Source organism: Molothrus aeneus, chromosome 13 (assembly GCF_037042795.1).
Source record: "Molothrus aeneus isolate 106 chromosome 13, BPBGC_Maene_1.0, whole genome shotgun sequence".
Lineage (NCBI taxonomy): Eukaryota > Metazoa > Chordata > Aves > Passeriformes > Icteridae > Molothrus > Molothrus aeneus.
In genome coordinates, this window is record NC_089658.1 from 1,099,760 (window position 1) to 1,221,655 (window position 121,896).

The following is a 121,896-nucleotide window of genomic DNA, read 5'->3' on the forward strand; positions in this document are numbered from 1 at the left end:
GGTTTTTAGAATAGTTGGCAGATTTAGGGATCCCCAGGGAAGATCCAGCACCTGGTAGATCTGGGCATGTGCAGAGGTCACAGCTTCCCTGGGGACTGTCCTGGAAAATGAGATCAGCCCTGACACTCCAGGCACTTCAGAGCTCAGCTCCTGCCTCCTGCAGGCACACAGGCACAGCAACTAACACCAGAAAAATGATAAAAACAAAACCCAAACCTGAAATTATACTGTTGGAGCCACAGTTCTTACGAGTCTGATTGCATTGATGAATAGTTGAAAGTAAAAAAAATAGTAATAATTATTATATATATTAATATATATATAAATAAATCATATATATTAATATACATATAAATAAATCATATGTATTAATATATATAAATAAATCATATATATAAATATATACTATAAAACTGTATGAGATAAAATTCATCAAGAATATAAAATATCTGCACCTCATATGTTATTGTGCTTCTTTGGGAAAAATCCTCCCAATGCTTAAGGACTTTATAGAAAATCCTATCTATTATCTACGCACGTTTATCTTTAGTATAATGTGAGGATTTTTTTTTTAATAAAAAAATAAAGGAGCCCAGGATTTTCCACAATCATTTCTGTTTTGTTAAATACTTATGAAGTAATCAGAAGAACTAGTCTGTAGTTTTCTGTAGCAATGTTTTCACATAAAATGAGCACATTTTGGTTCAGTCTCTCAAGACATATCTCTGGCTGTATTGGTGGGCAAGTATATTACAGATTACAGTATCATGTAGGATTGATCCATTGCAAAAATTCTGTGAGTGGAATTTAAATTCTCAGATTTTTTTGGTATCTTTTTTATTTGAGACATCTTCACCAGGGCCAAAATTGTTTATCATAAGCTTCAGCCTAAGGCAAAATTCTAGACCTGAGCTAGGATGCATTAAAATACGTGTTGGAAAGGCAGGTCTGGACACCCCAAGGAACAATAAGCCACTGCAGCCAGAGTATTTCTCTGGGCCCAGTGACAACTAAAAAAATCCTTCAGCTTTTCCTGATGCTTGCTTATTGAAAAGTCTCAATTATTACGTCCTGTACTTGGCAATATTCAGAAATTATTTTCTGCTGCCATAAGAAATATTTAGGATGAAAATATTCTGCCATTGGCACCTTTCTGTGTGGTATTAATACTAGGAATGTATTTATATTTAGGTTTCACCCACGAGAAAAAGATTCTTGTATAATTCAGTACTACACTTAGAGACGAAAAAACCTCTAGGCCACAATATGTAGTTAATATTCAGAATTAAGTCAGTTTATTATGCATCAACTGGTAGGTCAAACTCAGCTTTGTGTGCTGTAATTTATAATACAGCTTTATGCCCAAAGCAATATGGAAGCCCTGAAGCAACACAGTGAATTATTACAACTGAATCTGAACAGTACCTCCAAAAATGTATAGGAGTTCTTCTATTTCTCTGCATGCAGGCTATAAACATGATGTCAGACAGCTCTGTGCTGCAAGGACATCTAAATAAAATAGCAGTTTCATGCCCAGTGTCAGCATTTGGCAGTCTCCTTCCTGCAGCCTTGGTAAGGGTAGTCCAGCTGCTTCAGCTGATCTAACTAATTCAATAAGAGTGATAGGAGGAGCTTTTGAACTGAGGACCTTTTGAACTCTAAGAACTAACAGATTTTTCTCTCCTAATAGCAACTAAAATGGCACATACCAGTTCTTCCCAAGCTCAGGCTTTGTATTTATATTCTGTGACCCAAAGACACAAACCAATGTATTTCTGGGAGCCCTCAGGAGCTGCAGCACTTTCCTCCCTTCTCCTTGCACACTGGCTGCTGCCTGCTCCCTGGGGACACATCCAGGGCAAAGCCAGGCTGTGCCTGCAGTGCCACCACTGTGGTGAGCTGTGAATAGTAACAGTGCCCTGGACACAGCAAAGAGAGCTGCAAATGCACACATGGACCCAGCCAAATCAGTAACAACCCCTTCAGATGCTGGAGACATGAGCTGCTCACATTTATCCACACAGCAGTCTGGAGACAGGATAAGAGCAGAACACACAGTGCCTTTGCCAGCCCTGAAAACCAGAGATGGTTTTGTTTCTATAATTTTAAACCACAGCTGAGTTTAACACCTGGGATCATCAGGCCAAAGGGGCATTGAAGCACCACTCTGAAGGGTGTTTGCAGCCGCGATGTCTTTTCCTTGTCCACTCTTCTCCCATCACTTTGTTGAACAGGACAATCCCCCTCCCCTCAAATTCAGACACCCAAGGCTGGTTGTGTTTGCAGGGACTGATCCAGATGCTCCAGCACATTTAAAGGACATTTGGGACACCCATGTGGCACTGTGTCCTGCCCTGGGGTTCAGGAGAGCAGGGCTGTGCCCCTTCCTCCTGGCCAGGTGTCACTGCTGCTGGAGGAGCTGTGGCAAGTGGCTGCTATATGCAAGAGAGAAGAAATTCCAGGCAAATCAATTCCCTTCATAGCCAGGTGACAGCCTCTGGGTCTGCTGGGATACCTGGAAAAAGCCCCAGGAGCAGGTCCTGGCCCTGGGCACAGCCAAAGTCCTGAACTCAAGTCTCAGCCACCACAGTGACCTGAGTGTCACCTTTAGAGTCAACTTCAGTTCCACACAGAACAGGTGCATTAACACTGAGTTTGCCAGCTCAGCCTTGGTAATCACTTCTGTACACTCCTTTTAACCCTCTAGTAATCTGTCACCCCGTAAAGAAATACATTTTAAAAATAACCAAACTCTGTAATCAAACCCCATCAACACTGGCTAATTAATGCTGAGCATTTTGATGTCGCTTCTCAGCACTGCACAGCATTTCCCTCTGAACTCACAAAGAGCCTTATTTATACATTCCTTGGAGCAGTTCTTCCCTGCTGTACCCTAGGAGTGCATTAGAATGGATTTATACATCCTCCTGACTTGCACCTCTTTGAGAGATCAGAACTAGTCCCAGGAGCTTTACGCCTCACCTAAATTAGTTCCCAATGTGAAAGAATCTGCAAATAAACTAATTAGAGATTAATTGGCTAATACATATAGATAAGTTAATTAGAGATTAATTAGTGTTTATATAGTATGGTCCTTAGAAGATGTAAATTGCTCTTAAGTACTAAGTATCACATGTCAGTTTTTATGGCTGGCTGACAGCTCTTAGTTGCTGTTGTATCTACCAGCTCCCACATCTCCACACAACTCCTTCTGTAGAGTTTGTCATTATGAATTTCATCTTCTTACCCTGAAAGAGAGGTAACTGAAGAAAAATAACCAAATCAAATGATGGTGCAGCATTGAAATGCACACACCTCCAAAGAAGCAAAAATCTCCCCTTCTGTTGTGCAGGAGGAGCAAACCAAACCTGGCAGGCCATGCTGAGCTCTAAGCTGTGTGGCTTCACAAACCCCTGGAGCAAGCCAGGTCTCTCCAGAGTTTGGATCCAGGTGCTTCTTCATGAACTCTTCTCCTTTAACCCATCAACCTTCCTGAGATATGGGCAGGAGCAAGAATGTGCCAGTCCAATCTAAGAACCTGAACTGCCTCCCTATTCTGCCTGCCTATAGTTTCCCACCTGGTTTCAACTGCTACAAATTTTGTTTTCCTGGATCAATCTAGCTCCATCCAAGAGTTGCTGTAATTTCTCAAACACTGTATTCTATGGAATAGAATGGACATGGACTTTGGAAAACTTATGTTGTTATATACTTTTATTTATGAAATGCATTGTGAATTTTATTTTATCAATGTTTTCCATCTCAAGCATTTGTGTTCCTAGATAATGTTGCCATTTCTGAACTGGTTCTAGGATGAATTTTGAGGAATGGTGGGGATATAACTGAGCTTGAGTCAGCCCCTGAGAGAGCAAAGGTTGAACTGCAAGCTTTCCACGCTGTGGTTTCCAGGTCCTGTATGCTCCTCTAAGCCTGGCACTGGTTTTACACATATCAGCACAGGCTGAACACAAAGCTAGTGAATATCAGCCAGTTAATGCAAAACTCCAAACACAATGGACATTTAGGATAACTGCTTCATTTTACAGATCACACAGGCAGAACTTCAGTGACAGAACAAAGCTACAGGTTTCAGGTCAGTGAAACTGAGCAGACCCTAGACACCCAAACCTATAGAAACACAATTTCCAATTGATCAAAGCTGATACTTGTAAGCCACAAAGGACAGAATCATAACTAACCTGTTGAGAAAAAGGAAAAAAATCCTTTTTGTAAATCTGTGTCCTGAGAAGAAAAGCTTTACAGTCTTGGCTCTAATAGGTATTAATGGAGTCAGTGATGCAAAGTTAAGAACTCTTCAAAGTGAGTTTTGAGCAGAACAATTATTGCAGGACTAAACATCAGCCAGGAAAGGCTTTCCTTGCACAAGAATCCACCTAGCACCAGCTAAATGAGATGTATATGAAATCCCCTGTTGTTTTCAAGTACGTGCACATATCCCACACACTTGCAAAGTAATCAGAAAAAACCTTTCATATAACTCACCTAAATTGAGCTGCTCAGTCAGGCTCCTGAACCTTCTTCTGGCTATAAACAGAGAGTTCCTGCCACAGCATGCTGCTCGTAAGCACCTCTGGGAATGATGAATTGGACCAATAATTCCTTTCAGGTGCTTTCAATTTAACAGATTTAAATAGAGTTTTATTCTGCTGGCACAGAATGGGACTTGTTATGATACTACCCACAAGACAGTCTGAATAACCACCACAAGGATGCTTTTTTTTCCCTCCAGTTTTGACTGCACAAGCTAAACACCACCATTAGCAGGCAAAAACACTAACTGTGAAAAAGTTGGTCAATGCAATACACAAAGTTCTGAAATTATCTTTTCCTTTGGTCTTCATAAGAAGAGTTCTACCTTATGTTACCATTCTGGGGCAGATGACAGACATTTGAAAACAAAATCTCCATAATAAAAGCATTTAAAGGCCTAGGCTTGCTACAAAAATCCATATTCATCTAACAAGACAGCACAATAAAACTAGTCAGCTAAAGAGCTTTGCTGAATACTCAAACATGCAGTAAGAAAAGCAGGACAATCAAGAATTGTCCTGAACTATTCTGGATACCAAGAATTACCAACCCACACCTGGTCTAAATAACAGAGGATTTCAAAACCAGAAGGTAACCCCAAATGAACTCCAGGACAGGAGCACCACCTCTAACAGCCCTTCCATACACAGTGGTCCATTCATTTCCCAGATGTTTCCAGCTAAGCCTCAGTTGTTCTCTATGGATATACAGAATGTATCAGAGCTTTCAACCAGTTTGAATTCACCTCCAATATTTTTTTAATCTTACAAGCATCTGATCTGCTTAACCATGAAGCAGCTATGGTAGGAAATTGGATGTGGAGTTGAAAATTCATTCCACTTATAAAGCTGGCAAATTACATAGCAAGGAATTTGTACTTTCTCTGCTGTAGTGTTTCTACCACATTTAACAAGGACTTGACAGAAATTTCAGAGCATCTGCATTTGTTCAACCACCTACAAAGGCCCAACTCTTCTTGTTGTTCACCCATAAGTTTTTGTCTTTTTTCCACCCCCTGTGCCACTGTGCCTCCACTCTGCTGACAAAGGATATTGGCAAAAAGGGGCTCCCTGACTGTGGAACATGATCAGCTCCAAACAGGTAACAACAAATCACACACAGCACAGTTTCTGTAACTGAGGGTGGTCTCCAGCCCCAAAGCCAAGGCACTTGTGAGGTCAGGAACATTTGGGTTTGCCTGTAAGCATGAAAGAGAAGCACGTTTGTGAACAGGATCCCCTGTTAGGGTGATGGAAGCTGTGCTGGATGGGGTGGCAGGTGCAGAATTTACCGAGCAGGGACTGCTGGGTTCATCACTGCTGAGTACAACCAGAGCAGCCTTAACTCAGGCAGGAAGGGACAGGATTTCAGAAACACAGCAGAAGAACTCACAGCCTGGGCACTGAGATTGAGCCATTCTGCAAAGAGCAGCAATAACTTAAAGGCAGCAGCTGAATACAAAGTTTTCAGAGTGCACCCTTTAAAGATCCTGATTTCCTCCCAGCCTGCCTTTCCACCCTTCCCCCTTTCTCCTTCCACACAGAAAGCCCTGCAGATACATAAAATAAAAAGTCTGTGCTATTTCTAGTCAAGGTTAGCAAAATCCTTTTTTTGTATTTTTGTCTTTAAAGAATAACTTTTAAAAAATCATTATTACCCTTACATGGATGGTGCTTTTCAACACAAAGCCACGCTTGTAAATCATCATCCTGTTTATAGGTGCAACTCTGGCAGCTGAAACAAAAAACAAAAACCCAAAACCAAACAAAACATTTTCTTATGGAGGAATGTATTTCCCTGGCAAGGCTGTGGTTGGTGCATGTCCTTTACTGTTACCTTGGCACATGGGAAAATTATTCCTGGATCATTTCTGATTTTTCTTTTAAGTTCATTTAATTGTGAAATCCTTCAAATCACGTTCCCCATCTGGATTGTTCCAGGCTTTTCCAGGACATTTGTACATGCTTTCATTTCCCCTCAGTGAGTACAGCCATCTTTTTCAAGTGTAGCCTTTTCCCTGCAAGCAGGCACCACTTGCTGAGCTTTCATACCCAGACTGTAACATGCAGTAGAAAATGTGCAAAGCTAGTGCAGGATGAGTAAAAGCTCTTAAGTGTATGTTGCTCATTAATTAGTCAACACAGTCTCCAGCTGCCTCTCTCATTCAAGGCTGTTTTTCTTTGCTTTTCCTTTTTTCCCACCCCCACTCCCACTCCTGGGAAAAGCAGTTCCATATATGCAGCTTGCTTTAAAGAGATTTCTGATGTGTCTCTGATATCACCTAGATCTAGTGCTCCATATAAAACCAGGGAGCACATGCTGACTGCTGACTCCTTTTCCTTGGAATCATTTGTAATGTTTTTACTCTTTTTTTTTTTTTTTTGACTGCTGAATTTACTGGTATTGCACAGGGATGTACTTTATTATGGACAAAACATGCCTGTGAGACAGAATCAAGGCAGTCTCTAAGATAAAATCATGTTGTCCACTCAGAAAGATGGAGAATCAGGATTGTTATTTGTTTTACAAGGGAGTTCAAAGGCATCAATGCTAACCACCAGCTTTAGCAGCTCTGGACACTAAGCAAAAAATATTAATAGCTTTTGACTCCCAAAACTCACTGTACGTGCTAGTGAATAAATAAAGTGTATAAATGTGGAAAGTGAATTTTTCCAGGGCCAGGAAAATAATTGCACTGCAACCCAGAAAAGGAACTTGCATCCCCTGGAATTCACTCTAGGGCTGTAACCTATCATCAGGGAACTGTAACAATTGCTAACATTTCTCCAGAGCAAGCAAGAACTAAAATATTGCCATTTCTCTGAGCATAAAGGCTCATGTATTGGCATCATACATCTAGATGTATAAACATACACTGCACAGGGAAATTTCTCCTCATCTTAAATAAAAGCTGAGGATATTTTAAAGGCTGAAACATTTATTGGTTATTCCATTTATCTTGTTTCTCAGTTTAAAGAACATATCAGATAGAAAATAATTTGAAAGTTCACATAGAACATTTTGCTGGTTATGTCAAACATTAACACATGAGGGAAGTTTAATTGCTCTGCTTTTCAACCTAGTTCTGATAAAGGACCAGCCAGCCTCTAAGTGTCCCATTCAGAAATGCTTTTGGATTGTTTATGTCTTCTTTCACCAAATTTCTATGAAGGACAATCTTGAGCCATCTGGTGCCTATTTAATTTTTAACCACCTCTCACTTGGAATATTTCTTTCTTTATACTTATTTTGTCTTAACAAATTGGCCATAAGCTAAACTGCACCATCTGTGACTTCCAGTAAATACAACTGTTGCTAATGAAATTACCCAGCTTCATCATTTTGATTTAAATGCATTGCCTGCTTTTTCTATGACCTTTCATTGCTTGCCATCAAATCACAGCTTTCACACATTTAGATACACACTCATGTAGGTCAGGCTTCAGGAATAAATCTTATCTGTGAATCTCAAGAAGCCTGGCCAAGCTTGCTCAGCAGGCTGGCATGAGCTACCACAGCCAGGGCCATGCTAAGAAATCATTATGGCATTTGTGACCATGCAGCTCAGGGGCTGAACTCAGTGTGTTCCATGCTCCAGGGCAGATCCCCTGCCATGTGACCAATTGGTCACTGCTTCTTGTTCTCTTGCCTCCCATTTGTTTGACTGACTGAATTAATGATTCTGGATGCACTAGCCCAGTCTCTTGGCTAGCCTGTCTCTTATTCAATCACTGGACAAAAGTGACCAGATTGAACTGGAGGAAGAGACTGGGACCATTACCTGAAAGAAAAGGAGAAGGAAACTAAGGGAATCAGTGGAAGAGTAGAGGTGGAGGAGGGGTATATCATCATACAAATTATTTATATAGCATTTTATGTATAAAAGCAACCTGGTGTGATTAATTCAAACCAGCAGATTCCATTCCCTTACTCTCACATTAAACTGGATGGTGGAAGGCTTTTGAAAACTGCACCACAAATTACATCAGAAGGAAAAGATACAGGTGAAATTTGTTAGCTCAGAAAGTGATTTACTCAAGCAGGTATTCATCAAGTAACACAGAGATGATTCAATAGCCCTTTACATGGCTCCTGCAATCGTTTTTATTCATGTGTTTGATACCAACAAAGCTTCAATCCTTCAGAGAGATGGAGTCCCAGTGAACTGGAGAAAGGAGAAAAATCTATTTCAGAGGTCCCCAAGGTGCTCTGCTGAGGCTTTGGTTCACTCTGGATGCCCAAATACCATCCTGAAATTGTCATCCCAATGAGACATGGCTGTGGTCAGACTTTTCTGCCTCACATCCAGAGACAGCAACAGTATTAGGATATCTGTTATATATGTATATATATATATATTAGGATATCTGTTACTGAGAACACCAGTGGGTCAGAGCAGATCTGACCACATCATCCACCTGCTGTATCCCTCCCCAGCCTTCTCCTTAGAAAACCAGTAACACCTCTCCTACAAATGATGTTCCATTGGGCTACAGTGTGGCAAGACCATCCAGAGGTGAAACATGAATGCTGGAAGGATTAAGGGATGAGCAGCCAGGTTCCCAGGTCACATAAATTATTGGCTCACTGTCAAGCCACATACTTGCACCAGTTTGTGAACCCTCTGCCATGGGTGAGGAACTCATAACCTTGGTGCGATTTGCATTTTAAAATGAACCCTTATTTCCAGTTACTGGCAGAGAGTATAAAGTAAATCAATTTAATACTTCAAAAAAACATATGAAACTGAAAGCTCAAACTAACTTCTCTTAAATAAGAAAGAGGAAAAGCCAACAGACACTTGCAAAGCTCAAACTACAGTTCATATTTAATAACTTCTCAGCAATCTAATAACTGGTCAGCAGTAGGAACATAAAGGCATTAAGACAAGCTCCTCTGTCCATTCATTCTCCCCACAGCAGATGCTCAGGATTATGCCAATATGCCAACACAGGCATTGCAAACAGCTTTGGGTACGGAAACTCATTTCACCAAACCTGCATCCTTTCTAAAAGGACACAGCTCCACTGGAATCCCACCCAGTGCCTGCTCAGCCCTTCCTTCTACTGCAGTCAGCAATGGAGCAGGGCCACAACCCCTCCTGACCCAACCCCTGACAGCTCAGAGCATCCTGCAAGTGCCACCACAGCTGAGGGGGGCTGGAGGAACAAGTGATGCCTTGGCTGACCCAGAACAGAGACTAGACAGAGCTAAAGAATAAAGTAGGGATTTACGAAGAGGCCTCAGTGGATCCGCCTTGGGCAGCACAACCCAAAATGGCCACAAAATGGACCACAGGTCATGGGGTCTCACACTTTTATAAGTTTTGGTCCATTTGCATCTTGCAGTTCATTGCCCAATTACAGCTCCAGCCCATGCCGTCCCATCCTTCTTGTTTTTCTCTCTTCATTCCACATTTACGCTCTTGGGCCTGAGATTTGGATCATTTGTCCTTGGTCCCCAGCTAGAGCAGGGATTGTTGTGTCTCCCTACTCTGTGCACAGAGCTCACCATCCCCTAATATGAAGCCCAGACCCCAACACTAAAGCAGAACAGAATCTGAAAAATAGAAAAGCTAAACCCAAGGCATCCCAAGGAGTTGGGTTTATCCAGAGCAGTATGTTTGTATCCAGATGGAAAAGGCAGGCAGAACAGGAGCAGATGGCAATTGCACTGGCACTTACTGTAAGATTTCAGAAGTAGGTACATTTTGTTAGAAAAAGGGGTTTTGTAAATATGCTGGATACTTTCTTCCTGTCAAGGAAGGGAAATTACCTTTGCAAATACACTTACCAGTTTTATTTAAACTTCCAAGAAGCCTGGTAGTATCAGCCAGTCTTTGCTGTTCCTATTTTCAGCACAACATACATTGTTCTATTGCTCCCAAAACAGCTGTCAGTGCAAACTACAAGTGAACACACTTTATTTGCTTACTCCACTAGCACAATCCCAGTAGCTAGCTGCTCATAAAAAATTAGAAAGCTTAATAATTCATTAACCAAAAAGCACTTTTTGCTGTAGATATGACACAGTACTTTAGGAAACCAGCAAAAGGAAGGCATTCATACTTTATGCCTGGTATTAGATATTTTATATTGGGGTTGGACTGGATGATGTCCAGCAGTCCTTTCCAACCCTATCAATTCTGTGTTTCTGTGATTTTGGCAGTGCAGTAAGTTTCATGATGTCTGGCAACATGAAAGTTTCTGTAGCATCAAGCTGATAGGCAGAAAGAAGTCTGTTAAGGGAAGCAGGAAAAGAACAAAAAGAAAAACCTGTAAAAGAACAGCATTGTTCAGTGCTGAAGACTTCCAGAAGCTGGCAATACTTTTGTGTACATGCCACAGAAACTGTTAAAATCTCCCAAATACAAGATGCTATATGGCTACCAGTAGATAAGCTGACTTCCTGTATATTTAAAGTAAGAACTGAGCTGAAAAAAAAAATTTAAAAGAAAAAGAAAGTGTAGACTCCAGCCAAAACCTCACATCCTCATATACCTCATATAAATCAAATGCACTCAGCAGTTCCCTTCTGCATGGTGGTGCAATATTCAAGCAGTAATCACAAAAAGCCAAGGCAGGATTATAAACCAAAACTTCAGAAAGGGAAATGGTACATTTCCCATGGGAAGAAACAGAGCAAAAGGAATGTACTGCCAGAACTGACTTGTTATGAACAGACACAGAGACATCTGAAACCCTCAACAGTTTGGGTTCCACAAGTTCTAATCTATATCAGCATGTCAACAACTGATAACAGAAAATCATGATAGAATTCTATCTTTTTTGTTTGATGGCACTGGGTTTCCTGGAAGAGATAAGGTTCTGCAAAGCCCTTCCCACAGCCAGGGCAGCCACAGCTAAAGCTGCCTGATCCCAGTTTTCCTGCACCAGGATGTCTCACTGCACACCCCTCTAACAGGGCTGGAGCAGGATGGCATTTCAACTCTCCCAGCTCACGGCTAGTACAGCTACATGGATTTCTTTGGGAATGTAATTTTCTCTAATATTAGAATAAAAACTCTAATCTTGTTCAGTAATTCCCAAGACATTCAAAGCTGTCTTGTCCTGCAGCCATGAGTGATATGCATCCAGCTGAACAACAAAATACTGTGTAATCAATTGTGTTTTATCTGCACATTTGAGTATCAAACTGTTTATCATTGTGCCCAAAGGAAATAAAAAAAAAAAAAAACTCTCCAAAAAGTACCTCAAGTAATTAGAATGATCCAAGAAGAATCAGAAACTCAAATATCCCAAAAGCAATTATGAACAGCTATTTTTATGGCAAAAGTTACTTTATGAAAGTCATTATGCAACTGTTATCACAGTTTATCAGCCTCTGATGTTCTGTGTGCCTTTGTATTTTCAGACAAGGAAAGAAGACAGCCTCATTGGAGAGAGCTGCATCTAGAAGAATAATCTATGGTAGGAAATGTTTTGTGTGTTTGTAACACACATTTCCCGTTGTCAACAGTATCAGTTCAAGTACATCAGGGTGACAGGGTGGCAGGGCTGCCCAGCAGGCAGCACAGCTCCTCAGAGCAGCAGCAGCTCCTTCCACAGATGCAGCCAACACAGAACTACAAACACGTTTTACTGCAAGCAGGAGAAGGCAAAGCTGCATCTTGCTTGAATTCAGGTCCAGCAAATTTGGATATAATTTTTTTTTTGGGGGGTATAAAAATTTTATACCAAATGTTGGTATAATATTTTTTAGTGAAAAACTAGTTTAAGAAGGAAGCTGAGGGAAGGATTAAGCTATGTCATGTTATTTGAGGTATTGTTTGGATAAAATTTGTAGGCAGTTTCCATATGATCTCTCACAGAGTGGTTTCTCCAGAATATAAGTTTATCTCTAAGTTTACCAGCATACACAAGACCAAATACTGGTTTGGCATTGCCAAGATGACAGTTTCTAAACAGTTTTTGTATTTCATGCCCTGCCCTTTCTATAATCTCCATGCTATGATTGTAACAGGTACCTCCAGGATAACTAATGACCCCTAAAAACAGATTTGTTCAAGACAACACAGGCTCCAGGTCTAGGTTTCAAAAGTAGCTTTGCTAGTATTTTTTCCCCTTTAACTTTTAAATTTCACACCTGTGAAATCGAAAAGTTCTGAATTCTGGAACTGGAAGTCTTCCTAAATACATTTTTACCACTTAACCAAAGATTGAAATGGCACAACAGTAGCAGAGCTGGCATTTTAAAGGGCAAGAACTCTGACCTTCCATTCAGAGGGAGAATTTCTCCCTCAAGAAACTGAGAACACACATTATTCCATTTACATCAATTAGCTTTAGTAGTTCACAACCCTAATTTTAAAAGTTTTGTGTCCAGGTTTTTATTATTCTTTCCCTAATTCCTATTTATATTAATTTGCATTTTACATTTCATATTACTTCTAATGTTAAAGTTTTCCTTCTTAACTCTTACCTCAACCATATGCCAACATATTGATAGAGTATTGATGTTATTCCATTAACATAAATTGTTTTTAATAGTTCACAAGCCTGATTTTAAAAGTTTTGTGTCCTGGTTTTTATAATCCTTTCCCTGATTCCTATTTATATTCATTTGCATTTTACATTTCATATTACTTCTAAGGTTAAAATTTTCCTTCTTAATTCTTACCTCAACCTTATGCTATCATATTGATACAGTACAGATGCAATACAAGAGAGGTTTAAAGTGACACTTTGAAACCACTAAGACAAATCCATTTGGATTTAAACAAAAAAAATCAAAATATTTCTATAAGTTAAAAAAATTTATAAAGTTAAAAAATATTTCTAATTTTAAATTTTTCAGCTGTGCTTATTAAAGATCTCTGTTGAATTGAATTTCAACTTGGAGCTTTCCTATTAACTCAGTCCTCTGTTTTCTGCACCTTGACAAGACAAAGTTGGCTCAGTGTTTGTCAGGGCAGGCATGTAAAACACATTGCTATGATTATGTGTGAAGTCTACATAGCTCATGATTCTCTTCATACAAATGAGCAAAATCCTAGGAGAACAAGTTGATGAAAGCCAAGGTAAGAGGCATCCAATGAGCTCAGTTCCGGCAGAGCTCAGTCAGTTCAGCAGCATCTCAGGAGGACATTCCATGGGTAAGCCTCAGTCAGGAATTTCTCCTCTTTTTCCTACCTGCTGTCCCATAACAATGCAGGCTATGAAATAAAGCTGTAGGACATGATTCTGCCCACAAAAAGGACAGAGTTGATTCCTCTGGGAGCCACCAGTCCCTGACAGGCAGTTTAGCTCAGCAGGTGAGCAGAAAACCCCTCTTTGTCAGGTCTGCCCATAAACCCGACCTTAGGAAGAATGTGAATGAATCCTGAACTGGTTTTATTTAGGATAATCAATTTTTTCACACTGTGAAACCACCCTAGCTCTTTTGCTGCATGAAGAATGCATGAAAAACTCATCACATGCTCTTCACAAAGCATATGGATCTATCCACCCTCTTTGTAGAGGGTTACAAGCGAGATTCCACAATAAATTTTCCTATGGAACAGGGGACCCCAGTCAGGAAGGGTTGCTCCACAGCACATGGTGTTCTGAGGAGGAACTCTTATTTCTGACAACACACAGAGCCAGAATCTATTACCCAACTTTAGTTATTGTCCACACACTAGGAGTTCCCTGTCCATGCACTTTGCCACCTGCTTTCAGAAGAAACACACTGATAATATACATTTGACTCTTAGAAATACCTAAGAAGTTAGATCAAATTTTGCCAAATAAATAGCCCTATAATCTGCTAAAATGTCTGACCTCAGAAATATTAAAGAATATTGGTCAGGAATATCCTTCATGCTAAGGAATTCTCAGGTTTTGTGCCTGAAGTGGCTTGAGGGCAGTTACCTCAAAAGCTAAGATAAGCAGACTGAATTAGTATGTTGGGGAGGATATCAGGCTCCAGAATTTGCTGTTCTGATATTGTAACTTCCTAAGAAAAGCAAAAGCAATTTTTGATCTGTGGTCCTAAAAAGAAAATTAATTATGGTCTGCATGAAGTTTAATGTGAAAACTGATAACGCTTGCTGAGTAAGAGAAATATTTTAAATGTAGTTCTTATTCCGACTTTTAATGGTTTCTGTAACATTTTTATAGCTATTTCTACAAGTAAGAACTGTATTATCTGTCATCACCTCAAGGCACTAAGTACAGGCAGGGTACTAAACCTAACATGGCTTTTTCAGCCTTCTTTGTCCTTCCTGGAGAAAAAAAAAAAAAAAATCTGTGTTTATGTTAAAAAAATATTTCTAATTGTATTTTTTTTTACATGTGCTTATTAAAGATGTCTCTTGAACTGAATTTCAACAGCCAATTGAATTTCAATAGCTAAGCCTGAAAAAACAACTTTGTACATGCAGTGAAACATTTTAAGTTCACTTCTGTTTTCCTAACTTAGTTCTTTTTAAAAGTTACGGGTTTTTTAATTATTTAATTTTCATACCCCTTCACCATCTATGGCTCTCTCACTTACAATTTCACAGTATGATAGTACAGAGAAAATTAACTTAGTCTTCCTAGAAACAGTAGCAGAGCTCCAATAACATGGAAGTTGTTCTCTCATGTTCACAGGTCTGAACCAGATGCTTTTCACATTTCAGTAACCTGCAAGGGTTCACAGGGGCTTGCAGATGGAAGACAAGTATATTACTATAGAGGAAATTAAATCCAGGTTGTTACAGGAAACAACCTTTTATTTCTATCAGTATAAATTTGTATCTTTAGAAAGAAAAAGGAATGCAGGATGCCACCCAACTGCAATACTAAAATGATAGACCCACTGCTAAAATGGGCCTACCACCTTTGTGCATCATCTTTGACTTTTCAATTCACCATGGTTATCAAAAATAAACACAAATGTGATCCTGCTTTCATACATATATGTGCAATTCATCACCTTCTTCACCTTATCTTCCAGAGATTCTGCAGAGCAGACACTGAATGATTTCCAGATCTTCTGTTTGGAACCTTAAGGCAAATTCATCTGTTCTTCCCCAATTTTCTCTGCAAAAAGTGTGGGTTTTTCTCCAGAGAAATGAGCAAGATTGCATTTATATTACAAATTTGCATAAACCCCCTCAGTTCTACAGCTGTTTAGTACTCCTGGTAAATATTTCTGCATTCAAAGAGAAGCAGATCTACAGGTAGAACATACATATAACCAGCCAGATTTTAGCTTAAAAAAGCTTCTTCAGGAGCAACTTCTCCTTTTTTAAAGCTACTATAATTTAGATCTTTAAATTGCCATGCAATGTTCCTATTTTGGGAATACATATTTTTACTTGCAACAGAGAATTAGATCTAGTAAAACACTGTTTCTACTGTAAAAATAAAACCCACAGAACATAATCAGCAGTGTGTCTGGTGATGCTTTTCCAGAGCATCACTTACTCATTATTTTGTGTGCAGGAAGACAGTTTGATGTTTAAGTGGGACTTGACTCAGCTTTCAGAAAAATAAGCTTACAAGTACTTCATCAAGTCTTTTTAGGGATTAGTTTGTTTCAAATATATCCTTATTTGCATTTCAAGTTACCTAAAAGAAACTGCTATCAGCGTTTCAAAGTGGATAAATCCAGACACTGGGTTGTGAATCAAGACATTTGATTGAGGGGAAGAAATATCCACATAATAAAAGAAAGACACAGTCACAACAACAACAACAGAGATTTGCTATGCTATAACAAGTTGCTCAGTTACACCATGGCATGACTCTTCTTACCTACTGAAGGAGGTGAAAACAGGGAATTTTCCATGGGAAATTCAGTTTTTTCCTACAAAAACTAAATGGAAAGAGGCTCAGATCCACTGTGCAACTTCAGCAAGTTTCCTTTGCCTGTGTGCATTATCTGCAAGTCCTTAAATTTGTGATGGGAGCAGGGAACAAAATGATAACTCAGGGAATAAAATTATAGTGTCCAGAAAAGAAAAAGGAAGACAGCTGGTGCCTGTAGCATCCCCTTGCCCTGTCTTCCTTTCTGAGAGAATCTGGAAAGCTTGAGGAGAAAAAGATCATACACAAAAGAACAAACTTCCTGTCATGTTTCCTGCTCTGGCTTTTGCTGCTGGCTCTGTCCCCAGGAATCTGTGATGCTGTGCAAATTACACAAGGCAGAAACTCTGTGGTTTCTGCTTATTTTTCATTTTATGGGGGTCCATCTTGAGTAATGTGATCTGCAGAATCTGAGCCCTGTTAAACACTACAAGAGTTGTCCCTGCAGTTAAAAACCACAAAAAGATGGGTAACTGAGTTCTGAAAATGTCATCATCCAGTAAAGTGTGTACCAGAGTTTTGTCTGCCCCAGCTGTCCATTCCACAACTGAAAGGAATGCCTCCACCTTGTCTAAAAGGGGGATTCCAAAAATGAATTCTTAACTGTGAATGATGAATTTCCTCATGGAAATCATTATTTCCATATTCAGTACAGTGTGAGTACTGCACAGTAAATAGGACATGAGCCTATGCAAAAAGGATAAAATGAAACACTGAAAAAGTGCTCATTTGTTGAGCTCTGAGTATCCTGCATAGTAAATGAAATAAGGTCCTGCAGAATAGGTATGTAATTACAGAATTTAAAATCACCTTATAAGTGCCTTTTTTCATAAGGAGGCCAACCTGAGGTTGTCTGGGAACATCTTAATTTTGACATGTTCTAATTTGAACACTTACCTTCACGATATTAGACACAGAATTAACTTCACTGGTTGATATGAAGTGCTTTGCACAGCTAAAAACTTACAAGTTTCAGAATGTGGGCCCATTTCAGTGTTAACACTCATGGCCTGATGTCACTCAATAACTGGGCTGAGTCCATAAAACAGAGTAAGTGGACTAAATTCACACTGAGCACTCCCAGGGTGAGTATCTAAGAAGTGAAGACTCTTATCCATTCAGCACTGCTGAAAAAAAAGTTTAGTTTCAAAAGAATTTATCTAGAAAAAGGGAAGTAGATCTGGCAAGAGTTTGACATTGCTGAAGGCATGCACAGGTGGATGAAACTGCAGGCCAGGTCAAAGGAAAGAAGAGATTTATGTTGTGTGCAAAGAAAAGGGCAGAAGAAAAATAGCCACTCAGGCTGGGCTGCACTGAAGTGAGTGAAACAGCTGTTCATACAGGGAAGGAATGGTCAGCGAAGACAGGTTGGAAATAATAATCATAGGGCCATCTGCTGCCCTGGGACTTTGCACCCTCAAGGTATGAAACAAATTTTGTCTTCTAGGAGCTCAAGCAGTGTAGCTGTTACAAGCCTGTCAAGTAAACAATGCCTGAACAGGGCATTAAAGTTATCTGAGTTTCCTGCAAAAGTTGCTAAACTAGTTTGACTTCAGGTCAAAACTAAAGTGTGTCCTTTTAACCAGGTTTCCTATTTTAACCAAATGCTCTGTGAACACAGAAGAAATCCACTCCCCTTTCCTGCTTAGATGGAAGAATTAACAGCCATTTATTTTGTCACTTCCTAAGAAGGATATGTTCTCATACTGATGCTAACTTTGCCTTTTTACCAGGACTTTTTCCAATGATTTTAACAAAGAATAGCTGAAATCCCTGGTGCAGGTATTTCCTTGACCTCTTATCACTTGGTTTCAGACTTTAGAAAGCAGTAGAAAAGCTGTATTTTGAGATAAAGATATTTTCTGAATTAATTATTGCTTTCATCTGAATCATACAGTTTGCTACTGTCTTAAGAACAAGAGGAAGGTATCATTCCATCTCCAGAAGCTCTGTAAGCTGTTTCTGAGATTACTGTTCATGACCACTTGACTGCTGAACCTGTACTGCACTGCAGGAAAAACACAGGGGAGACTTCAGAGCTGCAGTGAGACCTTGGATGGGTTACAGTCTGGCCAACTGGTCCTCTTCAACAAAGCCTGTCCCAGGCTGGAGGTGACCCAAGTCTGTTTGGGTCCCCTCTCTTGCTTAAAATTATAAATTATAGTGTCCAGAAAAGAAAAAGGAAGACAGCTGGTGGCTGTAGCATCCATGCCTGTAGTATGTGGAGCATCAGGAGGCTGCACACCAGCTGCCATCCCTGGTACCCACAGCTCCCAGTACCACCTTTTCTCTCTATTTCAGCAGGAGAGGTGAAGAGCATACAGCATCACAGGGGCTCCTAGAATCATAGCAGGACAAGATTGTTCAGATTGGAAAAGCCCCCTAAGGTCATAGAGTCCAAACTTTACCTCAGCACTGCCAAACCCACCACTAAACCATGTCCCAGAGCACCACATCTATGTGGCTATTAAATAACTCCAGGGATGGTGACTCCAGCACCTCTCTGGGCAGCCTGTTCCAATGCTCCACTGTTGCCATCTTATTGCAAAAGCTCCAAACCTTCTCAGTGATTTCTCACGGGCAGCTCCTCACAGCACTGACTCCTTCTTCCTCACAGCACACAACAAACTCCAGCTCCCTTCTCACCCAGCTAACCCGCTCTTGTATAGCACTCATCCTTATTGGACACAGCTGTGCCTGTTAAGGGCAGGTCTGTTCCTATCTTTGGTGATTTGTACAGCTGCAACTCCTCAGCGGTGAGATTACCTTTGGCACTATTTTCTTACATTTTATCCCCCACACTCCACAACCCCTTCCCTGAACAAAGTATTTATAATATCCAATCTAAACCTCCTCTGGTGCAACTTGAGGCTCTTTCCTCTCATTCTATCACTTGTTACCAGGGAGAAGAGACCAACCCCCACATCACCACACCCTCCTTTCAGTAGCTGTAGAGAAGAACGAGGTTTTCTCCCTTTCTCCAGGCTAAACACCCCCAGCTCCCTCACCTGCTCCTCCTCATCAGACCTGTGCTCCAGACCCTTCCCAGCTCTGCTGTCCCTCTCTGGACTTGCTCCAGCACCTCAGCTTGCAGAACTGGACACAGCACTTGAGGTGTGGCCTCAGCAGTGCCCAGCCAGGGGGATGGTCACTGTCCCTGCGCTGCTGGACACCATGGCTGCTCCAGGCCAGGTGCCATTGGCCTCCCTGGCCACCTGGGCACACTTGGGCTTCTGTTTGCATGCCATTACTGTCATTACTGAAATGAGCCTGGTTCTGTACTCCTCAAAAAAGAGCTGGAAGGGTACTTTACCATGGTCCACAAGTGCTCAAGGTAGTTCAGGCACCAAATATCTTTGCATTGGCTCAATGGAAACCATATTTGTCAGCCTGAAGAACACACTGCAACAGGCACACCCCTTCTCCAGCTCCCCTGCAAAGGAGCCTTAGGGTGTGAGGCTGGAAGAGAACAGACGCCAGGATAAGAGTTTTTAAAAGAAATGTGGACAGACATGACCTTGAATTTGGGTTCCCTGCTGTTTGCAGGCATCTCTTAAAAAAGGCACTTTGAAAATCATGTAGCATCATGGCATATCAAGTGCAACTGAAAAGGAAAGATCATTTATTTAATTACATTTATTTATTCAAGATGATCTGCTGGGATGGGAAGAAATGAAAGAAGGAAGTGGGAATGACCTTGCATTAATGAAGATCACAATCTACTGGAAAAATAGCCAGGGACTTTGCTCTAAGGAAACCTGCAGCTGCCAAGTCTTGCCAATACTAATGGCTACCATTACGCCCATTTGTGAAAATAAGCCAAATCTTAGATAAATGAAAGTAGCTGGGGCAGAGAGATTCATGATGTAATCCCAATACACCAAAGCTAAGATGAAATGTCATCCCAGTATCTCACTTAGCAACCACTGCTGAAATAGTGGGAGGCACAGCCCAGACGCTGATTAAAAGGCGGATGTCAGATGGCTCAAAATAGCCAAATCCAACAAACCAGCCCAGGCCAGGCAATCAGTGATGCTTCTGGGCTTTTTGTGCAGTTGGATTTTGTTTTGGCTTCTTTTGGCCAACACCACAGGACAGGAAACTCCCCCTCAGATCAGCTATTGCCACTCAGCTGGCTCAGACAGAGACAAAATACCCCAAGTCAGAAATAATCTGCAAATGACACAGCAGACCAGGCTTGCATCTCAGAGTAACTGTGCAGCCTCATTGCCTGGGAAATCCATTGCAGCATTACCAGGAAAATTCCCTGTTTGGGATAGTCACACACAACCAGAGTTTATTATGAAGCCCCAAACACAGTGTATATAAATGTTTCAGCATTAACAAGGCAAACCCATGAAAATCATCTTCCTTCAGTAACATCAAATTTTGGACAATCTTCAAGCTGGAGGCTAAGCCAAAGGCAAACACATTTGCTGTGGGCATTATTTAATACAGATTTTCAGCTTTTCTTAAAAACAGAGTCTAGCAGATGTTTAATTTATTGCAGCTGAAAATTTGGAATGTATATGGCAGAAAACAGCAAAGCAAAAACCAGAAAAGTGACTGAAGACACCAAGAGTATTTTTACCCAAGATTCTCAATCATGAAGCATTAAGTTTAGGTAAGCTTTTTCTCTTATTCATGCAATTTAATATACTGCATCACACAGTAGAGAAAAGGCCTCTGGACAACCTACATGAAAAAACAACTGGTGAGATAAGAAAATGAAGGTTTTTAAACTCCTCATACATCCTGTATCCTTCCACTTGTTAACAATTTTTTCTGGAGACAAACAAATAATAACACTTCCTTAGAAAATTAAGATACTCGCAAGTTAAAAAACTGAAGCCACATAACATATTAATTTTTTTCCATTTTCCTCCATTTTTACACCACTGCTCCCTCACATTAAAGAATGACATTTAAGATATCAATCCAGTTTGAATCCAGGACAAATCAATGCTTTTAAGAACTGTATTGCTAGGATTATTTAAAAATTTGGTCAAGTAAGGATTCAAGCTTCCTCAGTTTTGATCTCTGATCATATTTTCATTCACTTTTAAAATTTAAATACAGATTTATACAGAGAATTGTCAGTTTAACCAAGACCTCAGAACTCCAAGGAATACACTGCTAGATGGTAACAATATTCATGTATTACAGGGATTTTTAGATCTATGTTCAGTCTGAGATCTTTTCATAATAAAATATCCTACAGGTAGTTTAGCTGTGAAGAGATTCCTTTAAGAATCACAGTATTTGAGGGACCTTGCAAGTTAATGAATGTGACCAACATACACACAACCACATCACATGAATGTTTCACCTACAATGCAAAGATGTATTTCAAGTAACTGTAGAAATTTTACAGTAGAAGCTCTTTGTGCCACTGCTACCCTACAGAATTTTTATTTAAATTATCAAGGAAGAATTTTTATTTAAAATATCATAAAATGAGTAATTTTTACACATGTTTTTATACATAAAATTGGGGGAAAAAATTCCTACTAGGGACCTTCCCTGAAAGCAATGATATTTCAGGACTTCTAAATATTACTTTCTTGGTTAATTCTCATTTATATCTTTTTATACCTGTTGATAGAGCATGCAGTCCTTACTGAACTGTATTCCTTGGCCCAAGGAGTAGGTTCACATACATCATCAAAGAAATGCCAGACAACATTGCACATTTGTCTTGCCCATCAGTAACACCAAGGAAGACTGCATTTTGCATTTTTCTCTCCCTTTTGGGGACACAGGACAGGAAGAAGGAGAAGCCTCGTGACACCTCAAAGCTGCACAAAGCAGCTTCCCCTTGTGCTCCATTTCCTTTTGGAAAAAGGAACATTTTCTAGAGCTACAAGGAGCACAAATGCAAGGACAGGTCTGTTCCTTCCCCTGACCTCTCTAGAGCCAAGTCTGAGTCCCTCATGCACATACAGAGAACCAGATTTGACTTTAGGCTCCAAACCAGGTGCAAAAGGTGAGCTTGTGGAATGAGCACTAAGACACCTGGAAAACTTTTTTTTTTCAGCCTTCCTTGATGTTTTCCCTGAATTTCTATCAGCAGTAACAGAGTGCATGCATGCATGTAGCCAAGCTGCTGAAGCACTGTGTGCCTGGCTAAGGTTTCATCTTGGTGTTGCTTGATTTCTTCACAGTTAGAGGATAAACAGATTACCAGCTCTGTACTCAGGAATCTACTTGGTCTCACATTTTTAACACCACCAACACCTTGTAATCTTTACAAGGTTTTCCTCATGACTGCCACCTCCAGCAAGATTTGCTTCACCTAATTTACAGGGTATTGGCTGTGAAACCAGTCAGTCCCTTCAATAAGGATGGTTGTGAAGGGATGGTTGTTGCTTGTTCTTGTTTCTATTCATCTCCAGTCACCAGGACAAACTCATTCCCTCTCCCTGTGGGGTGATCACTGACACTGGGGGTGGAATAAGATGGGGGGACTGAAAGAGCAGCTCTGCCACGGGTTCCTGTGGCAGCTACAGTAACAAAATCAAGATTCATTTAGTAAAATAGCACTTACCAAAATCTTCCCTCTGGACATGGAGAACAGCTTGTGTCACTTTGCCTGCTTTGCCACCAGCATCTACACCACAGGCACCATCAGGACAGCTGAAAACAGCCCTTGTCAGCTGAACAGATACTTAGCATCTGACATATTAGTATAAAATAGCTATCAATAAAATAGCTTTTAAACAGAGAGAGTAGAAGGCTGCACTGTATCTTCAGCAGCCCTTTTTGGTGTGCATGTTGGCAAGCAGAAAAAGAGGAGAGGACAGCAGATCAGAGGACTGATGACAGCAACTGTGGAGCCAACTGAGTTGGATTTGCTGCTGAACATGGACAAAAGCTTCAGAGTTGCTTTTTCAGTAGAAAGCCAAACATGACTTATGGCTCAGATATGACCACAGTACAAGTCAGCAAGGCTGGAAGTCACTGGGATCAAACACTGCACAACACCTTCACTACCTGCAGCAGCTCTGAAACTCAAATAGCTGCTCAAGCAGCTGGAATATGAGCTATGCCATAGATTACCACTGGTACAAATGATAATATTTCCAAGTTATTCACCAGATTATCTTACCAGCCTAATTTGTATTTCAAATATGTCTTTTGTTTTAATCAGAAATCAGACCTGTCCCTTGCCAGTTCCCACATCAGAGCATGCAAACCACTCCTATAAATCATCTTTGGCAAGTTTCCTACAACAAAAGGTGTGCTGGACAGGCAGTTAGGTGTGCTATGGCCACAGCTGATTAATCTTCATCCTACTGTCACCTCCTGTTCCCCCACCCTGAAGCACTGACATTATCTTTCAGCTTACCTTACACAAGAGTTAGGAAACACTCAGCTTTGGTGCTCTTCAGCTTTGCCTTACAGTGCCTCTGAACTTATTGGAATTGTCAACACCATTGAATATGATATTTATGGCACATTTGAAGCTTATGCAAAAAAAAAAAACAATTCATGGCAAGTTCTGCCTATTTTATTATTTACATTAATGCATATTCATTTCAATTTGTACAGGAATGCATCAATTTACAGGGGCAAAATTTGTATTTCTTCGCCACAAAAGGTATAGCATATTGCAAATTTTCACACTGCAAAATGCAGTATTTTTTGTGGGTAGAATCATTATGTTTTGGCTACCCTGGTGTGTCTGTATCCATTAAAAGACTTTTAGTTCACTGGCTAGATCCCTAATTTCCAGATATATTTTTTAGTTCTGTTCTCCAGAATTAATTTTGGGGTTCTTGTACTCTGTTTCCACTAGGAGAAAACAAGAGGTAATCTGGTATTTCTTTGATGTATGACATCATTTATAAAGAGAACATACAATCCCTGTATTCCTAATCATGGCTGATTAGGAAAACAATCCTTCAGATACCAGAGAGAACCTTTGTTCACAGACCAGACCACTTTAACTTGTCTTATTTAGGATGCTTCCAGATCCAACCATTTTAACTTGTCTTGCTTAGGACATGCTCCCAGATAGCACCTTCATATTCATGTTGAATAAGAATATGAATATCCCCAGGAGAGATTCCACCTGGCTGCCTCCTGCTGCCCCCAGGCTGCCCATGTGGCTGTGCCAGTGCCACCGTCTGCAGGGCCAGGCTGTGCCTTGGACAAGAAAGCTGACCCAGGTGAAGAAGGACTTTTGAACACTTCCTTGCTTTGTTCACAAGCATAGCTGATGTACGGTCTCCTCAAGCTTGGTCTCATAAACTCTTGGAGATTTATATCACACCCAAGCTAGCTCAGCTACTTTAGAAGGCATAAAATCAACAGGATGGTTTTTGTGGTAGTGTTGGAAACAAAAAAGTTTTAATAAAAGGCAAAATAACAAAACTTTACAGAGAAAAACTGAGCCAGGTGCAAGAGGTTCTTGCTCCTGGTAAACACCTCACCAAAGCCATTGGTTTCTTTGTTCTCTTCCTTTTCCAGTAAATTGCTCAGGCAGGACTTTGGACTCCTGTCCAATTGGCTATCCTTAAGTTTGAGGTGAAGTCCCCCAGGTCCTATGAGGTTTCTTTTTTGCTAATTGAGGAAAGAAACTTCTGGGCATTTTTCCTTTTTAAGGAGACAAAGGATAGTTTTGTCACTCTATCATCAGGGGACACATTCCTACACATAGCTGCATGAACAGTGGTGACCCCACAACAGAGCAAACACTGAGCTCCATCAGCAGCAGGATGATTCCTTACTGAGGCAATCACAGCATTTACTCACATGGTACATGGGCAAATGCCCATCACAGCATTTACTCATTGGTACATGGCCAATTGCCAGGTATCTGCTATCAATCCCAACTGCAATGCCATGTTCTTCGTGTGTTTTAGTGTATCAATGGTCCTGACAACTGGCAAAAGAGCTACTGGATACCTGTAACACTGAGAAGGAAGCCATGTCCAAAGTGGACAGCTGGAAGGAGAGAAGAGGCAAAAACGATGAGCAGAAAGCAGAATTGTGCAGCAAAAGCAGCCTGTAATGAAAGATAACTCTTTATAATCAAATAAGGCACAAAGTCCTGCTGACCCAGCTCCTACTGAACCATTAATAACACCAAAGCTGCTGTGAACTCTGAGATTCAGGTTCAGGAAGGCTTCAACTAGAATGATGCAATCAGATTCCAACTCTAACATCATGCCTCACTTGGGTTCTTGCTCTTTATTGTAAAAACAGCACTGGAAGTGCAGCATCAGATCTCAGATTTGGATCAGCTTATGGCAGCTCAGATGCTGGGGGGACAATATGGAGGAAAAAAGTTTACATTTAGTGTGACCATGGTCACAAGGGTTTTCAGGATGAAGAAGAGATGAGAATGTTGACTCCATGATCAGAAGGCTTGATTTATTATTTTATGATATATGTTACATTAAGGCTATACTAAAAAGAAATAGAAAGGAAAAGGTTTCTTCAGAAGCTAGCTAAGCCAAGAATAGAAAAGAATGAATAACAAAGATCTGTGTCTCAGACAGAGAGCAAGAGCCAGCTCTGCCATGAGTGGTCAGGAAATCCAAACACCCACAGGAGACCAATCACGGCTCTACCTGTTGCATTCCACAGCAGCAGATAACCATTGTTTACTTTGGTTGCTGAAACTGCAGCTTCTCACAAGGAAAAATCCTAAGAAAGGATTTTTCATGAAAGATGTCTGTGACAATTTAGTTCAACAACCTTCAAGGGCTCCAGCAGGACTGGGAGATGTTCAAGCCTAGTCAGCCATTTGAGCATATGGCTACACATCCCTTCATAATTCATGAGATCACTCTGAAAGCTGCATTGAGGCTATAACACTCCTTTTTCCTCCTATCAAAACCTAAGGACATTTTTCACATCCAGCTGTAAACATACTGGGTGGGAGCCCAACATGTCACAAATGTGGAACCTGGCATTTAGTGCCTCCCCTACAGCAGTTTGGAGTTATTCAAAATCAATAAAAATTCTGATCATGCTTTTCTCAGATGAAATATAGCAGAAAATTCAAAGGTTCTTTCAGTAACAGATTAAGCATCAGCTAATGCTGAAAGCTTTTGTGAAATTTAAGTGGTGTATTTGCTTTATTGTGGCAGTGTCACTGCTCTGATATGCCTGGTGTGCATGTAGGACTTGCTGTCTTCATAAAAAGATATTGCCTTTTCCTTTTCTTTTTTAACCTGTCAGTGTATCTTGATCACCAGAAACAGGGCAATTATTCACAAACAAAAGTGGTTTTAAAGTTCACCTCCATTCTGAATAATGAAATCTCCAAACCAGTGCACTGTCCCCATTATACAAAATTCAGCTGCCATCACTGTAACAAATGTTCTCTTGAAATAAGGAAATTCCTGATAGGTTTTCAAAAGCTCATATTCCTACAAACCCAGTCACTATGTGCTCCTGTTTTCACAGATTTGATAGAAAATTAACCAAGATCGAATTGCTACAGTCTGCTAATTGAACTTCATGAAATAAACATGAACATTCACCAAAAACAAAGCAAACAAACCCGAATTTAATTCCTTAATCCCTCTAAATGGCACCTGATTGCTAGCTTTGCTCCTCAGGCTAGTGCAGGATGCAGCCTGGAAGATATTTTCTACAAACAGATTGTTCCATGTGGAACAATGTCTCCCTAAGACAGCTTCCACTCTTGCTGTCTATGTGCAATGAAATGTGGACCTTCCCAAAAATAACTGTGCAGCAGTTGTCTCTCTATGGTACTTAAATTTCAAATAAATACGGCCAGAAGAAAAGATAACTTGGTTCCTTCTCAATGTTTCTGGATTTCCTTAAATGAGCCACTGCCAAGAATTGTGGTCTAAAACAGGACACAGATAGAATACAAGCGTGGAGGAATTTAATACCAAACCATGGAAAATTTGTTTTTAAAGTAATTTTATCATCAATATTCATTAACAGCATCAGCCCCTCCATAGGCTTGTATTGAGCAAGAAAGTTCTTGCAAGGTAGTTAAAATCTGGTATCAGAACTTCTCTCTTAGAACTGCCAGTGCCGACACCCTACTGAAAAGGAACACCATGAAAAACACCTTTCCTGGTGGTCAAGAGGAAAAATGCACACAGTGTACAAAACTAGCTTCAGCCCAGAAGAGAACTGAACCCAGACTGACTGTTCAGACCTTCCTGCACATAATATTCTGTTTGGATAAACAATGGCAACTGTCAGGTACCATCCATCATTTGCATTATGTTTAGAGCAAATCTTAAATCATTGTCTCTTTGGAAAGAAAGGCAATTGAGATAGATCAGCAACTGTCACAAGCAGAAAGCTCTGTAATTGAGGGGTTTTCATGAAAACTTTTCAACTTAATCAGTGGCTGGGCAGGCCATGGAGCTTTTACACAGGATGATGGCTCACTAATGGACATTTATCTGTAGAAGCTCTACACAGGAGAAATGCTGGGAGTTTCACTGGGAACTAGAAGTAAGTCTGGGGAAAACTATGCATAATCAGAGTAGAAGCCAGTTTTCTTATGGCAGATATTAAATAGAAAGTGAATTTCAGCAGATTAAGTCAGCTTGAAGGGGTAATAAACAGTGCTCACTGGTTTAGCACTGACAACAGTGAAGACACAAACAAGTAAAACACCTGCACCTAATTTTTGGCGTTTAAAAGTTTAAGGCTTTTTTTAAACCTTGTGAAATTTTTTTGGAGGAATTTACTTATTATCACAGAGCTATTATTTTAACTAACTCAATGTAGACTTCCAAATGCACAAAATAAAGAGTTCTCATGTTAAATATAATGTAAAAACACTCCATGCTTTTATTTACTATGCTTCTAAAGTTCTTAAGAAAATTCTCCAGATAAACATTAGAGCTTTTCTAAACAGAAAGAGCTAGCCATCTCCATTTCCTCTTTTAATTCTCAGACTGTTACAGAAATATCTCACAAAGAAGAAAACAAAGTTTAAGCAGTTTGCTGTCCCTACAGATGGCCAATTCAAATGCTCAAACACCCACACAGGAGAAATATAGCTCCAGCCTCTCTAGAATACTGGTGTCTTGAGGAGAATTCAGCATTGCCTCATGTTCTCCATTCCACAGTATCATGCAAAGACTGATATCCTCAGCAGACAATTTTTTTTTCTAAGGCTTAATAGGAAAATGTAAAAGGAGCAGGTTGAATCTAAAACCCAGCTATGAAAAAAAATCTAATTTCCTGTTCCAGTAATACCTTTTTCACTTTTTCCTTCAGCATCCATTAGGACAAAACCACTAAGTTTTGAAGGTTTCATGATACAATCAAAGAAAGCAAAGTTTCAGCAGCATTTGGTTACCTGGAATGTGGGAGGCTGCTGCTCTGATCCACTGTTACTGCTCTTCATTGAGGGAAGAGGGACAGAAGTCTCTGGCTTTGATTTCACTTCTTAACTGAACCCAAGCAACTCTTCTTCAAATCAATGTGCCAGCATACTTACCCCTTCAACTGATCTCCTTTCCCTCCCATGAACAAAATAGGAACACAATATTTCATTTATGAAAATTGAACAAGAGCACTCTTTCCTAAGTTTTTGCATACATTATTTGGAGGCTAACAACCCACTGGGTTTAATTTTTGTGCCATCCCTGAAAGGTTTGACTCAAGAGATCCAATCAGCTTTGCAAAAAATTCTTAATTTTCAAACTTTTGCTTTTACTAGGATTGAAAAAACAACATTTCAAAAAACAAATATTCCAATTTTTGTGTGCTGCTCTAATAGGGAAGGAGATCTGATCAAGCAGTGAGTAGGAGGTCTCGATAGCAAAGAATCACTTTGTCTTTAAACCTATTTCTTAAAAAAAATCCAGTTTGACATAATTCAGTTGTTAAGATTTCAGGGAATGTTTTTATTCAAATACTGAGCAGTAATTATTATTGTATTTTAAAGTGCCCCACAGGAATTTTAACTAATTGTTACAGAAGTGAGGGGCAAGTTGTATGAAGAGATAGATATATTTGGCATGTTTTAGTTTATAAGCATCAGCCAAAATGAGCATGTGTAAAGGGATTAATATTTCTGATGTTTATAAAACATCAAAGGACCAACAAACATCTATCATTCCTTGTTACTGACATATGTGCTCTGTCAATGCACAGAATCACTTGAACAGAGATTTAACAGGAGTTAACAGTATCTACATTAATTACATTTGATTACTTGACAATTTTAAACATCAAATACCAGTCATTTACAAAAGCATTGCAATCCTGCTTGCCAGATGGGAAGCCAGAGTGTTTAAGGGTGAGGCTTTAAAAAGCACATAAAAACTCTGCTGTAAGACACCCTCAAAGTCAATGTTAGCAACTGCACAGAACCCCAAAGTAGCACTGTCATCCCCAGCTCTGCCTTTCCCAGTGAAAAGCAAGAGCCTAAGTCAACCACCTGGGAAAGGAAACCTTAAATTATTGTGATCAGTGGCTACAGCATTGCTTAGCAAGTGGCTAAGATACCTTCCATATGTCTTGTTGCAGAAGTCTGCTACTCTCACAGCTTTCCAATGTTCCAAGCTCAAAATGGTTTTTATGCTCCATAATACACTATTCTTGTCACAACTTCTTTGGAGGTCTCAGCCACCTCATCTTGTATGTCACTTAGCTTCTATAAGCTGACAGGATTGCAAAAGACATAAAGCTCTCTTAATTTCACATTCTAACATCACCACTATATTCTAATACAGACCATAGGAATTAGTACTCACGAGCACAAGGCACCTTCATCACTCCCACAAATCTTTTAGTGTTTCCAAGTTTCAATACAGAAGTCATTTTCCCTATGATCTACTCTTCCAACATTTACTGTAAATTTATGAAAGAAATGTGAGACTATATTGTGCTTCCCCCTCCCCATTTTAGTCCAGAGTGAATGCTAAAATGGGGTTTATAATTGTCTTAATTATACGAGTTTTTACCAAGCCCTTATCACCTGTAACAGGGTAGGCCTGGTGGAACAGCTGAATAATAAATTATGCAGGCAATCACTTATGCTATGATCTCCACCTGGATGCTTAAAGAGAAGCATATTTTCTCAAGAAAAGCTGGTAATAAAAGCATTCACCTGTGTTGCAAGGGCAATGCCACTTTCTGTCCTGTATTGCTTTGTATCTCACAAACTGAATCTATTTCAGGTTCCACTGAAAATGCACAATAAGTCTCTTAACTGAACTGCTAGAAGTTCAGATCCACGCTGTGCTCTCCCACCATTTCCTTTGTATATTTATAAACATGAAATGTGAAGAGGTCTTTGTTCCCAAATCTCCTCAGAAAGCCAGTGGATAGCTGCCCTGCTCCCAAGTGCATAGGTATGCTCACACCTTGGACAGACTTCATCCTGCAGAGCTTTTATAGCAATTTATCTTCACTAGGAGCACTGGTGACTGGATCCTAAATCATGGCCTGTTTACTGCCCACTGGCATCTGTTTGACTAATGGCATTGCAAGGACTTGGAGCTTTAAGTGCCTGCTTGTTGCTCACCTGGCAGGGCCCTTTGGAAATGCCACACTTGTGTATCTGCTGCTGCATGGACCAACAGCCTGCCTGCCAACAGCCTCCCTGCTAGAATCCCACACTCCTTCCTTTGCTTCCTGCCTCTGCTTTTGGGGCATTTTGTTGAGTCCACTCTGCCGGTGGGAGCGTTATTGATGTGCCCCAGAAGTGGTCACAGAGCTCAGTGTTGTATTTGTGGGGTGCCCTGACAAAGGTGGGAATGATGAATCTGATTCCATGTTCTCAAAAGGCTAATTTATTATTTTATGATGTTATATTATATTAAAGAATACTAAATTAAACTATACTAGAGAATACACAAAGGATACTTACAGAAGGCTAAAAAGATAATAATGAAAACTCCTGACTCTTTCCAGAGCCCTGACACAGCTTGGCCCTGATTGGCCAATAAGTCAAAATAATTCACAGAAAACCAATGAAACAATCACCTGTGGGTAAACAATCTCCAAACACATTCCAAAGCAGCAAAACACAGGCGAAGCAAATCAGATAATTATTGTTTTCCTTTTTCTCTGAGGCTTCTCAGCTTCACAGGAGAAGAATCCTGGGCAAAGGGATTTTTCCAGAAAACATGACTGTGATACCTCAGCACACAGAAAAGAACAGAACCAATGAAGCCTCTGAACCTTGTATCAGACAACACTGGAACACTTCAAAACCAGACTATTTCAGCTTCCAGATGAATTTTTTTAATTTCTTTTCTGCTACTCAATTCTTTAGTGTCAACAAAAGGAGTCACTTTTCAATTAAAACTTCATTCAAATGAAACTCCCCATTTCAGCATGCAACTCGAGTTAAAAAACATGGAGTAATTCTTTAGCATTTCTAACTTTTACAATGAAACAGCAACATAGGAGCTAGAGGTAGAACATGTAACACATCTGGAGAGAAAACCTGAGGAATTCCTCCATTGACTTTTATCTATAACAAAAAAAAAGTGTTACCTCTATTTAAAACAAAGCTTTAAACAACATCTTAGAAGTCAAATATAAATGTTTCTGCCACCTAGGTTATATTAAGGTTTTAAACCTTGTGAGTACAGATCACAGAGAGCAAGTACTGGAGTCAAACATGACTCTCAAGTCTCTTGGCCTTTTGAGGTTTCTCCACTTTTCATTCTCCATTTTTCCTTCATTCTAAGCTCCCAAATCCTTCAATTGTCAGTAGATTGGTCAGGAATGAGCCACAGAAATTATTAGAAAGAAATGAGAGGCCAGCCAGAATTTGTTACTCAGGTTATCACAAGTGTGTCAGTGCTGCCACAGCTGGCTCAGTTTGTCTTTGTGCCAATGGAAGCCTTCATTTTTCCCCCAAAAAGGGCAGCTATTAACCCAGACACAATGTCCAGCAGAATTCCATGAATAAAAAGGCCAAACTGGGAACTAAAATACAACCTTTGTTACTTGCTGGCTAAGCTGGATACATTGGCTGGACCACAAAGTCCCAAGGGCTTTTCTCCTCCTGGCTAGGATGAGAGCAGCTGGGCAGAGTCTGCAAAAGGAGTAGGGCAGCAATCTCATTCCCAGTGCCTCATTTCCTTCTTCCCTGCCTTCTCCTCAGCTCTCAGCCCTGGCCTGCAAGCCCTAAATGCTCCAAGGTGAGGAAATTGTGAGTGATGGCAGGAGGATCTGAGCCCTCAGAACCCAGCACAGAGAGCAGTCTTTGCCTGACAATACCAGAAATAACCTGCTTTAGAATGTGTCATTCCCCTAAAATCAAGACTGTCTTTTCTCCCATATGCCCTTCCAGGAATATTTTCTCTCACTAAATATTTTTTTGCCTGTAAAAAATCCAGCCAAATTATGAAATATTTAGGTAGCCTTACTTCGCAAAGAATTAGGAAGAGATCTTTAGAAAGAAGGAACTGGAAAAGATCCTAAAACCAGACAGAGACTTGCAACAAACAATACAGACACAAAAAGGGCAAAGGAGCTTATGCATCTCAAGTTCTTGCATGCTGCAAAGGAACATCCATGACACTCTGAGCCCTGGAAGCTCAGGGCTGTGAGAATGGCTCCTACAACTGAACCACACAAGTTGAGTGAGGACTCTTTATCAGCAGCTTGTTGTGGCAGTCTCTAAAGAAAGAAGCAGAAGTCATGACCAAAATACAGAATAATATTTCTGATTTTTAATTTTTGTTTTGTTTGCATTACTCTTAGATTTTTAAATACTATTTGAAACAGGTGCAGTGTCTACTATAAAGTACTAAGAAAAATTAGATTTTTATTAACTTTAGCAAAATAGCACAAAGTACATAACCCTGCTAAAGAGTCCTCTGATGGCTTCTTGGGCTGCCTTAGATCTCTCTGAATTTATCAGATCCAGAGAGGGAAAATAGGACATTGCCTGTTACACAGCCACCTACAGATCAATAGTACCATTAACAGATTGAACACAGAAGTAAAAACCACACAGAAAAGCTTTTAAACTAAAACATTCCCCACTAAAGAAATCTGTACCCATGGAAATCTGCACTACCTCAGATTCCTTATTACACTGTGTGTACAAATAAGAAACAACATGTGAATGATCTTGGTAGTGTTTTTTCAACACTTGTAAAACTCCAGATTTGGATCTACAGCTTGAAAAGCCCCTGACAGGCTCTGATTTGCTGCTCCATGCTCTGCATTGACCACATCAAGCAGGTGATTTTAAAATCCAGGCAGGAGAAGGGGGGGCAGGAAAAGATGCAAGACAACAGCAGTAAAATACAAAGGTCCATTCCCCCACCTTGTGGGTAACTACTGCAACAACAATTTACAGCAGCATCCCTTCATTTGCAACCCTGCCACACTCATTGTGCCACTCTGCACAGATTTCTGCTGTGCTGCAGTGAGTGTCCAGCTGTAAAACATCTTTGTGATTAACCCCAAGTTGTTTTATGTAATATGCTGTTTTATTTTTTAAATTTCACAGCAACTTAGAGAACGATGTTTATCAGCATCAGTTACTCAAGGTTACTGCACTCTGTTAAAGTGTGGAGAAGTTCCTAAAGAGTTAGCTGTTCAAAGATTCTCACTATACTAAACCTGCATTTTCTTTTTATTTGATTATAGCCCTTTGTGCTGCTTTTACTGACAATTAACCTGCAACAATTCTATGGGATCAGTTGCAGAAGTCTTTTTGGATTCCTTATGAGCTCCTTAGTGTAATGTCATTGATCTCGACAAGTCAACAGCAAATTTCTTTCCAGGAGGGAAAGGGAAAGCACAGCCAGAGGTGAAGATGACAAACACAAGAGGAAGCTTTCTAAGCACAACCCCAGCCCTCAATACATCAACTAAACCAAGGGCAGATTCAGGGCCACATTTATCAGTGCAGAGACTAGAGCTGTACAGCTCAGTGATTTAGCTACAAAGCTTTTATTCTGTGTGAGAGGAATGTATGTCACACCTGCTGGGGAGATGTTTCAAATCCCTGAAACTCACTCCATTATTTAATGCACAAACTGCTTCCCTACTTTTCAAGCCTTTTGTTTTGGACAAGTGCTTTGCAGGCTTGGACATCTTTACTGTGCCTCTGATAAACAGCAGAGTGTGAAAACAATGTGGACACAAACACAAGACCAGCAGTGGAATTTGAGTGTTGTCATTTCAGCAATAAAGTGCATTTTCAGTGCTCTATCTGCTGACTCCAGTCAAGTACCTGGGAATGGCTCTACCTCTCTGAATGAAATCCAAGGAAAAATTTCTTTTCCTTGTTAAGATCTAACAAAGTTACTGTTTCAATACTGTTCTTGGTCTTCACAACTAGCTATTTTCCCAATTACTGATGTAAAAGGAATTTGTGTCAGGATTCCAAATCAGGTTTTTAATCATTTGGTTTTACCTCAGAAGGCCAAGCCATCTCATAGATTTATCATTATCCTGCTTTCACCTTCCTCCACTCCTAACCTACCCTGTCAGTATTATGGGGTTCCTCCCATCCTCCTTGCTCCCCTGGCCTCTATGCCATCTAAAGATCAGGATAAACAATTAACCATCCCATTTTATAACAAATAATATAAAATGTTGTCAAACTAGAGGTTTACTTGTTGACTTACAGGAAGGGTGAAGACACAGTGAAGTGAATCAAGTTTGAAATCCACATGTTCCTTTCAATAGGTCAGTCTTTTCCTTTTAGGAGTTACTTCTGCTTTTATGTTTCAGCTTTTCTCCCTCAGACAACTGAGGTAACCAGATTAAGCTACCACCTTAATTGATGGCAAATATCTAGAAAAATCCAAACCAGAAGCAAATTGCAGCCCAGAGATAATAAATAGTAGGATCTGAAGATCTGTGTATTTGCCTCACTGTCACTTAGTGATTGTGCAAATAAGATCCATGATCCAAGGGGTGGAATTGCATTAGGATCATTAGTAAACTAAACAAATATTCACATACCTGGAACCAATTTTAATTAGATATCTATCTATGGTAAAACAACTTTCCCCCCCACTCTGATCTGTCCTTCTCCTGCTGCATGGCATCACAGGTTGAACTGGGAACTGCCTCTCCCTCCAAAGCATACCTTTGTCCAGGAAACCTTAATAAACAAGCTTAACAGCTTGTAAACAAAGCTTAATTGAAAAAGCTTTGATTTTTCCAATGAAACTTGAAGCTGTTTGTGTTGATTCTCAAATCCCTCCATTTGTTTCATATGATAAAACTCCTCTGGTCAGTCCACTGGGGCATCTATTCCAAATTAAGTCTTCACACTCAGGTTTGATGAAATGCAACTTTATAAACTGTTGAAAGAATTATTTTTTCAAACAGATGTTAGCTAGTTTCAAAAGGTTTCACAAGTCACTTTACACTTTTAAAGCTAAATCTTCTTAATTTTATTTTTAAATCTTCTGAGTGACCCAAGGTACCTTTATATAAATAATATTTGTTGCCAAGCATAGCCCAAGATTAGGATACACTACAACAAAAGCTTATTTACTGCCAGCTATGAAATAAGAACATTAGTACTTGGTTGTTAAGCTGAATTACTTATCCCCTCCTTCAACTTCACCATTTATTCCCATCAAAACTATTTATTCTCTTACTAGTAAACTACTCCCTATTCTGTGCCTATGAACAAACAATCTTCCAGGTTCTGCAAACTTTGAGAAAATGGTTAAATGTGATGGTGAGAGGTATGAGTTCTTTTGATGCATATACTTTATCACTGGAAACACAAATGGGTAATTTTAGGTAATTTTCCAAATTCTCCTGGGTAATTTTCTTTGGTGTTGGGGGGAGAGGGGGTATTTTAGATTTCCTGCTGTGACAGAATCCCAGCTCAGCAGGGCTTTGAAGGCATCTCCTGAGCCTGCACAGTGCAGGCCCAGAGGGTGCTGTCCAGGACCACGTGGCCTCAGGCTGCAATGACATCCCACAATCTGAGGGGTTTGAGAATGGTGTGATGCTATTTGTTTCTTGAAAATTCCACATAAGTACTTGTAAGTGGTTGGTTCATTGTAATTCTCTAGAATCACAATACAGAATTGCAGAGAATACACAATACAGAAATGCAGAGAATGACTGGCAGTACTCAATGAATACAGGGTCACTTTGAGAAGAAAAAGTCTAAATAAAAGCCATTAAAAATTATCATTGAAAGAGAGCCTAAAATCCCCTTGAACAGTGAACAGCAAAATGGACTAAGCTCATGTAAGAAATTAGAAAAGAAGCTGATTGCATTTTTAAAATACAACATATTTACTTGTCTCCAGACTGGGCAGAAACTCAAGGAAAAGTCTCAAAGTGAAATGCTCCTTAAAGCTCATGGTTAAGTGGAATTGGTAGCACTATCCTGGGAAGAAGCATACACAGTCATTATCTACTCCTGAAGTTCTGACATCATTCTCTCTTTTTGTAAAGAATTAAATGGCTGTAAAAATGTAAGCACAAGCATATTCATGTGTTTTCCAATGAAACAGCCTGACTGTATGATCATTTTGCTGCTACTGTCTTTTTAGAATGGTTACTGGGTCACAGACCTACACTGAGGGAGGCTGAACTGTTCTCTGCCTTGGGGACAACTGAGCATGCCAGGGCACAGAGGGCATGGCACAAAGCACTGAGCAAGCTTCACAGGGGTTTCAGGAGGCTACAGCTGGAGCAACAGCCTGAGAAACAGTCACAAGGACTCAACATTCACCCACACCTTGTGACAAAAACACTTTTGAAGAGCTGGAGAAACCTAGGATGAGCCAGAAAGCAAAGGAGTAACTGAAGCAAAGAAAGGACCCAGGTCTGACCTAAATGCTTGGAGTTGTAATTAACACTAATTTTACTGTCTTAATATTCAGTAAAAAATTGCCTTTGGGACAGCAAAAAGCTTCTGGGTGCTCACAGAAAGGAAAAAGTAGGAAGATGTCAACAGCTTGGCAATCTGGTGTGCTCAGTAATACTGAACAGCTCAACAGCTTCACAGAGGCATAAAATCTTCAAGGTATGGAAAAACATTCTGTTGCCAGATACTTAAAAAAACAAAACACAAAATAAACAACAAAACAAACCAAAAAACTCCCCACAACAACACCAAAATCTTTGAAAAATCTTTTCACTTGCACCTAGTTGAAATTCATCTCTCAAGACTGTCTGAAACACACTGTTACCCTGTTACCCCAACAGATCATACAAAAAGAATTTAATCCTGCACTTGTTCTTCTGCTGGGCACAGACAGAGATTAGACAAGAGCCTCTCCTTGGCCCTTATCTTCCTCAGCCAGCACTTCAAGAACATGCACCAGCTTAAGGAAAAGAACTGGCAGGGAACAGGAAAAGCAAGTTCCCAAAGTCAGAGAGCAAAGCTGAGGCAGAGTGAACAGCAGCTGCAGAGGGGGCAGCTATGCCAAAGGCCACTTTGAAAACAAAGCACAGCCAGGAGGAGACATGGTAAAGTGGAATGGAACACCAGAGGTAAGCCCAGGACAAGCACTGGAAACCTATTCATCCCAAACATCCATCTTCATTTAAGCAAGAAATGAATTCCTCTCTGATGTCCTCTTGGTCCAAGTGGTAAAGGAGGTCATTCATCACTCCAGCTGGAGGTCATCTACCAGCTCACATTCAGCTAGGAACCCAGACTGCAAAGATGTGCAGCTCAAAACAAAACCTAGCGCTTCTTCAGACTATTTGAAATGGAATTTTCTTCACTGAACCTAACCACATATAAAGTGAGCAAATGAAGTATCTCCTGTTTACAGTTCAAGGCAGAAAGTTTATCAAAACCATGAGGAAGTATACAAGGGCATCAAGCAGAAGGCTGGAGTCAGAAAGGTGTCTTCAGAACTGCTCTAAGCTCCAATTCACCTAAAAGCAGGCACGTGATACTGTCTGAGGATGCACCAAGCAGACTGAAGTGAGATCTATTTTCAAGTATGAATTAAGAGGCAGTACTCATACAACTGTCCCTCAATGTCAGAACACAAGATGCAGCAAGTGCTGAGCTGTAGAAAGCTCTTTTGCAGCACCTTTGTATTCTGATGGTTTTCTCACAGTGTCAGTGACATGAGGCAAACCAAAGCACTCTTCTTTGAGAAGAAACAAAACTTTAAATCATAGCACAAATACTTGCATATAAAAATTTATTGTCTTTTTTTTTAAACATGAACTTGATATACATACAAGCTGGACAGCTATTTTATTTATTGTTGAGCAGAGTTTTCTAGAAAACAGGTGATAGCAAGAATTAAAGCTGTACCACATTTTTCCCTTGTAGCAAAGTGGATTAATAGCCATGTGCATATAACAACAATCAAATCATGTGTGCAATGCTCTCTACAAGTTCTGTGTTTGGCAGCATACAAATATCTTAAACTTTCTAACTTTGGTGAGCTCATAGGTACAGGTAAAGAGTGCATTTATACAATGCACCAACCCTTAAATGTAGAGTTTAAAAATGCAGGCCTGGTGCACTCTATGGATCTGTAGAAAAATACTGTCATTTTAGTTCATCAAGTTTGTATCTACAGCTGTTATCTAGCACAAAAGAGAAGGAAGAAATAGAACATATTGTTTCCAAGAAAAGGAAATGAGGAAGGTCACATTTTCATGAGTTTTTGCAAGGACACTGATTTTCTGATCTGACAGCAACAGCTCCCAGGTCACTGATCACTGAACTCAAACCTGTTCACTCCTCTAGTCCTGTCTCAGTCACCTATGGATGGGCCTCCTGGTAAGAATGGAACTTGTCTCAAGGAAGTTCATGGGGTTATTCATTCCAGGCATACAATCTGTGTTTAACTGTTGGGTTAAACTGAATGCTGACAGCCTTCAGGAAGAGCAACTGCAACAAAAAGGTTGCATCAGAAGTGAGTTCTAACTCAGTGAGATGGCATTCTTCCAGTGGAGTAACTGCACACTGAAATATGGAGAGCTAATTTCTTAAATCAAGTTTTTGACATACAGTGCTAAACCCAGTGTGCTGCTCCTCCTGGAGAATTCTTTAGGCTACTGTGACACAACCAAAACCATACAAAAGGCACATGACAGGTGAATAATATTTCCCATTTTTAAAGTGCAGATTTTCATTTACAATGTGACAACATTTCAAAGTAAACATTTCCAGACAACAATAACCTATTTCTTTCATATATAGAAATTATTACATTGCTTCAATGCAGTATTTTCTAATACTAAACATTCAGAGATGAAATTATATTAGCTAAATTGTGTGGAATCATTTAAGGAGAATGTTGTCTAAAATAGAGTTCTTAATTTGTTTCAATCACTAACAGAAGTGCTTCATCTGAAAAAACACCACAACCACAACCACTGGTCTGTAAACCATAACCTCAGAATGCAAATAAGGTAACCACTTCATTTTAGAATCTCTGACATTAAAAGGGCAGAAAATAAAATTTCAGAGTGGGAAAACATTTTATCAAAAAGTGGAATTTTTAAACTGAAATGCATATTTTAGAAACCCATTCCTTCCAAATGATGCATAACCTCTAAAACTGAAGTGTTGATGGCTGCTAACTTTGAAAGAAGACCTCAGGTATTTTAGTTTTACTTTTTGCCCCATGTTTCCATGTTGCTTCTAATCAATTTTAGGGAGAAAATTGCATACCAAGTGTCAAACCTGACAAATCCTGCCCTATCAAGACAGCATTTAAGGTTTTCTCCACTGCAAAGATGCTCTCTTCACCAGCTTCTCCTGTTTTCGTGTTGCCAGGGCTTCCTGAATGGCACCACAAACCCTCTGCAAAACAACACAGTGAGAGCAAACAACAATGAAAGCAGGTAGCACTTTTCTTCCACAAGATGCTACTAAAACATAATTCAACAAAGATGTAAACCCACACACACACAGGCTGGTCTGATTTTGGTACTTAGCTCCTGATTCATATGCACAATATTCAAGTGATGAACAGGAACAGAAATCCACAAAAAGGAAATGGGCAGTGTTGCAGGTGAGAGCAGAAAAATAAATGTTTAATGTCTAGATACCAGCATAAACATTAGCAAAGCAAAATGCACTTAGGAAATAATCCCAAAAAAGGTAATTAAACACAAGGAAGTCTCCTTCTAGTATGACCTGTGTGTTCTGTGCTCCAGCTTTGGCCATGCCACTAAGACACAGAGAAACTAAAAGGATTTCAATTACTTAATGCCAAGTGTGATTTGGACAGCATGGAAGAGAAAGCTGAAGGAGCATTTTTAGACAAGACACAGTGAAGAACTAAGATAGACTCCTCCAGTATATAAAGTGTTTCAAAATTACAGCAATTTTTTTCCTTCCCAGTCTAACCCATTATTTTAGGAGGCTCAATCAATTTAATAGCAGCAATTTGGCCCTGGTTCTGATTCCATCTGCTGACTTGCCATTTACTGCAGCTACAATTTCAAGCATGCTCCCAAGACACTGTGGACCTAATTGGTTCACATTTGGTATCAGAACATCTCCTCTCTCATCACCTGGTACACTACAGTCACACACATGGTTTCCTAGGTAAATTTTTCTATTCTTGAAGTACCCTGGAATTTCCCCAAATTGATGAATCACCTTAGGTAAGCTACCTACAAGATCCAACCATCCACAGAACAAAGGCTCACCAAATACTCCAGCCTCCCTGGCACTAACAGGAACAAACATTTAGAGATAAATGGTAGAAAAAATACGTGTGGGGAGGGAGGAGGGAGGAATCTGAATAAGCCTGTGCATACAAGGTCCACTTGTGCTGGCTTAGGTGATCTTGAAATAATGAGGAGCTATGTGGAATCCTACAGACTACAGGGAATTTAATACAACCTACTACTTTAGATATTGGAATTATTTTCCTTTAATGAGCTTTAACATACAAACCCTAAGACTATGTAGCTTCAACATTAAATTATTATTGCATAAACTCTCTTGAATGCTTTGGACTATCTGATCTCATCATACTCTTGGTAAAACACATTTTTCAACACAAATTTATGGTAAATGGTCCTCAGGCACAGCAGCCTATTCTCTAACAAGTCTCTGGACATTACCATCTTTTTACATGCTTAGTTTCAACAACAGTTAAGAATATCATAAGAAAAGAAGATTAAATTTAAAAAAAAATATATATACCCTTGCTGTAGCTTCATCCCAAAGCTGAACATTCTTTACACATTCATGACCTGTACTGTCCTTTCTTTGGAACATCTTTTGTTCCTCCTGCAGAAGGGAACAAAAACATGCTTCAGATGACTCACAAAACAAGAATGCAGAATCTCATACATAAATGGTTTGAATGCCAACTTCAGGTGAGATTATTTCAACATGGTCTCTGTCCAACCCAACTGTAATACTTTCAAGAAACTTTCAGTAAATCCTGTCACACAGTCTCTAAGTTAGCAGTTAGAATCATAAATAAGCTAAAAGCATGTATGGACCTCTAGTGAGTATTAAACAGAAGAAAATTTACATGCTATTCTTACCCAAACAGTAATTTTTAAAATATTTGCTTCATATGAGGGATAACGTATGAATTCTTCAAATAAGTAATCCCACTCTGTTGTTAAATGGCCCAAGATTTCCACTTCTTTCACATATATCACTCTCCTGTTCAAGAAAAAAAAAGTGTTTTTACTCAATTTCTCCCTGGGACTAGAACTTTGCTAGAAAAACTAAACAAAATGAAAGCATTTGTTTAAGAAGGCATCTTCTGTGCAGATTACAAGTATCCACTCAGCCACCCTGCACACATATTTCCTTCATACATTCTGAGACAATCACTTGGTTTTTAAAAGCCACAGATGATCCAAGACATCACACACCATGAGCAGGCCAAGGGCTGGGCTAAGGAGAGAACTGCACATTTAGCTGAGGCTGCAAACAACTCAACTGCCCCATTATCATCCATGGCCTTGAAATCTCGTCCATCTGCAGCCTGAAATCTGAGCTGGGCTGGTCATTATTAAAAAAACCCCACTGGGAAACCTCCATGGTCTTACTATGGATGAGCCTCTCTCACACATTCAGGCAAGGTACAAACTGGTGACCTGTGGGATGTGGAGATCATAATCCTTTTCATTATCTAAGCATATTTAGAAAGTTTTGAGTCCTCAAACTTGGGACTGCCGACATCTCGAATTCTAAAACTTGTCAGATGACTTAAATAATTTTCATACTGGTACAAAGACCTAAGACTTCATTTCGAATATTCTTTAATTAACAAGATTATAAACATGTATTACCAAACTGTTAGCTTGACTGCAAACACTTATAAGAAGCTAATTTGAAAAATCAGAAATGAAGAGGGAAAAAAGACTATTTCCCCCCACTAAGATGAAAGGATCACTGATCTCAGAGTAAACCATCTTCCCAAATTAGTATCCAGCTCTGACATCACAACTAAATCACATTCTCCATTAAGGAAACAAAATAAAATATTAAAAAACAAAAGAAGAAAACAGAGAAGGAAAATAGATTGGCAGAGAAGAGCAATCAGTTTAGACTTAGCCAGATATTTAATCCCCAAGTTGAAATCATGTCAAGCCCTTAGAAAGCATTCAAAATTCAATACCTGTTGGTAACAATAAGATTTGCTCTTCTGCCTCTTGGAATTGCACAGTGGTATCGATAAACCTCTTTTTCCAACTTCCTGATGTGCAACTTCTGAAACAGAAACAGAAAATAATTATGGGGCTGAACAGAAACAAACAAAAAACCCAAACCAAAACAAAAAAAATCAAATGGAAAAAAAACCAAAACACTAAAGACCAAAAACCACAAATTGGTGTCTTGAATTCAAAAGCCTTGTGAAAAGTTACCTCATTGTTAGTTCTTTAAAGGGAGGTTCTCACAGTGCTCTCAGTCCTGAAGCTGAGTCACTGATCCATTCCACTCAAAGGTAGAACACTGACACTGCTGTATCAGACTATTTCTTCAGCTTTGATTTCCTTTCTGTGCTAGCAATAGTTTAATAATGTTCATTCTCTACAGCCCACGCTGCAGGCTTCATTCAAGAGTGAAAACCCTGCAAAGGTCATGCATTTTTATAAGGCACATGACTCAGACCCTCAGAAAGAAACTCTCAAGATACAAATTCTCAATGCACCTCAAAATCAGGCCTCTGAACTGAGCAGATATGACCATTCAACAATACCCAAAACACAAAGGTGTGTGAAAGTGCAGATTAAATCACTCATCACGTTCTGATTAGACAACCACAACTCAAGTGACAACCTAAAAACACAGAGAAAGTTTTGAAATAAAGTACTCAAGGATAGGATCCTATGATACTCCTAGGATTTTTTGGCAATTATTCATTGAGGTTTTTTTCAGATTTCCCATTCTGTACACACTCTTTGACTACAGTAAAATGTTTCCTAGAGCATGTCACCAGGATTACAATATTCCATCAACCACACAGAAAGCACAGAGTACAGGCTCACAGTCACCCCAACATCAAGCTCCCAATAACACTGGATTGAAGACAAGCAGGACTCAGAGTGATACCTGAACATGTTAGGGGAAAGGAATACACATCAAAACATCATGCAGGAAAAATAAAAGTATGAAATTAATAACATGCTACCAGTGGGAACCTAGCCTCAAAGTGGGTATGAGAACAAATCTATATCAACTACTGGTTTTCCTAATATGCAGTAAGCCTTTCTTTAAAGACACTTATAAATAGTGGTTAATTAGCAAAAATGAGTAAGACAATTATATAAGTATAAAGTCAATGTATACTGACTTTAGTCAATACCCTCCAAGGTATTGACAAAAGTCAAGAGTACCCTGCAGGTCAATACAAGCACCTTTTTTATAATATAAATTGTTTTAAGGAAAAATGGGCAGCTCCTGTGTAGAAACATGGGGAAACATAAGGAAGAATGCCTGGATGCAGAATGCAAATACTTCAGATCAACTTTTAGCAAATGGGTGCCCCAGAATTGGTTTGATATTCTTCAGAGCAAAGTAGGATGACTTCCAGTTCATTTTACAGCTGTTACTGTGGAATTCAGCCTCTACAACAGTAAATCCTCAAGGTCTCACTCCTCAAGTTTCTCACAAACTAGTAACAATAACCTAAAGAGGAAGGACTAAGAATTCAGTAGGTTTTTAGTTACTTCTTGTAAATTGTCATTTCGTTTTTATTTCCTTAGATGGACCCAAAAACCAATGAGATGACAATAGAGGCTGCACTTGACTCCACATTTGGCTGTCTGTGATTAACAGGTTTTATTCTATGCAGTTTCAGTAACCAAAATTGAAAGATCAGCTTACATAGGAATCAATTAAAAGAACGTTTGATTTTTTTTTTTATTTGCATTTTATTTTCATATATTCAAAAGTTCAACAAATATCTTTAAGCATCATCATACATCACAACTGACTCCAAAAAATCCTTTAATCTCAAAAGTGGATGAATATTCAAGAGCTGAAATCAACAGCATAGTGTTTTCCTAGACTTGCTCTCTAGTGATGTTGTGTTTTGAAATGCATTTTAATCCAGCATTTTTCAGTAAGCAAAACCATAGGGTCAACCAACATTTTCTATAAAAAATATCCCTTTCTGACCATCTTAAAAATTTCTGAAACTGTACAGTGTACATATGAAAGGAAAAAAAGATGCCAGAAAAACTGCTTATCTCAAAGCCTCTTCAAAACATTAGAAGAAACATGGCAGCATGTGACTAAAATGAAAATATGAACTTACATTTTATACCTGAACCTTAGCTGTTTCAAAAACAAGTAAAAAATTGAAGAAATAGAAAACCCATCACCATGTGAGGACTGTAATTCAAAGGCTGCAATCCACATTCTGAATCCTTTTGTTGAATATGAAGAAATTAGACATGCCACATATTTAAATAGATTTATTCATAAGCATATTTCTCTATTCAAACTCAAAGCTTTGGAGAGAAAGCCTGTTTCTCATAACTTGAGAAACAATCCCAATAGCATTTTTAGATTTTACATGCAATATGTTACCAAAGTAAGAGCTCCCACTGAGGCCTGTGCCTAAAAGATGCAGTATTTGTGAGCTATTCTCAATACACCTGATAGATGCCAGCACAATGGTGGTGGCATTATGTAAAAAGGAGGTTGCACTTGATGTAAATTACTCCATGATCTGCAGACTCTTCAAATTTAGACATCTTAATCAAAAGCTGTCATTTTAATGAGCATACTACAGCACTTTGAAGAAGTTAACTCATTCTTATTTTACATGGAAATGAAAGAACCAATGCAGATTTACACAGCAGAACAGTGAGTCAAGCAGAAATAGAATCTGCAGTTTCCAGCACAGTCTATGCTCTGCCACACAACACTGTCTCACCACCCTGCCTCAATTATTCATGAGGTGTTCTGCATTCTTTATAAAGCTCCATGCTTTAACTGGGATGTGAAACAAAGTAATGCCACAGGCATTGAATAATGCATGAGTGACATCATGGCAGCCCTGAGGAGCTGGGCCCCACAGCGCTGCCAGCACAGGCACAGCCCCACCACACCAAAGGCTCCCAGCACCTGCTCCTGCAAAACTCGGCTCCAGCACTGCTCACACCATGACTAGAACTCTTGAGAAGTGATTCCTTGGAAAACAATTCTGCTAGAGCTGCCCTACTGCCCTGGGAGCTCTGCTGTGCATTGATGAGTAACAAAGCGCACAGAGCGCTGCCCAGGCTGGCCGTGAGCTGAGGCACAGCCTGCCCACAGCACAGCTCACTCCCAGCTTGGGGACTCGCTGAGCACATCCTGCCCAGCCCTCAGACATCACAGCCAGCGCTGCTGGGACAAGGAACTGCAGGAACAACTTTACACAACTCAGCTCATCTACTTCACCCTCAGTTTGCACCAAAACCCTCATTCTCCTCTGGAATACTCACTCATCTACTTCACCCTCAGTTTGCACCAAAACCCTCATTCTCCTCTGGAATACTCACTCATCTACTTCACCCTCAGTTTGCACCAAAACCCTCATTCTCCCCTGGAATAAGGATCTTTTCTTTTAAAACCTGCATGTTTGCTCCTCTAGGACAAGCCCTAATACCTGCATTTCACACAAAAGTAATTAAGTAAAACATTTTTCCATCCAATCACTGGATGGTACTGAGGCATCTGATCCTTAAGGTAACCTTACAAGCTTTCCACCCTGTGAGTTTATATTTATTTTAAAGGGACATATGCATTGAATGTAGTTAAAGCAGTTGAGAAGCTGTGGGTCCTGGTTGAACTACTTGCAATATAGGATCAAAACTGGATCCAAAAATATCTATTGTGATTAAACTTGTAAATGCACATAGGACTTTCTGACTCATTTTTTTCATTAAATATCCAATTTCATGTAAGGACACTGCCCTGTTTTGCTTTACATTGCTTGCTAGCTTACATTAGCAAACAAAGCCTTCCCAACACTGACCTCTAGCATGAAAACCAAGAACAGTTAATTAAACCTCTCCTGTATTCCATTAAGTGACTCGTTGAAAGAAACCAACTGTATTTAGTGAACTGTACAGAGGATCTATTCCTGGTTTGTATCCCGTTCCAATCTACACATCTTAAGAAAAATACAAATACCAGATGTGGAACAACTGCATAATATCAAATTTTCTGTGTTGATTGTGCCACCTCTTGCTTTTTGCCAGATGTAAAAAACATAGGACCAAAAAAAAAAAAAAAAACACCAAAAAACAACTCAAGAATAAAAAATTTGGCCTGCTTAGTATATCACAATTTAATGTCATTTAATCATCTAAAAAAATTCACTAAATGTTCTTTTGAATAATTTTAAATTGACCATTACATTCTAAAAGGCATTACCAGCAAAATGTTTCCGTTCAACATTTTTTCCCATACAATAGGCAAAAAATTTGTTCTGACAACAGCTTAAGCTTGGCTTGCTAATTTCTAAGATGTATTAGTAATGATGTTTATGGCATTGCTTAGTATAGAAATGCATATATACTTATTTATATATGTGTGTGTGTGTAAATTCCTGTTAACAGCTGAAAGTTTATACTTATTTTTTATGTTGAAGAGCAAAGCCCCTGAAGATTCTGTGAATAAAAGCCAGAGTCAACTAAGCTAGCTGTATGTTTAACTGAGCAAATTCCCAAAGAACCAGCAGCAGTAACTTGAAGGCAGAGTGGGTCAGTAGGTGTGTAGCTGTCAGGGCTATGGCACAGCACAGAAACCACAAGTACAGGTTTTCTCAGCACTTTTTATAAAACTTGAAATTACAAGCATTTTCCCAGAAGTAAATTCCATTCTCTATCACTATTTTAAATTTTACTCAAGATCTGCTCTGCCCTACCTCTAGGAGAGCACCAATAAATAAATAATTTCAGGATCTAACCTACCGTGATCCTTTTTTCCAAGCGCCTTCTGTTGTTGCCATTCATAAGGAGCTAAGCATCCTCAGAAAAATAAATATACAGGAAACAAACCCTCCCTGCCTCTCCCATCTAATCTTACTGAAGATGGTTATTCAAGTTTGTTTTCTGAGCCTGGACAACATCAAACACTGTTTTATTCAACTGCTACACAGAAAAGATTGAGAAGGGGAGAGGACATGGTAAATGCAATCATGCCCTTTATCTAAATACTTAAGGCAGATGAAAAACTGTGAGAGAAACAGACAAGAAATATGGAAAATGTTTACTCCATTATTCCAGTTCTTGCTGCATGCCAGGAGAGAAGGAGAAAGAAAAGAAATGTTAGAAACAGAACAGGGAATAAGGATTAAAAGACCATGTACAAGCAACTAGCAAATATCCAAAATGTTAATGCAGACAGTTATTTTACTCCAACTTTTTAGCAACAGCGTAAAGCAAAAATCAGCATTTAAATGAGCATTTAAAGATAAGTATTAAGAACACAAAGTCTAAAATACAAATTAACCAGACTCTGACTATCAAGAACTTGAAAACTCATGTTGTTCATTTCCCATATGTTAGGCACATCCACATGAGAAAGCAGGCTAAATGTCCACACAGTGCCTGTAGCTATGACAGATTGCCATTATGAACAACATAAGGAAAAACCAAACAGCACTATTATGAAAATTCATGCAGTTTTTTAATTGCTGATACAACCAAACAATTCAAGGTCTATTGATTAGTCTGTAAACCAACCTTAGCTTTGTTATAAAGACAAAAATCTGGATCTATCAAAATGGGGGGGGTTTACATCTTTAAATCTTAATCCTTATAATTTTTAATCCTACTACCTCCTTCCAGAGTATGAGAAGTGAACATATCATGGAGAAGACCAGAGAACAGCAATGCTGTTCTGGCTCCAAGCACTGGGCCTTCCCTGCTATCCAGGCTTGCTTTAACTATGCTGGGGCAAATTTTTACTTCAGATAATGACTGCTACAGATTGATTGCAACTTAATCCTTTATGGAACCCTAACTGTGTTTACAAGGCAAAACATACCTCAAATAAATCATAGCCCTCAGCTTCCACCCTGTTGTAGGGCCGGATGATGCCATCCTCACGGATGAGGCGTGGGGGACGGAGATTTGACACCTCTTCAGTTGATTCTGCCACCCTGCCACAGACAGAGCAACATGATTCTGCTAAGCTTAATACAAGTCTGAGTTTCACCAGTACATCTTTAGAAGTCAGCCTTTCACTTGCCACACATCCCACTTACACATCCTGGGTACCCTGCAGATGTAAATAGTAAGACACACTGCTAATAATATATCAAAAGTAGCACTTGTCAATTAAACAGCTACAGAATATGCTGGAGAAGTTGATTCCCAAATGCAGATAAGTTACTAAGGGCTCTCAAGTTTATTAACACACTATCCAAAGGTCCCATTAAAACACAAGAAGGCACTGCTAACCAAATTTCAGACTGGGAAGTTTTACTCTGAAAATTTCAGTGGACTGTTTTTCACAGTCAATTGAACAGTTGTTTCTCCTCAGTGGAAGGAGCAAAATGAAAAAATGGATTAGTTACTGTCTGCCTGAACTAGCACAGTGATTAGTTACTGTCTACCTGAACTACCACAGAGCAGCACGTTCTCCGAAGCAGCAATTTCCTCATCATCATAAAACAGATTTGTTACAGGCTACTGGACATTCCTCACATAGCATCCTGATTTTTGTATTTAGCAAATAGTTGTGTGGCACTGGAGCATTTTACCACCTGGTATCCACCATTGGAGGAGAACTTCCTCCTGCACTGTACCTTTGAATTCCCTGGAAGGTGCTGCTTGCCATGTCCACAATGCCTCCCGTCGGGCGGGCCACCACTCCTACAAGCCCCTTTCCAATGCCTTTAAAGAATCCAGCTGCACCTTCTTTTTTAGCCCCTTGAAAAGAATAGAAACAGAAAAATAAATGTTTTTATGACCTACTTCATCACAGAATTAAACCATTATTGCTACAGGGGAGCTGTTTTGTACTGGAAACAGCCCACAGGCAGTGATTGCATAGAGTGCTATTGTACAAAGAGCTGGAAAGTCACCCACTGCCTCCTGGTCTGCTCAGACACATCACTGCTCACTTAACACCTTACCAGCCTCTGAAGGGCCCAGAACTGAGATGTTACCAAGATTCTCCTGCTCACACTTCCCATCTGGACAATAGGCCAATAGACGAGTGTTTATAGGTTGACAGTAATAACAAAATGTTCTGAAGATACTAAGATGCACAAGTATGATAGAAGTTAACTATTTCCATCTCAAAATTACATAGTTCTGCTGATATATAACCATGGGAGAACCAAAGGAGTGTTCAGAAAGCAGGTGTGGCCACCCACCTAAGAGACAAGGACTACATATCTAAGAACCACAAAAAGCTGTAAAACACCACACAGTTACAGCTGACTCCCAACATTTAAATCACTGCCACTTGAAGATTAATAAGAGGCATTTTATCCTGGATATTTTTGATCATCTATCATTTTCATGAAGTAACAGGAACAAATACTGACTTCAGGCATAAAACCAAATTTGTTTTTTAAGATTTCTCTGACCTTTGGAGCCCCAAAAAACTTTTTCAGCTGGTGATTTTTACTTTATTATTTTTACTATCTTTATTCTGGCTTAAGACAATGAATTGGGTACTACAGCAGGCCTAACAAAGTAAATCACAGAGATAACCTATTCTTAACCATACAAATGTTTAAAAGGTGGTAAAGCCAACAACAGATATAAAGACAATTGAGGAAAGCATGATGTAAATTCACATTTGAATAAGAAATATAAAAATTTTGCTATGCCTTAGCATCACCATACTTGGTTGCTATTTCTTAACATTACAAAATAAATTGTCAAGTATTGAGAAACCACTTAAGCAGTGCAATGCAGCCTTTGTGCTTACCTTCTACTGGTTTAGTGATGATGCCTGTCACACCTCCAACAACACCCTAAAACAAAGATAATTAAGTTCCCAATGAGAAACTGAAATGCTGCCAGTCCAACTGGGTAACCTGTTATCTCACATCCTTATTTTAATACTTTGTAATGTAAAGTTCGGTATCAGAAACACTGTTTGGCTAGGGGATTTGGCTTTGTTTTTTCTCTTAATATTTTTAAGAAAACTGTAACCGAGGCAAAGACTTGAAAGACAGAATTGACTGCAAGGTCAGGTACGGGCCTGTCACAGCACGTGTCACACTCGAGATGGCCATGATGCACAGAGTATCACCACACAATTTCAGAAAGCTTCAACCCAAAGACTAACACCATGGCACTGCACAAGGCTGCCAGCATCTGCTCCTCTTGCTCTTCAGCCCAACCTTTTACAGCTTCATGCTGATGCATTGCCCCTGGGTGCCCTCTGCTCCCTTTGGTGCTTGCTCAGTGCCCCTGGGCACTCCATGGCTCTTTGATGTCACCTGCTTCTCACAGCTGTAGCCCATTCCCAATTCCCACAACCTGTGCACCTACAAGGGCCCAGTTACCTTAATTACCTAACACATTTCCTGAATATGAGTAACTATTTATTGATACAATACACAGAAGAAATTGGTGTTATTTTCCGTTCAAATCCTAACTCCACTTCCTCAGGTGACCAGAAACATGACCTCAAACACCACAGCTGATGCACTACACTGAGTCTCCTATAAACCCACTGCCTGTTTGTCTCTTCTGTTTAGTTAATGAACCAACAAAAAAGATCTCAAACTTCCTGCAGGTGAAACAAGCTGGCACATGAAACCCTCATCCCCAAACCTTACCCTTAACAGGCCTTTCCCTCCTTTGGCCAGGCTCTCCCCAAAGTCCTTTGGCTGCCGACCCATCTCCTCTCTCCTTTTCTGCTGAAATTCTTCATCCAGAGTGATGGCAGCCAAGCCTTTGCCAACAGTGCCAGTGATCCTGGACACCATCCCTGCTGCCCCACCTGAGGGAACAGGGCACAAAGCAGAAGTTACTGTGCTTTCACAGCTGAACAGCAGACAACACACAGCCAGCAAGTTCCTAGCAATTTCCCTTCATATTCAGTTTAGATATGATGAATTCACACAGAGCCATGTTATCCATGAGAAGAGTCCAGAATCTGGTCTGATATCCATACATACAGCAACAGGGAACATTTATAGCACTTTACTACATGCTACATAGCATAATGAATGAAACAATGTTTTCTCTAATTATTGTCAAGACACAGCTAAATAAAAATCTAAAGTAATTGTAACAGAACACTTCTCAGGCTTCTCCAGACATTTTAGAACCATCAAAATTATGCTTCTTATTTATTCAGAGCATGTTACTAATTTAGTTATATATGCAATGTTTCTCACATTGGTTGCTCAGTCTACAAACAGATATTCAGATGGTCTCAGGTAAATTATGTGTGAATGATCCGTACCACAAACACTGGCAACAGTATGACAACCTTAAATACTCACTAGAAAAATAATGTGGGAATTCATCAAAAAAGAACACTATTGTACATACCCACTGTGTGCCCAAGAAGACTTCTAACACCAATTACAAAGCCTTCAGCAAATTCCTCAGGTCCTTGAACAGCACCCTAAAAATGAAACTTATTAGGAATAGCAGAAAACCACACAATGATGCATCTGTTTCAAGAAAAACTAGCAATTCCTTTACGTTGATGCAAGGCCATCTGAATAGGTTAATCCTTTGAAATTCACATTAAAAAATTACTGCTGCCTGCCTGTTCAGAGTGTGGAGCACAGTGACAATTAACAATAACCCAGCAGTACATTCAAACAGCCCTTTATAAAGGCACAGTTAAACAATCAGGAACTCCTACCTGGAATGGCTCATAGAAGAAAGCTTCAACTCCCTCAGACAGCCCTCTGATCAAACCAAATGGATTTCCAAGAACATCTAATCCAAGTACAAGAACATACATCTGTTTCAGGAACTAAATGATGAGAGGGAAGAAAAAAGGCAAACAACAAAAGCAGTGTTATGAGCTGTTGTCACACACATCAGAACCCCAGTCTGGTTCATTTTTTAATTTACTACCCAGGTAAGGTATTAGAGTGCCTAACCAAGTGTTTGGTGAAGAAAAATAAAATTTTCTTTAAGACATACTCAAAATTTTACACAAAGTCTTGACTAAATAAGCTTACTTGTTCACTGTAATGTCTAATAACTCTCATCCTCAGTTGATCTCTCTTGTAGAACTGGTATTTAATTTCAAAGAAAGCAAGTCTGAAAGACAGTAATCATACATTAGTTAAGGATACCCTTCTTCATTCAAATACTTCTCTGCTTTCTTTCAGAGAATCCTGAAGACTATTGCCTTAAAAAGGATCCCAAAGCCCATCTTCTCTCCATTCCTCCCTTTCCCCTAACACTGTATAAATTTACACCAGTCAGTCAGTAAAGTTTACCATAGATCCAATTATTAAGCATACAGCAGTCAAAGTGTTAAACAAAAAAACCCAAACAAACAACCCCAACCAATGGAATTAGCTTACTTGAAAATAACATCATCCACATCTGTTAGAGTAGCTCCAATACTTTTCAACAGCAAATTCAGAGAATGGATGGCTATCATTTCTTCCCCCTTATCTGATGCTTCTCCACCAGAAGCCAGGGACAAACTCAAATGTAACTGTCAAGGCAGAATTAGGAAAACAAGACAAATCAAGACCAAAGGAAAGCCAAACCAGAGCAAGTCATGTGGTGCACATGTAAACAAATCAGTGATGAAAGCTGAGGAAAGCTATCATTAAATCTACTGATGACTTTTCTTCCCTTGCTCCAAAAAAAATCTATCTGCTTTAAGAGAGAGATATGAAGATAATCCCATTAAAGTGTATTTTAATACCACTTATGATACATTATCCAGTATTTTATCTGGCTTTCAGCATTATTATACCCACTGATTCTCCCCACTTAGTTATGGTTAAAGGTCTGTTTGTACTCATGGGCAACAGAGAAAGTTTTTCAACAAAGTATTAAATTCTTGAGAATGTAAAATCCCCTAGGGATTTACTGTAATGAATTAATTGGATGCTTTATTAACCAATAATCTCTCTATTGCATACCTTAATTGGAGAAATATGGAAATGTTCAAAGAAGCTGAGCATTGACACATCTGTTAGGGAAGACTCCATCAGCTCAGTGTTAAGTGCATCCACATCTTGCTGAATTAATTTAGACTGGTTTCAATATTAAAAAAAATGAAGTTAATCTCATCCATATATGTAATACAATTAATCAGATTATACCTAAATGTGTTTTTATATATATATAAATAAACAGTAGAAAAAATAATCATAGTTAAGTACAGTTAACTAGCTACTTAAATATGAGTGTACTAATGAATCCAGAGATAGCAAAAAAACCCCCAAACAACCCATAACAGACATAAAATTTCTGGGTGATTTTTCCATTTTTTCCTATATTAATTTTCACTTAAATTCCTCAATCACTTATGGTCCCATTCCAGCCAAAGTCCGTTTCTCTCATACATTACCCTTTGTCTTTCAGCTTCTGGGTCTGTGGATGGAGTGAAGAGTTCACTAAGTGCTCCCAAAAATCCTTGATCAATTTTCAGTGCCATTTCCTGGATAAGAACCATGAAGTACCTAAAATGGGAAAGAAAGTGTATACCTGTATAAAATTAACTTAAATATTACATGCTTAGTCTACACAAGTGAAGCCTTGCTGTGCAATGTCACATATTAGGATTTACAATCCACAATATCAACTCTCAGTTTAGAGTCAGAAGTGCTAACTGGCCAGCACTGCACAGCAAACAGACACACACCTCTGATACTGTAGTACAAGAAGAAAATAATTCTGATTACTGAAGAATTTGTGTGACAGTCCCTTCATATGGTCAGTCCTTATTTTCTAAAATTAAATTCCTTTTTGAATGATGTTTTCTTATTGGAGATATTTAAAAACTCAATCTGAAGTCAAGAGTGGTTTAGATAGGAGAACAAACTTAAGAACAAAGTTCCCTTCTAAAATATATTACATCTCTAAAATTAAATTACAATTCACTGTTACACTCACTTGAATTGCAGGACCTGGCTGTATTCATTGAATCTAGTGATGATGCTGATGTCAATGAAGGGTTTTGGTTCTAAAGAGAAAAAAACACTTAAAAATAAATGGCCAAGCTCCTACTTTCAAGGCTGAATAAATCTGATATTACTACAGGCTTTCTCTTACCTGAATCCAAAGCAATGGACTTGGGAGGGGCTACAGGGTGAAATACAACAGGAAACATCGATCCTGGTAATTGATTATCCACCTAAAAAATTAATGCATAATTACAGGAATGTTTTAGTGACACGATAATCAAACAGTTCTCATTTCAGAAGGTTTGAGTAACTTGTTTATAAATTGTGTTCAAGAGGAATGCCCCACTTATTAGGGTGGAAGGAGGAAAAAGCAAAAGGATTACTCCGATATCACTGTGGAATGTTACTCATTCAGTCATAAAAGGTCAGATGGTTCCAAGTGCTGCACAAGGGATGCTCAGAGAGGTTCACACCCACAAAGACTCCCTTACAAGGTCTGCAGCTGATGGAAAACATTGTATAGTGAAAACCACCTTCAGGCAAAAGAAAAAACAAAATGAAAGCTAAAAGGAAAGAGCAAACTTCCCACCAGCTGGTGAGAAAAAGCACCAGGGTCCCCAGTGAAGGGCAGCAAATGGAGATGAAGATGGCAATGATGATGACTCAACATCATCTCCCTCTAGCACTGAACAGCTCTTGCCAGTACCTGCTAAAGTGCTCTACTGGCAAATTTAGCAACACCATTAGTACTGACAGGACTATGCTGATCTGCTGCAAGTGTTGCACATGAATTCAGTGTTAATATTACATGTAGATACATTACTGCATGCTATTTTAGCATATTTAAATGCCTGTTCTCTACTTCCCATTAGACAGGCAGCTTTTGTACTAAAGGCCTCTAAACTCCTAGATGTATTCTGTAGAATAATGTTAAACTTCAGTGTAAAAACTACAGTAAAGTTTTGGAAAAGGTTGAGATCTGTTTTAAAACACCAAAACACAGCTCTCTGAGGTTTTAAAACACCAAAACACAGCTCTTTAGAAATAAACTCTCCACCATAGCACCCTGCTGTACACTAGCACACAGTTTTGTGGAATTCTTTCCACACTACTTCAAAATCCTGGGATGACAATTCTGCAATACTTTTCCATCACAGCACCCCTGCTACTCTGATGTAGAGAGACAGGCACCACATGCATATGATTTGGTGATACTTCTTTGTGGCATTCACATTCTCTGAAAAAATTCCTTCACCCAGGGCTTTTCTCCTGGGAAGCTGAAAGGCAGCAAGAGAGGCCTCAAAGAAAAGGAAAACAATTCTCATCTCATTGGCTTCTCCTGTGCTGGTCTGGAATGTGTTTGGAGATTGTTTACCCACAGGTGATTGTTTCATTGGTTTCTGCTGTGAGTTGTTTTCACTCTTTGGCCAATTGAGGCCAAGCTGTGTCAGGAGCCTGGAGAATAATGAAAACCCTAAATTTTCATTCTTCTCTTTTTAGCATTCTGTAAGTATCCTTTGTGTATTCTTTAGTATAGTGTAGTATTCTTTATAATGATACAGTATAATAAAGTAATAAATACTACACTATTCTTTATAGTGTAGTATTCTTTATAATGATACAGTATAATAAAGTAATAAATACTACACTATTCTTTATAGTGTAGTATTCTTTATAATGATACAGTATAATAAAGTAATAAATGAGCCTTCTGAGAACAAGCAGTCAGATGCATCATTTCCTGACTTCGTCTGGGCATCCCTGATTTTTCAATGCATCTTCACATAAATGAATGAAATCAAAAGCTTCATATGTCTGTCTAGTTTCAAAACCAGATGAGATGTTAAAACATTAAACTGCAGGTACCTGCAGCCAGTAGAGCTGAGCCCGTAGGCTCCTCTGGTGAGGTGACTGCTTGAATTCAACCTGAATTCCTGACAGGAAGTTACGGCGGATGCTGCATCTGACTGGGAGACGCATTTCCATTGGAGACTTGCTAAAATTCACCTGCCAATATAAGGAAGCAGAGCTAAGACACAGTTTCATTTGGGAAACAATAAAATGGTACATTACTAGTTGACAAACTAGCAAATAAACCTTGTGGTTTTCCTTATTATCAGATCACAAGGCCACTGAGTTTCTCCATCCAATTAACTGCATGGAAAGCAGTGAAAACCACCAGTTAGTCTGACAAGGCCATCACATTGCAGCTTTAGTTGGCCCAAGCAGGAACCTCTGTGTCATCTAAGCAGCTATTTCTTCATAAGTTATATCTTACACTGGCATAATTAAAGATATTTATATGCAGCTGACTATTTTCCCAACTGATGTTTTCCGCCTGATCCTGAAACCTTTAAGTTATGAGAAGCAGAAGTATAAAGGTCCCCTTTATTGAGAGTGAAATGCAATGAGCTACAGATAAAAGATTTGATACTATGTGCTATAAATGCACTACTGCAATGGCCAAAATTCAAGTTTTCAAAGAGCTGAGGGTATATACATGTTTTTAAAATGAAAGGATAATATAGGAAACAAGCCTGACTATGGTACTATAAAATGGTTGTATTGGACTTAGCCATTTGAATACCCTCTTTATGCATGGAATACAGGGATGTATAATTAATGTCTGAACCAGCTCAGGTAAGTGGATTAATTTCCAGAGTCCTTGAACACTGAAGACTCCTTTACCATATCAAGTAATGAGGACTGCACCTTATTAAGAAGCTAAAACCAAAATTTCTGCAAAGAATTTAGGGTATATACTGCAAATATAGGTTTACAACTAACATGCAGACACTGAACAATCTTTTCTACCACATAAAAGAAAAATCCTTTGAAATTCTTATTTCATAACACAAGCCTGGATAATACCTCAGTGCTGCCTCAGTATCACCACAAGACAGAAACATTCTACTGTGTAAAATGTGTAACTATTTAAATAAAAGTCTTGCCTCTTGTTTCTGTTTCTCTTCACACAGCATCTATCCCAACTTAGCAAACCAGAAATCTGTTTTAACTGTTGCACTTGCTCTGCAAGCATTTAAACACTAAAACTCAATACCTACCTCAGTATTGCTGTCCAGTTTATGCCAACCAGGACCTTGGAAAGCACTCTTGGAGAGATACTTTTGATATGCTTGTTCCAATAGGTTTATTTGCTTTTGATTAAATGGTTTCCACTTTTGCCTTGGTTTCTGTTCCCAAACAACATCGGAACTGCAAGACAAACAACAAAGTTAAAAATTTTAGAGTACTTATACTTTTCTTATGCATGCAAACCATGTAAAATGTATTTTTCTAATTTCTCAGGCACAAAAAACCCTATTATGTCTTTTTGAAATGTAAGCTAAAAATGGAGGCAGTTAAATCCTGTTGGTTCTAATTCCACAATAGGAGTAAATGCAAAACTTAATTTTAATTAAAAAGGCTTCACTTAAATTAACTTGAAACATATCCCCTTCAACTCTATTGCTAAAATTATAATACACTGCCAATTTTGATTATTCAAAGGAACATTTACACTTCCATAGGCAGTACCTAGTAATTCCTATGTAAGAGATTTCCTTTTTATTTTCATTGTTAACTAGAGAAAGTCCAAGACTATGGATTGACAAGTTTATTTCTTGATCAGGTTGCTCCAGCTCCTCTGCTTGTCGTGCTTTGGAAACCAGAGCCACATCGTCTGTGAAAAGCAGCACTCGCTGCCGTCCATCCAGGAAAGACACCCAGTGAATTTGAGTGTTGGCATTGTAAGGGAACTGGCCACAGTCATCCTGTATCAGGGGGAAAAAAAGCATATTATATGAGGAATTCCCTGATGTTGCTCTATGTTAATAAGCAAGTTTACAGACTAACATAAACCAGAACTCAGTATTTTTCCTGTTTGTTCAGTTTACTGCATTGTTCTGACTTCGTTGCACCTTGGTTTCACCTTTCCTAACACTGGAAAGAGGCTGAGGTTGGGATATTTTTTCCCCACTTTTGTAAACTAAACATTCCAGCAATATCTGTGGTTTAGAATAATATTGGAAACCATTAGGGAACAAAGGCCTTCAGAGCAAAGCAAAAGGCTTGGAATCTTAGTAATGGCAGAAGAAGGCAATAAATCATATACCATGAAACAGTAAAACCAGACAATTACTAAGATCTCTGCTTTTCAAAAGCACATACTCCTGATTTTTGATTTGTAAGGCAAAACTGAGATAATTAAAGCCCTTTACTCAAAAGCCCTAAAGAATCATGAATGCCACCACAATTATATGGTAAGGAAATGGGTTTTAAACTAAAACCATTTCTAAATCTGAAAAATTTGACCCAAGGAAGTGCTTATACAGTAAAGCACCCTGTAACTGGTTCTGAGTTCAGGTGTGTGAAATTAATCCCATTTCCAGTACAACTGAAACTGAAATTTGCTTTCCTATCCCTTCTTTTAGCTAGCAATATTTTTCAGTTTTGTTAACTCTGTGTTACTCAACAGAAAAACCAAACCACCTCTGAAGAATTCATTGTGGTGTAAGGTGCAAGTGGGCAGCTAATTAAAGACAGACACAGTGGACTATCAAAACATCTAAAATCTTGCTTCTTGATGGTAGCTATAAGTCTCCTACAGGATGACAGAGAGGCAAAGTTACTGATAAAGCTTTCTCCCAGATAGTTTTAATTTTGAAATAGTCCTAAATTGGTTCAGCATTTCCTTCTCCCCTCAGAAAATTTACCTTAAGTAGGTCATGTTCACCAAAACATTGAGAGTAGCTCCAAGTCAATTTTCTCGGTTTGGTTGGATCTGTCCAGGCAAAGAGGCATACTTGCCTTGGTTTCAACTCCATTTCCTCCTGTAATCCACTGCAGGTTAAAAGAAAAGGAGAAAATGACAGCACTGACTGGTTAAAAGCACTGATGGAAGTGGTGTAAGCAAACCCCAGTGCTAACTACTCCAGCAGTGAGGCATGAAGGGCCCAAGCCATTCACCCCAGACAGGTCCAGCTGCAGGGATATCAGCTCTTGGTGATACCCATGTGATATCTTGGTGATGTTTAACCAGGATACCACCCCTGGTTAAACTAGCAATGGTGACTTGCTCCTTGCACATACCTCTGTTTATATCTGAGGGAGTCCCATGGAGTGTGGTTCACAATCAGAGCTGGGGCAGCTCCCTCATGGTAATCTGTGAAGCTGATCACAGTAGAATGCTCTGAGACATTCACATCTACCAGCAAGCCCCCATTCTGGAGAGGAAGTTAGACAAAGCCCAACATTAATTCAAGTTAGAATTATGAAAAACATTATATCCAAAGACTTTACTGAACATGGTACCTTTATAAACACATTCCCTAACGCTAAGCTAGGGTGAGTTCTGAAATTATAATATTCTTCATTTGAATCAAATTAATTTAACCATGAACTGTGTGTCTCCAACATGTAATAGCTGATCAAGAAATCCTAAAATAGAATCTATTTTTTGTTACCTACTTAAACAAACTGAAGGCACCCAAGACATACCCTCTGCAAAAAGCCCAGATGTCAGAGGTGCAGTATACCATTGTAAACTTGATAGCAATAGAGCTGTTCAGTTTCCTATAAGCTTGCATAAGCAAATCAACTTGACTACACAGCTATGAAAACATTACCAACACTGCAAACTTGATTCATAACTTTTTTTATGCAACAGAACTGGATGAAGAGCAGTGTACCCATAACTTAAAGCACAAGGTTTCCATCTTGATGATTTTATTGAGTCAAGCTACCACAGGGCTAAAATGGAGATTTAGCAACAGACTACACAAAGTCAGTCTCACCAATTCTTCCAGTTTCAGCAGAGTACCATTATCCTGGGCTTTAAACAGGAATGGTTTGGATGAGCTTTCATAGCCAACTACTCTTACACAAAGTTCACCAGATGAGTTTTCAGGCCAAAATGGAAGACACTGTAAGACAAGAAATACACATAACTTTAACATTGCATTTGTGTTCAATATGGTAACCCAGCAGCAAAACAAACAGGGTTGTGTGACTGAGACTATTTCACATGCCTTAGTTCTTAGCCAAGTATCTCCTGATGGACACATCCACATCTAACTCACCTAAACTGAAGGACTTGATTAATGTACAGAACATGCAACCTGTACTGTTCAGGTTCCCTTGGGATGTGAAATATCCATGTCATGCCTCCAGAAGAGACAGCTTCTGTAAGGGAACTCCTCTTCCCTCAAGTGACACCTAAACACCAGTTGTTTGTCTACAGTGATATCAAAAGGAAAAAACATGAAGCATTACCTCTGAAGCTGAGATATAATTCCATTTATTAGTTGGAAGAGAACCGTTAGGACCAATTTCTCCAACTTCAAGTTCCAGAGAAGATTTGTTTGCTATTGTGTAGAATGGAGTGAAGGTAACTATCCTGGTAAGGTTGAAACTGCTCATTTTGATGCTAACTCCAACCTGTTGAACAAGGAGAATTTGAGCAAATAATCAACAACAAGCCGAGAAGAAAAGTCAGGATAGAAAAGTAGAACAGCCAACACCAGTGAAATTACAAAGCCTAACACACAACAGTCCTGAAGTAAAAGCACCAACCATGCAGTAAAATCAGCAGATTATGCAACACAACTAACACAAGTGTAAACTGACAGGCTTAGCAGTAGCATCTTGCAGCTGTAGCTTTTGTAGGGAAAATCCACAAGAAACCCCTCTGGAGTAAATCATGACAACTGAAAATGACCATTATCATCAGAACACAGTTAAAGAGTACATGAAAACACAGCTCCCCACATCTCTTCACTCTGCTTAGTTGTGGAAATGTAGTCTTGAATAAGGAATGCAGATCTAAACACTTGCAAGCAATTGTGAACAATTATCTCCACTATGCACATTCATCATTGTGTTTTCAAACAGAGAGTGCTACATGTTCCTAAAAAGTCAAGCCAAAAGAACACAGAGAGCTTCACAAATGACTGAAACAGATCTTACCAGGTAGTCCATGTTATTAGCTGAACACCTGACACATCCATAGCTTCCTACAGTATCAAGGGAAAAGCTGCTGGACCAAGCACTGGTTGAAATACAGAGCTGGATCTACACACAAAAAACAGCAACATGCAAAGTAACTCAGTCAACTCATTGTCATTCTGTAGTTAATGCATTATGGAGTGCAGTTATATCACATATAGCAATGTAAAGACAACACTTCAGTGCTTTTAGCACCTCCCATAAATCAGGATAACCTAATAATGTAGTATCACTATTCATATTGTGATTTATTAATCTCTGATTGAGTTCTGGGAAAGATGTTACAGTAGAAGGTATCAAAGCAGAGTAGTTCTCATTGACTCATGCTCATGACAGCACAATAGATGGGGAAAAAAGCCCATCACTTTGTGGTGCTTCATAAACTTGAAGAGATGGAAGGAAATAATCAAATGAATAGTTTTTCAACCATTTCTTCAACTATTGTTAATTTTAAAAGTTATTTTAAAAATTCTAAATTCCAAAAAAAATCCAAATTATTTCCAAAATCCAAAAGTCTTAAAAAAAACTTCTACTGCAGTGCTCTTCACTTGACCATGTAAACATCACATCACACTAAAATCCAAACAAAAGGAATGTATGTAACACAAACTAGAATATTTACAGTGTGCATTTTAAATGTCCAAGTACCAAAGAAAGCAGCAGTCAAATTAAAACCTTCAGACTTAAAAACTTCATTAAAATATTCCTTTTATAACAAGCGTGTGTGTTTTCTCCCTCAGAGCATAGCCTAAAGACTGCCACCCAAATTAAGCATACCTTGTTCTTACTAAAAATATTTTTCTTTTTAAATGAGAACAAAACAATATCTCTGTAGTCTGCTGGATGCTTCACATGAGTGTCCTCAGCTCGGTACTGCAGAACTCGGGAGGTCTTGTTGATAATCCAGTAGGGACTGAACACAGACAGGACCATGTGGCCCCCGGCGCGCCGGGAATGGACGTAAACATCCACTGTCAGCTCTGGGGCGCTATGGGAGGTGAAACGCACAGGGAAAAACTCACACATCCCATCACAAACTTTAACATGGCCATGCCAGTCTTTGCCTTGGTATTTTAACAACACAAGGTCCATTATTTCTCCACTGATTCTTGAATGAAAAACGTCTGCAGCACTGCCTTCAGTTAATTCACAGTCTTCTGCGGTTCCCTGTAGCAAGATTAGACAAGGCAAATCAAGCTTTCAACACATAAAAATTAGATTTTACATTTTACATTACATTTCAGATACCTCAGTAACCCATGTCTTAATCTCCAATCACTTTCACTTGAGATTGATCCCATGAATAATTGGAGATAACAGCACTTTACTTGCAGAGCAGTAGAGACTGCTTAATTCTGGATCTCAGGAAGGCAGACAAGTTCTAACATATCTCCTGCTTCCACTCCCTCCCTCTCTCCTCCATGATATCCAAAGGATTTTGGCAGTGATTTCTTATTCATACTCTTGCAATACTGGGTGTAACACTGCACTGAACTATACTGCAGACACACAGCCAGGATTTTTCACTCTAAAGAACCCCCAAGGCACAGACCTGCCAGTTCTGCCATGCTATTGGGAGCACAACATGGCTCAGGCAGTAGCATCCAACAACAACAGCTTTCCTAAATTTTACTGATAAAACTTTTTTACTGATAAACACTATATTTAACTGTATGGAATGGTAGCCATGCTTGATTAGCCCAGGGATGTGGAGACAATAAGCACAAACCCCTGTACAGGTACAGTGACTTCAGAAACAGATATGAATTACTGTTTTCTAGCTCCTCAATCAAGGAAACAACACTGTTCTACATTCTGTTACTCCAGGTACTGAAGTACAATGGAGGTGAGGAAAACTGGGAACAGTGCCATTGGGATGTTGGACAGAAGGGAAAGAAAGATCTCAATGAATGTCACAGCCAGTTCTGCAAGTAGGACAAAACAGAACAAACAAGGATGTGGTTTGGAATGCTCACACCTGTTGTATTTACTAAAATCACTCAGATTAATGAAGAAATACTAGATACTGAAAATACTGAACAGACAGGAGGAAAACTGTCTGTGTAGCATTCTTCAAGGATTCTTCCAATTTGTGCAAGACCTCACAATAGTCACCAGTAAAGAATCAGTGTCAAAATGGAGAGAATTTGCATTTTCTACATAGAAAAAAAAAGCTCTAGAAATTACAGCTGCTTTCTCTTATACCTCTTCTTGTGAAGCTAAAGACACCTTGCAAAACACAAATAGAATCTCAGAAGAATGTAAAAGAAAAAGACTAATCCAGTCCAGGATTCCTGTTAAAAGAGCAAGGCAGAGCTGGTCAGGTACACACAAAATTAAAACAATCCCTAAAACATCCAGGATGAATTATCTGCCTCATTCATTTACAATAGAATATACAAAACCCAACATTCCACACTGCATTCACCTTCACTTGTAAGTAAATGCATTCTTATTCAAAAGCAAGTAAAGGATTTACAAATAAAACCATGAAGTAACTTACCTCAAGTAAAAATCTCAAGGAGTATGGTAGAAGATTCCTCACAGTCAGTGTAGGGCAAAGGTGGATAATGTAGGCAGGATCCAACTCCTCTACAGAACTTGAAATGAAATTTAGTTCATCAGGTACAGCTGTTGAGCTGATTATTAGAGGCAAGAAATTGGTCTCAGTGGCTGGGCACTGTAACAAGCACTTGACTTCATTGCTCCTGTGTAGCTCTTCCCTCCAGGCAATGTAAGTTGTAGACTCCTTGTACTGACCCTCAAATATTCCTGTTGGTTGGACATACAGATGGCACCTGTAAGAAAACAGCAGGAATTGTACACAACTTGGCACTGACACCTCATTTCACCTATTTTAAAGTCATGGCTAATATTCTGAAGTGCTTCTGCAGCACACTAATTACCTAACAAACACAGCACTTTGGAGTCTTAGTCCAGTCAGGAAGACTCTCACATGCAAATTAAGGTTTCAAAATTAATGCTGCATTTGTGCATCAGTGTCACAGAGACTGAACCTGCAGAGCAGAGAAAATGTACCTGTATGAATGCAAAGGAACATGAAACTCTTCTTCTGGCTTGGATATGCCAATTGGCTTCAGCAACTTGGAGCCTTTAGCCAGCTGGTAGATCACAAATGGAATTGAGAAATGGTTCTTGATCTAGAATCAGAATGAGTAATTTTTCATTTCGTTTCTATGGTACAAATTTCTACAATGCAAATTTCTAAAGGAAAAAGTATCAGTAACAACAAGGAAACCAACATTAGCAGATTTAACCAAATTACTCTAGAAAACAGACTTGAGGTGCCTTAATACACAAGTATATGAGAAAACTCTAAGTCCCAAGGATTGAAAAACATGCCTAAAATGTCACGTAGCATAAAAAGCATCCCAATGCTGAGGATATTAGAAAGCCAAACAGGAGAGGGAAAACCAAAGGAAAATTCACATAACAAACAAAGCAAAACACTTAGTAAGTGGCTTTTAAGCAACATTTTGGAAAAGTACGATCTTGAAGAAATGCCCTATGGAAGAAAAGGAAGGTGGCTGATGGAAGAGCAGCGCTGCCAGGGGCTGGTGTCTGTGCTGGGTTTTACCTGCAGAGGGGAGTGCACAACAATGACTTTATTTGGGTTTTACCTGCAGAGGGGAGTGCACAACAATGACTTTATTTGGGTTTTACCTGCAGAGGGGAGCGCACAACAATGACTTTATTTGGGTTTTACCTGCAGAGGGGAGCGCACAGTAATGACTTTATTTGGGTTTTACCTGCAGAGGGCAGCGCACAACAATGACTTTATTTGGGTTTTACCTGCAGAGGGGAGCGCACAGTAATGACTTTATTTGGGTTTTACCTGCAGAGGGGAGCGCACAACAATGACTTTATTTGGGTTTTACCTGCAGAGGGGAGCGCACAGTAATGACTTTATTTGGGTTTACCTGCAGAGGGGAGCGCACAACAATGACTTTATTTGGGTTTTACCTGCAGAGGGGAGTGCACAGTAATGACTTTATTTGGGGTTTACCTGCAGAGGGGAGCGCACAACGACTTTATTTGGGTTTTACCTGCAGAGGGGAGCTCACAGTAATGACTTTATTTGGGTTTTACCTGCAGAGGGGAGCGCACAGTAATGACTTTATTTGGGTTTTACCTGCAGAGGGGAGCACACAGTAATGACTTTATTTGGGTTTTACCTGCAGAGGGCAGCGCACAACAATGACTTTATTTGGGTTTTACCTGCAGAGGGGAGCGCACAACAATGACTTTATCTGGTTTTTACCTGCAGAGGGGAGCGCACAACAATGACTTTATTTGGGTTTTACCTGCAGAGGGGAGCGCACAGTAATGACTTTATTTGGGGTTTACCTGCAGAGGGGAGCGCACAGTAATGACTTTATTTGGGGTTTACCTGCAGAGGGGAGCGCACAACAATGACTTTATTTGGTTCTTACCTGCAGAGGGGAGCGCACAACAATGACTTTATTTCCTTCTGTGGCATCGATCTGCACCACCACAGAGTCCGGGCGGTCGGCGCCGTCTCTGACGCTGTACAGGCGGCGGCCTGGCTTGGCCACGGGAATGCTCAGGGCCTCCTTGTATCCCTCAAGTTCTGATCCATAAAAACAGACAAAAGACTTTCTTAGCAACTCAAATCACACTACCATTTCCTATTTGAACAGTACTTATGCTACTCAAAACTCAGCAACAACCAGAACCAAAGTGCTGGAATTCAGGACATCCCTCTGGCTGTCCTGGATTGCCAGAACCCCTGCCAGGAGGCTCGAGACCATGGCACAGAGCCCAAGACCTGTGACTTGATTACGACCCATGGAGCAACTTACCAACCTTATATGAGGATCTGCAAGCCAAAAAAGTCTAAGTAGAATAATAGTTAGTTTGTCACGGGGTGAAAAATAGATTTTTGGGGTTTTTAGAATGGGGGTTCAGGAGGCAAGATGGAGGAATCTGGGCAGGTCCAGCCTTTCTCCTTCTTCTTCTTCTTCTTGGCCTCCATCTTCTGCTGTGATGCTGGCACTTTTGGATTGGTGTAAGGTGGAAACCCACTGTCTACCATAGGTGATAGGTATTGGGAAGTTCTGGTAAATAATGTACACGTAGTTTTTAGTATAAAAAGGTAACACTGCCCTGAGGTTGGCCAGTGTGCCTCTGTCTGACCTGATGAATGGACCTCAGCAGGCCAGAGAAAGAATGTTATAGATAAGAAACAATAAACAACCCTGAGAACGAGAATAGAAGAGTTCTGACCTCTTCTTCCACTGCTGGGCTGGGAAAAGAAACTTTGTGACACATCTCAGGGTCACTGTGAGCAGCAGAATCCCAAGACCAAAGTGTCCTCTGGCAAAAGCAGCTTAAATGGTACTCAAGTACCACTGAAGGAAAGTTCTGGGGTCCAAATACTCCTCAACTCCACAACTTTACATTATGATTTATACACAGCATGGGGAATACTGCAAGCAACTACTAAAGGTACTTGTTGGCTGGGTTAATGAACACAGAACAAGCCTTGTATCACCAAGTACCTTCATATGGGATGTGATGGAAAGGGAAAAACTCAGATGATTACATATTAGTGGCTATTGTGACCTGTTTTCTTAGGAATATTTCCTGGCAAAGCTAAAACCACAGAATCATAACTGGTCTCAAGTAGCTGGGTAACTACAGAAAACCAATAAAAGTAGTGATAGGAGAAATTAAAATCCTGTTTAACAGGAGCTGGAACACATAGGCCTATGTCACAGGGGCCTCTAAGATGGTTTATCAATGACTCCACTAGAATGCCTTCCAATTCTCTCAAGGGGTACAAAAAATATCACTCTTTTCACCTTCTGAAAAACTGGAGCAGAGGAATTTTCCATCTTTCTAAGAAGCCCAGTACCTGTTTTGTGGTGTTTTTTAAATTGGCATCAATATTCAAAGGTAATTCCAACACAACACACTTGACCTGAATTTCTACCACGTTGAATTTAACTCCCATCTTCCCATGCCCAGCCTGTCATAACCACCACTCCTCAGCATAATACCTAAATTTAAAGAGAAGACAGAGCTTTCCTGTCGGTGCAATGCAGACAACCTTCCTCGCTGGGGTGCTTCAAGACCAGAATATTCCAGTTCCATGCTCTGACCAGTTTCTATTTCATTCACATTTTCTTTTTCAACTGAACCCACTATCCGAAAATTGGAGCTAGGAAGCACTTTGAGAGAAACACCCAGGGCATTCTTCACTATGATAGGTGCTGTCTCTTTAAAGGAATAGCCAAAGGTGGATGCAGTTGCTTCTGAAAATGCCTGTGAATAAAAACATGTGCAATATGTCATACATAAATAGCCACAATAACATACCTATAAAGGCTTTAAAAGACAGTTCCTAGCAACTACCTTTTAATGAGGGGAGGAATTATATACAGCAGGCATATGTTTTGTATAGCAATATTGCAGACAAGTACAGGTTACCCCTAGAGAATCTAATTTCCTTCTGTGATTTGCAGCAAATGTTGATGCTACAATTGGCCTTCACTCTCCTCACGGGGAATTTTTCCAAATCTTAGGTTGTGAGAGAAACATAAGATCTGGGACACAGAAGTCACAAGGAGATGGAGCACAAGCTCCAAATTCAATCACAACTTGTACTTACAAACTTTTGTTTGGTTATGCAGAAGCCACAGTAACTGACTGCCAATACAGAACTGCTGTTCATTCAGAATTTAAAAAATAAATAGTCATATGGCACATTCTGTAAAAACAGCTCGATTTAGTGACCAAAATTTCCTCACCCCAGAAAAAAAAAGGAGGGAAAAGCAGCCTTGACCATTCATAAGCACACCTACTATAGGGGTAAAAAGTATTTTTAACACACAGGACATTCTACTCCTGCAGTTTAAAGGCAAATCCTAAAATGCATGCTTTTCTTAGTATTCCATTAAACAGAAAACATGGAAAGGAACTAAATTTTTGTTTTAATATTTCAGAAGGAGTATTGTAGGAAACAGCTGTGTTTGTGAAAGCATTTCATGTTCAGTTAACCTGCACGTATGACACCTCCTTAAGTCCTGCATAGGCACATTTGTTGGTCTAACACAGAAACTACTTCTTTCAAAAGATAACCCCACCTTTTTGCAGAGCCTAAAGGAGCTGAGTAAAACTCCTCAGCCCTTCAAGGCAACATTTGTCAGAACTGCAGAAAAGCCACTTGACTGGGAGCCAATATAGTTCCTAAAACAAAGATAATTCAGAATTTCCTTTGGAAGCACATAACTGAGCACCTTGTGCCTTTTGGGGTTACCTTGGCTAGGTTACTGAAAACAGCAAGACAACATTTGGATATTGTTATATTCATTGTGTCCATTGAAGAGATGTTAATTGCTGTTTGTGGCTCAGGAATAACAATGAAATCATCCCCAGGCAGCAGACTTCTCTCCTGCACAGGGTTAGTCTTCATCTAAAAGAAAAATTCCATTAGACAATTACAAACCTATAGGATACTTTCTCCTATGTTTAAACAGGAAAAAACTACTTGACTTACACCTGACAATTGTGCAGGCAAAGTAACATCTACTTTGCCTTCTAAATCTCAGATGTTTTAAACAAACATGGGAATTTTATACCAGCACAGGAGGCAAACTTGTTTCTCTTCTCTGCGTGGTTACACACTCCATTGCATCCATGCACTGGTAATTCACATTATAGATAAACCTTAAGATCTCTAAAGAAAGATTTTTTTTTTTTTTCATGTAAAACTGCATAGCTCCTTCAAGCAACAGCATTCAAAAGGTCAATGCCCCATAAAACTTAAAAGAAATTTGAAAATAGCAGCCTATTCAAACCATTTCACATAATGTCAAGTATCTTTACATACCTCCAGCTTTAAATTCCATTGCTTCCTTCCTCCTTCAACTCGTTCAATAAGTGGCTCCCACACTGCATAGGTTTCATTGTAATAATGAACCTAAAGAAATAAACAAAATTAAATTAGGTATCTAAATACAGAGCAATTGTTATGAAAAAAAACAATAAGAAAACACAAATCTTCATTTCATGTTCTGGAGGTCTAGTATTAACTTCTAATGGTCTTAAAAATTAATATACAGAAGTGTAATATCTCATATATTTTTCACAAATTACACAATTTTTCAAGAGTTCATTCCCTGGCTTGCTTTGAGAGCAATCAAGCATCCTGGTAAAACCATATATATTTTTAACACTTTCAATTAACATAATCAAGACTCGTATCTGCCCCCACATGGTTTGAGAGAATGATTTTGAGACCAGGAACTTCACTGCCACAAGTACTTTTTAGTACTATGAAATAAAAATTAGTTGGAGCCAATTCTAGTCTGAATCTGGTCCACTGGAATGATTCTTCTAACTCAGAGCCAACACCAAGTTTTTAATTTGCTTGCATCACTGCAAATCTCAACAGAAGCTGTGGACTCAGGAGTTCTGGATGCTCCCTTTCAAGTATTTTGCTTGTCCCTCCTGGAAGCACAGTGACCTCCCCCAGGGGTACACAATTAAGCATCCAAACTCCACCATGATTTGCACACAGGGCAATGGAAGAAGGCTACTTGTATATGCAAAGAGGTAATTTGGTAAAATGACAAGGGGTAGTAAATGCATTGCATAGAGCAATGACATTTTAACATGCTGTCTCCATAAAGACTTTTACCATCTCAGAATGGAATCTCATTTTGCAAAGAGTGTAACTTCTACCTTACCAATAAACACAATGCTGGAGAAACAAACAAAATGGGGGTGGCAATAAGAGTTAAATGTGACTATTCAAGTAAGCCAAGCTCATTGTTCACACAGCAGAACCTAAATATGCAAAAATAATGCAGAAACACAGGACTAGATTATTTCACATTACAACTTCCTTTAAAATCTATTGACTTCCACCTTGGTGTACAAAGCATGTTATGCTTACTTGCCTGACTAAAGAACTCCTGAGAGCATTTCAATTTAACCCTATTTTTAATTCAGCACATATAAAGTATATTAAGAAGTTACTTGAAGTCAGGCACTGTGCAGAAGTGTTTGAAACTGCTAAGAGTTTGACCCCACATACCTCCAGAGACATATCAGCAGTGACCTCCATCAGTGAAGACCAGTTTTTAATGACACCTGAAAATGTAGATTCCACTAACAATAAAGGGACAGTTCGATGGCCCAGGCCACATTCCAAGGTCATCTGAACTGATTTCACTACAATATCAAATTTCTCTTGCTTCAGAACTTGTTCATGGTCCCTAAAAGTTTCTGTTGCTTCTGTGGCTATGTCAACACCAAGAAACCAAGCATTGCACTCATCCACAGGCTTCACTTGCCACAAGTTCTCAGAAACTTCTGTTGCTCCTCTAGAATCCTCCTCTGTTGTTTTGGGTTTTAGGGCAGCCATAATGGTCACAACAGTATTCAAAATTATTGGTGATATCTTGAAAAAAAGAAAAAAGTCTTCAATTAAAATACAAAATCTATGATGAATAGAAATAGCAAACATGAAAAGTCTTTTCAGGGATGCAACTTAATTTCCAAAGAAAAGAATCTATTCATGGACCTCCTCCTGTTTTCCTTTTCTGCAAAATATCCCAAAAATAATGGTGGCAGCAGCAGGGGGAAGAGTTATTTTGTAACTTTGGAGGGAAGTGGTAGGAGGAACCCTAGAATCTGAAGTATTTAACTTATTCCATTCTAGTCAAGGGACTGTCAAAATGACAAACACAATGACTTCTTCCAATACAGTTTTAAAATGCAATTTCTGGAATTAAACTCATGGGGAAATAAAAAAATGTAAATAACAATATGCAAACAAAATAAAATAAAATTTTAATAATAATAATAATTTTTAAATAATTCTTTAAACCCTACACAACAACAAAAAACAAGCTACAGTTTGAGAAATGTAGCTGTTCTTCCAAAGAAGATATTAAATTAAATTTTATTATTAAATTTAAATTTTAAATTTATTATTAAATTTTATATTAAATTTTAATAATCTTACCTTAATAGTTAGTTCATCGATTGTTACTGCCACAGTGTGTAACCCTGAAGTGTGCACCATATTTTCCATGACCAAAGAGCATGGCCGTAACACCTGAGTGAAAAACAATTTGATTATTAAAGTGACTCCTTAAATCCAACCTTTTTATAAGGTTTTGTATTTTTTTCACTCCATAGGCCAAAGGGGCACTGATCCCATGAATCTACAACATGTTTCAGAGTAAAAATAGTCCATATAGTGCAGCAATCCCACATCCCAATTTGCACAAGCACCACTTTGTACAGGAAGATTAAAAGGCAGTGAAATAAAAGCTTCTGACATAATGCTTAAAAAGCAGACAAAACAAAAGCCCAACACAGTGATAAAATAGTAAAAAAAAAAACCCCTGAATCCTTAAAAACCCTAAATGCATAAGGGAAGATAAGCACATGTGAGATGAAGCACACAGGCCACCTTGGAGGCTCCCTTGGCAGGAATGTGCCCATCAAGCTCCAGTCCAAATGCTGCTCAGGGCTCCACTGCAGCAAGGAAACCAAGAGGCAGTGAAAAACACTGCAAAAGGTCTTGGCCTTCTAAACCCCTCATGCAGTTTCCTCACTAAGAAACTCTGAATGTCATTTACAAATGCACAGCACAGGTTTTAGACAGAACTCCAAGTGCTCAAGTCCTGCACCTACTGATAAAAGATTCACCTTTAAATGGCACAGGCCCCTCCTCTCTTCTGAATAATCACTGATATGAAAACTGAGTTTTGAGTGCTATAGATATGCCAGCTAAGGGACATGCCTGCCACCCCTTGTAATTGCTTTTTGCATCATGAAACACTGGTTTCCTTACCGTAGTAACATTCTTGCCTTGTTTTTCTTTGAGAAAAGCACAGGCCAACACTTTGAAGGCCATCACTTGAGCAGTCATCCTTTGTGCAAGCTTGTCTGATGTCAGAGAAAAGTCACATTGGAAGGAAACTTTTAAGGCAGGAGCATCAGCACTGGTCAAATTAGCAACAAATACAATTTCAGGATCCATAATCACAGCTTTTACTGCCATGTTTTGCCGTACAGATATCTCTGTGGAAACAAGTTTAAAAAACCACCTTGAATATAAAAACCAGAAAGAGGAAAGCTATCTACTCTGTCAGTGGCCAATCTACACATCCTGAAGAATAAACTAATTTCTTAAGTCTGATGCCAAGACAGCATCTTGAAAACTTTTGGATGAGTAATTTTCAGAATTAAATCTGCAAAGGAGGGAAATGGAGGAGCGTGGAAACTGGTTTTACAGACCTGTATCTGCCTTGGATTTCCCAGCAGCAACTTGCTTTAATTGGAATTGTGCAGATCCTTCAGCTGAAGATACTGGCATTGACTTAATGAAAAAATGTGCTACTGTCAATAAAAATTCCATACTAGCACATATGTACAGCTTGTCGAGGACAGCAACAACTTCAGTTCCATTTTTATCCTGCTTATATCTTATATCAATCATAGAAGTGTCATTTGTGTCATCCTTCTTGTCTATCATTCTGGAAAACAAGTTCAATAAGAAACATCATGACACACAGATCTAGGAAAACAAAGGTGCATAAGTACTGCCATTTTTTCTCCCCATGCCCTTTATAAAGAAGAATTACTATATAAGCAAGCTGTGTTTCTTCTAGAAATAAAAGGGTAGAGGCTTTTCTAGCAGAAGAGTAATTTCAATTTAAGTCTAGTGTGCTACACTTTTGAAAGTATGCATGCAGCACATGACAATCACACTGAAGTTTCAGTGCACACAACTCTCATTGAGTCTGGGTGTCCTCTATTCAGCTGTTCTACAGTTTACTGTAATATGCCAGCCTCCAAGATCTCTTTTTGTTATAGATAACTTGAGAAATCAACATAAAAGAGTAGAAACTTCTTGAACATTATTAAAACTGTTCATTGCTTAAGCACACAGTATTACAGGCCACAGCTGACAGCACCACTGAGTTTGATCAATTCCATGTGAAGCAAAGTACAGAACAAGGAAAAAGCCTTCCTCGTAAGCTGGAGTGGTTTCATTTCTGATGCATTCAAACCCACCTTGCAGTGACATTCTGAATCCCTTCTCTGAGATCATCCAAGGTACATGCCTTGAGTTTAAGAGTGATGTCCATGGAGCCATCTGAGAACATCTCCCCCGCAGATGCCATGAGGTGCAGCCGGAGCTCCCCGAGGCGCAGTTTGTCACTGTGCACTGGGAGCAGGGACTCCTGCAGGAGGACAGAACAAAGCAGTGACACATTTCCCTTGCTGCTAGCCACGTGCATCATCAGCCAGCAACTGAAGGATCTGAATAGCCTGTTGCTGTCATCAGTCCTCCACTCATACAAATGAGTTCAAGAAATTCACTGGGAAAACAAAAATCCTGCTGGGCTGCAGTGAAGTTGTTTCTGCAGCACACTGGCAGCAGTTGCTCAGAATGCTTCACTGAAGGATATTCTATTTGAACCCAAAGCATCCCTCCACTCTCATCACTCTAACTCCTCTGCAAGAGCACCTCAGCAGTAAGTGGGAATTATATGACAGTGAAATTAAAATAATATCCCATTACAGTGTCCTTCTCCCCTGTGAGGCTCACTGCACAAGAACACCTTAAAAATCATACACAATAACATTCACTATACACAAAGATGTATAAAGCAAGCATCTTCACATCTACACAAAGCAGACTTGATTAAGTCATAAAAACAAGACAACATTTCACATCTTTCTCTTCTGTCTTCAGCAGAGAGAGGATGCCCATGATTGCTCATACCCAGGGATATGCAAGAGGAAATTATGGGCAATATACAGCTTGGATCTGCTTACTAACTCTAGAGGCACCATGCATACAACTAGCACTGCCTGAACTAACAATTCCTGCTTTTCAAATATTCATTTTTATTTTGGCTAACTGGAATCAAAGTTTGAATGGCCAAATCAAATGCTGGGTGGTTTTGGTGGTTTAACAGTATTTTTAGTATGACTTTCAGAAATGCACACACCTTCTTCCTCTTAAGGACACTGCCTGCCCAGGAAAGTTCAAGGCTCCATTAGGAAAGCATTACAAAGCCAGTGCAGCTGATATAACTTCATTTTTCTGTCCTGACTTCTGTCCATGTGAGAAGCCCTGGCTGCCCACCCCACCTGTGTGGTAAAAGCTTTGTCACAAACCTGAGTTGTGGCACTGTTGTAGAGAGTTACAGAAAGGGACTCAAAATTGAAGTCAAATTTAAGCAATGTAGAACACTCCACAGGAGACTGAACTGCAGAAACACATTTTTGTCCAGAATCAACAAGGGCACCTGTCAGTGAAAAGAAGATATTTTTACATTTCTTCTGACCACTGGGCTTGCTGGTTTTGGGGTTTTTTGTTGTTGGCTGCTTTTTTTTTTTTTTTTTTGGTTGGTTGGTTTGGTGTTTGGGGTTTTCTAAATTAAGATCAGAAAATCACAAATTCAGAAAACTACTCAAAATAATTCACACTTTTAATTTTGTTCTATCCAATGTGTACTAAAATTATCTAGCACAGAGTGGATCAGAACCTTAAAAGAAGCTGTCATTAGTTTACTGAAGTTCTCTGTTCACTTTAATGAAGAACAATACAAAGTACCGAGTCTGCTCAAGGAGTCTGCACTACCCTACCTTCCAGGTCCTATTCACAGCAGAGCAATTCAACTTTTGCCTAAACAGCAATTTTTTGACAGTGAAAATGTTACATTTGGGGAAGAAATAGATTTTGGCAAAGTGTTAACTCTGTTTCATCCAGAGACATGCACTGTTTACACTGACACACTATTTGAATGCCTCTATCTTCCTTGATTGTTATAATTGTGCATTAACATTCTGGGGTAGATGATTTGGCTTTTTTTCTTTTTTAACCACATGCAGTCAGAAGAGTGATTGACATAAACTGAAGAATACCATGATATGAGAAATGAATCACAAAAAACACACCACAAAAACTTCTGACCATCAGGAGCTCACACTCCATGGAAGTGCACACATTCTTATTTGTAACTTTTCATGCATACAATATATTTGTAACAGTTAAAACAATTTGTAATGCTTCAGAAAAATATGATATTTGAATTTGCAAACAGCCCTCTACCTACACATAATTCAGCCTTTGAACTGAACATACCCTCAGAGCCACCTGATTCATGTGGAGCTTTCCATTTTTTCGATATCTGCATATCCTCAATATTCTCTTGCACAGTATGTGGCTGGGAAGAAGCCCCTCCAAGGTTTTCAAGTAAAATTTTCATGATAACAGTTAGATCACCTTCACTGAGTGCTATCTGTAAAGTGATAAAGCCACAAGTTCAGTTTTGGTGACAACATTTCTTCCAACACAGTATGCAAGCATTGGGGAGAAACAATGGGCTGCTTCCAGCAGAAACAAACAGGACAGTCACAGCTCTCCTGGCCAAAATAATCAAAATTATTTGCCCATTTCTCCTGTATCATTTTTCACTTGTTATAAACAAGAGTTACAAGAAGAAATAACAGTCCACATGATAAATACTTTCTAGATTTGTAAAGGATCTTTGCCTATTAAAAACACGGGCAATTGATAAACATAAGCACTTTTCAAAAATTCAGTAACTCAACAACATGACCAGAAAACATTAAAGCCAAGATTTGCACTGCATACACTAAAGCAATTGCCATTCAGTAAGCCTTCAAGGATTTAATGAATAAGTATCCAGTCCTAACATTACAGAATCACAGAACAGCAAGCAGTGCTAAGTGACAAGATGCAGTCACTTAGCCCATAGTACACAGTGTAAGAATATTTTTCCTACATTTGATGCATTTTGCTGGTACGCCTTTAAATCTCTTATTTCTCTGTGCTTCACCAGGGTGACAATTGGCCACAGCACAGATACAGGAATGAACAAGTAAAAAGGCTCAGGAACAAGGAAAAGGTGCCCCAGTTTAGTTTTACCCATTAAAATCCACATGGTTAATGCAGGAAAAGAAAACTAGAGTCCTCCTTCTGCCAAGATAATTTTAAATTGTTGTGTATTAGAGATAACCTTTTCATTCCTAATACATCTATTAAAGCATTCAAATAACCTGAATGTTACAGATGAAATAATTTGAATTGTCAGGTTTTGGTTTTAGATGGTAACTCAGCAAATAACCTCAATGATTTTACTGCCTGTTGAGTCCATGGATAGCTCCAATAGACCTCCAGAAAAATAAAACCACATTTTATTCCATTTGCATGCAGCTACACCAAAACTATTCATTATACAGTATCAAAACTTTAATAAATCTATAAACTGGATGATCCAGCTGGAAGTCTTTCATCATGCTGCAAAGGACACAAACTGAAATGAGTTTAAAAGATCCTTAACTAGACTGAGGACCATTCTGAGAATCTGTCTAACTTTTGATATAGTTTTAATTACTCATGATATTACCTGCATTGGTTTTAGGTCTCCTTTGATAGCAATTGTTGGGCATTTATGATACCATGCTGCTGCTAAATTTCTCTGTACCAGTAAAGTCAAACTCACAGGACGTAGAATTTCAGAATCTGGTTGTGAATCTGTGGATAGAATGCATCTAAAAAAAGACAATGGAAGTAACAGAGGGAAAATGTTGACTAGTTGCAGAAGACCAAATAATATCATATTAATCTAGCAAAATTACAGGCATAATTAATTCAAGAATAATCTCATAGGCACTTACACCTCTGGATGCACTTCAGATCAACTCAAGTTACCGTGCTATCATTGCTTTCTTTCCAAGAAGCTTTAGAGATTGCAGACCTGTGACTCTATCTAAAAGCTAAACTTTTTAGTTTAGTTTAGTCACTCCTAAACTTAGCTTGGCCAGGTTTGCTGCTCAGTTTTAGTATGTCCTCATTGCCTTCCATGTTCAAATAAGAGAAGAATGCTGCATACAGAACATGACACTTTTCCTTTGCAAAGACACTTCAACTCAGGGAAAAGCTCCGTATTTACCTTGATAACTTCAAGTGAGTCAGCTGCACATCCATGCTGTCAATGACTGGAGGAAGAGGAGATTCATCTGAGGACACCAGCTGGAATTCATTCTGAACTCTGATTAAGCCAAGATCAGCTACCAAAGCATTTGATGAAGCTGAAGATTCAGGGACAACTATGACTGGAGCTTTCAAGTTGACATCCATCAGGAGACGGAAGCTCTTTTTGGCAAAGTCCTTCATGCTGGAAGCAGCCATTTCTGCTGCCTGCACAGTGACTGCAGTCAGGGCTTCTTGTGCTGCTTGGAAATTGTTTAGGAAGTTCTATTCACAGGTAGGAAAAAAAGTAAAAGTTCCATGAAAACAAATAAGCTTCTCAAAAAAAGGCAAGCTCGAGGCAAAATGTAAATTTAAGAAAAAATATCAAATGTCATTTAAATATGAAATTGCTAATTCAACCACACTTGTTTCTAAAGAGAAAAACATGAGAATCATGACTAAGCAGAGTTATTTAACTGTGTAATTTTTAAGATATTGTTAAAGGCATCAGCTCCATCCATTACTTCTCCTGTCATCACTCTCCTTGGCAATCTTCTGTAAAGCTGTGCATCTTAACTGGTAACTCTAATGCAAAATCCTTCTATGTGCTTGCACATCAGCTCACCACCAGGCACAGGACAAAAGGAGCTGATTGCATTTTAGCTCATTAAAAAGAACTTTTAATGTCACTAAAAGAACTTAAACTAATGTCTTACCAAGAGAGACATGAAGAACTTATGCAGATAAATTATTTGGATGCAGCCCACTTTGAGAGACATTTTACCATCCACCCTTGACATATCAGCATAGGCCTCCCCTGCAGTGGCATCTGGATAAAGTGACATGTGAAATCTGAACACTTCATCTCCCATGATGGAGACAGCCTAGGAGATTAAGGCCACATAGTTAATACTACCAGGTATTTATGAAACAACAAATATTCCCCCAGAAAGACCCACAGCAACTTAGCAGCAGTACTTGGACACATGGTAGGCACAAAAGGAAACAGAATCCCCTATTTTATAGTACATGCCTCCTCTCACTTGATTATCTATAGCCCATTTTATATTTAACCCCTGCTCCTCAGAATTAAACACACCAGTGCAAACATAACTAAAAAGAACATTAAATGGAAGAATGTTTTGATTCTCTGAGGGGAAGGAAATTAACCAATACATTTTGCTTGGTATTACATTGTACACTGCATTCTGTTACACAGCAAATTAAACTACAGTGCTGTCACTAAATCACTTGAAAAACTGGGTCTCATCAGCTGCTTACAATCTGCTCAACACATTACCTTTTTATGGATTGTTTTTGGATCAACATTTGTAATTACAATGTCCTCAAGTCTGGAGAACACTTTAATCTCTTTAGGCTTCATAGCCACAGATGCATCCATTCCTGAATGAAACAAAAGAAGGAAGGAAATAAATGCACTTCAACAAATTTCTAAGAAAACATTTCTGCTAAAAAACAAACAAACAATCAAACCCCCAGAATTACTTACTACTGAATATAAAGAATAATACCAGCTTAGAATCCACCCTTCTGCTATGTAACCATGATTGCTAAGCCTGAGAGAGAAGTCAGGGCCTTGCTGCACATGACAAAGTTGCCAACACAAATTGATTGTAAGAGCAGAGGACAATTCCCCAACACTATCTAGGACCTAGCTATTAAAAAGTGGAAATCTGTGTTATCTAAAACATAGTGCCTTCACTTCTTTTACTTTTACTCCACTTAGAAATCGTCTTTGTTTTCTGAGTTAAACATTTTTTCCTTGCAGATCATTTCATACAATCAAAATATATTTTAACACATGTTAGAGACACCTGCAGTGCACACACTGGCCTTTTAGAAGTGAAGGGAGGGAAACAGCCAGTTTGATCTAGTATTTCAATAAAAACCACCTTACCTTGTACCCTAATGTCTGCAATTGTAGAGCTCTGATCACACACTGTAATACTGAATGCATTTAGCTTTGCAGTGAGCTTTAATTCAGAGACATCATCATGGGCTGCATCACCAGGCACTGGACAGGAAACACAAGAGACATACAAGGAGTTCAAATATTACAAGTTCACTGTTTAAAACAAATATTAGACTAGTAGTTCTGTAAATATATGAACTATTCAAAAGCAACCTGCAGTCATTCCCTAAAATAGATGATAATCCTTAGTCAAAATGTGAAATAAGTCATTTATTAAGAGTTTCCTTCAGGCACACAAACTGTCACCAACCATCACAGTCAAAGAGCCATCAAGATGTCTTTTCTCCTCATTAACACCTACTTTTCATGCATTAGTTGCTGAATGCAGTATACACCACATTATTTTATATTTTTATATTTTTATATTTTATATTTTTATATTTTATTATAACACTGTCTCATCACATGAGAAGTGCTCCTCTCTGTGTCACATAGTAAAGCCAATTTAGGCATAATAACTGCAGCAACACTGCACAAACAGAAAATGGAACAGCCACTGAACTCAATCCCAACAGTTTTAGGATTAGAAAACCTTGAATTTCACAAACAACACTACAAGCACAAGAATCAACAACACAGGACCTGACAAAATATTCAGGAGCTGCCATGCAAAAACTCTTTCTATTTCAAGGTTACAAGACCCATACTTTAACTATACACACCACCCTTCAGTTCAGAACTCTTTGCCGCCCCAGAGCAGTATTTATTTTCAGCAATGGAAGCACTCTTCAGAGCTCTCAGATTGCAAAGCTACATGGTAGTGACACTAAACCTTTGGAAAGGCTGCACACTGCAACATCCTTTATTCAACTTTCATTATGAAAATCAGACCACCACTCAGGGAAAAGTTATACTGAGTAAGGAGAATTTGTAAAATTAAGCAACAGGAAAAATGTCAGCTGGAGTTTTTTTTAATAAGATTATTTTCTCCCCATTTACAGTTGTGCATGCTTTGTTTTCCACCAAATAGACTGCAATGCTGTAATTGGAAATAATATCCTGTGAAACTGAAGGTGAGGTGCTGTTAAACAACAGAAGTACAGCCTGTGCAATATGACACTACCTGGTCTAAGAGTGCTTCCTTTTTCCTGTTCTTTCATTTGAGGCTTGTGCTCTGATGATTTCTCAGTACTGGGAAGAGCACCTGATGGAACACTGAAGGTGAGGAAACTCATGATGGAAAGCAAAGCCTCTGTGTGAAGTACAATATCCAAACAGGAAAAGATGACCTAAAAGGAAGGCAAGGAGACAAAGTCATATTGTGATTTAGTAGCAATTTATACTCTCAGAGTTGCTGTCAACTAAGGAAAAAAGCCTCTTGCTCAATTTCACAAGTATTTGACTCTTCTATCTCCATCCACTTCAACTTCACAAGCTCAATTTCACAAGTATTTGACTCTTCTATCTCCATCCACTTCAACTTCACAAGCTCCAGAACAGATGAGGGAGCTGTGGAAGGGAAGCTCACAGCAGCTACAGAGGAACTGTGCCAATCTAAAAGCTGATGCCTCACGTGGCTGTGCCTTTTGAGGACATTCTCTTGAGTTCTGCTGCCTTTCCTTTCATTGCTTTGCATTCAGCCCTTTGATTGACAGCTTCAGAACCACGTGTGAAGATGTTTTAGGAGCTATGGTACAACAACAACAATAAAAACCCACTAAGATCCAAAATTTGCAATCAGAGCAGGGAGTGTGTGAGCAGCAGCCACTCCTGCCAGTGGTACTGAGTGAAACCCAGCATCAGTCACTTATTCCTCACAAGGCCCTTGAGAAGCTGCTTGACCCACCACTACTGTTTTAAAGGAAACATTTTAAAAGCACAATGACATGCTTACTCCAGAAGTCACTGAAGCCATGGAAAACCACTCATGAATAGCTGCTTTCAGGAGAACTAAAAGGACTCATTGCACTCCAGACCCCTGAGAATGCTGCCTGGATACTCCAGCTCACATCTCAATTTCACTGTTACTGTTACAAGCTCAGAAACACAAGGCCCTGGTTTAGCTCTCTGCCAAGTGGATCACTCCAGAAACAAAGCATATGCTAAAGCCCTCAGTTAAAATTCATAAGGACATTTTTCTAACTAGCAAAAAATGTATAGTTTTTAGTTTAAATGAATTATTACAAACAATATTTCAGTAAATAAATAAATCTCTTTTTTTCTACCTGGATTTGTTTTTGAAGTAATTAAATATAAAGCAGTAGGTTTTAATGATGAGAGCCAGGGCTTTGGTTTTGGGTTGGTTTTGTTCCCTTTTTTTTCCCTCTTCAATGAGAAGAAAAAAGGGAGTAACTAACAGTAGCTGCTATGATTCAGAAAGCTTAAAAAACCAAATTAAGTACATCCAGAACTTACATTGATGTTTTGCTTGGTGTTTTGGTAAGCAGTAACAAAGTCTGGTCCATCAGGATCAGCCTAAAAGGAAAAACAAAAGAAAAGGGACACAGTCAGTCTCTACTGAATTAGCCAATAATTAATTATCAATCATTTTATTAACTGAATTGCTTGAATTTAGCCTACACACAAGGTTTATTCCAATTGCAAAAGAAACAAAGGAAAGTGATGAAGCCTGAACAAACAAGTTCTTCAAATAATGCCCAAGCAAGATAACCAGAATGGTTTACTCACAATGCTCTGCTCAGAGACATTTCATAGCACATATTTTGTGAAAATTCAACTGGCCAGTTACAAAACTTTGTCTCATCTAGAATCTATTTAAACTGGATCAATTAATGCTTAATCCTTTGCCAGTACAAATTAATCTATTTTTCACTATGTAAATGATGCCAGTCCAGATAAGAGTACTGAGGAGCCCACTGGCTCTACAACCTAGCAGATTCCCAAGTGTTCATGCCATTTCCAAAGGCTTTTTTAAGCTACCAACATGTCACTCTTCAAATGGCAGTTTTATCACCTGTAGGGTCACTCTTCACTTGCACAGGCAAAGACCACCATACCTGTTCACTTTCACACAGGTGCTCATTTGTGCTGCACACACTGAACACAAACATTTGTCTTGCCAGTGATTTCAGTAACAGCATTGACTTATGAAGCAAAAGCTAAATGGAAGCAGTGCAGAATTAAATGAAATGTTCAACTGAAAAACAGGTATTTGGGAGAAGGCCTGGGTAAGTTTTAGACACAAATCTACAGGCTAAGTATGGAAGCCTTACTTTCCTCCCCATGTAATTTTACTGAAAATGTATTGAAACCTTAATATATTCCATTTTCAAAAGATGTTCATCTGTCTCACTTGAGGAATTAAGAATGCAAAGAGGATCTCCTTTTGAGTCTGCAAACAAAGAAATAAAAATGTAAAGTGTTTCCACTCACAAGCTTTACTCCACCTATGTGCAATGACTCCATGCTAATTCTCTATTCCATACTAATTAAATACTCTTCTTGCTGAAATAGTGAAAGTAAACAGCTATTTTCACTGAGAAGCTAGACATGAAGCATTATTTTGTGAAACACTACATTCACTTCATTCTAAATTAAACTAGTAAAAATTAACTTATCTTGCTCTTGAAGCAAGACTTAAAATTGAAACTTCTTTGCATTCCTACCTTCATGTTTTTATACTCAAAACCTTACTTTTCTCCTTTGGATAAATGGCTATTTCAGTTATCACTTCACTGTCACTTGGAATTGTGACCTGACCAACCAAAGAAGCATTTCCAGTGCTGCCAGCACTGGTCATAAAGCACAGAATCAGAAGCCCATCAAAACCCACTGAACAGTTGGAATACTTCTCAGGAACATTCCTGCTCAAAGTACTCAGCTCACTCAAATACATGAACTCTAGCTCTAGCAATGGCAGTGAAACTTGGTAGCAGGTAAAACAGATGAATTCCATCTAAATTACCCTTTCCCTTCCCCTCATTATTGATTGCTATATGTTATCCTCTGGCTGTAAATCCAGTTGCATGCACTCAACCGATTGTATCAGTTCCCTACAAGACTCACCATGTATTTCAGTGCATCTCATTGTGATTTTCTTCAGATATGCTGCTGCAGCCAATTCATGATTTCTAATTTTGGTTTTGGTCCCAAGCTGTAGCACAGTCAGAATATGCAATGGATATCTCTCCTTCTGAACCTGCTTCATCAAGGTTATTACAACCTTGAATATAGAAAGGAAAATAAGTTCAGTATTTCAGTGAAGCTGTTCAGACACAGCAGGCAGTTATAAACAGCTAAATGTGAAACATAAGATTAATCTAGACATTTTGCATTTTTATAAATAGACCCTCTAAGACCAATTTGCTAAAGATTTCCCCTGGCCCCTGCTCTCTTCCTCTTGTTCGGTTTCCTTTAGTTGCCAAGTCAAACTGCTAAAAAGGACTTTATAGCCCACTACTTCTAAGAAACAGATGAGTACAGGGCTCAGACTCAGTAAGTTGTACAGATGGATACATACCTCTTTGATTTCAAAATTAAGTAGCATATTGATTACATCTTCATTTAATGTTGTTTTTCTCTTTTCAGACAGCATTCCTTCTGAAACACTCTTATCCTGTGTCAAAACTGATCTCTCCAGTTCTTTCATTTTACCTGGAACATTCAATATATTGCTTAACTTTTGAAACTGCCATCATTTGTTTAGCTCAAGAAACTCACCCAATTCTTTTATTCATTTAGATGTTTTACATTCACCTTAGATAAACTAGCAATATTTCCATAAGCAGAGCCTTTAACTTCAGAGCATGAAGGGGAAATAGAAACATGTTCTGGCAATAAGATGACTCTGACATCTCAATAACTTGCTAGTTCCTTGACAACTTAGCCAACACAATTACCAAATTTTGCCTTGTAATGTTTCCAATTTTTTAAGTATCAAAGTATGAACATTGTCCTTGCAAAATTAAAGAGTTTATCAATTAGACTCAGCTTATTACCATACTCTCAGATCTAAACTTCCTTTCCAGAAAATAAATGCTTTTCCTTACTCCTGAAAGCAAACACACTTAGTATTCACAATAATTCCATCTCTGACCTTCCCTTTGCAGCACTGATTTTGCATCCTTTTGAGTTTCTTCTGCTTCACCCAGGTTTTCCGTCAACACTTTGAGACAGACATTCAAATCCTCTTGACTTAACACAACCTAAAAAGTTGCAGATCACAATTCTCAGGAGAAACACAGTGTTCCTTGAACTTATCACCTGCTAACAAAGCAGAACAACGTTTCCTGGCAAGAAGAGAGCTTATTTACAGCTATTTTGCCAGCAGAATCATCCCTTCAATAAGAAAATTAAATTCTTTCAACCACTGATTGTAAAGGTCTGAGGAGATTAAAGGTTTTGACCTCCAGTGCTGTATCAATATACATTGCAGCATTTAATGTACCTATCCTTTTAGTACATTCCTGTCAATGACATGCCCCTCCATGATATTTTAATTTCAGTTTCACCCAAGATGTCCCTGGTACTTTCTTTCCCTGTACATAAAATGCCACAACAAACAAGTATCCCACTCAAGGATGATGGGAAGGTAGGAAGCTGGAGTTACTAAAGCAAATGTTTGCATTAATTTAAACTCCTCTCAAGAAGATCCCATTTGTAAAAAAAAAAAACAAAACAAAACACTTCAAAGAATTCTTGCTCAGAGAACTGGTCACAAAACCATTTCTGTGATCTTCTCAAACTATGACATTCATCTAGGTGGGGTTAAATCCTATTTCTTTGCTGAAATCCACTCCACACCTACTAAAAATTAGCAGCTTGTTGCCACTTTGTGCCCAGAAATAACATTAGGGTTGCTCTCAGGGTAAGTATTATCACCAGCTCGTCACAAGACTTACATTCATTGTATCCAGGTACCCTGTGACCTCCAACACTGGTAACTTGTGAAACCAAGCTGCAGAGAGATTTCGTTTCACAGACAGGCTTAAATTAATAGGGTGAAGTATCTGAATATCTGGATGTGTCAAATCTGTCTCCAAAGTGATCCTTGAAACACAGAAAGGAAAGAAAGAAAACAGCTGGAAGGTTGGAAGTCACATGTTAAATTTTTGAAAATCTTAAAATCTCAAATGCAGCACCAAACACTTTGCTAAGCAGAACAGTTTCTGATTTTATTACTGATCTAACTAAGATAAAAGGCATTTCAATAGCAAATATTTGACACTAGTACCAATCATGGTTTCTAGGCAAGAACATGAATGTTCTACAGAGTATTAGCCACCATACCTCGATAGCTTCAGCTTTGTCAGCTGCACATCCATTTTGTCAATGACTGGAGGGAGTGAGCTGCCTTCTGAGGACACCAAGACAAAGTGATTCTGAACCTTAATCAAGCCCAGGTCTATTACTACTGCATTGGGGGAAATGGAGGACTGGGGGATAACCAGAACTGGTGCTTTCAGGTGAATGTCCATTGCAAGGCGGAAACTCCTTTGGGCCAGGTCTTTCACACTGGTGGCAGCCTTCTCTGCAGCTTGGACTGTAGCAGCACTCAGTGTCTCCTTGGCTGTCTGGAAGTTGTTCAAGAAGGTCTAGAAAAGCAGTTGAAGAGAATGGAGAAATGTCTGTAAATAGTTTTTACTCTAGGTTACTTTTTCATTTTCCACCATCATCCACCAATTATTGCTGCCAATTATGCTGCCTGCTTCAATGGGAGTTGAATTTTCCACAGAAAAAACAACTGAGTACTTCCTGTCATGACCTCTAATGAAGGGTCAAAGAAGTACTAACCCGTGCAATCCACTTATTCTAAATTCATCTCTATTTTTCCTTCTTTCCTTAGCTCATTAGCTTTTAGGGACACAGTTTTGAAAGCTCCTCTTGCCCTCCCTGAATAGTATTGAATTCCTATTAAAGAACCTATTGAATGAGAGAAAGCCCACTGGTGCTTTATTGAAAAAGCCATCATTAGGGTACTCAAACACACTGATATTTACACTGGTTAATTTGCAGGCATCATGACACCCACCTTGCAGCAAGATTTTCCTCTGGTGTTAGCTCTGACATGTCTGCAATGAACTCAGAATTTTGCTAGGGATGGAAAGGGCAGCAAACATAAAACCCCCAAACTACCTCAATAGCACCAAGTTTTTCTCTATTTCCAAAACTGAGGGTGGGAAGTGACCCAATTGAAATTTAAATCAGTTACTAACCGAAGTTTTTAATAGTACACAGGAAAAATTAAACCCATCCCTTCTCTTTCAGGAAATGAAATCTAACACTTGTACTGAGAGCACAGCCCCACTAATCTGAGAATGCTGCAGAAAGACAGAAAGGGAAATAAGACTTACCAGGAGAGACATGAGAAATTTGTGAAGGTACACCAGCTGGATGCAGCCCACTTTCAAACATACAGAACCATCCACTTTTGACATGTCAGTGTAGGCTTCTCCCTCAGTAGCATGAGGATTTAATGTCAGATTGAAACTGAAAACTTCATCTCCCACTATAGACACAGCCTAGAAAGAGAAACAGCACCCACCAGCCATCAGCAGCTTCTACAAAAGTAATGACACAAAGAACTAAAGATACCATCAGCCTATCAGATTACAAGTTAGATTACTGGTTTTTCTAATCCTTTCAGAAATCCATTCTAGTAAAATGAAATTTTTTCTTTATGATGTCTCTTATTTGAAAATACTTATTCACGACAAATCAAATACTTTTAGAAGAGTGGAATGTGTATTACATTTCACTTTTATACACATCAAACTAACCAAGAATCAAGTAAAAGTTAAAATCTTGTAGTTGAGTACTTTTTTATGAAGGGTCCTTGAATCAACATCTGTGACAACTATGTCCTTAAGTCGGGCAAAGAACTCAGTTTGGCTTGGCTGAAGGCAAAGAGATGAGTCAAGACCTGCAAAGTACAAAAACAGAAACAGAGTCTTGCACAGCAGAAGTGACATTAAACAGAGTCTTGCACAGCAGAAGTGACAGTCATTTTCAGGGTGGGGACACCAGCAGAGGAAGTGAGAAAAAGTTACTAAGTTACTTTAGAATGACTGTACTACAGCTTCAACCAAAACTAAATAGAAATACTTGTAATACAAATAGTGTCTCAATATCAATCATCTCTGGAAATAACTGAGCAACTACTCTAGAAAAATAATCAATCCTCCACTTCTTAATAAGCAAGCTATTGAGTGAATGCATCTCAAGCTATTGAGTGAAAGCATTGATATTTTCTATTAGGAAAGATGTTACTATACTGAACTATTTGAAACCAGTATTTTTGCATACGTAATCTTGTGTGAATACATTATATGATCTAGAGATGGGCACAAGCAAAAGACTTTATCAACTGTAGTACTAATCTTGCATATCACACATTCTTAAATATTCCTGAGAGTGTTAGCAACTATGAGGATGGCAGTTGAAGTCAGACAAAAGTGAAACTCCCCAAGAATTATTGATAGCCCTTCCAAGGGGTAAAACCAATCAAGAAAACAAAACCAAAACAAGGAACCCAAACCCCGAGGGTTAAAACCTGAAGAAAACATTTTGAAGGGGTTTTCTTATCCTACATCATAATTTATCCTAAATAACTTTACAGTATACCATAAAATATCTTAGTACAACATGAAAAGCCATAATCAAACTCCCTCAAAGGATGAACCTAATCATTTGAGCAATAACAGCACATCTTTCTAGCTGGAGGCCAAAACGTTACGACAGACTTGAAGGCTGACTTAGAAAACAAGACAACAAGCCATTCTTGCACAGATAACAATAATAAACAAATAGATCAAAACAGATGCTGCATGTTTACACCCTTTTTTTAGTCCAATGATTAGCAATTGCTTTGAAACTAAATTACCAGAGCAGTTACTTCTAATAAGGAATTTAATACCTTGTATCTTGATCTCTGCAATGTTCTTTTTTTCATCACAAATATTTAAACAGAAGGCATCCAGCTTGGCAAAAAGCTTGAAGTCAAACACATCCTTATCCTTGGAAGGTTTAGACACTAGAAATAAGAGAAGGTGGGATTTTCAAGGCACCTCTGACTCATATTTTCGCTTTCATCTTTATTTCAACAAAGCTAATCATGTTTCTCTGGATTTGCTTTGCCAGTATGCAACACATCCTTCTAGAACCATCATATGGATAATCACAACTGTACCTTTCTTCAATCTAGAGTCATCTTCTTGCTTTTTTTCTTTGGATGCTGTCTCTCCACTTCTGTCACTGCCTGATGGACTAACAGCTGTTAGAAAACTGACAGCAGACATAAGGGCCTCTGTGTGCAACAGGAGGTTCAGTGATGAAAAAGTCACCTGTTGAAAACATGAGAGTCCATAGGATCAAACAGTGAGTTCAAGGTGTCAGAGTGAGGTGCAAAAGCACCCAGTGCAACAGAACCATTCCTGAGAAAGAGAAAAGCTGCATGAGTGGCCAGCAACAGATCATAAAGGGAAAAGCTTTCTGTAAAGCAGAATGGGGATAAGCTTAGAAATTAGGGAACCTAGCAAGTAGCCAGCTCTTACAGCTGCAACTGCTAACCTGTAACCTCCACAGTACAAAAAAAGTGATGCAAAATTAATTTTGTCAAACACAGCCTTGGGCTTGAATGCTCCTGCAATAACAGTACTACAGCAGGTGGCTGACATGTAGATATTTAGAATATGGGTATTCCTCAAAAAATCCACTAAGGAGTCTAAAAGATGAGTCAGTGCATGCTGTGTAGTTTAAGAAAGGTTGTCCACCTGAATGGCCTTGAGACTGCAAACAGAGCCCAAATGCAATTCTTCCAGGCACAGAAGTGCCACTGCAGAGCTGCAAGGCAGCAGCAACTCCAGATGATGTTCAGAAAATTGAGTTCTCTTGGCATTAGCACCAGCCCATAGTATGAAGACAGGTAACTCAGCAGCACTGCAGTGTTAGAACTCTCATCTCCTGCTGCAGCTTCAGGAACTGCTTTTTGGCAAAAACATTTCAGTAATTAAAGCTCTCTGATGAAATCTATAGACATCCTAAAACTATTACATAACAAGTGAATTATTTCAGTCTTCATATTAAAATAAGGCAGGTAAAATAATGCCATAAAGGTCTAAAGAGGAGAAATAACCTATCCAAAAAACACCATCCTTTCAAGATTATCTATTTCAAGAATGCCTCAAGCCACTCTTTTTCTTTAGACTAAAATCTGACTCAGAAAGACACCATTAGTAAAATAAAAAAAATCACAGTCAGAGATGGATTTAGACTTCTTCTAAAAGCCAGTAGAGTGCTGAATATGTGGCACTCACAACACAGATTATTTGACATGAAAGGTTTTGTGACTCCACTGCAGTTTCCCGCACTGGCCCCCTGAATGTCATGATCCCTGATGCATGAGAAGGTGCATTTTTACAGCAGTTTGAATTTCATCCACATAAGCTAGACAGACACTTTTCCAGCAGTTCAACAGACAAATATTCTGCTCTAAAGTGGTATAAAAATTTTCAAGGATGTTTTAACTGTTGAAGTCTCCTGCTGGAAGGCAGGAAAACAGGAAAGCAAAACAAGTCTTATTAATTCCCCTGTTCTGAGCAAGCAAACCAAAAGAAAATAAGTAATAAAATCTGTAAATACTCACTTGAATCATCTGTTCAGTGTTGTTAAAAATTGTCTGAAACTGTGGCCCATTTCTGTCAGCCTGAAAATAATGATTTGCATGATGTTTAATATTAATTTCAACCAGTCACTGTCGTCTTCAGAAGATACAAAATAATCCAACTAGCTCTGAATAGTAGGAATAGGACTATATATAGACTATATATTAAGAATATATAGAAATGTTTTAAAAATAATTTTAAAAAGCTTAGTGTATACCTTGACATATTCCACTTTCAGCAGGTCTAAGCCAGGCTTGTCTGAGGAACTAATTAGATGAATGGGTGTTTTTTTACCTGTAAAACACCACATGAGATAAACAAGAATTATTAAACAGATAAACAGAATCATTTCTGTTCTTTCAGAGAACCAAAAAAACTGTGCCTTGAAGGGAGGGATTAACTTTCAGTACCATTTGCCAAAATACATTGCACCACCAAATATGAGTCACTGCTTTCCCTTTGCTAAACCCAAAATGGCAAATCCCTTCTCCACCCAAAGACTGAGCTCGGAGGCATTTATTTATCCCATAAGCATTATGGTGAGAGTGCAGAGCTTATCAATTCTATCAGTGGCACAAGCACTGCAATGGACAGCTGCACATCAGCTGGGAAACTGGAACAACATTTGCATTTCAGAGAGCACAAGGCACAGAGAGCTCCAACTAATTGTACACACACACAAATCCACCTCTCTGCCACTGCTTCTTACCTCCAATCCCATAGTAATCCAAGCTGATCTTCTTCAAATAAGATACAGCTGCTAAATTGTAGGTTTTGACAGTAGCCTCTGTCCCAAGATGCATTACATCAAATACAAGTACTGTTTCCTCAATTTTCTTTTGTCTGGTGAGTTCTACTAAAACCTGGATGAAGAAGAAATACAGTTATAGCATCTTCTCACATGCAGTATTCTCACCATTTAAACCAACAACACAAGTGCAAGATTACTGCCCTCCCTGCTTTGTCAGAAGCACTGTTTTTATTACACATTTTAGAGTGTATAATAGAAAGAAGTGACTGATGGTGAAAGATATAAATACAAAAAACATTTGGGGATTTTCTCTTTGCAAGAGACCTGCCTGGGACTGAGTTTGTTTCTCCAGTGCAAAATTCCCATTTCCAACCCCCTAATTATGAGTTGGTACTATTTTTTTCTAGTAAAAAGACCCCAATAAGGGACTTCTTTCTTTTTTTTTTAATACATCTATGTGTATGCATCATGTTTTATTTATATGCATCCCATGCAGACAAGAAATATCTCATATGCATAGAAATATGTATGTGCATACATGAAGGTTTTTTTGTTTGGTGATTATGTTTCTGCATCCACTAATCTGAAGAATACTGGTAAAAGAGTATTGGATATTTTTTAAAGTATTCTTTAGGCAGGGGAAAACAGAATTAGAGACTTACTTCTTTAATTTCAAACTTGAGGTGAAGATCTGTCAGCTCCTCCTGAGCAGGCTCCTCTTTTCTTATTTCTTCTCCTTTAATTACTGAACTGTCAGTTGGTTCAGAGCTTTCCTCAAAATCAAAATATTCTTCTTCAGAGTCTACAGAAGCAAAATTACTTTGTCAGTGAACTTTTTCCAGAAACAGGGCTAAATATCCCACTCTCTCTTTCCCATTCCAATTGCATTTTTAACAGCATGATCACTTGAAATCTAACTTGATAAAATAAACTTTAGATCTATACTGGTCTCTTACCCACTGAATGAGAAGTGAACAAAATTAAAGCCCAACAAAGGCAGCACTAGAGTCTAAAGGCATCATTAGACTTTCAAGAACACATAACAAAGTAATAATAAGAGAAACTCCAGGAAACAAGTGTCCATAGGTAATTCTTCTCTAGAACAGCCATGAAAACAAATGCTCAAATCCAGAGTAAAAACAGTAATTTCTCAGTAATGTGTTATTCTAGTTCTGCCTTTTCAGAAAAAGGAGAGCTTTGCTAATATAAAACAGTCAGAACAACCTAATAGAGTTAGTATTTACAGTTCACTTTTTTGAAGAGGTTGCTTATGCATAATCTTAATTTTTTTAAGAAGTGGGTTTGCTTTTTAGAAAAAGCAAGTTTATTCATCTGAGGTAACATCAGCATCTTAATCAAATCTCCTTATGTGTTTGAGGGTAGATATGACCCACCCTGCTCACTCTGCTGTCCTTACAGGTTTTAACATCAATAACAGCATGAAAATATCAGCTATCCCCCAAATTATGGCTGCTACAACCTTTACAAAGACCCATCTGTAGCCTCTTACCTGACACCATTTCTGCTAACAGCTGGGGTGTACTAAGCAACCCTTTACCAACAACAGGAATTGTGGGCATAGCTGCTACCTGGAGGGAAAGAAAAGAGCAAAATAACCAACACAGTATTTTAAAGTTTAGATAACTTGGTATGTTCACATTTTCTAGTGATGATGAATGTTCCACAGGGCTTTCCCCACCTTTCTTTCAGCTCTGCCAGTTCTTCTATTGAAACCAGCAGGACAATGACAAAGGCTCCACCATGGCTTGAGGAAGCCCAGAATGTTCTGATGGTAAGTCAATAAAGACACTAATGATGTTTTTTTACTTGTTTGAGGTTTTTTTAAGCTTTTTTAGTTGCAACCAGCTTACCTTTGTGCTTGGAACTGACATGGATGACTTCTGAGGCAGTGGAATGCTATCAATCAGATCAGAGATGGCCTTGATTTTCTGGTCAGAGAGTCTGACATGCACCAAAGGAAGTCCTCCTGACACTTTAAACCTTTTTTAAAAAAAACAACTGATTAAACTCCTATCCAAAAGGCAGCAATATTCTTCATTTAAATCTTAACAATATAGATACTCCTCTGTAGAGATCACATCACAGTGAAGCCAGGGATTCTGCATTCAAACAGGGCTTGGACTTAAGCAGGAGTCAGTAACCAGCAAAGGCTTCAGAGAATCGCTATCCAAAAAAGATTTTGCCCACAGTAGTAACTTATTTCAGTTTCTTAGTTAATATCTTCCAATTACAAAGTGCAAATGAACCTTTAGGGAAAACACTTCTCTAAGCACCAAGTAATTCTAAATGAGTCTTTTCAACATTAATATATTACTTTGCCATCCTGGAATCTCTTTCCACCATTGATTTTGCCAACTGCACATGGATATCCATAGGCTGCAAAATGTGCAAAGTTGATGGGTGTTGAAAACGAGCCTTCTTCCAGTCTTCACCTGAAAATGTCCCATAAATTTAGATTAAAAAAAATCACTTGCTAATTGCTTTAATTAAGGCATCATTAAAGTCACCAAATGGTATCACTAGGAGGGTAAAAAACCAACTTAAGAAACCTAAAACAACTTAGGTGAAGTATTCTAAGAGCTTTTAATCCCATTTCTGAACACTACTACCTTAGCAGCACTACACCCAGTTCTACACTAAAAGATGTGTCACATTGACCCCTAGAAAAACAAATGGACAGACAGATAAAAGATAGAAGAGCAGCCTAGCATTCCCTTGATTACACAAACCTAGGTGAAGAACTAAGGCAAATTGTAGCTGTGCTTTCCCTGTGTGTGATGGAAAACATAACAGTTCTTTTTATTTACATTCATTGCTACGATTAAAGTGATGCACAGGTCCAAACAAAAAATGAGCAGAAACTAAGCAATTTTTTCAAAGTTTGGCACCCAACATGTATTATAAACCCATCTTTTCATTAACTACTGATTTTAGTTTGTCTTTTTTTCTTTAAAAAACATATTTATTTATTACAGCTGGGGAGCTTTTGACAATCTTTTGCATAAACAGCAGCTATGTTGTTTTGTTACCTGTTCTTCCAAAAAGAAGTTGCACGTTTTTAATTTTCACATCAAATTTGTCATAAGCTTTGTCCATAATCTCCTCTAAAGATGAAAAGTTAGAAGCTTCACTACTGCCTTGATTTATGCTGTTCAGCTAAACACATAAAAAACAAAAGAAAAGTTAAGTCTTTAAAACAGACACATCTTACTCGTTCCAGTGAAGATGAAAAGATGATTCATAGGGGCTAATAATTGACATTTGGACTCTTACAGAGAAAGATTAAATCACTTCACACTTCACTTATTTTTGCTAAGTAGATTTTTTTTGTTGTTACTTCTATCAATCCACTTAATTCAAGCTATTAAAAAACTTTTTTTCACTAATCTATAGTTTTACTTATGGAATACAACTAAAATAAATAATCAGTCATTAAATCAAGTTAAATGATTGCAATCTTTCCATTTTAGAGAAACAATTTTCAAACTTCAAGAGAAAAATTATCTTCTCTTTTATTAATAAAAGGCTATAATTTTACAAAAAAGGAAACAGAAGTTCATGTATTCTGCTGAAGAAATGAAAGATACTAAATGATAAGGTATTGCAATCATGATTATCACATGAACATATTTCCTGGGGAGGATTAAATACTACAAGTACATCAAAGATACCCCAATAGCTCTGATCAAACTGCTGACCCCAATCTGTTTGGTTAGAAATATGAGAAGTTAAAAATACATTGACACAGATGATCACCCTGCCTTCTGAAAGGAAGATGCTCCAAATGACAGCTATGTTAAAAGAGAATATTTGCTTTCCCTAGGCTTATAAGAGACATCATTTACATACCTGAAATGTACCAAAGTCCAGAATCAGCAAATCTGAATTTTCATGGTAGAAACCAGTCCGTGGAACCACCAGGTAGGAAGGTTTCAGATTAATCTTCAAGTCAAGGACTTTCCTCATTTCAATAATATGAGCTAATCCTGAAAGGAAAAGGAAAGGCCATGGAAATGTCAATGCTATTCACAAGCAAAAACAACTGTGACAGTCAGCATATAACAAGATGTTATCTGAAAGATAAAGCCTCTGGAATCAAGACTTCCAGAGCATTCTACTGATTTCTTACTCAACTCAATGCTCCTTCCCACAAAACATTCCCTAAATCTCCAAGCAATGAAGTGAGAAGTAATTAACTGTATCCCAGCTGAAATGTGGGCACCAACTCAAGGAAAAATCCCCATCCTACCATTTGGTCATCAATCAAAACATAAGGCAAGTGTTTGGATAATCACAGGGAAACATTTTAAGGGTTTGCCTTCACTGAGATTTGTTACTATCTTACCTGTAGCAGTTCTTTCCTTGATTTCCTCCAGTTTCATTAATGTGGCTGTTGTTAATCTTTCAAGATCCATTCCCTTACTTGTCTGAAAGAATTCTACCATTGCATTTATTGTTCTCTTAAAAAAAAAAAAAAAAGACAAGAATTAGCATTATATAGCATTACACAACAAAAACTCAAAATCAGATCTGGACAGAGCCAAGAGAGTAAGAGCAGAGAAAGAGGAGGCAGAAACACCTGAGAGTTTTGGTTACTACTCACTGCATCATATTTTACTTCCACAGGCTGTGATTCAATAGTAAGGCTCTGGTCAGCTGTACTGTCCTCTGGGTTAACATCAAACTCAATCCTGAGCAGAGAAGATTTGCTATCCCCTATGGAAGCCACAAGAGAGGGCACAATGTTTTCTTGTCTCAGGCCTGTAACATACCAGTTTTCAAGCTTTGCTTCAACCCTAAAGAAGATGAATAGTTAAAAACACTTCATTAGGCAAGGGTTAGAATCATTTGCAAGAGAAAACGCAAGGCAGAATATTTCTGTTACATAAATAAAAAGTGTAGGGATGTTTACTACTGTGTATGGATGTAAAAAGCAGTTGCAGACTTCTTTTGGTGCAAATGGGAATTGTGGACTGAGAACTGCCCTGACAATAGTGTTGAGTGGGGCCTGTAGGAAAACACCTTTGAAGGAAGCCATTGAACACCACCAAACCACACCAACTTCACTCCTCCTTAGAGGTACTTATGACATAAGAAACTGATTTTCAGGTCCTGTGCCTCCACCATTAAAATCCCTAACTTTGGGAGGCAACATATTTGACCATAATCATTGTCATGTGCCTGGCTCTGTTGAGATAACTGAAGTACATTTTTTTCAGAAACATAACCCTTATAAGACTATCTGTTCTACTGCTTCAGTCTTGCAAACTAAATTTTATGGCATACATCTATGTAAAATAATGTCAAAGCTCTTTGTTTCTGTGCAGCATTCAAGCTGCACCTTGAAAATTCCCCAGAATGGTTTTCAACAAAAATATTTCAAGTGTCAGTGGCTGAGCTGGTGATGTTATGTATGAAACCTGAACTGAAAGAACTGCAAATGAAAGCCAAGAGTGCACAGATTCATTTTCCAGACACTGGCAATCTTATCCATTGACTGTGTAATCCAATAATCTTTGTTCACTATTTCTGGTGTGTCCTCTCCTAAAACACAGGAAGGTCTCAGTATCTTATGCTCAGGCTGATTTTCCACCTCCAGCACAAACACACAATTTCTCATTTCTGTAGGCAATGAGTACCACATTCACTAGCTTGGCTGGAGTGTGTTGGCCACACCATTTCACATGGCTTAGCTATCACTTCCCAAAAGTCAGATTCAGCACTTCAACACTTCTATTCAAGAACAAGGTTGCCATTGTTCACGAAAACCAGCAGACAGCATTCCCTTCCTCCTCCCATTCCATGTTATTCACCAAACCATATTATTTACAACAGAGTACAATTACAGAACACCAACAAATTTACAAGGCAATACAACAAGGACTACCCAAGAAAAGTGAAGAAGCTGGGGAGTGGGGTGAAGAGGGGCAGAGATGTTTCTACAAAAAGAAAATACCAATCCAATTACTTAATGGCTTGTGCTCCTGGGCGCTGGGATATTTTGGTACTCAGATCAATTATCTGCACTTTTAGAGTTTCTGCCACATTCTTGTCTTCTTTAATTGTAAGAGAAGTGCTTAACAGCTTCAGTGTCACAACATGGGCAACATACTAGTGAGAAAAACAGAGGAAACTGAAATTAATCATCTCAATAAGAAAAAAATTTCAGAACTCCTCATTTTAACAAACTAAAATGTGTCTAAGTTTTTCCAGTCAACTAAGATTAGAAACTCATCTCTATGCAGAAAGCAAAGTACAGACTCTTTATGTTATTCAATGTTTACCAGTCATTTCTTTAACATAAAACAGTGTAGTTCAACAAATGCAGAGCAAATATAGTCTCACTCTTTTCAGCATTAAGAAATTTTTTTTAAACCCTGAAGCAAGCATAGCTAAACAACATTCAGTAGAGGACTCACTAGATCAACCAAAATCATTACAATCCCATTAAATAACTACATTTCAGAGACATAGCTTGTATGTTTTTATTGTTTTTTCTGCTAAATGTCAAGTCTTGGCCTTCCCAAGAGAGGGTTCTGACTTCCCAATAAATGCACCATTTTATTACTATATAAATCAGCAGCTTCAGAAGGATCAAATAATATTTCCTACCTGAATTTGAAGCCTTGACATTTCTTCAGGGTAATGAGAGAGCTGAAGGCATCTTTAATTTGTTGTGTGATTTGTTTTTTTAAACCATAGGTTGCTTACCTGCTTTGGCAATGAAAGGTGATGGGAGCTGTCACTATATCCAATAGCAGTATAAAGTTTAGCTTTCTCCTCTGGTGTCATTAGTTCATCAAGAGCTAAAACCAAAAACCCACACAATTTGCACCTTAGTAAATAACAGTTACCACTTTTCTTCACATTTGCCTCCTACTACTTCAGCTGTGGTGCTGCATTCCATTGATTCTTCATAGTGCACTAAATTCCAGATTGCAAAACAATTCACACAAGAGTCTTCAGGTATGGTGGTACAGATGTAGCACAGAAATCAATTTAATTTTTATTACAAAAGGATCCCTAGCCCCTCATGATGAAAATAGATTTCAGGAATTTTAGTAGATCAAACCTCTGATCCAGACAGCAAATCACCAGAAACAGAATATTCCATTTGTTGCCAATTATCACTATAGCTGTAAGTGAGATATTTTTCTCCTCACCAAGGTTCTGAAAAGCTTATGGCCAATTTAGAATGCCTTATTTGCCAGCTCAATATTCAGTAAGGGTGCCATAAAATGTACTGCTTATGCCATACTCTCCTGCATAGTAGGAAGCAAAAATACTGTATTCTTTTGAATGTATAAGAAGATATCAAATCTCCCTAATGCATTACAATCTACACTTACTTTCAGGTACCAGTGATTCTTCATCTTCTTTAATCCTAGATTCTCTTTTACCCCAGAAACCACTAAACCATCCTCCACTTTTCTTTTCTGCTTCAGTGCTCTTCTTCTTCAGTAATTTTTGTCCTGATCTTATTGTCTACAAACCAAAAATTAAAACAAATTGGACAAAATACATAATTTATAGTATTATTATTTTTCTGTAAATAATCCATGTATTTGTGCATGTTGAACATGCATTTAACTGAGAGACAGCAACACCACAACCCAAGGAATTAAGAGATCTTTGGCTCTGTCTGGTGAGTCCAAGAGAGGACCAGGGTGAGGGACATGTCTCTGTGTGTTTCTGCATGCACAGACACAAGCATGCCTTATCTTTACTTTGGACAGCTTTTTCTACACATTTCACCAGCATTTAGACTACAAAAAGGTAGGAACCATACAAAAAGACAGTAGTTAAGAGAGTACAAAAAGCATTTACATTCCTAAATCTAGTAGATTTCTTAACCTAGTAGTAACAAACCTGGGGACCAATCCTGCAGCATTTAAAACCTTTGAACTTGTTTTTGAACTGGTTTCCAGCTTGGAAATCACTTTAGTCATGTCCTGGAAAGATTGGAAACTTGTCTTCCAACCTACCTGTGCTATCATACACATCAGCACAATGTTCTTAAAAATACTATCATGACAAAACCATCCTATTTCAAGTGCTACAACACTACTGAACAGAAATGACTCCTTACCTCAACTTGTGCTTGTTGTCTTGCTAAGATTGTATTGAAGACGTCAAGTTTTCTTTCTAGGTCCTACAAAAATGAATTATCAAATTATTTGCTGATAAAACACGTTTATGAAAGGCTCTCCACTATAAATTTTCTACCAGCTCCTTCATATTTACATTCCAATTGATTTCTAGCTCTGCTCATTTCTATCACAGGTAGATCCCACCCCCAGCTGCAAAGTTCACTACAAGTTAAAATCAATGTTAGGCAGTCTAGTTTTGTTTTTTTTTTTAACTAGATTACTCTTGCTCTTCATTAAAAGTATCCATGCTCACTAATCCTCAACCAAAGATAGATTGCTTTTAATGGCACTTTAGTAGTATTTTATTTTGTTTTCCACAATAGGTTACACAGAGCTTAGACTAAGAAGGTATTTTCACAGACCTCTTGTGTTCTTGTAAAACCATCAACCTGGATTACTCTCAATTATATCTAAAGAATTCTTTCATAGAGGGACTAAAACATAATTCCTCCAAAGAGAAAAGGCTCATACCTGGATTTGCCTCTGTGTTTCTTCTGACAGTTTACTCTGTGTGAGCTTGTTCTTGTACACATTTTTGTAACTCTTCAGAAGCTGCCTGTGCTGTTTTATGTTACTCCATGACCACATCCGAGTACGTCTTCTGATGTGAACTTCCAGAACGCTGTTACCTGCATATTTCCACCTGTAAGAATTTCATCTCTGTGAACAACTTCCCATTTCATTTGTGCATTACAACTTACAGGTTGCAGAGGCAGTTTATTAATATGCAAACACTTTGTTCACCACTTGTAATTTGAGTAACTTGGCTTATAAAAATTTCGGTGTTCTCAACATCACTTTTGCAAAATGGACAGAGGGCTTACATTTAATGAGTGAAGAGCTACAAACCTTCATTATTGACTTCTGCACATTTGCAAATTTGGGCTGTTACAGCACTAAGTGCACTTGAGCACTTTGAAAAAAGCCAACAAAAAGTGTATCAGTTCAAATCTACAGCTGGCACACGTTTCCCTTGCATAACATTTGCCAAGTTTTTCTTTAGCCTTTCTAAAATTACATTTTAACCTCTAGTGAGAGTATTGGCATTTTGTTTAAATTTTGGGGACTTCAGCTTAGCAAGTGAGATTTCCATCGACTGCATCTTTTATCACTTGAATCTAAGGGCTAAGCAAAGCTCTGTGGAAGTTATACCAGCATGTGAGTAGTTTTAAAAGTACTTTTAATCACAAAGGAGAATCAAGAGACTGGAGAAGACTCCAGCATCTCCCAAAGAATGCATGAATGTACACAGCTTACCATTCCCTGGCATTTTTATGGAGAGGTACATTTGGCCTAAATCTTCTGTAGGGTGCATTGCGAACCATGTAATCGATGGACTCCAGCAGGTCTATCATGCTGAGGTACTAAACACAGGAAAAAGTTTCTTAGCAAGGTTCAGGTTTTGTTTGCAGGCACTGCTCCAACTGCATGTACACCATGGCCTTCACATTCCTCAAAGGACACGGAAATTTAAGTCGATGCATTTTCATTAGCACCTGAAAGGGGACTGACTGCACCCATTCTTCTCAAAGAACAGAACACCACTTGGAAGCCCTGCTTCCCTCCAAGAACAACAGTCTGTAGTTTTACTGGCCTGCTCAGCACAACCTGCCAGGCTTCTCAAACCAACTTTTCTGTTTGTCAGTGCAGTTGCCCTCATTTTAGAGCTGCATTTACATCGGTGCACCTTACTGGTTCAGTTCTGAACTCTATATATATACACATTTAGACATCAGTAAGAGCTAAAAAGCTCTTTAGCCAACTAACTGCAAGTTATCTCTCAATAAATGAGAACACAAAATTTCTGGGGAGCCATCTAAATTACTGCCTTGATACTTCAGCAGCCTTTGTTGCCAAAGCCAGCACACTCCATTCATTCCCACCCTTGCTTGTACTTTGGCAACTCTGCAGTTCTAACACTGGATAGTTTAATAAGATAAGGGCTACTCATGATTGCATTCTCCAGGTGAAAAGAATGCTGCTGGAAGGGCTGAATACAGATCACATGGCTCCCAGAGGGTCCACAGGTAAGAGTGTCAGAGAACAAGAATCACCAGGAAGTGATGGTTACACAGAGGGGAAAAGATCCTACACTTCTCCCACAGGTACTGCTAAACAGCTTAGAAATCCTACAGGCATATAAGCACACAAATCCCTAAGAATGTTTGCCAGTGAAAAACCCTATAGTTGATCACAAACTGAAATGGGTGATAAATACCAAACCCACTTGCCTGTGGCTTAGTGAATTCAATGACAATTCTCTGTACTTCTACATTGCAATCAATCTTTGGAGTTTTCAGCTCTACTTCTGCATATGGGTTGATATAGAGTCTTGCAGAGGCTGACACTGGTCTGAAAACTTGAAGATTAAAACAAAAATGAGATGGATTTTTTACTTAAGCACACCAAGGAACAGATCAAGCACATCAATAGATAACATGCATGCTCAAGCCCCATAGAATCAGGATGCAATTCTTACCAATGACAATTAAGACAGTCCTGCAATAATCAAAAAGCATACAAGCCCTAATATGTTCTATTACATGATGGTTTTTCTACAAGGCAGATAGCATGGCCATGCCTGCAGGATCAGATCAGCTGTTGTACACTAACATGCTCAGAACAGTTTAGATTCACTCATTCCTAGCTCACTTACTGTACTGGTAGTCTTCAGGCTGGTGACCATGGCAGGGAATTCCTTTTTTCAGCTGGTCCTGTAAGGGGATATGATACTGTCTAACAATTGCTCAAGAGCATTACTTGTTTAGAGTTCTCAAAACTCTGAGGAGACCAACTTAAGTTCACATGTATTTTGCAGACTGTTGCAGCTGTCAATTCAAGCTGTGTATGAATTTGTGTTTTCACTTCAGACTGAGATTCAGAGAAAAAAAAGGAAAACATGCACAGACAGGCAGTGCCAAATGAACTTGGCTGTTCTTAGACCACTGGATGGTTTAAGCACTGCACAGTTTTGATTCCATCTTTGATGTTAGAACCAAGCTCACTGGGTTTAGTACATTATTTGTTAAGGACAGAATAAAACAAAAATAAAGGTATCCATAAAGATGAGCACAAAAGAAAAAGGTTAACTAGTACTATTGTACAAGGACATACAGAATACCTTTATAAACACAATAGGTGAAAAATATATCATGTCTAAACCCTAGAGGGGTTGATAACAAATGAGGTTCACAAAATATTATTAACAATAGTGCAATGGATTAACATATGACCCTGAATACAGGGACCGTAAGTGTGAGCAGTGGGGTAGAAATCAGTGTAGTGTAGTTTTGAATACTACAAGAGCCAGACAATACAGTAATTAATGCATTTTCTTTTTCTACATTACCAGTATTTGTTCACGGGAGCCATGATAATACATTTTGCTGTGTATGTTCCAATAAGCACTGAGGCTGTCCAGGCACAAAAGCTGCACATGAAAGAAAACATGCAACAAACTGCATACTCTGTATTCAACCCATCCTGCAAATATAGCTTTGCATTTGTTAAATAGAACAATAGAAAATATCAATAGAAAACATATGAAAGCAGATAAGACAGCAAATGAACCATTAGTATTGAGATGTATTTAATCTGACAATACTATTTTGAAATGATAATTGAATTGCAAGTTCTTGAAGCACACATTCATGCACATCTGTTAAACATGACCCTGGATTACAGGGGTGAGGGTGCACAAAACTGCTACTTGGCCTAATGCAGAAGCCAAGACATTAAACCCTTCCTAGATTGTCCCTCTAATTCCTTAGATCTCTGTGTACTCCTTTCTGCACAGGCCTGGGGGTGGTTCAGGAGGTGGGCAGGGAGAACAGAGAAACTGCTTAGCTCCCAGAATCCCAATTACACTAGGAATACAAATTAGATTAGGAAATGGTAATTAGACAACCTGTTGGCAATTGGTTTCCACACAGGCTTGCTGTACAGTGCATTGAACAAGGGGATCAGCATTCACATTTAAGATAAATTATTCAAGCTATGGAGTTTGTTTAACTTTATGCCTTACATAAAAAGTTATTTGTGCTCTATTTGTGCTTAAACTACATCAAAAATAAAGAAAAACAGGAGAATTCAAAAAGCAAACTATTTTCCAACTTTATTTAGAGCCCCAGGTTTACTAGTCTCCAAGATCAGTTGCTTTCCTCACTTGTGTAGGACAAAACCCACGACACATTACCTTGTATATTATTTTTGCAGCTTCATTCAGAATGGAAGGTGTCCAGTTCTCGTTTGTTGTCTAAAAGTTCAAAGTGATAAAAGCAATTTTGTGCATCTTAGCTAACATATTTGTGGGTTTATCCTATGCTTCCAAGCAACAAATGCATCCAGTTTTTCTGCATACACACACATCAAGATAACATACAAAAATCTGTCAGTTTACTTTCATACTTTGACATTCAACTTCTCATCCTACCCATAAAACGCTTAACAGCTAAGGCAAAGAGAGGTTAGCTGAAATTTTCACTCCCCATTTCTCAAAATTCCTGGCAAAACACCAAACTCTTGATCACCATGATGCAATGTTTGCCCTCATTTACTATGTCTGGATATAACCTGCCCAGTTTCAAAGGTCACTCAGATCACTAGAACAAATCACCAAGTCTCAAAGTGTTATGTTCATCAATCCTCTTCCCTTCTGCTTGCTCCAACTGCCAGTCTATCTGCATGAATAAAAGATTGCCTTCAGTTCCAGCTGGATGCACACTGTCCCTGTATCTCCCTACTGTGTTCCTTTTCCTTTCTGCTTCTCCAAAGACAAGCAGACTGAGCACACAAGAACAGGCAGCCACACACACATTACCAGTAAACTCAGCTCGCCCAACGTCACTCCCAAGGAAATCGGGCACTGTGGGTCTGTGATCTACAAAAACAGACAAATAACAGGTATTTGTTTCTCTTGCTGCAGACACATGGAGCCTTTAAAGTTGGCTGAAATCCTAACCTGTTCTGAGCAACTTCCTTTGCTTACTAAATCTCACTGAAACTTGACTGGAACCCACGAAGATAGGCCAAAACTAATATGGCTGTAGTGGAAAGACTTAGGACTTCAATTCAAACTGAAAATTTTCTTTTGGATTCTAACATCATCAAACAGGAAAAAAAAATTAAAATTAGAGTACCACATCTCAGTCAGATATATCACTTTATGATATGCACTTCTTTGACTTTAACTTTAGTGTCTCTGAAAACAGTCCCAAAGAAAGGTTTGAGAAATACCCTATTATCCAGTGCTTTTCTTTTAAACTCAATTGTCTCATAACAAACTGCTTGCTAATTTTACTAAAGGAAGGTAAAATTAGTAATACCAGTTTGTTTCATATAAACAAACATACCTTTTTATCAGTTAAGTGTTTTCAACAGTTTATCTTCAGACCTATCTGTAAACCCTTCAGCTTCTGCCCTTCTGGACTCTGCCCAGGACACTGAAAACTCTGTGCACCCACTGCATGCAGCAATATGTGAGAACAGACACTGCCCACATGCAGCGAGCAAGGCAGCACTGGACAAGGGCAAAGGAACATCTCTGCCCCATATCCATATTTCTGGCATTCAGTCATATCTGGGGCAAGTTATTTGAAGAGGAGCAGAAGAAACAACAGCAATTTTTTCAAGGTGGCAAATATAGCTTCTCTATAGACAGGAGAATCAGAACCTCACTCAAGTCCAATTTAAAATGAAGTCACTATGTCCCAGTTACTTACATCATCTTCGTATTTAACATGAATGCCTGTGATTTTGACTTGCACATTTTTTATAACTTGAGTTGCAAGCTTTTCTAAGAAAGTATCCTTCTTCTCCTCCTTTGGTTTGTCTAGAACAAGAATTTTTAAAAGTCATTATTTAGTGTAATAATTGCATCTTGAATTTCATTACACCAACAACTACAGCAATGTAAATTAATATTCCCTCTAAATTACCATTACAGTTTTCACTTATTAAAATTACATATTTGTATTTTTTTCCTTTTCTGCACATCACATCTGAAAATGTGATATTAGCTGCCCATGCACAACTTAACCACAAGAAAATACAAGTCTAAATTTCAGTCAAAACAGTTTGGCACACAGCAGGTTCTGGACTAATATACTCCTTCTCCTCCTTCTAAGGGAAAAGGTTCCCTCTTAAAAGTAACTCAGTGAGGGGTTTCAAGAAGCAAATGAGTAAGACAGAGTAATTTAACACAAAATACCCTTGAATAATACATGCAAGGAGTAATATTTACAAGCCCTCATTATTTCACTATAGTGGTATCTCAGGCTGTGTTTCAGCATTTCACCTGCAGTGTGGCTGGCTCAGTGAGCTGCCTGTCCTCCAGCTGCCTTTACAGCCTGCACTGCTGTGCTCAGTACCCTCCCTACAGCATGGCTATTCCAGCAAATGCCATTCATCAGCCTACCAAGCTCATACATTTTTGTTGGAAATGCTACAGATGGCTCAAGTTGAAGAAATAGTCATGGCTATAGAGAAAAATAAGGACTACAGGTTTTGACTCAACTTACTTGAACTGTTTTTAACTTTTTACATATGCAATGCACGGTGAGCAAAGCAGGTATCTAACTTTGTACATCCTACTAAAAAATGAGACATTTTTTTAAAAGCTTTCAGAGGTTCAGGAAATCTGCTTAAAAATGAAGATTTCACTACTGAACATGATATAACAGTTTCAGTCAAGACAGCATTTGATTTCAATCAAAAAAAAATTAGTCAGGAACTCAGAAAAACCAGAAACATTGTATCACTTTTACATGCCACACACATTTCCTCCTATTAACTGACTAAAAAAAAAGGCAGAAGTCCTTATCAAAGCTTCATGATCTCCAAGTGCAAGGAACCCATTAACATTTTTGCAGCCCCATGCAGCCACCAGCAGCAATTTGTGTGCCCCTTGCAAAGCTTATCTTGGGTCCCCACGAGGTTTTCTCTCCAACTGCAAGGCTGTGTACAGCTGCAGCTTCCTCCAAGACCAAATACATAACACACCCACGTGGGACATGGCAATTCTTAGCCACAGGCTAATGCTGAATCCTGCATGGTTTGGTGTTTATAGACAATGATTATCCTCTTGGGGAACAACAGCAATTTCATTCCTGTTCAAATATGTCATAGCACTAAATCAGTTATTTAGAACAAAGCTAAAAGGTGATAAAAAAGATTGTTTACTGCTACAGCACCAGTTTCAGGTTTTCTTGACCTATTACTGGAATCTTACAAAAATCAGACAAAGAGATGTAACTTGCACAAGCAGTTTTTCCACCAGTCACTGTGAAATGCCACTAGTTCACAGTTCTGCTGCAAATACTGCAGATAGCTCAAATTAAAGGAAGAAGCACAACTATCCAGTAAAGAGAAACAAGGACTCTCTTCAGGCTCATTGGATGCAGAGAACAGATGAACTGCAAAAAGAGCTCTCTCCAATTTATAACCTCTCTTTCAAACAGGAGGAAAAAGGTCTCACTGGATGGACAGGCAAGGCTATTAAAAACTAATCCAAACAGAAAGCAAAAAGAAGCCTTAAAGTTAAAAGCCATAACTGTTACCCACCTTTTGAGTGATCACGACCTCTAAAGGGTCTCTTAAAATGCTTTTTGTACTTTTTACGCTTACGTCCTTTTGTAATGCAAGCAGTTTTTGGAAAAAGGATAAAATTCAAGTTAGTAAAGCAGAAATGTAAGAAAGCATGAGAAAATATGGAAGAAGGTTTAGCCTGTCTTAAAGCATAATGGCTTAGAAGGTCTCATGAAAAGCTTTTCAAGAATTGCAGCTGTGGTAAGCAAACAATCAGCCACTTCTCATAGTATAAAATATACATCTAGAAGAGGCTTCCACCATACAAGGACATCATTTTGAAGTTAAGATACAGATGAATGTGGAAACCCAAAGAGCACTTTTCAATAGGATTCTCATGATAATCAGCAGTATGGTATGAAAGCACTCTGAAAGAACAAATCCAGTAACCACAAAAAAGACATAGAAAAATGATGATTCTAAAGGCTGTACATGAAATTAAACTCCATATTTACACACATCTTACAAGCCACACAGTCACAACCGTTTCATGATTTACATGATGCTCGTACTTCTCCACAATTCTGAAGAAAACCAGTTTGGTGAGTTGCACTGTTCCTTTTCCTCCTCTGGCCATCCCAGCAAAAATAATTCAGCAATAATGCTGCTTGTGCTTATCTTTATGGGGTTGGAGCATGAGCAGGGTGTATCCCACAAAGCAAGAAGGAAGCAAGTATAACAATGTACCTAACCTAACCATGGGGAACACCTTGATGTCATTTGCAAGCCTGTTCAAACAAGGGAGGGAAATTGCCTGCCAAGATTTCAGCCTGTCTTGCAGGTAAGGTGATAGGCTGGTCACTAGATAAATAATAAAAAGGAAAAACTAGACAAATAGAAACATTTTATTTTGCATAGTTCCTTTTAACACTAGAAGTAATCCTTTATAAAGGCTACTTGAAAAAGACAGCTTCCTTCACTTACTATTGAATTTGCAGGTCTCAGGCTTTCACTCCCATGCATGACAAAACTAAGGAAACAGGATATTCCACTTCTTCACCCACATCTACTACTATGGAGAAACTGGGCACATTCCTACACTAAATGTAGGTTTTTAAGCTCACTTTAAACCTGTGCTCAGACAATAGCTCAAGGAAGAAACTTTGGCCAAGTGTAAATTTCTGAAAATCATATTTCAGAAGTTAAAAATAAAACATGTACAAAAACCAGTAATTCCCCTGAATTTCAAGGGAAGCTGTTTCCTTGCCTAACTTGAGAGCAATGCAAATAAAGAGAAGCAGGAGAAAGCATGCTAATGCCTTCAACCTGCTAGAGTTCATTTTGTCTGTCCATGCCTTCAAGACAGCCTGGACTTCCTTTATCTTAAGCCCAGAAACATTAAGTAAGGGTAATTACTCTCCAAACAGCTAAAGATGGTGTTGGAAAATCACATTGTCAGCATTTTATTACATTCTTGAGCTCACACATGACTGATGGAAATCTAAGTGGTCTCCTAATCTTCTGAAACAGCCACTCAATTAAAAAGGGACTAAGTCATTGCAAGAATGCACATTCATTAAATCTTATTTCTAGAACCACCAGTATGTGGATATTCACCAAACAAGTATTGTTTTCTCACTTCTCCATTTGGCTGCTTTGGAGAGGGGGGAATTTCAAAACCTCAACTGCCTGTTCATCATGCATGTGTAACATGTGACTGACCATGCATACCCACCAGGCTTGGTGTCCTTGTAAACCAGGCTCTCCAACCCATACAAGGAATCCTGGGAGTGGGTGCCTTGGTCCACACGGCAGCAAAGAACCAAAGAAATGCATTTGGTTTAAAAGAAGGAAATCAACTCATGATTTAATATTAAGGTCACCAAATCTGTATGACGCAGCAGTATTTCCATTACAGTATCTGAGAGCCCAATTCACTTCAGAATATCTACTTTCAGTGATTACCTACATAGGGAAATCATGCAATTGACATTTTCTCTTGTAACAGCAGAAGACCTACAGCCTCTGGTCTCCATGTATGAGGTCTGACAGAGACAGATTGTAACAGCTTAGAAAAAAGAAAATAATTTCATCAGCTTGTGTCAGCAGTTTCCACTTCCCCCTCACACAACCTTACCAACACAGTGCCATGACTATTCTGCTCAGTATTTGAATAGCATCTCAAAAGAAATTATCTCTAGGCCTATTTATACTCTTAAATCTAAGGACTGAATCAAGAGTCTAAACACATTAATATAAATCAAGTATTAATCAGAAAAAAATTCCTGAACCTTGACAACTTTCTGTTCAAGATATTTCCTAGCTTTTCAGCAGCTATTGTGTGCTCTTAAAACCTAGAGAGAGAGCTGAATTTCTGAGAATTTTATGGTTCAGTAGGGCTACATGGGCTCCAAGATTTCTATATCTAGCAAAAGCAAAGGATCTGCTCATGCAGGACTCACAAAAGTCCTCTTGAGTACAATATTCTAGTACAGCACCACAAACACAAATGGCTACTACTGAAATATGATCATAGGATAACAGAACTTCTCTAGTTAGAGTAGAAAATGATCCAATTTAAATGTTCCTCTTGCTTTTCTTTCTCAAGGCTTACAGTTTAAAACTGCAAAACGTGACTAAGTCTAACTCCCATTCTTTATATAACCAGCTGAGCTACAGAAGTATCATTTTTCTATGATGATTTTTTTCAGAAGCATTACAAACACTGGATGTAGTAAGTTTTTCTTGAGAAAGGAAACTGCCAGAGGCACACAGACTCATTCTTAAATACATGAAGCTCCAGAATGGGAATTCCTCAAGCAGTACCCATTAGGTTAAGTTCATCTTATGACACTGTTCTTTCATCCTATTGCTACTGGTGCAAAGAGCATTGGCTGAAGCACTGCTGCTGTACAGGATCCACGTGCTACATAACTGAGGTGAAACTCTACCAGCATTCCTTCCCCACAGTATCAAGTGATGGCTGCAAAATTCATTCACTGGAGTTGTCTTAGCCCTCATATATTTTCTGGCATATTAAAGACAAGAAATAAAGCAAAGCTCCTTTCTTCATTGCAGCAGAAAGATTGTCAGATTGCCATTTGAAGGGAACTGCACATGTACCTCTCAAACACAGAGCAGGACAAAGGCCACAGACTGTCCCATAACTGGGGAACTAAATGAGCAAAAAGATTACAAACAATCTTTTTTCCAGGTGCTGAAAGCATCATCTCTTTCCCAGTAACTTTTCCATGAGTTGCAGCATTACAAGTATCATAGAAATGCATCTTTAGAAGCATTACACAAGCCAACAAACAGTCTCAATTCAGACAAACCTTCAGGGATAACTTTTTCCTCCAACACATGTAGTTACCTGTCACTGGTTCTGAGCTTGGTTTCTGTCCAAACAAGCCCAATTGATACCATAATTCTATTAGAGGTATGGGTTATGAAAATATAAACAAACAGAAAAAAAAATCACCACCACAAAACAAGTGAACAGGACTTAATTGAGAGCTTAACACCTTCTATGATCTAGAGCAAAAGTTGAAGGTTCCTAAAGGTTCCTGTTTGTGCTCAGTTGTTCTGTTGTGTCATGAATTATTTCCTGCTCACAAGAGTCTCATTTCCCAAACCAGTCCAAACTCAGCACTTCATAAAAGCACAGCAGAAACTGAAACAAAAGCATTATCATTGCAGTAAAAGTTTACAAGCCTTACCTTTCCCCTTCAAGGTTCCTTTCATCAAAGAACACCCTATCACATGCACCTCTAAAACACACAGTTAAACATCTCTCTAGCATTAAATTAAGGTGCTAAAGTAAGGTAACATTACCCTCACACAATGTACTTTCTATTGCTCTGTATGGTCCTGTTCCCCTAAAGCAGCAAGGAAAAAAAACTAAAAGACATACCAGATGAATAAATTCCCATTTCCCACGAAAACTGACCAGATAAATGAATGGCAAACAAACAACATTTCTTTCAAGCTTTAGATTAAAAACATTTTTCAAAGCACAGTAGTAAGATTAGCTAGGTGCCTGAAAAAACAAAATTTGTTAAGTCAATTAGAAACCAGGAGTTTTCTTTCACAGCACAGCTTAAGTCCTCAAATTCCAATGGAGATTTGCATTATTAACTCAGTACCTTTTTCTGCTGCCTTCTGCAGGGCTTCCTCAATTCTTGCCAGTTCCTTTTGTTTATTATCCTGCAAGTATTTTTCTTCCTTCTCTGCATCATATTTAACACCTGGAAGCCAAGTTGGGAGAGCATTAATCCTAAATCTCAAGTTATATAAATGCATTATCAAGCAATGCACACCATATACAACATCCTGTTGCAAAACACCTTGTTTGAGGGAAAGGCTACTCTTTTTTCATTGCTGAACACTGCAGCCAGCCTCCAAAACTGCTGGATTTACACAATTATGCACTATTTCACAGGAAGAATTTTTCGGTGGAAATTCAGACTCCTAAGAGTGGCCTGTGCAATATAAGACAGATTTTTAAGTTCTTCTATACATGTATTTCATGCTCCAGGAACTTGCAAGTTTTCTCATCACACCAGAGGTTCTGATTTCAGAGAAAACTAAAAAAGTTCTTTGGCCCTCTTCCCTCTCCCTCCAACAGTACAAATGGAATTATTACTTTGACTGTTATAATTTAGCAACAGATAAACAGCTAAAGATCTAAACCATGCCACAAAGCTGGATTCAGGATAAGCACGTTTTAGAGGAAACTTGGCTGTTGAATTGAACTTGGAATGGATACAAGCAAGGATCTCCATAAAAGCAACAGGTGCTGTTTTCTCCCACCCTTCTTCTGCTAACTTGCCAGCATATGTGTAGAAACTTCCCTGAGGGAGCAGAATGTAAAAATGGTGGCTCACATGAACTACTTGCTATTCTAGACTCATTTACATGGTACCCTTGGATATTTTTCCCTTCCATGATTTAACTGTTGCTGAGAAGTTGACATACTTGCTCCAGGAACTATCAGAAGATACAAGCCTTCTAGAGTTGCAACAACTGCCTCCCCATAGAGATTCTTCCAAGGAATCTTCAGAGTAAGTTTATCTAAACAAAGCAGATACAGTTACATCAAAACAAACATCTCACTCAGTGCTTGGTCCAAAGAACACCTCCAGCATTAAAGAGCACTAATCCTCTGTCTTGATGTCCTAAACCCCTTAGGTTAGGAGAAACCACATGGACATGAACATTTTATAAAGCCCTTGAAGTGATAAAACACATACACAGGAAACACAAGCCATGATTTTAAGCAAAAAGTTGCAGTCTGAGTCAGAATACTTCAAATCAAAACCTAAGATCATGACTGAAGTTCAGTTCACTGGGATGAATATGACTTTCCCAGGAAGGAGAAGAAAAACTAATACACATATATATCTCCTACAAATGTTCCATGTGAAAAAGCAATGCTGACCACCAGGGAAAGAGGCTTACAAAAAACAAAAAAACTAAGAGTTCCTGAACCTTTGGCATATTTGTCAGCTTCTCTGTCTACACTGAACAGCTCCCTTGAGCGTGCATGTCTCCAGGAAGAACCTCTCAGATGTGCTTTTCATATCAATCTGTAAAGTTACACAAACAGGGTTTGCCAGATAACATCAATGGCAGTCAAGCTGAATTTCTATGCCAGTTTCAACAGTGAGTAAAATTACACTTAAGAAATCTTGATAAAAGAAATTCAGGGGCAAGATTGACCTTACAGCCTATATTAAAATTTCCATTGCAATAGTTGTGTTGGAACTAAAACTTACCTATCTGACCAACTTTTATTCTAAAAGGTACATCCAGTTCACTCTGTAAATGACCAAAATAAAGTATTAAACAGAAGAAGTAGTAAAAATCAAATTTATTTAAATTACATTTGCAAAGTACTTTATTTACATACATAAATTAAAAGCTACTTCTTTTCTACTGGAAAATAGAAAAGGAAAAGAAGGAAAACAGGACAGCAGCAGACAGGCAAACTAGAGGAAAAAAGAAGAACTGGACCATATCATATTCCTTTGATCCTTTCTTTGTCAAGAAAGTGTAGGCTACTTCTCTAGCAGGGGTGTTCAATAGTGACCCTCTTGTAATTACTTGTGTATGGAAATCTAACACATTGCAACTGTAAAGCTGTCAGAACCACCCCTTACTTTATGTTCTTGATTTGGTCTCAGCTCAGGTCAGTCACACACATGACTCTGCATTTTTCTACATCAGAACTGCTGGAATCTGAATCAATCCCCCTAAGAAGGAAAGGTGTGTACAAAGTAACACTTCTTTCCTTTCTTAGCTCCTAGACATGAAGATATTTGTAGCAATAGATCCAAAGTACAACAAAGCCATCAGGAATGGAAGAAATGGACAAGCAAAAATGAAACTTTCAAATAACAAAGAGAAGCCAGTGAACAGGTCATATAAACACCCAATGTGTTTTCAATGCACAGAGGATAACAGTTCTCTTTAGTGAAGTTGAAACACATTAAATTTTGGAGTAAGATTCTCTCAGAAGTACAGATGTTCATTAGCCAAATTAAAGAACATGAAAATTAGCCAAGTCATTTGTTTTTCCAGACAAGAGTATGAGGACTTAATGCAAGTTACTTCTCATTTTTCAAGCACAGCTTTTCTCTGTTCCAGTAAAATGAGCAAAATTAGAAGGAGTTAACCAAGAACTTACTTCCTATACCAGTCAAAAAGAACTCAGTGTATCCTTCAGTGAGACTACAATGAGCAAGATTTTATCCTAAGCCTCAGTCTTTAGACCCATAAAACCAATTTGAAGTTATTAAGATACTTACCAATGCATTCTCCTTTATTTGTAAATTGTCAAGAGCCACATTACCTGTTTAGAAGGGAGAAATACAGAAAAAATTACTTCAAGTATTACTTACAGTAGAAGAAGGAACACAACCACAATCCTACAAAATACTTATGAATAAAACCTGAAAACCTTATTCCAGTTACAGAATAGCACAATAAATGTGCTGAACTGGAAATATGTAATTCTGTAACTACAAATATGTAATTTGTAAGAGCCACTAAACATGGGTTAGAGAAAAAATTTCAGTTGGAAGAGATGATAAAAACATCACCAACTCAGACGTCCACATGTTTCTACTCTATTAAATACACCCACAAGATTAGGAAGTCTTTCTTATTACTCACTTAGTGTGAATGACAACTGCAGTTCTAGCAACATAGGGTAGACTTGGACAATGGTATTTTGTTTTTCATGATTTCACATCAAAGAAAAATCATGAATCACAGAGCCACAAAAACACATGCCTGTTTTCACAAACATTAACTTTTCCTGACGCAGACAACGTAATAGGATTTCTAAATGAAACGCTGTCACAGAATCATGCCCGAGGAAAGCCCATATAATATACCTCCTAGTGCTTTAATGTCAGATTCCTTAGAGCTATATTCCAGTTGAAGTATAGGTATTACCATTGCATAAATGCTAAAATACGTACAACCATGACGAGCAAAAATAAGGTGATGACCTACCTAGGGAAGGCACCTAAACCAGCCAGCTTCCCTAGGCAGCACTTCAGCTGCTTGTCTGCATGACTCCAGCGGAGCGAACGGAAATGTTTTGATACATCCACCGAGAACAGCTACTCCACGCACCTGCACTATCCCGGCAGTTTAATACGCATTATTTACACCGATAACTGAAATACACGGCTGCCTAAACACCGCTGTTGAACACGCATTGTTTACACTGATAACTGAAATACACGGCTGCCTAAACACCGCTGTTGAACACGCATTGTTTACACCGATAACTGAAATAAATACACGGCTGCCCAAGCACCGCTGTTTAACTCGCATTGTTTACACCGATAACTGAAATACACGGCTGCCCAAGCACCGCTGTTTAACTCGCATTATTTACACCGATAACTGAAATACACGGCTGCCCAAGCACCGCTGTTTAACTCGCATTGTTTACACCGACAGCTGAAATACACGGCTGCCCAAGCACCCCATCAGCTGCACCGGCACCCCGCGCTCCCGCCACCCGGGGCACTGCGCCATGAGCCCGCCCACAGACACAACAGCACCATCGTGCTTCCACCCAGCACCCGAGAGAAGGAACAGGAGAGAAAACAGGGGGTTTATCGCTGCTTTCCTCCCTCGAAGCGCTCCGAGGCCAGCGCCGTGCGCCCCTGCCCCCGCCCCACAGACCCACGCGAGGGAGGGGGCGCCAGGGCCGACGGGCACACAAGGAGCGACGGTGCTCCAAGGGAGCGGGGACTGTGCGGCCGCACACCGACCGTCTGTCCGTCCGTCCGTCCGTCCGTCTCGGAGGGCCGCGGCCCCGGAAGTCGCCTCCTGCTCACAGGGGGCCTCCAACCCACCGCCCGCCCCTCAGAGGGGTCGGTTCTCCCACGGCCCGCGCACCCCTCACAGGGCAACCGCGGCCAGCGAGACCCTATCCCCGGTGACTCCGGCGGCCCGGGAGCGGGAGAGGGAAGGGGCTCCTTACCCCCCCATATGCCCAGCTTGAGCTGAGACTTGTTCAGGTTCTCCACATAGTCGCCCAGGAAGCGGTTTAGCAGATCAGCCACCACTGATTCCAGCACCATGGCGTAGGCGGCCCCTCAGCCGCGGCCGCCGGCTGGGAGGGGAGCGGAGCGCAGGGGAGGGGGCGGCGAGCGCGGCGTGACCCAGCGCGGGCGCGCCCCCGGCAGTCAGCTGACGGGGCGGGGCGCAGCCCAGCGCCTGCCGGGGTGCGGAGGTGGGGGGCGTGGGGGCCCTCGGAGCGGCGGAGCGGCGGCAGTGCCGAGCACGGACAGACCCCGGGCGGCTGTGGGGGATCCCGGACCCGCCGCCGGCGCTCGGAGCCGCGGGGCCGCACGAGCGCGCGGAGCGGGGCGGGGTCGAGGCGGCGGCACCCGGCGCCCCCTTGCGGCGCGGATCCGTGGCCGCAGCCGCGGCACCCCCGGCGCTTCGCGGGGCGACGAGACCGCGTGAGGGAGGAGCGGGGTCCCGGCACCGCGCCCCGGCTTCTCACCCGCAGGCACCGTCCCGGCACCGCGCCCCGGCTCCTCAGCAGCCCCGGAGAGCCGTGCGGGGGTGCGGGGAAGGCGGCCGGCCCGGCGGCCCTCAGGTCCCCCTCAGGCGGGTCCCGCCGAGAGCCGCTCCGGCACCGCCCGTTCGCCTCTGTGGGCCCGCGGCGTTTGGGGCCCTGGCGGTGCTGGTGCCATCCCAGGGCGAGTTGTTTACGTCAGTTCAGCTGGCATTGACGGGACCTGGGTGTGCTCACAGTGCCTTAGAAAACTATTTCTGCTTTTAAAACTGCTAATTAAACTGTTTAAACGGTTAATCTTGCAGTTCAGGAAGGTCACAGAGGAAGTAAAGACAAATGAGGAAAACATCTCAAAGCCCAGATGTTTTGGAGATAATAGCACTGCAGAGAATGTATGTAGGAATGCTGCTCCATGTGGTGAACCTGCAGGTAGCAGCATCAACCCTGGAACAAATTTTTAAATCTCTGGGGTGCTAATCTCAAACTGGTTCTGTAAAGTCATTCTGAACTCATAGGAGCTCAATTATTCATGGAAGCACAGCACTCGGTAGCTCGAAACGGCAAATTCAGTCTAAAAATGTATTCCAGAGAGTAGAAAACAATATTAGCAATAGGATTCACCCTCAAAAGTATGTGAAAATAGATCAACACCACATAAATATGACACGGTGAGACAAATATTGCTTTAAATAGCGTTCAAATGTATTGTGGAGCTTAGTGCAAGCAGAATTTACAAAACCACAAAGCTGAAGGAAAATATTTAAGTTTGACAAAGGAAAGGTCCATCAGCAATTGTTACCACTCAGGTTCTGTTACAGCCTGTGTTTCAGGCTTGCAAGCTCCCTCTTGCTGCAGTTAAGGTAAATCCAGAGAGCTTTTCTAGGAACACTTATATATATACACACATATATTTATGCCTACCTTTATGTTCAATTTATTTGTTTAATTGTTTTGTACAGCCTTGGCTTTTCCCGTCATTGGGAAGAGACAATGGAAGAAACCATGTCAGGAAATTGTGGATAAACCTCCTGCTGCTGTTCTATTAGGTAATGAATTTTCATTTGTGATTTTTAAAAATGAAGTTTTGCAAGATTTTAATTTCTGTGTATACAAACCACAGCGGAATAACTAAAGCTTAAGCAAAAGTACTGGCTAATTTGGGGCAGTTGTACATCAATTTAAGAATAATTGTGCAAATCAATGGTAGTAAATTTTCTCTGTAACAAATATAAAATATAGCCAGGGTGATAGATATATCCATCTTCTACTTCATTTTTCATAATGGTCATCATTTCTGCACAGAAAAAAAAAAAAAAACCAACAAAGAAAAGTTAATCACAATTATAAAGAGTGTTGAAAACCACAAAAAGTAGTTTTTATGTGGTTGAAAAAATATCCTGATTGATAAAGTGATGTTCTAAAGATTATAAAATCATCTTGTTTGAGGAAATGGCCTCAAGTAGCCCCAGGAGAGGCTTAGGTTGGATCCTAGAGAAAATTTCTTCAGGTTACCAAGCATTGGAATAGGCTGCTCAGGGAAGGGGTGGAGTTTCCATCCCTGGGGTGTTCAAAGACCTGTGGATGTCACTCTTAAGGACGTGGTTGAGTGGTGGCCTGGGCAGTGCAGGGCAAGAGGTTTGACTCCATCTTAAAGGTCCTTTCCAACCTAAATAATTGCATGCTTACCCAGAAAACAAAGGCATAAGATGTAGTGGATCAGAAATTGCTCCTGAAGGAGTGTGATTTAACCTGGAAAAGATCACCAGGCAGTCACATTGGTGTCAGATATCCCATTTTAGTAAATACTACATAGATTTTTAAAAATAAAAGGAAAATTAAATGGAACTGAGAATGGAAAACCTGTGAGCAGTTGTATTAGATATTTTATCAACCAGATGTGTGGTTTAAATACTGCAATGTTACTTGGAAATAAAGACACATATTATTGCACCTCTATCACCAACAATCCTTTCTTCATCTGCCTGAGCCTCCCTGCAGATAGGGCACCACTCAGAAGTGACTGATGAATTAATGCTGCCCTGTCTAGAGGTAGGTGCCATTCCTGGTGTGTTCTCAATGAGAAAGGCAAACAGTCCAGAGGGGTGGGGAGAGAGGGAAACAACCCCCAAAGCCCTCATCCCGAGGGGTGTGACGTAAGGATTCTGTAGCTAGGAGAACAGATCCAGGACAAACAGAAATATTGGTATTTGCCCACCACTCATTGAATAACAGATAATGTTAATTCTTCCTGGGGAAAACCCCAGGCACTCTGCTTGCCTTTTCCTAATGATTGGTTTGATAAATATGAATTGAATAATTAGCTTTACTCAGGTGAAGTCATCAAAAACAAGTTTTAGTTGCTGTATAAAGGCTTCTTTTATATTATTGCAGCACTCTGTTAAATAAGAGGATCTGATGATTCCATCACTGCACTAATTTACTAAAAAATATATAAATACAAGATTGTGACGCTTAACTTTGTAGGTGTGCTATTTTATGTGGCAAGGTTTGATCCAACTTCTTAGGGAAACCTTTACCAAAAATATGAAGCCTAAAAAAAGGCACAAAATCTGCATTGAAAGTATCATTTAGAGCTTCAGTTTTCTGAATAACTGCAACAACCAGTATCTGTTTAGAGTTGCTTGCTACACAATCTTGCATACATAAATATATAATATAGCCACAGCAGTTCTGTTCTGAGGTGGGTACATAGGTTGAAAGCTCAATAGCCAAGCTTTCTTCTCCTGCTTTACTGCATTAATATTATAAAGTCTCAGCTCCTGCCCTCTGACTGTTGGCAGTGAACAGATGGCAAATTTTATCCACTGTACCTCTCCAAACACAATGTATGCCTATTAGCAGCTGGGAAATCAGCCAGGTAATGTTGCATGGACTCTCATCACAAAGTCTGCAGAGATAAGAGGACTTTGTGGTGAGTCAGATCAGGTTGCCAAAGCCCAAAGTGTTCAGATAACTTTAAAAAATCTCCAAAAACCAATTATGCCCCAGCTTCTCTGAGCAGCCAGTCCCTGGAGGACTCTGATTATGAGGGATGTTTCATTCCTTCCAGCTACTGAGGATTTCCCTTGTCACAAGTTTGGATTGTCACAGTCTATATATAAGTAACTATATACTTAAAACACACATTTTTGGACCTAACAAATGAAAGAGATCAATATTCATGTTCTTGCCAATTTGTCTTTTCTAAAGAAAAGTTTAGTATGCTGCAAAATAGTAATATTTGATACTGGAGTTAGTCTTATTTATCTTTTTATTTTATATTTTTATAATAACTTCATTTTGCACTGGTTTTAATCTTTTTTCTAAGTAATACACAGGAGATTTCATTAGTGCTGAATGCACTTGTAGACAATAAATGAAAACAAAAGGTGCTTAAACAGTTATGTCAAATACTAGAGTAAACAGCCAAATTACAAGGACTAGAGTAGCAAAATAGTTAAAACAACTGATACTACTTAGAACACTGCTAACAATTGAGATGTTTCTTAGGAATTTTTGCAACACTCATCTTATTAGCAGTAAGTAAACCCAACAGATTAAGATATATTCAGATGTCTGCTGCACTAAGAAGATGCCAACACACAGCAATCTGCTTTCCCCTTTCCCTTGTAACAGCTGGAGAGTCTCAGTTCTCAGTGGAAAAGAACTGACATCTGCAAAAAGCTGTGAGACTGTTTCACTGTGTGTCCTTTCTCTCTGAGATCCAACAATAAAATATAAAAGACTTGCTGTGCACAAATATATAAGAATTAGATGATATGCAAATAGAAGCCTGTCTTATTCATAAAAATAACTTCAATCATCTGCAGACAGCCCAGTTCTGTTTCTCAGAATAATTTTAAACCAAATCTGAACACAATGATTATATTTTTCCTCCTATAAAAATGCCACATCTGTTTCTAAATAAATAAATAAATAAATGTGTACCCATTATCCTCCAAGACAAACCCTGCATAAAATTATCCTCACTGGCTTCCATAAATATGTTTTCAGAGAAATCTAGATTTAAAAAATTGGAATTCCCACTCACCTTAGTTAAAAGTCTAGACCCAAAGATCTTTACAGCTTTCATGTGATTAGAAAAAACAAGGACAGCACAGTGTAAACACCACATGGTATGAAATAATGCTGTACCCACAGATGATGACAGCTCCATGGCCAGTCTGACTGTGACACGTGGTTTTCAATAGAGTTTGGAGAATCATTTCCTTTATCTACTGCACCTTATCAGCATCTGAAAGATTCATTACAGAATCTGTATTTATCTTATCAGTATTGATCACATGCATGTCATATCAGCTGAAGTTTGGAATCTAAATTACATTGCTGTATTTTATCCCGAGCCAGGGAATCTTCAAAAAGCACCTAAGTTCTATCAGAAGAAGAATCTAACTTAATTTTTCACGAAGGCTTTGTCTGACAGAATTTTTGGGAGTCATAGCTTTTTGTTTCAGTGATGTGCTGTGAAGATGAAAATGCCACTAATTAGGTGGAAAATTGGTCGAAATAAAAATGAATATTTTAATGAATATGCTGCCTTTAAGTGGGGAACAAAGTAATAGTAGTCTAGTCTGGACAGAGCATATTTATTTTAAATTATAAGTCTAAATTCATTCATGGACAAGCACTTGAATTTCTTCATTCTGGAAGCACACATAAACATCTATTAATCCAAAGCCAAGCCATTGCCCTTCCTAGAAATTTCATTTTTTTGCACATTCACTTGGACATTGGAAGAGTCCTCCAGCAAAACCCACTAAGTCATAATGAGAGAATTACAGTCTTCTGAGCAGCTTTTTAATGCCAATATGTTCTTTTTCTTCTTTACCCTCTTGTACACTGGCTGGGTGCTTCCAGGGGTGCAGAATCTGCAATTCAAGGCTGAACTTGTGGAGGCTGCTCCCGGTGGGTCACACGTTCTCCAGAGCCTGCAAGGCCACACTCAAGAGAGGGTGAGTTGCTGGGTTTGGGGATCACCTTTCCACACACCTCAGCAAGATTGCAAAGACTGTCATTTCTCATTACAGAAAAACATGGTCTTTATATTGTCACTTCATTGTTGAAACTAATTTTCATATGGGAACTAACTTTAAAATGGCATTTTTAAAGCTTATCTAAATTCAGGGTTTATTGTATTTCAATTGAAGACAAGTACAATTACCATTCCAACTTTATTGTTTTATATGCATAATCTGGGTATTTATTAGACCAGGATTCTCATATAAGTAGACATGTAGCCAAATATAAGTAGCAAGTTATCAGTTATTCCAGAAGTGAGGCACTTGAAGGTCACAACATACAACATATTTAAATACTTGAATTCAAACACAGTATCTGCCCTTAAATTCTTCAGTTCTTCTCAACAGATAAAGAGATCCTAAGCAGCTCAAGCCTGATTTTAAGACCAAAAGTCTGCCTCAAATTTCACTCTTATATTTGGCCTTCCAATCTTCTCTGGAACTTCAGTATTTTCTGGCTTTTTGTAACTTTTAGATACTTAAAGCTGTAGCCAAGAGTTGCAACTTTTTCCCCACAGGTAATGTGACAGTGCAACACTGCCACCACCCAAAGAGGAGATTCATGTAAGCATTGATACTGCTCTAGTGAAATGCTGACTTTACTTCCATTGGAAACTTTAACAGTGACAGTTCATAACGTGGTTGTAGATGTCAAGTTTGACTCTCAGATTGTGCTGAACCCATGTTTTTCAAGGCTGCAATACAACAGTGCCAAATCAGAAAGTGGCACTGGAGTGTCATGTCACCTCAGCAGAAAGGCTCCTTGTTTGGTACAGCTCTCCTACAAATTAGTGCCACTTCCTTTGCCTTGTCCTTCACTTCATATTGTATGAATAAAATGCTTTCCATAAAAACAGAGAGAAAGAAATGCCAAGGAATTGATTTCTTTGGCAATATCCTGCTGAGGTTGATTTTTTTGACAGTTCTAGCTGTATCCCAGTGTTTGTGACCTCTTAGGTACAAAGGGGATTGTCCCCACAGCCTCCTGTATGCTGCTTAGGAAGCAATAAAGGCAACCTAGAGTATGCATTAACTATTTGTA

At 39.1% G+C, this 121,896-nt stretch overlaps 1 protein-coding gene across 2 annotated transcripts; it reads right to left on the reverse strand.

Annotated features, from left to right (window-relative positions):
* Positions 1 to 38,408: 38,408 nt before the first annotated feature.
* Positions 38,409 to 115,398, reverse strand: VPS13C (vacuolar protein sorting 13 homolog C). Of its 2 annotated transcripts, XM_066558851.1 has the most exons (85): positions 115,273 to 115,398; positions 113,576 to 113,619; positions 112,544 to 112,586; positions 111,744 to 111,839; positions 110,912 to 111,013; positions 108,502 to 108,564; positions 106,803 to 106,868; positions 104,963 to 105,072; positions 104,062 to 104,121; positions 103,438 to 103,497; positions 102,592 to 102,672; positions 101,899 to 101,956; positions 101,474 to 101,601; positions 100,500 to 100,606; positions 99,714 to 99,885; positions 99,182 to 99,244; positions 98,442 to 98,577; positions 97,804 to 97,898; positions 97,061 to 97,203; positions 95,696 to 95,888; positions 95,438 to 95,552; positions 94,942 to 95,078; positions 94,122 to 94,248; positions 93,407 to 93,524; positions 92,943 to 93,072; positions 92,582 to 92,660; positions 91,734 to 91,873; positions 91,030 to 91,183; positions 90,538 to 90,614; positions 90,302 to 90,361; positions 88,847 to 89,000; positions 88,574 to 88,690; positions 87,477 to 87,580; positions 87,012 to 87,179; positions 85,948 to 86,252; positions 85,560 to 85,707; positions 84,755 to 84,863; positions 84,179 to 84,312; positions 83,725 to 83,881; positions 82,971 to 83,050; positions 82,114 to 82,173; positions 80,822 to 80,987; positions 79,684 to 79,800; positions 79,066 to 79,169; positions 78,482 to 78,649; positions 77,746 to 78,050; positions 77,200 to 77,344; positions 75,912 to 76,068; positions 74,942 to 75,072; positions 73,829 to 73,998; positions 73,049 to 73,287; positions 72,603 to 72,832; positions 71,766 to 71,858; positions 70,833 to 71,198; positions 69,624 to 69,713; positions 69,051 to 69,206; positions 67,792 to 68,056; positions 66,202 to 66,359; positions 64,787 to 64,908; positions 64,251 to 64,545; positions 62,525 to 62,914; positions 61,709 to 61,813; positions 61,016 to 61,180; positions 60,538 to 60,666; positions 59,834 to 59,967; positions 59,458 to 59,584; positions 58,280 to 58,515; positions 57,808 to 57,958; positions 56,609 to 56,749; positions 54,891 to 54,972; positions 54,732 to 54,801; positions 54,187 to 54,298; positions 53,756 to 53,869; positions 53,183 to 53,319; positions 52,832 to 52,913; positions 52,507 to 52,620; positions 52,185 to 52,260; positions 51,464 to 51,627; positions 50,605 to 50,650; positions 49,469 to 49,592; positions 48,706 to 48,820; positions 42,839 to 42,930; positions 41,751 to 41,874; positions 41,401 to 41,487; positions 38,409 to 40,044 (listed from the first exon to the last, which is right to left on the reverse strand). In XM_066558851.1, exons 1-85 carry the CDS (start codon positions 115,370 to 115,372, stop codon positions 39,955 to 39,957), a joined length of 11,277 nt encoding a protein of 3,758 aa, XP_066414948.1. In that variant the 5' UTR covers positions 115,373 to 115,398; the 3' UTR covers positions 38,409 to 39,954. The 2 variants fall into 2 exon arrangements, with proteins under 2 accessions (XP_066414948.1, XP_066414949.1); XM_066558852.1 differs by lacking the exons at positions 106,803 to 106,868; positions 108,502 to 108,564.
* Positions 115,399 to 121,896: the final 6,498 nt, after the last annotated feature.

Bases quoted from the DNA above. Each gene is read 5' to 3' on its own strand.
- VPS13C (XM_066558851.1), bottom strand. From the start codon at position 115,372: ATGGTGCTGGAATCAGTGGTGGCTGATCTGCTAAACCGCTTCCTGGGC. The intron at 86,253-87,011 runs GTAAGTCTTATT...CTGCTTTTCTAG, and splicing joins AATTTCTCATGTCTCTCCTG to ACCTTCTTGAACAACTTCCA. The intron at 69,714-70,832 runs GTATGTGGGGTC...TTATTTCTTTAG, and splicing joins CTGCTGATATGTCTCTGGAG to GTTCATTATTACAATGAAAC.